At 42.4% G+C, this 144,179-nt stretch overlaps 1 long non-coding RNA gene and 5 pseudogenes across 1 annotated transcript; 4 read left to right on the top strand and 2 right to left on the bottom strand.

Annotated features, from left to right (window-relative positions):
- Positions 1-2,113: 2,113 nt before the first annotated feature.
- LOC149462562 (uncharacterized) lies at positions 2,114-4,511 on the bottom strand. The gene is made up of 2 exons (XR_016312648.1): positions 3,434-4,511; positions 2,114-2,380 (listed from the first exon to the last, which is right to left on the bottom strand). It is a non-coding gene; the product is annotated as an uncharacterized LOC149462562 (long non-coding RNA).
- A 30,351-nt stretch (positions 4,512-34,862) lies between these two features.
- LOC149462561 (large neutral amino acids transporter small subunit 4 pseudogene) lies at positions 34,863-39,232 on the top strand (annotated as a pseudogene).
- A 6,308-nt stretch (positions 39,233-45,540) lies between these two features.
- LOC149462560 (large neutral amino acids transporter small subunit 4 pseudogene) lies at positions 45,541-48,490 on the top strand (annotated as a pseudogene).
- Positions 48,491-48,851: 361 nt separating this feature from the next.
- Positions 48,852-52,947, top strand: LOC149462559 (large neutral amino acids transporter small subunit 4 pseudogene; annotated as a pseudogene).
- Positions 52,948-65,772: 12,825 nt separating this feature from the next.
- Positions 65,773-90,617, top strand: LOC149462558 (uncharacterized; annotated as a pseudogene).
- Positions 90,618-91,925: 1,308 nt separating this feature from the next.
- On the bottom strand, positions 91,926-92,374 carry LOC149462557 (prefoldin subunit 5 pseudogene; annotated as a pseudogene).
- Between the last annotated feature and the right edge of the window lie 51,805 nt (positions 92,375-144,179).

The raw sequence follows: 144,179 nt of genomic DNA, 5'->3' as shown, positions 1-144,179 counted from the left end.
TGTCAGTTTCTACAGGTATAGAAAATATTTTGCATACGTAGCTTTTTCTTATTTAATTTCCAGCATCTATACATGCCTTCAACACATTATGCAGCACCGTGTGGAACCAATCAAGTTTTTTTTCACCATAAGAGCTTACAATCAAACTAAGCCCAAGAACACAAATGTAATAAATTGATATTTGTCAGCTGACCAGTCCTCAGATGTGGTGGTTGTGTTAGTTTTTTTTTTCAGGCTTTTTTATTTTATTTTCACCTGATGCTGCCAGTAAGGGCTTGTTTAGACTTGTGGTTGTAGGGGAAACATGGTTGAGTTGTTTTTGTGGACCCCCCTTCCCCCAAAAAACACATACCACCCTTCCGACAACAGTAAAATCAGTCTGTACATACAGGAAAGCATGCTTGTTATAATCACTGTAGAACCTAAGGGGTTAATCCTCTGTTGTGTAAAAAGTATGTTTGATCCTGACTTCTCTGATCCTCCCTTTTTAATGTCCACAATCTATCTGCTGATAGAACAGAGCCTTGGGGGCAAGCTGCACATGCTCAGTTTGATATTTATTGCTAGAGTTGTGTTTTTTTTCTTGGGAGAGCGCAGGTGATCAGCACAGGGCCAATCAGTACTGTCCAGACAGTCAGGGGTCATGCAGCTTCATAGGACAATCAGGAGAGAATGAAAACTCCTCCTACAAGATTAAAAATAGTGCTCAGCCGGACACTGATAGAAGTCACAAGACTGCTAACTGCTTTTGAGAAAAGGTATTTAGCCGTTTAGATTTACTAAAATAATTGCATTTCCATGTTCTGCATACTGTGGGAGACCGGATATAGTGAAAGTAGAGTTGTGGTTTAGTAACACTTTAAGCTGCAAAGGCAGTGAACAGGGGGAGCTCGTCGTGGCAAAAATTATCCTTTGTCATGTTGTGTCATAGCAGGAAAAGGAGGACCACACAGGACTGTGTGAGGAGGAAAACAGGCGCCAGGTACTGTGTGATCAGGAAGCAGAGGCAGAGAGAAAGGATCAGGAATGGGAGGAAGGAGGCTGGGGGTTGTGTGATTAAGGAGCAAAATGAGAGGACACCAGGGCCATGTAAGGAGCAGGATGAGAGGATGATGGATGTGATTATGGAGCAGGAGGAGAAGATGTTGGGGGCCAAGAGACACCCCAAACAGCTAGGAAATAACCAGGGCTCAGAATAGTATAAAATAGTCAAAAATGGAGATTAAAACTAATTTGTGTAAATATAATTCATAATCCTCTAGGACAGGGGTGGGCAACTGTGGCCCTCCAGCTGTTGAACTAAAAGCCCCATCATGCCTCTGCCTTTGGGAGTCATGCTTGTAACTGGCAGTTTTACAATGCCTCATGGGACTTTTAGTTCTACAACAGCAGGAGGGCCATAGTTGCCCACACCTGCTCTAGGATGTCCCCATTAATTAGTGGGTGCCATTTCCAACAGAGTGCACATCATGTGCCATGTACACATTCCTTGAACATTCATTCCCAAAATGTGAGTAGGTTGTTTACTTGGAAACCTAGGTCCAGAATCTAAGGAAGCAGCTGGCAACACTGAAGCATCAAAAAAAAAAAAAAAAAAAAAGTGTGGACCTAACCTGTCAGGTGCTGGCAGGGACCAATACAGAGTTGGGTGGAGATATGGAGGTGCAGGCACGAGAGCAAAGCATTAGGGTGGCCAGTCCTGAGCTGACACATCCCAATACTTTTCCCTCTAGCCAAACTGTCCAAATAGATACTCCTGGTTGTGTGATGTTGGAGATATCAGTCAAGAAGTGTCAGTACTAGAGCAGTGTGACTCCTCTATCCTTGTCCCCATCCTCACTGGAGGAGTTCTTCACTGGCAGCTAAAGGAAAATAAACAGATTCTGTAGTAGGGTAGTCAATTATTAGGACAGAGCAATAAGACCGTGATCGCCAAACATTTTTTTTTACAGGGCACTCAGGTTCAGCACATTGCAGATCAGATGGACAGATTTGGACTGGGGAGGACCCAACTGTCATGTTATATATTGAAACCAACAGCAAATTTAGAAGAGGACTGTTTAATTTCTAAAACAGACTTTTGAGGTACCTTAGGAATGTCACAATATACAGGTTGAAACAAGGGGGAACACCCCTAATTACATTTTATTGTTCCAAATAAGTACAAACATGGACAATTACATAAAATCCCACACATTCCCAGCCCTCAGAGTACACAGAATTCATAGATATAACCATAAGCCCATTCATAACAGAAGATGAACCCTCCACCAGTATGATAAACACAAAAAGGTAAGTATCCCTTGACTTGTTTCATGGAAAATTAAACCATCTTCCTCAGGAGGATAAATACGAAGGACCTAGTGCTGTGCTTTTAATCCTAAAATGGTAAAGGAAAAGAAGATAATTAAAGGAGATGATGCCAAGTACAAACATTAATTCCATATAGATGTAACTTATTAGCAATGATTACAGAATGCCATACATACAAGGGACAAATCCAAGGCGAGGGGACCATGGGAAACTAAAGAGAAGCCCCTCAAGGACATGGGTCTCAACATCCAAGACATATATGACACCAAGCACCTCCCATGTGTGGGTGCAGTGGGCAGAAAAGACAGGAACCTCACAGGAGAGGGAGGGAGCAGCAGCACAGGAGCCAAGGGTCTTAAAAAAAAAAAAAATAAAATAATATACCCAAAGTTGCCTTTAAATGGACTCTCCCCATATGTAATAACATTATGAAATACAAGACTTCTTATTTTGGCAGGTACCTATAATATTATTTCCAGAGATGCTAATTTAGTAGGGGCAGCTGTTCACAATATCCCCCCATAAGGATTGATGACAGGCTTTACAGCACCCACCCTAAACTAGCCAGAGGTAGAGAAAAAAAAAAAAAAAAAAAAAAAAGGGAAGGGAGTGTATGTAGCATAAAGTACCTGGTAGCCATAAGTAGCAGGGCCTCCTCCCATGGCACCAATCCAGTCACATCCCCACATGCAGCAGCCCCCACTCATATCCCTCATTCGGGGTGTGCTGGTCAACTGACCGGCGTCTGACATCACCCCACCTAAGTGTCACTATAGCATATGCACAGGGTCCCACCCACAGCCCCAGATGAGACCTGCCCAGAAGAGCAAGCACACCCCACTTGAAATAGCCACAAACTCTGCGTGCCCCAAGCAAAAATGGCCACCACGCATGCGCCCAGCCCAACAGGACCTCCACCAAGCAAGTGCGCCCACACATGCACAAGACAACCAGGCCAAAGTGATCCTAGACGATGGAGAGTAGAGGAATTCCACCCCACAGGAGGATCCCCATAGGGTGAGCCCACCACTGCCCCCTCCCCTCACAGAGACCGCAATACTGCCAGTAAAGAGTCCAAGTTTAGGGAGATGCCTGATAGGTCTAATTGGTCTTTGAACACCTGCACATCACAGAAAGTGGGGAGCCCCAGCTGCAGCATCTGCCCAAGGGTGTCCCAGCCATCCATTAGGGGGATCCCTCCACTCATCCCTGTCAAGTCGTCCCATCCCTACAGAGAAAAAAAAAACAAAAACACACATCTACTTGTTACAACATGAATGTACACTATATTATCATAGATCTGTGCAGTCTAAAAGTGAAAAAGACAAAATAAAGACGGAAAAGGGAAAAGAGGCGAAAGATTAACAAAGGGGGAAGGCGGGGGGGGGTAAGAGGAAACAAACACTAAATATATAGTTTTTCATTAGAAATATATGATATGATAGTAATACATTTAAATCAGGTTTTTTGGTAGCTCCCAATGGACATCGATAAAGGACATTTCTAATTAACCTGCCTTGATCTATATATTTTTCCCCCTAATAAGGCTTAAACGCTTATGCTGTTTTGTGAAATTTAGGTATGACGGGACACATCTTTTTGGTTGACTCAAAACCTTGTTTTCACAAAGATTTTCTATCACCCCAAGACGTTTGCAACTGACTATGCCTTTGCACTTACTGTAAAATGAAAGCTATGCCTAACTGTTATAGCAGAACATTGATAGGACAGAAGCTTCAGAACAGGATACAGACTCTTCAAATGGTCAATTTATTGAAATCCAACCAAGGCAGATAATAAATAATTGCATATTTACAAGCAGTGGTGTATTTTGGTTTTGTGCTGCCCTAGGCAAGACTAAAAATCTTGCACCCCCTGCATCTAAATTTGCCCAACCCCTCCCTGTTTAAGATCCACCCCTTTATCTGTAAACTCCACCTCTTCCTATTAGAGCTCTGCCCATCGACAATGATGGGACGCTATTCCTCCCATTGACAACGGTGGGGCATTATTCCTCCCACTGACATAAATGCAGCATTATTCTTCCCACTGACACCAAAGAGGGGGCACTATTTCTCCCACACCGACATAAATGATGGGGCACTATTCCTCCAACTGACAAATGATGCAGCATTGTTCTTCCCACTGACACCAACGATGGTGCCCCATCATTAGTGTCAGTGTGGGAGGAATAATGCGCTCTCATTGGTGTCAGTGTGGGAGGAATAGTGCCCCCTCAGTGTTAGCGTGGGAGGAATAGTGACCAGTGATGGGGCACTATTCCTCCCACACTGACACTAATGATATTTACATTGCTGTGCTGATGCCTGCACGGGCTCCCCCCCCCCCCCCCTATCCACAACTAGCATACCCGGGCAGCTGCAGCACTACTGCTGCTCTGCCTAGATCCCGGTCACACTTATCTGATCAGCTGTCTTCCTTCTCTGGCCACTCTTCACCAGCTCCGGCTGGTCTCTCACTCGATCTTTGTGCTGCCGCTTGGCTCCTCCTTCCCAAGCCCCGCCTCCTCACCAGTGATTTGCTGCCTGTGTGCCTTTCCTGAGCTACAGATCCAGCGGCCAATCACCGGTGAGGAGGCAGAGCTTTCAGAGGGAGGGAAGGCTTCCATAGGCTGCCCAGTGAGCCTGGGGGTGTGGCCAGATAAGGGGTGGCATGTCATCCCGCCCACATCGTCAAGATCCAAGAAAATGAAGACATCGGACGAACACCCTCTGCACCCCTCCTCCAGCAGCGCCTCATGGACCGGATCGAAGTGGAACATGGAGTCATGGACACAGGTAAGACACAGAAGCCCGTCCCTTTCCCACAGAAGTGTCCCATTTGTGGGAAAGGGGGGACGGACGCTGCCCCCCATAAAAGCGCCGCCCTAGGCAAACACCTTGTTTGCCTTGCAGCAAATACACCCCAGTTTACAAGGACTGTTGAAAGCAATTTCAAAATCGGCTTTATACCTAATACAATTGTTTGCTTGATGGTCTTCAGATTCCTTTTGCCTTATGAGTGGTAAATCTGCGAGTGACTGAATTACATTTGATTTAGCACTATAAATTTACCAGCAGAATCTTGTTTTATGTCAATGTTTTAATGACTTCCAACTCAGCACTTTTTTGTTGTATTACCCATCTTTTTGGAACAAAATAGAAAGACCAATTGAACATTAGCGGCATTAAATACTTGTTCAAATCTCCTTAGCGCTTGTTCTTCAAAACATGAATTAAAGGGCTTTTTAGATGCATCTGTACAAACAAACATCAGTTTGTGTACTTTAAACAGATTCAAATAGATCTTTACAGCAAAACACTTTCATGACAATCATGACAAAACTTTGAATCACTGAATTCTCTTGAACCATTTTCCTTCGGTGTCTGGAATATGATCTTACTATACTTCACAATGTTTTCTGCTACTTTGACTGCAAAGTAAACACCTAACAATTGTAACAGGACTCAAAAGTTTCTCTACTGGTATCAGAAGTCTGGAGAAAGCGCCAGTTTTTCTCCAATTACCTTCTTTTAACTGAAACACTGTTGCTGAAACTGCATTCTCAGACACATTGGTTTGCATTGTGAAAGGACTTAAAAAGGACAAAAAACTACAGTTCTTTATAGGGGAGCATTCTGCAGACCCTCTCAATATTTCAAAGGCATTTTTCTGGTTTTGAATCCCCTAATCAAACACACCATCTTTATTTCTCAAAAAATCAAATGGTTTACCTTTCTCAGCAAATCCCTCTATAAATGCTCTATATAGTTGTTAGTCTGGTTGAGAAGAAAAAAAAAAAAAAATGTATAATCGTATACCCATAGTTGATCCAGAGGAAGGCAAAAAAAACCCTCAGCAAAGCACGGTCCAATTTGCTCCTGCAGGGAAATGAAAAATTCCTTCCTGATCCCCCTAGAGGCAAAAATCAGATAAAACCTGGATCAACTTTAACTGGATACGAACACTTTTTTTATAGGTACATTCTGTGTATCCAAGAAAGAATCCAGGACTGGGGGGAGTACTGGGAGAGGGGAGGAGGGGGAGGGAGAGAGAAAAGGGTAGAGGGATAAAAACGCTCTATAGGAATAAGAAAGAGGAAGGGAAGGAGGAAGAGGGAGACGGTAGGAAAAGAGTAAGATGGAAGAAATCCAATATATAACCTATAATGTAAAAGGGTTAAGCTGCCCAGGAAAGAGATTCAGGTTATTTAAAGAACTTCAACATAGAAAATCCTCAGTGGTATTCTTGCAGGAAACATCTAGAGATAGAGTCGAAGGTTAGACTGAAGACTAGACATTTTCCAACATGGTTCTATGCGGATTCACCAACTAAAAGAGCAAAAGGAGTTGCTATAGGCTTCGCAAAGAATATAAGGTTCGAGGTGGAGGAGAGATTAACGGATCCGGAGGGGAGGTTTTTATTTTTGAGAGGTAAACTTCAGGGAATTGAGTGTACAATAGCAAATATATACAGCCCAAATAAGAGACCAGAGAGGTTTTTGAGAGAAGTGCTGAAGAGATTGATGGATTTTAAAAGTGGGTGTATGATAGTAGCGGGAGACTTTAACATCTGCATGGACCCACGGATAGATACCACTTCCTCTGTGAGGAGGGAAGAAAGCAAATCCTTGAGAATGTTAAAGAAATTGATGCACGAGTGTCAGTTGGTGGACATCTGGAGAATTAGGAATATGAAGGAGAGAGACTATACTTTCTTTTCGCACGTACATGAGACTTATTCTAGATTAGATTACATATTAGTAGAACATCGAGTGATAGAGTCGGTGGTAGAAGTAAAAATTGAAGGAAGCACCCTGTCGGATCATGCCCCAGTTGCTATGAAGTTAAGATGGGGTAGAGAAGGGAGAGAAGGTTATGTATGGCGGTTGAATGAGGCACTTCTCATGGAGGAAGAGATTGGTCAAAGAATTGAGAGAGAAATTGAATGGTTTTTTTGATGAGAATGAAACAGAGGATGTGTCGGTTGCAACGGTGTGGGAAGCACATAAAGCTTACATCAGAGGTCTACTTATTGCAATGGGGGCAAAAAAGAAAAAAGAAAGGAGAGAAAAGATAAATAGATTATTAAATGAAATATATGATCTTGAACAGGTGCATAAAAGGGAAAGAACTAAGGAGATAATGCAGAGGTTAATAAAGAAGAATTAGAGAATGTAATGGAGGAGGAAAAAAGAAGAGTCTTTAATAAAATAACAAGTGAAAGGTATAGATGGGGAGATAGGCCGGGAAAGTATTTAATGAGAACTTTAAAGAAAAATAGAAATTATATTGAGAAAATAAGAAACCCCAAGGGGGAATTTTTAAATATTCTAGCAATATCCTTGGTTGAGTGTACAGAGTCCTATAATGAGTTGTACAATATCATACCTCAGGATACGTTCAGGAAAACGGAAACAGTAAATAGAGAGAAAAGAAAGACATACCTAGAGGAGGCAGGCCTACCGAAATTAAGAGAAACACAACTGAACTCTCTAGAGGCAGAAATAACCACAGAGGAAATAAAATTAGCATTAGAAAGCATGGCGGGAGGGAAAAGCCCAGGTCCGGATGGATATACGGCCAAATACTATAAAAAATATAAAGAGCTTTTAATTCCCAAAATGAAGATTTATATGAACGCCTTGGGGAACGGGATGAAGATAAGGGGAGAGTCTTTACAGGCGAATATAGTATTGATACAGAAAGAAGATAAAGATCCCTCACAATGTGCGAGTTATCGTCCCATAGCGCTGCTGAATGTAGACACTAAAATATATGCAAAGTTTCTGGCAAATAGACTGAAAGAGCTGATGCCGGAGTGGGTACATGGAGACCAGGTGGGGTTTGTCTCGGGAAGAGAGGGTAGAGATAATGCTCTGAGATCACTGTTGCTTATACAGGAGGGCAAAAAAGGGAAAACCCCAATGATACTGATGTCGATAGATGCCGAGAAGGCATTCGACAGAGTGAGTTGGGGTTTTATGATGGACACTCTGGAAGCATTGGGAGTGGGAGATAGAATGAGAGGGTGGATTGGAGAGTTGTATAGAGGGCCTACCGCTACCATAATGGTAAATGGAGGAAGATCAGAGTACTTTAAGATGTCAAATGGTACAAGACAGGGATGCCCATTGTCCCCACTGCTATACGTGTCACTGGAGCCCTTACTGTCCATGATTAGAAAGAACATAGACATAAAAGGAATAAAGATAGGTGATAGAGAACACAAGGTAGTGGCCTATGCGGACGACCTGATGTTTTATGTTGGAAACCCTAGATCACTTCCAAATTTAATGAAAGCATTGAGGGAGTATGGAGACCTGTCGAACCTGAAACTTAATCCGACAAAGACCGAAATCTTAAACATAAATCTCAAAAACAGTGAAAAAGAAAGACTACAAGAGGAATTCCCTTTCCTTTGAAGAGACAAAGAATTAAAATATCTAGGAATAAAATTATCAACCTCAAATAAAAACCTTTATAAAGCCAATTATATAATATTATTAAATGAAATTAAGGAGGAGCTGAGGAGGGTGGGAAATGGAAATCCATCGTGGATAGGTCGTATAAATTTGATAAAGATGGTAATTGTCCCCAAAGTATTATATAAATTTCAAATGATCCCAATCAAACTCCCAGAGGCATATTTTAAAGAACTGAAGAAAATGATAATAAAATGTATATGGAGGAATAAAAAGCCTAGAATAGGGTATGAAACGTTAACTAGAAGTAAAGAAAGAGGACTGGGGGTACCAGATTTTAGGAGATATTACAAAGCGGGGATTATTGCAAGAATCTTCGATTGGATTCATAATCCGGAGAAAAGTTGGGTCAAAATTGAGAAAACACTGAGTGGAATAAGTTTGAGTAATAGTATCTGGGTGCCTGCACAACACAGAGAATTAGAGGAGAGCACAAGCACGTACACTTTTATTGTTTTAAAAGAATGGGATTTATTACATAGACAAAAGGGGTGGGTTTTTAATTCACAACCAATACCACTTAGGAACACAAAATATTTCATCCCGGGTATGGATAGTATAGCAGGGAAATGGATTATAAAACAGGAGGCGCAATTGAGAGATATAATGGTAGGAGAGGAAATTGGGTCATATAAGGATATGGAGGAAAGAAAGGGTGAAGTCTTTAATAAGATGGATAGATTAAGATATTACCAACTGAACTTTTTGAAAGCCTTCCAAAACCTATAAGAACTAGAAAAGACTGGAATCCATTTGAGAGAATTTTTGAGTCACGGGGAAATGGTTGACATGGAACGGCAAAAATACATAAGATATTAATGGAACTTGATACACACAAAATTAATGCACATAGAGAAATGGGAAAGATATGGGAAGAAAAATAGAGGAGGAGAAGATGTTCACATTAATTCACGAAAATATTAGTATGAAAAGAAGTGGAAATAAATTATAAATGTTTGAATAGATGGCACATTACCCCTTACCTGGAGCACAAGATGAATACGGAAATTTCACAGATGTGTTGGAGAGATTGTGGAGAGGTGGGCACGTGGTATCATATGTGGTGGGAGTGTCCAGAAATACAGGTGTTCTGGCGAAGGATAGTTTACTTGATAAGGAAGATTACTAAAATCAATATAGGATTAGACCCAGAATTATGCCTCCTCCATATCTCAGAACTCCCAGTGAAAGTATATAAGAGGTCAGGGATATGGTACTACTTAACCGCAGCAAAGAGCTTGATACCCAGGTACTGGAAGAAAAGAGGTGCCAACTGAGGAAGACTGGATGGGTAGAGTAAACCAGATTTCTGGGACAGAAAGATTGTATTATATGCACGAGGATAAGTTGGAGATGTACAATAAAAAATGGAAAGGATGGGGAGAATATAAAGAAATGGCGAAAAAGGTGAGGAGATAAGGTCCTGGGTAGTCGGTTTAGAATTGGATTTAAGAATAACAGAATCATATGGAGTAAATGAGAGAAGAGAGAATATGGAGCGTGGGAAGGTGAGGGAGGGAAGGGAGGGGACGGGGAGAAGGAGGGGGGGGGTATTTGGGAGGGGGGGATGGTATGAAAAGAAAGCCATATATAGGAATAAATTTTATAAGGAGAAAATATGTTTTTGATAAATATTTTAATAGATATGTTGAAATGACTTGTATATGGATTGAAAATCAATATTTATAAAAAAAAAAAATCCAGGACTTTAAAGCAATTTACTGAGTTGGCCAGAACCAACTCTGGGGGAGTCTATTCCACATTGTCACAACTCTCACTGTGAAGAAACCTTTCCGAGTTTTGAGATTAATTTTCTTCCAGACTTAAAAGAGTGCCCCCTTGTCCTCTGATGACCTCAGGGCGAATAGCTCTACACAGTTCAGGGGGAGGTCATAGAACGTATTGATATTTATTTAGGGAAGGATTGCGCATGTATGAGAAGCGCTGTGCTTTGTGAATGGCCCGTAGTCTTGAGGGACCTGTCACGTGTCCCACAAGACTAAGAGGGGGCGGGGGGGTGACAACTCCGTGAAAGTGGGTACCTGTCCCCAAAAGGTCCACAGTCTGGTCATCTGCTGTACCATGTCCACAGTCTCTGGTCATCTCCTGTACAGTGTCCGCATTCTCTGGTCATTTACTGTACCATTTCTGCAGTTCATTGGTTCAGAATAGTTTTCCTCCTCCAAAATCTAGGTGCGTCTTATGGAGAGGAAAATATGGTACTTGTTTCACAACTGTGGCGTAAGGCTACTAAGCCAAAGTTTTACATGGACATGGAAGAGTGGAAATGGAAAATTAGAAATTCTGTGCAATTCAAAGTTTGTTTGTGAATGCAATTGATATTCCAGCATGGTCTTCTAAAGTGACCCAGCTTCTCTCAAAAGAAGCAAATGACATTTCCTGTCTGCTCTGAAACTATCATTGTCTCATCAAAATTTAGTGTGGCTATACAAGTGTCATTCTTTTGTTTACCATTTTTAACAGCCAAACTATCAATGTGCTGATTGGCTAGTTTGTATATATTGATTTTTAAAGACAAATCACTGTACAGCATTTTCTAAGCTTTGCTTCTGAGCTGCTACTGCAAGAGATGTTGGGTCTAAAAATGTAAATTTCATTACAAAAGCTGTAAACATGGCAGCTGGATTTTCTGCAACTCCCATAACCATTCTATATGCCTTTTCAAACTTTTTCATAGACTTAAATGGATTATGACTACTTGAAATGTGTAAGTAATCAAGAATGCCTACAGTAATGTTTTCTCCACTACAAAAAATTATGAATTGCCTAAATCTGACTCCGTGCAATGTATAGTCTCTCCTTGATCTGTTACTATTGGTGATTTGAATCATTGGTGGTAATGACTTTGCAGTCGCAACTTAAAGCTTACTTTTATCTGCTCATTTGTTAACTTGAACCCAAGTAATTCAAAGAAGTCTCCAACTTATGAGAATGATTTTTTTATAAATGCAAAGTCTGACAATTTTCATCCACTGATTAAAGATTTTAAGATGACGCTTTGCAGATTTGTTGAATAATTTTCTCTTAACCACTTTTTCTTCAGAGGATTTACCCCCCCCCCCTTCCTGACCAGGTCATTTTTGCGACACGGCGCTGTGTTATTTTAACTGACAACTGTGCAATCATGCAACGCTGTACATAAAAGAACATTTATGCAATTTTTTTCCCCACAAATATTTCTTTTGGTGGCATTTGATCATTGTCCCATTGGTGGACAGTGAACTACACTATTCAAGTCTGGGACCACAGTACCGCCAGCAGGTTTCTAGTTCCTGACAATGGATCTCTCAGTCTTTGGAGGAAAAGCCTGGAAGTAGACATTAATTCCGGCAAACGCGGTGACGTCATTTCCGGCGTGGGGGCCATATTGGAACACCCTGTGTATTACCCATGCAGTACACCCATAGCATGTGGTAGGAGGCTGGAATATTCGTCCTTTTGTGAGTAAAAATCTATTTTATAAACTTATTAAATCGAATAAAATTACTGGTTGCACTATGGAGGGTCTCTGCTTGTGTCTTACTATGACCCTGGGAGGAGCTGGCTGCTAAACTGGTGGACGCTGGAGGTGGAAGGCGTTATCTAGAGAGTGATCCATACTGATAGGATCATGTGATCCTGAAAGCGTGCTGGCCCCTTGGGGTCTAAGAAAGGAGGTGAGGGGGCATTTTGGCCGTTAAGTATTGTCATGTGTGAATCACGCACACTGCACATTTTTGCATGAAGAGTGGAGTGTGAAGCTCATCATTAAGCACTGCATCATCAGCATTATTAGTTTTGGACTTCTCGTATTTGAATTTTTTTGTGCACTATATGTGTGTGACCAATGTATTATATATACACGATATGTTATTATATATGATATATTTTTCACTTTTGCACGAGATATTCCCCATGAGGGAATACATGCATGACACTGTATATGTATTGAGTATTTTGGATTTATTCGGAGGGGTATATTGAGTTTATATTGTATCACGCATTTATTAGATATTTTATTAAAAAGCGCTGCACTTTTATATTTTTGTACTATTTGATCACCTCTGCATTTTTTTTGCGTGTAAATTGGTTTAAGTGAAAGTTATAGCATCTACAAATGGCAGTATATATACACACTGGAATTTTTATTTATTTATTTATTTTTTTTAATAGTAATGGCGGTGATCAGCGACTTATAGCGGGACTGCGGCAAGCATTCTGACACTGGGTAGGAGATGACTAACTGCCACTAACATCCCCAGCGACAATAGAGTGTCAACAGGGGCAGACTGACCATTTGGAAACTCGGGCACTACCCGAGGGCCCGGGGTCAGTAGGGGGCCCCATGAGATGCCCCTGGTACCTTTTTCATAGGCTTTTGAGTTTGGGCAAGGACACAGGGGCCCCATGATCCCCTATTGCCTGGGGGCCCCATAAGTTGTCAGTCCGTCCCTGAGTGTCAGTGCTTTTTATTAGCACTGATCACTATTACTAATGACACTGGGCAGGAAGGGGTTAACATCTAGGGCAATCAAAGGGTTAACTGCTTTTTACGAGAGAGCTTTACTTGACAGAGAACCAAAACAGCATTACTAACAGGGGAGAGACCTGTGTGCTGTGCATGTGACAGGAGAGAGACCTGTTTTTACAAACGCCAAGACCATGCACAAAAAAGCCTGCCTACAATTTGCCAGGGCCCATGCGGACTACTCTGGAGTGATGAGACCAAGATAAAATGTTTTTGAAACTGATGGCTTTAAAACTGTATGGTGTCGCAAAGGTGAGGAGTACAAAAAAAACTGCATTGTGCCTACAGTGAAACATGGTGGTGGTAGTGTCCTTCTGTGGGGCTGCATGAGTGCTGCTGGTGTCAGGAAGATGCATTTCATTGATTGTGTCATTGTGTATTGAAAGAGAATATGCTACCATCACTCCGTGCCCATGGTCATCGTGCATGTTTCCAACATGACAATGATACAAAATACACATCTAAAGCCACTGATGCATTTCTAAAGAAGAAGAACAGGGTAAAGTGATTCAGTGGCCAAGTATGTCTCCTGGTCTGAACCCAATCGAACACCTATGGGGAATTTTTAGAGACAAGTTGAGCATCACTCATCCAGCATCCAGGCTCTAAAAAAAAAAGGTAGTTCTTGAAGAATGGAAAAAAAGATTGATGTTGCAATATGTCGCCAACTTGTTAATTCCATGCCTAGGGGCTGTGCTTACAAGTCATGGAGGCAACAATACTAAATGGAGTAGTATTATAATACAGGATTTATATAGCGCCAGTTTGCTCAGCACTTTACAATATAACGGGAGACAATACAGCAACAATACAGTTCAATACAAGAGGGTTAGGAGGGCCCTGATCCTGGGGGCTTACAATCTAAGAGGGAGGGGCTAGTGGTACAAAAGGTTATAACTGTGGGGGATGGACTGGTAGGAGGAATAGAAGATTCAGTTATTAGCTGAAGGTGGGATAGGCTTCCCTGATCACCTAAAAGTGGGCAGAGAAGGCAATAGTCTGATGGTATTCAATTTTACTCAAATTCGTTGATGAAAAAAGATGTAATCCAAGTTATATTAACCCTACTTAAATGGAATGAACTAAAAATGTTCTAGAAAACTAAGTTGTCGAAATTTTGGAAATTATTCTTGTGTTCATTGAGATTGATTAAAATCCTACTTTTCGAAAAAGAGGCACTCATTTTTGCTGAGCACTGTACAGGATTTTGCGCAGCCCTGCAGCAGTAAGTCTGCTAGGGAAGAGGGAAAAGGTGTTCAGCATTGTTGTATCATTCTCATCCAGGTCATCTTCTATGGACTGAATTTCTGGCAGAAACCGTTTAGTTTCTGGCCTCTAGCTAGCCCCTGCATTAAACCTATCTGTATGTAATTCAAAGACTTCTGCATTAAAAACATTCTCATAAGATGGAATGTCTGACAATTTTCATCAACTGATCAAAGATTTTAATATTAATCTTTGCAGATTTGTCTAATGTTCTCTTAAGCATTGTTGTATCAATCTCTAGATCACATTCTATTGTCTGAATTTCTGGCACAAAAATGGTCTAGCTAGCCCCTGCATTAGAATTTACAGAAATTCTATCATTTACATCATTCTATAGTTCAGACAGCTGAATATTTTTTACTTGAATTTAATCTTTTATCAGTCAAAAACTGACAATTGGCAAATTCACAATTGACATGCCATGACTGTCTTATTCACTACACAAACCTTTTTTGTAGGAACCTCAAAAATCAGTTAAAAACCTTCATTTCACCACTTCTTGTTCAATATCTATAAAGCAAAAACTAGATTTATCTGTCTTAATAGACTTATGATGTATAGACAGTATATGTAGCCCCAAAGCGAACCATGCTCAGTCTTAGGAGACAGATTTTCTTGCTGAACTAGAGAATGTAAACTAGAATTAAAAATTATGTATTCTTGGCTAGGAAAGTTTTCCTTCATGTAAAATGCAGCTTCTCCATTGGCAGGAAACTTTACATCACCAGGGGATAGCGGTTTCACACATTTTTTACCAATCTTGCGCTAGGTTCCGTCAAGGCTTTTAACTGAAATTTGTATTTCTTCTGAAATCTTGACTTCAAGACTTAAAGTTGACCACCTCACAAAAAGGGGGGGGGGGGGGGGGGGAAGTAAAATAAATATACCTGGAGAAAAAACAAAGAAAAACAAAAAAAAAAAAACAAAACACCATACCCTTTTAGAGGAGCTAGCTTTCCAGCCTAGTTACCACAAAAACTGAACTATTCCCAGAGTATAATTACCTTGAATGTGTCAAAACTGGGGGAGGGAAATGCAATGCATGTGTGCATCTATACACAGTGATCACAAAAATTAGAGGATAGTTGGATGGTACAGTGATTAAAATGTATTCCTTAATCAAATATTATATCAAAATACAGAGTATAGCATCAAGTCAATTTAACCCCCTCTGCTACTTAACTGACCAGATCAAAGCCCAGGAGTTTATCAGTTTCAGCTGCTTTGGTGTTAATGAATTTAACAGGTGCACTAGATGGGCAACAATGAGAGGACCCCTAAAACAGGAATGGTTTTACAGGTGGAGACCACTGACATTTTTTCCCTACTTATCTTTTATGACTTTTTTCACTAGTTTTGCATTTGGCTAAGGTCAGTGTCATTACTGGTAGCATGAGGCCATCCCTGGACGTTACAGAGGTTGCACAAGCAGTTTAACTCCTCCAGGATGGCACATCAATATGTGCCATTGCCGGAAGTTTTGCTGTGTCTCCCAGCACAGTCTCAAGAGCATGGAGGAGATTCCAGGAGACAGGCAGTTATTCTAGTAGGAGTTGGACAGGGCCATAGAAGGTCCTTAACCCATCAGAACCGCTATTTGCTCTTTTATGCGAGGAACAGGATGAGCACTGCCAGAGTCCTACAAAATGAACTCCAGCAGGACACTGGTGTGAAAGTCTGACCAAACAATCAGAAACATACTTGAGGGTGGCCTGAGGGCTCGACATCCTCTAGTGGGCTTTGAGCTCATTGACCGGCATCATACAGCTTGATTGGCGGTTGCCATTGAACACCAGAATTAGCAGGCCCACCATTGGCACCCTGTGCTTTTCACAGATGAGAGCAGGTTCCTCCTGAGCACATGTGACAGACGTGAAAGGGTCTGGAGAAGCCGTGGAGAACATTATACTGTCTAACATCGTTCAGCATGACCGTTTTGGTGGTGGGTCAGTGATGGTCTGGGGAGGCATATCCATGGAGAGATGCACAGACCTCTACAGGCTAGACAATGGCACCCCGACTGCCATTAGGTATCAGGATGAAATCCATGGACCCACCGTCAGACCCTACAGTGGGTCCTGGGTTCCTCCTGATGCATGACATTGCCAGACCTTGAGAGGTAGTGTACGTAGTTCCTGGAGGATGGAGGAATTGATGCCACTGAATGGCCTCCATGCTCACCTGACCTAAATCCAATAGAACACCTCTGGGATATAAGGTTTTGGTCCATCAGACGCTGCCAGGTTGCACCTCAGACTGTCCAGGAGCGTAGTGATGCCCTGGTCCAGATCTGGGAGGAAATACCCCAGGACAACATCCATCATCTCATTAGGAGCATGCCCTGATGTAGTCAGGCATGCATACAAGCACGTGGGAGCCATACAAACTACTGAGTACTATTTTGAGTTGCTGCAAGGAAATTTCAGCAAAATGGACTAGCCTGCTGCATAATTTTTCACTTTGATTTTCAGGGCATCTTTGATAAAAATGATCAATCTACAGAGGACTGAATTCAAATGATGGGGAATAATTATGTTCCTAACACATTACCAATTCCATATCAATTTAGATATCCAGCATATTTTCCCCATTGAGATCTGATGTGTTTTCAAAGTGTACCTTTAATTTTTTTGAGCAGTGTATTTTGCTTGGCAGATTTCTGGCATTGGTGAACAAACCCTTTGATCACATTTTGCATCTTTTTTTATTAGCTGATAAGTTCCCATGTTACAAAACAACTATTGGAAATTATAGTACTGCCATAATCCCCCATCTATCCCCATTTCACCCTCCATTACTGTGACTCCTAACTGACCTGTCTGCTCCACTGAATTCAAGTTCACCCTCAGTCCTCATTTAATTACTCCTCCAGCCTTCCCATAAATCTCTCCCCCAGCACAGTAGACCCCCTTCCATTTAGGTGCATACCATCTTTAGCATATAGGTTGTACCTCAAATGAAAAGTCAGCCCAGTGCTCTAGAAACCCAAATCCTTCCCTCTTACACCAAGTCTTTAGCCATGCATTAAGTTCTCTAATCTTCCAGTCTTTCATGTGTTGCGCATGACAGGCAATATTTCAAAGAAGGTCACCTTAGTGGTCCTTCTCTTCAACCTGCAGCATAGTTCTTTAATTTAAGGAGCCTCCACGTTTCTTGTTATTAGTTCCAACATGGACTAAGGCAGCTGGGTCATGCCCAGCCCCTCCCAGTAATTTATCAACCCAGTCCACCACATGCCAAACCCTGGCACCAGGGAGAGCGCAAACCATTCGGTTGAGGTGATCCTGGCGACAAATTATTCTATCAGTCCTTCGGATTATATAATTCCCTTTTACCACATCTAGGCCTTCCTGCATTACCCCCACCACAAGTACTAGATGGGTTGCTCTCCCGGGTGTTAGGGGTAGCAGTGACATCCAGGGCTGCCACCTCTGCATTTGAGCACCGAAAAAAATTTGCCAAGTTGAGTGAAGATGTGGAGAAGGTAAACACAGGACTGGCCTTCATTTTCTGTGAACCCCAAGCACTTCAGCCTAGCTTCAGTAACCCATCTTCTTACCTGAAAATCTTGACTTCCCCTCCACATCAACCACCTGTTCAGTGAGAAGGCCCCTTTCAAGGTTGTCTTTTCTGCTCAGAGTTGCAACTCACTCTGCCAGATCTCTAGTGTGAGCCTCTAGAAGGGCAAAAATGCTCACATCTGTTACAGCGTTACGCATCCTAGAGATGGTGCACCATTTTTGCATACATAAGACACACTGGGCAAATCCTTCAAGCTTGCTAGCACCCATTATCCCTGTTACAACATACTTACAGGAAATGTAAGATGTTACTTACAGGTTAGAAGACTGTCAACTCCTGTTTTCAACTTCTTGTTTTTTTAAAGCTCCACTTTAGTTCAAAATTCCACTTTTGCAGTAGCATGTGCACTTGAACAAGATTTAAGTTAATCGTTCAAAAGTTTATTTCTTATACATCTATACTTTAATCAGTTTCCTGTAATAAAGACCAGTTGCTGCTGCCCTTTCTGCAGGGTGACTGGTCTTCCACATCGCAAACAAAAATTACCCAGCATACTTTCCAGCTGGCCTGCAAACAAACCAATGTGACACTGTCTAAATTCATGTTAAAAACAATGTTTCATTGCACACATTTGCAAATATATGTGGAAGCCGCAGTGCCCGCGTCAAGGCTCCTCTGTATACTGCGGTCCTAACTATATTTTTGAAAGTGTCCAAGTTGGAGCACATAGAAGTGGATAAATTAATGGCAGGTTTGCCTGGAGGGAGCATGCTCCTCCTTAAAAAGGCACAGGGGCACACTGGATGCCCAGCAAGGGCACAATGGCAGCTGAAGGAATCCAATGTGTCCCCACACCAAATCAGCGAACTATACAAAAATGGCAACTACTCCAATTTATAACTAGCCTTTGCAGTAAGGTACACATGGTAGGGAAACGTACATCACAAAACAATTTCCACTACACTTACCAGCTAGTCTTCAAACAAGCCAAATTGTCCCTGTAACAATTAACATTAAAAACAGAGGGTTTTTTTTACATACATTTGCAAATATATGTGGAAGCAGCAGTGCCCATGTTAATGCGCCTCTATATACTGTGGTCCTAACTACATTTGAGACTCTCCAGGTTGGAGCTCATGTAGCAGTGGATAAATTAAGGGCAGGTTTGCCGAGATAGAGAGATAGAGAGATAGAGAGATAGATAGAGATAGAGAGATAGATAGAGATAGATAGAGATAGAGATAGAGATAGATAGAGATAGATATATATATATAAATAACAAAAAAAACACAGGGACACACATTGGACCCAAAGAGGGGCTCAATGGCAGCTGAAGGAATCTAATGTGTCCCCATATCAAATCAGTGAAGCAGCTATACAAAAAGATGGCGACCACCCCAATTTATAACTAGCTTTTGCAGTAAAGTACACATGGAAGTACAACACACCTCAAAAACAAACATTTCACAAAACTTACCAGCTAGACTAAAGCCAAACTGTCCCTAACAATTAACATTTAAAACTGAGGGTTTTGTTGCACCCATTTGCAAATATTTGGAAGCATCAGTGCCTACCATCAAGACTCTTCTGTATACTGCTGTCCTAACTCTAGATTGAGAGTCTCCAAGTTGGAGCATATATAGCAGTGGACAAATTAAGGGCAAGGTTGCCTGGAGGGAGCCCACCATTCCTTAAAAGCAAAAGGGACATATTGGACGCTCAGCAAGAGCACAATGGAAGCTGAAGGAATCTAATGTGTTCTCACACCAAAGCCATACAAAAAAAAAAAAAAAAAAATAATAGATGAGAACCACCGCAATTTATAACTATCCTTTAAAAGTAAAGTGCACATGGAAGAGCAACATACGAAGAAAAAAAAAAAAAAAAGTTCCCAGCACACTTCCAGCTAGCCTACAAACCAAATTGTCCCTAACAATTCATTAGAAGGGTTTTGTTGTACACATCTGCTAGTCTTGTATACACACCCTCCTTTAGTTTTGTGTGGGCAGTCTGGAGTGGGTGGGCCTGTTAGGTCCCACCTAAATCTCTGCTCTCTGCACAGCCTTTGAGAAGCACAATTATGATCTCAGTGCTGCCTGTATATGGAATCACTAGGTTTGAAAAGGCATTTGATGCACACAGAGGATGTTTCTTGGTCACCAGCATTCAGGTGATGTAGAATGGACATTTTGAAAGGGATATACTGGTTTTGCAGGGAGTTTGTCAGTCTAGTGAAGATTTCCTCCCCCACTCTCTTAATCTTTGGTGGTTGATGCTGTGTAATGGGGCTGTGACTTATTTATAATGAACATTTTGTACATATTAGCCAACAATTATTGCTGCTTAAAGTAAAATAACTATGTACCTCCTGAGGAAAAGCATCTGATGACCTAAAAGACATGCTGAGATCCCCTTGTAGCAAACTAGCTCATCCAGCTAGAAGCAGAGTTCTCCTTTACCTTGTTGTATTTGAGGTATTCCTTGAATCATTCCTCACATCCCCCCCCCCCTTTGCATTCCTGTGGGGCAGACTTTATCTCCTGGCAGATGATGTGGAACAACCAGGCTAAGACATGAGAAGTGGAGCCAGCCTGTCTGCGGACATGTCACTTTGGTCACCCAAAGCTATGTAAGCCCCACACCTTATCAAACTGACCAGAGTAAGTGCACAGTCCTCAGGTCGACTGTATGGTTCATATCACGGGATATGAAGCTGGTAATTTAGTGTAGAGTTTCCCAATGACCACTCCCAAAACGTGTAGTCAAAGCCCCCCCTCCCCTTTAACTCACTTGACTCTCTTAAAGGTCCCTCTCAGACACACAAGACTCACACGGAGAGATCTCCCAGCAACATCATAACAAGAGGAGATCAAAGGAGTCACCCTGCTCACAACTTGGACTGCAAACCCAGGCATATGGGCAAGTAACTCAACCCTGTAATCTTCTTCCTAATTATCTCTTTGCTGTGTCTTTATATACATATATATTTTTGTGACCTCTTTGTAAATGTATTTGCATCTGACGCTTTTAGTAATAAATCTTTCTGAAAGTGTTAAACTGTTTCTAAGCGCTTACTTGCAATTCACAAATCCCTGCCTCTGAAGAGACGCTACTGTTGGTTATATCTCTGTATAGTAGGTCCACGGGCCGTGCTATATAGATCAATATTTCAATCAGTATAGTGTATATTTGATAACGGGAGTTTCCCAGTCTCCGACAAAAGTGGTGGTGGCAGTAGAAGGGTAAGTTGCGTAATTAACCCGACCCAGTAACAAGCGCATTCAGGCTGCAGGCACCGATTGTAGTCCATTAGCTGGGCAATCGCTGTGTAGGGTGCAGCTGGGTGGGGCCTTGTTACGCACGTCACACCGCGGTTTTGGATCAGCCCGCCCTTCGGTCACGAGTTTGGTGAGAAGGTCTGGGGTCCGACGCCGTGGGCGTGACGTATTACTGTTAGTCACGGCTGTGAGATTGTGCCCTGTTGGTGGTGGCGGCGACCGCGGGTCCTGACATTGTTGGCAGCGTACGTGGGATAATTGCAGTAAGAGCTTCAGTGCAGTGTTAAAAGTTGGCTCTGCACTGAAGGAATGTAACTTCTGTGGAAACAGTCCTTAGAAACAAGTGGTGCATATTTTAGTTTATATATATATATATATATATATATATATATATATATATATATATATATATATATATATATATATATATATATATATATATATATATATAGTGTATAGAGAGACACATAGCAACAGCTCCTTTTCCTACTTTTCTCTTCTATCTTTGCTTGCAATTATGCCTGGTGAAGCAGATTACGAGAAAATGAGCAAAGGTGATATGAAAGTTGAATGTGCCTCACGAGGATTGGACGTCGGTCGCAAAACTCATGAAGATTTGATTAGTGATCTAGTAGAGTATGATATCCGAGCAAATCAGAACTCAGGGGAACTTTAACATGGAGGGGTTCCCGTTACCCACATTGCCAGTGGCTCAGAGACGGCCTCACAGGATGGGCATACAGAGACTGACACTGGAGGATCACCAAAGGTTAACGTCACACCACCGCCTGAGAGCGCTAGCAACGTGGTGCCGGTAACCAGCAGAGACTCTTCTCAGAGGCAGGAAGCCCTGAAGCGTGTTATGGCGATGGATCCTATGGCATACTTGCAGTTCCTTGAACGCCAAGCAGCGGCAGAGAGAGAGGAACGCCAAGCTCAGAGGGAAGCTGATCGTCGGCACGAGATGGATATGGCAAGGCTCCAGCAGCGACCGGGTCAGAACCTCGGGTCCCTAGATCACAGGGACGGCACTCTTTCCGTGGGCGCAGCCAAGTTTCCAGTGATGGAAAAGGACAGTGACATTGACACATACTTACTGTCCTTTGAAAAAGCGTGCCGTCAGTACCATGTGCCCCAAGCTCAATGGGTTCGGTACCTGACACCAGGGCTACGAGGCAAGGCCCTGGACGCATTTGTTGAATTGCCAGAGGGGCAAGATGACGACTATGAACTTTTAAAAGATGCCATTATCCGGAAGTACCAGATGACCCCGGAAGTGTACCGCAAGCGGTTCAGGTCCATGCAGAAAGGACCTGGGGACTCTTACACGGATGTGGCAAGTCAGTTATGCACCACATTCCGACAGTGGACTAAGGGACTGAAAGTTGATTCTTATGAATCTTTGGAGGATCTCATGATCAGAGATCAACTCTTGCACATTTGTCCAGCAGACATCAGACAGTTAGTCTTGGAGAGGGAGCCAGCATCTACTACAGCTGCAGCAGACCTGGCAGATACCTTCGTCCACACGCGAGTGCCTGAACCTCGCAAGGCTCCTCCGAACAGCTGGAAAGGGGGGAAATCGTCCCTAGCAACCTCTCCTACTTCGGTGAGTCAAGCTTCACCTCCACCCAACCCTGCCATGCTTGGAGCCAAGCCATTCCTGCCTGACACCCGCAAATGTTTCGCCTGTGGGAAAGCTAGACATCTCAGGACACAGCGTCCTGAGCAGAAGCAGATGAAATCTGGCTAGCAACTCTTCTGTGCTGTTCGTTTGCAGGAAGATGCGGGTAAACCCTGCCAACTTGCAGCCCATTACCGTGGGCAACCGGTCTGCAACTGGTTTCCGGGACACCGGGGCAGACGTCACTTTGATCTGGCCAGAGCTGATTGAGCCACAGAACCTCATCCCAGGAAAGTTCCTGACCCTCACAGGAATTGGGGGGATCCGTTCACACATACCCTGTGCAAAGGTATTCCTAGATTGGGGTGCGGGGAGGGAGATGAGGGAGGTGGGGGTCTCGGATGAACTGCCCACCCCTGTTTTGTTGGGTGCTGACCTAGGCACTTGTTTCATATTACGCCCCTGCCGAGAAGGCCCGGAAGGACCCCACGGAACCCTCTAGACAAGCCGAGGTACTGTGGACAGATATTAGAGTAATGTCTGGGCCGCCTGTGGATGGACAGAGGGAGGGGGCTGGGAATGGTATGGGGCTGCAGGAGTCTCCATTAGCTGGAGAACAAGAAGAAATCCCCTTGCCTGGGGAGGTACTGAACTCATGTGTCCCTGATATTATGAACGTGACTGTTGAGGATCGTTGTGGTGATACTGAGGGTGATATTCCCAATGTTACTAACATTAGTAATAACATTGATAGTAATGTCATTGATAATGTTTGTATTGTTGACAGCAATGTTGGTAATGCTAACAATGAGATTTGTGATGAAACAAAGGATGCATTTTCAGTGTTGGGGGCTGAGATACAGTCTCTGGGGGCTGAGCAAAGGGATGGTCTGGATAGGCCTGTCCCTTGCCCAGGCTCAGAAAATTGTGCCTTGATAAGTGCCCAGCCGTTGGCCTTGCATAGGACTAGGCAGCTGGCTGGGACTTGTAGTTCCACGCCTCAGGCAGCCCTGAAAAGCGAGTCCCAAAGGACCTTCAGAGGTAAGCTGGCTGGGACTTGCAGTTTCACATTTCAGGCAGCCCTGAAAAGCAAGTCCCAGCCAGCTTACCTCTGAAGGTCCTTTGGGACTCACTTTTCAGGGCTGCCTGAGGCGTGGAACTACGAGTCCCAAAGGACCTTCAGAGGTAAGCTGGCTGGTACTTTGAGACTCACTTTTCAGGGCTGCCTGAAGTGTGGAACTACAAGTACCAGCCAGCTTACCTCTGAAGGTGGTGGTGGCAGTAGAAGGGTTAGTTGCGTAATTAACCCGACCCAGTAACAAGAGCATTCAGGCTGCAGGCACCGATTGTAGTCCATTAGCTGGGCAATCGCTGTGTAGGGTGCAGCTGGGTGGGGCATTGTTACGCGCGTCACACCGCGGTTTTGGATCGGCCGGCCCTTCGGTCACGAGTTTGGTGACAAGGTCTGGGGTCTGACGCCGTGGGTGTGACGTATTACTGTTAGTCGCGGCTGTGCGATTGCGCCCTGTTGGTGGCGGCAACCGCGGGTCGTGACACCCCTCACCAGCCAAGATGACAAATTAAAGTGTTGGCTGTATTCATACAAGAAAATAGGTTTTTAAAAGAACATACACTACAAGGATTATGGTACAAGACCCAACTGTATAAGTATAGACAGTATGAGCAGCATTACTTTAGGCTTTAAGGAGTCCTTTTGGCATTAGGAATATAAATGATGCAATTTAAAAACGGATTGTGATATGTTTGGACAGTACCTTAAAAGTCCTGAACTCCATATATGAGGCAAATTTATCCTGCAGGCCATCAGATTCATAAACTACTTCTTCCCCTCTAACAGAGCAAGTTTCTAAGACCCCCCTGGTGGAAGTCTTTCCCAGAAGAGAATAGTGTGGTGAATGAGGATGAAGAGGAGAAGGGGTTGGAGGCAGTTTCCTCTAAGATGGAGGTTACCAGCATAGGTTCCATCCAAAAAAATTCTGTCCACTCTTTGTAAAGGACATACTGTACAGCATCTGGCATTGTCCTGAAACTTTCTAACCTGCAAGAACATTTTGCTCAACAGTACACTATAAAGGATTCCTTTCTCAAATATGGGTGGTTACTAAAGTTTATTCAGCTATTGCCTGTCTCAGGCGGTCTCTATATAGAAGCCTGTTCCAAATGGTTCCATTCAAGGTCAGGTTTGAGGTTGTCGTCTAGACAAGGAATTTCCCAAGAACCAGGCTCCATTCCCAAAAACCTAGACTTCCATCATTCGAAAAATGGAAGGTGGAGTTTAAGGTCTATTACATCCATCAGCTCTGTGATGTCATGGAGAAGTGGAAGATGACTCCAGTAGCAACCTGTGATGCTCTGGTAAACTCCATTCCCAAGAAGGTTAAACTCCATGCCCAAGAAGGTTAAGGCAGAGCTAGAAAATAAACGGTGGCCACACAAAATATTGACACTTTGGGTCCAATTTGGACATTCACTTAGGGGTGTACTCACTTTTGTTCACAGCAATTTAGACGTTAATGGCTGTATGTTGAGTTATTTTGAGGGAAATGTACATGGTTATATAAGCTGTATACTCACTACTTTACATTGTAGCAAAGTGTCATTTCTTCAGTGTTGTCACATGAAAAGATAATAAATATTTACAAATATGTTAGTGTTGTACTCACTTCTGTGAGATACTGTATGTACAAATCTGTGGACAAAGTCTCTCCTTCGTGAGATACTGTGACACTGAAGAGGATGTTACATGCCATCTCCCATGATGCTCTGCCTCTCAGCCATTGAGCTTCAGTGCAGCACCCATGAATGTACCCAAGATTCCTAGTATGTTCTAAGCAATATCTATGCATCCATTTCAACTAACTTGATTTATAACTGAATAATATGAATAAGCTGTTCTATAGTTCCTTGCATGCTGTATGTCTGTACATACATTTCTTGTGATTGAGCTAGAGAGTCTTTTAAATCTGTTGAATGTCTTGGTGATCAATCAAGTGCAATGAAGCAGGAATCCAGTGTGTTTTTACCCTATAGCCATTCTTGATTCATTTTAGATTCTCTTCCTTTTCCTAGATTGTGGCTGTGTCAACATTTCTTATCTCCATTCAAGGCATATCATTTCTTATGACATTTTCTTTGTTTTCTGGTTCTCATTAGGTTTTAGTATATTAGTTTTGTTTGCATTCTGCTTTCACAGCAAATAATTCATTAGAAGAAGAATCACCTCATCACCTCCTGCTGACCCAAACATCAGGACTGGAAGGTTTAAGGAGGGACGAACATTTAACTCACTCCACTATAAGATCATTCATTTAACCGACAGTTAATTCTGATTTCAGTTTTCATATTACTGAGCATGCAAGGTAGACCATTGAATATTACTGTTGATTGCTCAGTTAAAACAAAATAGTTTATCATGGTATTCCCTCTGTAGATAAAAACAGATCAATCTAAGCCAGTCCTCAGATGAACATAAAACCACAAAGTGCTACAATGTCCTTTCATCAGCTGAGGTGATTCTGAAGTATTACATTTGCACGTTTGGCCAACATTGACACTACAATCTTTTTTAGGAAGGGCACACACTTCAATGGCAAAGCACAAATTTAAAGGTTTTTTTTTTCAAACTTTTATCCAGAGGCAAATGCAATTAGATGCAGTATTTTTACACTCCAGGTTATCACAAATATTAAAAAGATTAAGAGAATGTTTTAAAAAAGGTTCTCAAGTGGGAAACCCATAGTGACTACTCAGCCAGCATCTCACTACACAAATTTAACTCTTGGTGGGCGTTACACTACTTTGTATAGCGCCATTGCTCTTTGCACGGCCTTAATAAGCCCACATCTCTGATAACAGTGGATATAGGAAGGGCGGGGGGGGCGGGGGGGGGGGGGGGGGGCCAGAGTCACAGATGGAGTGCAGTTTTCTGTGTGAGTGAAGTTTTTGTCGGAGTGTGGAGATGCAGTTTAACACAGCACCCTAATCATGGCTTCCCTGCTTTTTCACAGGTAAATTGCTGCTTTCCTCTGCTCTCTCCACTGTTCTGAGATTTGCAGGAAGACTGTTGCAGAAGTTGCAGTTTAAATAGTGTATATATTTTTGTCTGTTTGTATTGATTCTCACCTTGTTGCACCTTTTAGGACTCTGGCCTGTGTGAGAAACATCCTCCCAATTCATGTGATCCTTCGTTCCTAATTGGGGCGGAGAAGAGTGCTCATTTGCCCATCTCCCTATAAATTTAGATCAGCTCATGAGGGGAGGTAACCGACGGGGGGGCCGAGTCACAAATGGAGTGCAGTTTTTGTTGGAGTTTGGAGATGCAGTTGAACACAGCAGTTGAACTTATGCAGGATAACTCAAGCAGCAGGAAGATACAACAAGAAACTCTACTGTGCGCTGAATAGACTGCAAACAAACACCCTGGGAAACATCTCCTACAAGTCTGAGTCCCACTCAGTGTACCTTTGTAATATGTCCCCTCTACTCCTTTTCAGATTACTATCCTGCGTTCCCAAAATCTCATCTCTTTACCCCTCTGCTCCACCCCAAAACTTATACAATCACCCTCACTGCTACCATCTCCCTACTACTGCTCTCATCACCTCCTGCTGACCCAAACATCAGGACTGGAAGGCAAGTACACTCATGTACATTCCGCTCCCATGTTACTTTCCTCACCCTTCTCCTAACCTCTGGGGATCTCCCCAAACTCTGGTCCTCCACTATTTCACCTCCACACCAGGCACCCCCTTTCTTCCAGGAATAACCACAATCCCCTCAATTTAATATCAATCCCTGTGCTCCCAAAAACCACCCTCCCTTTTTCATGTGCACTCTGGAATGCCCGCTCTGTCTAATAAGCTCACCTCTGTCCATGACCTTTTTATCTCCCGCTCCCTTAACTTACTAGCAATTAGAGAAACCTGGCTTCAAGCAGCATCATTTGCATTAGCACAATGTATAGAGTTCTCCACTCACTCTGATGGGAATACATTAGACCTAGTTTTCTCCAGTTTTTGCACTCCCTACTGTAGCAGTCGTACCCACAGAGATGGAGGGTTGGAGCAAAATGGTTGAACCACGTCCATCTTGTAGATCTCTCTCCCCCCTCGCTGTGGGGTGACATGTGGCCTGAGTGATGGCAGAGGTCACAGGCAGCCAAAGTACAGCAGGGAGCTCCGAGCTATAAAACCCCCAATAGAGCTGGGGTCTAGCTGTCTGAACTCGGAAGGGCTTGGTTTACGCTTTTACGATATCCCAAAGACATTCCAGAGAAGTAATAAACTAGACACCACATTCAAAATTCATTCCCCCCCCCTATGATTTCATATCTTGAAATATGAGGGACCTACACAAAAAAAAACCCCAAAAAAAACAGGCATATCTTCACGTTGGTCACGTTGAGACAAATAGTTTGGTATATTACCTTTGGTATATTACCTTCTGTCAACATACAAGTGCTCAGCCGGTCCCAGTTATTAATTCCTTTATTCCTTGTGCCCAGAGGAAGCGCATCCTCAATTAGTGTTTTACTCCTGTGAGCCAAATGCTCCTAGCTGTAATTAATGCACCCCCTCCACCCGCATCCTGCCAAACGGTCCACAAATTCAATTAATGCATTCTCCCCACTGTCATTCTGTTGTACTTTGTCATCCTGCTAATGACCCCCCTCCACCTCCCATCCTGCCCCGGCATCCTCTCTGTGCAGTCACTGAGTGAGCGCCAGCTGAGGCGGGACCCTCGTGACTAGACTCTGCCACAAGACCCCCCATTGGATACGGGGGGGGGGGGGGACACATCAGCAACACATCAGCTCTGCCCGAGGCTACCACATCCGCTCTGCCCGAGCCTATGCTCCCCCATTTTATCAGAACTGTTTGTGAACTGCCACTCCCTCCCTGTTGGATTACAAACTGCTGTAGAGACTTTAACTTTGCCCACTGGAGTATTTTGGGCTCTCTGTACTACTCCCCTACTAAAATGTGCCTGCCCGCCCTGCAATTTCCCCATTGAGGGATTGTTGTCTGTTTCAATAAAGGTTTAAGTGTTTGCCATCTGCCCTGTGTGTTCTGTCATGGAAATTTTCTATTACAGGTTGTCCTTTAAATGTGTCATATATTCGTGTTATTCATATGTCTCTCCTGTGGCTTAAAGCTCTGTAAATGCGCATTGCCTAATTGCAGCCTTCAATGTATATATTACAGTACTCAGCTCGGTAATTGATGAGATGGCAGATCTGTGCTTATAGACTGGCGTGTATGCCACCACGGCATTCGATGCAGTAGGCCGCGGGCCTGTATCCACATAGCAGCATAGTACCACATGGACTCCGTATGGCCAGGCGCCAGGCAGTGCGAACTCCGCGTGTAGGCTCATGTATATCTCTACAAGCCGCTACCGACCTAAACTGTATCGCGATGGATGTGTTTCAATAAAGATCGTATTGGGCCCATTCAGATACAGACTGGCACTGTTTAATCTAGGAGATGCTTGTACAGACAACGTACATACAGCTGGGAGCTGATAACATGTAAATGTGAAACTTGCTCTCCAAAGCGAGCTTACGGGGGCTTACGGGGGCGGAAAGAAAAACTGGTTTAACTGGTTCTTAGTATAGGTTAAGAGGGAACTTTGCACTCCGAGCAGGATGGACATTCTCGTGTATGGACACTCCCTATACATTGCTCTGTGGGAGGGGATTGACTTGGCCCCGTGCAGGGGGTGTGTTTTGTAAGATAATAAAAAACAGGAGTCTGGGGTTAGACCCGGGCAGAGTGGATTCCAACTTTAACCTGGGAGTATCGTCCGATTTATTCCTGGATTACTGGAGCTCCATTTACCCACATCTCAAAAGAGCTAAACCTTTGCACACCACTTGGAGGCGCAGGAATCATGGAGCTAAGCTGCAGTCGCAGTAAGCAGAGGGCGCAATACGGTTGCAGTGAAGTTCGCACAGCTTTATGGGGGATTGCTGCGCATCCAACTGCGGGCACTCACGGTAAGGAAAATTCATTGAAAGTAAGTTTCCAAGACAGTTCTGTCCTGCCTACCCTCTGTCACACTCCTGCATATTACATACCTGCTGGAATGATTAAGAATAGTCTGCTGAAGATCTACATAGGAAATATAAATCTACCTGTGGGTGGAATGTTACATGTACCTAGGAAAAGTTACGGGCCAAAATAGAAGCTAGGAGAGTTTCTGGTTATAACTTAGGTCTCCAACCAACACCCCTCCCCAAATAAGACAATTGGTTCTCTGTTGTAAGGAGACACCCTGCTGAGATCCTAGAAAAACCTGTTAAACGGGAGACTCTTCTTTCTCTTACACACTAAGCATAACATCGAAACTGACAGTGCAAGACAAGAAATTTTTGAGCTCATAAGACTTGAAACTGCTTAAACCAGGGCTGATTGGCAAGTACTTCAACCCTTTAAACTCCTGTTTTCTCTTTGCTGTGCTATTGTTCTCTGCATATTTATATATATTGGCTACATCTGTTTCTGTAAATCTTTTTATTGCACCTTTTGACCTTTTAGTAATAAATCTCTTTGAAAGGGTTGAACTGTTTCTAAAGCTCTTAAATGCAACTTATGAATTCCTGCCACTGAAGAGTGCTACTATGTGTTTAACCCTCTGTATAACCTGCCTGTGGTGACAGTGGTATACAGACTATTATTTCAACCATCATAGTGTTATTGCTGATATTGCAGTTTCCTCTCTGTACAAAAAGGTGGTGGCAGTGTGAAGGGTTAATTGCTTAATTAACCTGACCCAGTAACAAATCGCTTCCAGGCTGCCAGTACAGACTTGTCCATTAGCTGGAAAATCTGTGTGCAGGGTGCTGCTGGGCGTGGCATGGTTACGCACGTGACATCACGGCTTCAGATTGGCTAGTCCTTCAGTCACGAGTTTGGTGAGAAGGGCAGGGGTCTTACGCCGCGATTGCCACACCTACAACCTCACAAACACCCCTTTTCCTCTCTGATCACACTCATCACCTTCACAGTGTCCTCATCTTCAAACACTTATCCCTCCAAGCAGCGAACAATTACCCGCAGAACCTTCACAACTTTAACCCTGCTCCTTTCCACTCTGCAACGGACCAACTATAACAGAATATCTCCTGATCTGCTCTGACCACTTGTCTACAGTTCTCTTTCATCCACGTTAGACTCACTTGCTCCTCTAACACGAAGTATCAGGACCCGACCATTACAACCTTGGCAGACTGATGACACCAGATATCTTAAATGACAGTCGTGCGCTGGAGCAATTATGGAGTAAAACCAAATCTCACCAAGTATTAACCTTATATAAATCTGCTTTAAACATACAAATTCCTCCCTCCATGCTGCCAAACAAGCCTACTTTGTCACTCATCAACAGCTTGTCATCCAGTCCTCGTCTCTCCTCTACTTTTAACGCTCCACTTTCTCCACCTCCACCCAGTACCTCACTCACTGCTCACGAGATTGCAAATCATTTAAAAAAACAAGATTGATGCAATTCGTAGGGGCATCGCCACTGCACAGCCATCCATCCCACTTAGCATACTTTATACTAAACCTTCAACACTTTCCTCTTGACCTTGCTACTACTGAAGGGGTCACCAAGGTTTTCTCAGAAGCCAGTCTCACTAAGTGCCCCCTGGATCCTGTCCCCCCCACTACTACAGTTACCCTCTTTTTCATCCTATGCTCCCTCATCTTCAATCTCTCCCTATCCAACGGTGCCTTCCCCTCCCCTCCCCTCCCCTCTAAAGCATGCACACATCACTCCCATACTTAAGGTCATGTTGGTGGGATCCAGGGAGGGCTTTAAGACCCATCTCCCTGCTGCCATTTACCTCTAAACTCCTAGAACACTTAGTCTACAATCGCCTGAGCTCCTACCTAATTGACAACAACCCTTTACAGTCTGGCTTTTGCTCACTACACCGAAACTGCCCTACTAAAACTCACTAATGATCTACTAACTGCTAAAATCAATGGCCACTACTCCGTACTCTTACCACTTGACCTCTGTGGCTTTTGATACAGTTGACAATCCCCTCAAAAAAACTCCACTCTTTGCCTCCAAGACTCTGCTCTTGGTTCTCCTCCTACCCATCAACGCTCCTTCAGCGTTATCTATAACTGCCACCTTCTCTCCACTTCCTCTTTTTGTAGGGGTCCCTCAAGGTTCCGTCCTTGGACCTTCTCTTCTACATCTACACCTCCTCCCTTGGTTACTTGATAAACTCCCATGGCTTTAAGTACCATCTCTATGCTGATGACACCCAAATCTATCTTTCTTACCCTCACCTCACCCCTTCAGTCTCCTCTCGCATTACTAACCTACTAAGTGACATAGGCATGGATGTCAGTCTACTTCCTCAAACTCAATCTTTCCAAAACTGAGCTCTTAGTATTCCCTCCAGCCCTTACCCCCTCCCCTGACTACTCCATTAAGATCAATAACACAATCATCAGTCCCTCCCCTCATGCCAGGGTACTAGGTGTAATCCTAGACTTCCATCTGTCCTTTCAGTCCCAAACCCAATCGCTGTTCAAATCTTGTAGACTTCACCTCCGCAACATCTCCAACATACGCCCGTTCCTAACCTCGGAAACCACTAAGCAACTTATCCACTCCCTTGTTATATCTCGCCTTGAATATTGTAACTCCCTCATTGGCTTACCCAATCATAGGCTATCCCCTCTTCAGTCTATCATGAATGCTGCTGCCAGACTCATCCACCTTACTAACCGTTCTGTATCAGCCACCCCTCTGTGCCAATCCCTCCACTGGCTTCCCGTTGCCCAACGGATAAAATTCAACACATTAACAAAGCCATTTATAACTCTGCCCCAAATTACAATCACCAATCTGGTCTCCAAATATCACCCAAACCATGCTCTCCACATGACCTCCTGCTCTCTAGCTCCCTTGTCTCCTCATCCCATGCTCATCTCCAGAGCTTCCCCCATCTTCTGGAACTCTCTACCCAGATTTATCAGACTATCGCCTACTCTGCTCACTTTTAGGCGATCTCTGAAAACCTCTTCAGGGAAGCCTATCCTGCCCTCAGCTAATAATGGAATCTTCTACTCTTCCTACCAGTCCATCCCCCAGTTACTACCTTTTGTACCACTAGCCCCTCCATCCTAGATTGCAAGACCGGGTTTCGTCAGTGTACAAAACCGCAGTAACCGGACAGGAAGAGCACTGCATCCTCTGTTGCTAGGCACTGGGCACATTTTATCATTGTTCTGTTAGGATATCAAAATTCTGTTTAATAGTAACAAGACAGTTTTTTTTTCAGCCCGATAGCATTGCATTGCAGGGAAACACTAGTATTTGTTCCTGGACTACAAGCACAGTTCTCAGAACAAAAAGGGAAATCAGAGCACAAAGCAATCCAGCAATTTTCCCCATGTGCTTATCCTTGAGCTGGCTTCTAGGAAGAAAGACTGGAACACTGTGGATTCCCAAATCCAAGACTGCACAACCTTGAGCATATCACCATTTCTCAGTGCCTCATGTGGAACAGGATTGCAAGCTTTCCAGTAGATATTTTGCCTTTAATTTCTTAGTTACATTACATTTTTGAAAAAAAAAAAAAAAAAAAACCTTATAGGGGGAAAAAAAAAAAAAAAAAAAAAAACTAACAAAGATCCAGAAAAAAGGAGAAAAAGGCACAATTGTGTATGTGTATTCAACCACTGAGCCTGGAACTACCCGTGTTAAGTGTTCTGGGAGCTACCTCTCATATTACACACAATAGTGAGGATTCATCCAATCTGATGTGAGGGGATTGTATGCAGCCATATGCCCATCACATTTTGGTAGTTTTACTGGCCTGCAATCTTACTAGCATACTGTTTGCACCCCAACAGCCTCTGTTAATGGCTATGATGGGAACTTTGAACGATAATCCACTCTAGGTCCATAATATATCAGAATGCCTCTATGCTACAGCCACCTAATCCAAATGGCTGGAAACAAACTCAGAAGAATAGAGGAATGAGAAAGGATGGACACATTGTATGCATCATCTCAATCTAGTTACAGGTTTACCATTTCATGGAACAGAAACATTTCACAATTAAAACTCCATGAACTGTAGTGCTCTTAACATAAATGACAGGTCAAGAAGTCAGACCTGAAGGGCTTGCTGGTGTATAAAAGAACAAGATTAAATGTTAAATCTGGCTTTTACAGTGGGATCTCTTGTTTCGCACCATCTCACTTCCTCTGAGAATCATTACAGTCTATTTGTATATACTCATATCCTAGAAGGCCGCATCTGTAGGCGAGTTGGTAGGATGGTATATGCAGACTGGGGAGACACAGGACCTTTACCCCAAGGCAAGTCCCTGGCATATTGTGCACAGTGGACACTAAGACTGGCCCTGATCGGTTCCTTGTAATTGAGGGTGGCATTTGGCAGGGCTTGGAAGGATTGCACCATCTTTCCTACTTTTGTTGGGGGGGTCTTTTTAAGGGGTTACATGGGAGTTGGTATAGGTCACTTACATTGAGGGAGGGGGGACAGGCAGGCTTTGGTAGGGTGGTTGAGGTCTTGGGGGAAGGGGGGGATTAAGGCATCCAGGTATGGTCATGAAGTGTTAGGTGGTTCCATGCACCTGTGATGTACATCACACTTTTTTTTTTAAGTCAAACTATTTTTGTAGAGGTAGCCTATTGGGTGCTCATACCTTTTTTTCCCTCCCTCTTTGCTGTGTATGCAGTCTTTTTTGGTTACACCCTTCCCAATAATAAGGTGGCACCTCTTCATATATACACTGGTTGGATGGGCTCCCCAGACCACATTTTTTTTCTATGACGTATAACGAACAAGATGGTATGTTAAGTCTGGCTTTTACTGTGGGAATTTTCTTGCTTAGCGCCATCTCACTTCCTTTGGGAATCATGGACAAGGATCGTCCATGCAAACTGAGGCTAAGAGGAAGTGCCAGTTTTGACGTTTCTTGCGTATGGATCAAAGTAATCAAAATGCATTGTCTGTGCTCTTTTGTAGCCTTATGTCTGAAAGGCTTTGGTAAAATGTGTATGACCTTTACTTCTTACACTGCCCAACATGTTTAGGGACCCGCACTGAACATTTTCTTTTTTTTGCACTATTAATTGGGTCCTCCATGCAATTCTCCTTGTCTATCTGGAAGAGATGCAGGGCTAAATTCGCTTTGTCCTCCGAGTGCTCCCCTCTGACTAATGTTCTCTTTAATCCCTCCCTTCCAGATAGTTTGTCCTTACACCGAATGCTCCCATGGGCCTCAGCCGATCTTTTCCAACTGCGTCATCTGGTCCATCCCGTGACTCGGAAATTTAAATCATTTTCCGACATCCAAAAAAATACCCAAATACCTCCTCAGCACTTCTATGTTTATTTGCAGATACGCCATTTTTTCTCCACCCTGTCACCCTCATTGACTCTGCAGAAGCCTACACCCTTTGAGCGCCTGTGTATTCAGGGCCCACATCAAAAGGGCACAGTCTCCAATACATATAAGCTCCTGCTAGATGTCCCTCCCTTAACTATTGATACCCATCGCTATATGCGTAAGTGGTCCCAATTTCTCCGCTTTGACATTGACTTGTTGCAGTGGAAGAAAATATGGGAGAACGCATCCAAATCCTCTATGTGTGTAGTTTATAAGGAAAATGCTTACAAAATCATAATGTTGTGGTATCGAACCCCTGATGTGCTCCATTCTTGTAACTTGAGTGCTTCTCCTGCTTGCTGGCGCTGCGGGAGGGAAACCGGCTCCCTTTTTCACATTTTTTGGGATTGTAGGCTTATCATTCCCTTTTGGGAAGAGGTTTTGGCCTTATTACAACTGGTATTACATTCCTCTCTCCCTTTTGAGCCTCTTTATTTTTTATTGGGCCTGCCCTTTCCAGGTCTCTCTAGACCATCGAGGAGACTCTCTGTGCATATTTTGACGGCGGCCAGGAGAAGCATTCCAATGAGCTGGCTCTCCCCTACACCTCCCTCAATGTTGACATTATTTAAGATTATTGCAGATATTAGGAAAATGGAATATCTTACCGCTTCACATGCCGATTCTATAATCTTATTTGAAGCTGTGTGGAACCCGTGGGATGTTTACACCTCTGGTCAACCTGCTTGACTTGTGCGGACTTGATCATCCTTCCAATGTTGCCCTATTGTCATTGCATACTGTTATTTTTCTACCCATGTTACTAGCATCGATGATCCCTTTGTTTTTCTTTCTCTCTATTTCTTTTTAAAATGTCATGTATGTATATACATGTGGAAAATTTAATAAAATGTTATTCATAATTGGGTCCTCTGCCATCACCTTCCCCTATATCAAGGTTATACAGTGAAGGAAATAAATATTTGATCCCCTGCAGATTTTGAATGTTTGCCCACTCACAAAGAAATGATAAGTCTAAAAATCGAATGTTAGGTGTATTGTAACAGACAGACATGCATTTTTTGAATTTTTTTGTTGCTATTCTAACAAATGATGCACTAATTTGCATGCTCATGAGGGAAATAAGTATTTGATCCTTTATCATTCAGCAGGATTTCTGGCTACCAGGTGTCTTTCATACAGGAAACAAGCTGAGATTAAAAGCAGTCTCTTAAAGGGAGTGCTGCTAATCTCATTTTTTTACCTGTATAAAAAGACCTGTCCACAGGAGCAAACAGACTACAAACTCTCCACCATGGCAAAGACCAAAGCACTGTCCAAAGATGTCAGAGACAAGATTGTAGACCTACACAAGGCTGGACTGGGCTACCAAACCATCACCAAGCAGCTTGGTGAGAAGGTGACAACAGTTGGTGCAATCATTTGCAAATGGAAGAAACACAAAACTACTGTCAGTCTCCCTAGGTCTGGCGCACCATGCAAGATCTCACCCCGTGGAGTGTCAATGATCATGAGAACAGTGAGGAATCATCCCATAACTACATGTGGGGATATTGTCAATGATCTCCAGGCAGCGGAGACCAGTGTCAAAAAGAAAACAATTGGTAACACTATGCTGACAAAGATTGAAATCCTGCTGTGACCGCAAAGTCCCTCTGCTCAAGAAAGCACATGTCCAGGCCCATCTGAAGTTTGCCACTGAACATCTTGATGCAGAGGACTGGTGGAAAGTGTTGTGGTCAGATGAGACCAAAATCGAGCTCTCTGGCATCAACTCAACTCACAGTGTTTGGAGGAAGAGGAATGCTGCCTATGGCCACAAGAACACCATCCCAACTGTCAAACATGGTGGTGGAAACATTCTGCTTTGGTGGTGTTTTTCTGCTAAGGGGACAGGACAACTGCACCACATCAAAAAGGGACGATGGACGGGGCAATGTACCGTCAAATCTTGGGTGAGAACCTTCTTCCCTCAGCCAGGGCATTGAAAATGGGTCGTGGATGGGTGTTCCAGCATGACAATGACCCATAACACAGCCAAGGAAACAAAGGAGAGGTTCAAGAAGCACAGTAAGGTCCAGGAGTGGCCTAGCCAGTCTCCAGACCTTAAACCCATTGATAAATCAGTGGAGGGAGCTGAAAATTCATGTTGCCAAACATCAGCCACCAAACCTTAATGGCTTGGAGAGGATCTGCCAAGAGGAGTGGGCCAAAATCCCTCCTGAGATTTGTGCAAACCTGGTGGCCAACTACAGGAAACATCTGACCTCTGATTGCCAACAAGAGATTTGCCACCAAGTACTAAGTCATGTTTTGTGAAGGGGATCAAATACTTATTTCCCTCATGAACATGCAAATCAGGGCATAATTTGTTCGATATGCATTTCTTTTGAATTTTTTATTGTTATTCTGTCTGTGTTACAATACACCTACCATTCGATTTTTAGACTGATCACTTCTTTGTGAGTGGGCAAACATTCAAAATCAGCAGGGGATCAAATACTTATTTCCTTCACTGTAAGATCTAGGAATAAGTTTTCACTATTCCTATTGTCTGGACTGCCTATGCTGGGAATCATGGACAAGTACGGTCCATGCAAACTGAGGCCAAGAGGAAGTACCAGTTTTGGTGTTGTCCGTTTATTGCGTATGGATCAAGTAATCCAAACTCGCTGTCTGTTTTTTGTCTTATGTCTGAATGGCTTTGGTGGAATGTGTATGACCTTTACTTCTTACACTGCCCAGCATGTTTGGGGACCCACACTCAACTTTTTTTGCACTGATAATTGGGTCCTATGCTTCCCCTGCTATCACCTTCCCCTTTATCAAGGTTTTAGGATCCAGGAATAAGTTTTCACTATTCTTATTGTGGACTGCCTATGCTGGTCTGGTTTGTTTCAAGGGCTTCTTTAACTGCCTCTAGAGCCTTTTGCTGGACCAGAAGACATACTTAACTGTAAAGACAAAGCTTAGCTGACTGGACCTTGAGCGCAAGATCTCAGGAAAGCAGTTTTAGAGGCAAGTTACCACTGTGTGGAGACAACCGAGTAAGAGGCTTCAGGAAAAAACCCCAAGAGCCATCAGAACTGCAGGAGGGCTATAAGTTGTGTCTGTCCACCATGGATCTGGAGGTAAAATGCCAGGTAGACAATGCAAACCATCCTTTATGAAAAGCGTGTTCAGTCCTATCATGCTGCTTAGCCTTATCACTGTGTATTACCCAGCTCCATCTCATTTTTTTACCTCAGAGCCATATACAACAGTCTGGCATTCCTAATGGATAGAAACTTGCAGACTGTCAAGCCATAAAAATCCAACTTTGGAGCATTACAGCTGCTCTGTCTGCTGATAGCCTCTGTGATGGGATACATCATGGACTGGAATGTCGAGGAATGTGGCGATGGCAATGATGGAGAAGAGAAGGATGGATGTTAAAAAAAAATTTAAAGAAAAAAAGAATGATCATCAAATTCAAAAGATCACAAATATCACCTGGGTCTTTGCATTTACCAACTGGTTGCTAGTGGGCTTGGGGGTCACGTGTTATTCCAAACCTTCCTTTATAGATCCTCACTTTTATATTACACACAATATTAAGAGGATTCATCCATTCTACTGTATGCAACCATATACAGATTACAGTTCGGTAGCTCCACATTTGAACTCCAACAACCTCTGTTCTTGCCTATGATGGGACATTTGAATGGTGATCCATTTTAGGTTAATGTACTGTGCTGTAAACAAGTATTTGCCCCTTTCCTGTGTTTTTTGTACATTTGTCACTGACTGTAAATGACTCAGATCAATTTTTTATATTACACAAAGAAAACCCAAGTAAATGAAAATTTCAAAACTGCATTTTGAACAGGGAAAAAGCTGTTGAAACCTGTCAGGCCCTGTATGAAAAAGTAAATGCCCCCTCCTTGCCAAATCACTTTTTAACTTTGACCACTTTTTTTTAAAGCAGAATTAAAATTTTACTTACCACACCCAGCCTGATTACCATCAGACCCGTTAAACCACTTAAACAGAAGCTGTCAAGTGAAGCAAGCAAACATGAGTCATTATCTACAAATGGAGAAAGCTTGGAACAGAGCTGATCCTCCCTAGGAGTGGCCGGCCTACCAAAAATTACACCAAGAGCACAATGGCAACTCATCCAGGTGGTCAAAAGAATCCAGAGCAACATCTAAAGAACTGCAGACCTCACTTGCCTCAGTTAATGTCATCTCACATTTGCCAAAAAAAATAAAAAATCTTAATCATCCAAGACGTTTGGGCAAATATTCTGTGGACAGGAGAGTTTATTTTGGAAGGTGCGTGTCCCGTTACATCTGGAGCAAAACACAGCAGTTCATAAAAAGATCATACCAGCTACTTTGCAGCTTCAAGACCTAGACTGCTTGCCATATACAACAGAATCATGAGTTCTGCACTCTGCCAGAAAATCCTGAAGAAGAATGTCCATCGGTTTGTGACTTCAAGCACACTTGGGTTATGCAGCTGGACAATGATCTAGAACATACTAAGACCACCTCTGATCCGCAAAAAATAAAAAAAAATAAAGTTTTGGAGTAGCCTAGTCAAAGCTCAGCCGTAAATCCGACAGATGTGGCTGAATTTAAACAATTCTGCAAAGAGTGTGCCAAAATTCCTCCACAGCGATGTGAAAGACTCATTGCCAGTTGTCGCAAATGGTTGAATGCAGCTGTTGGCAAAACTAGTTTAGGGGGCAATTACTTTTTCACATAGGACCAGGCAGGTTTTCCCAATAAACGAACTCATTTAAAAACTACTCAGTTCTTGCGCAAGATTAAAATTTGTTTGATGCTCTAAGTGACAAATCAAAAAAAAAAAAAAAAAAAAAAAAAAGAAGAAAAGGGTACTTTCACAGCACTGTATTTAGTGTCAGTTTAAATCTTGTGTTGTGCTGCTATGTACACATATCTACATGCAAAAACTGATAAATACCCAACAATGACTTTGAAAATCACAAATATACGAATCACAAAATATCAATATGCCTTCACTCTGTTGTACGTTACTCTTCACAGTCCAAGCACGTGATTGAAATAGTCTGATATCACTCAAGGAACTGATCTCAGAATCCCAGTGCTGCAAAGAGAAACATCTTTACACTCTGAAAACACCCACCAAGTGACTAGGGATGTGCTCTCACCTTGATATGCAAATACAAGTCAAATAGCGCTGTTCCCAATCGGGTGATAATGTGTAATGCCTTCATAGGTCCACCAGATATTTCACTAACCCACTTCAATTTTGAGCGCCACTGTGCCTTTAAACCTCCACTGCACAGCTACATCCTTATGCAAAGTTAACTCCAGATGCCATAGATGCCACCATACTGTAGTAATTTAATCACCAGCAAATTAAAAAAAAAAAACACTCATTTAGATTGGTTTAAACCGCATTATATATACTGTATAAGGCTTATGCTCAGGACCTGACAGCTCTCCTGTCAGTTCCGATCCTCCAATGCGTATCGCCACAAGTCATGCGACTTCAGCTCTAAATGCAAGTGTTTAATAAAATTGAAAAGTCCAAGCTGGGCCTATGCAGCTATGCAATAAAAATGATAGGAATAATTTGGATTTTGAAAGCGTACCACACTTTCAAGTTTTGTTTTATCGTCAAATCAGTGGTGTATTCGAAGACTGTCTACTAATGAATGAAATCTCTGAAACAAATTCTGCGGTAAATTCTTAATAAAAAAAAATCTAAAATATTTGTGGCTTTTTTTTTCTACATAGAATCATTTCATTGGTCACCATCGAGGAGGATGAAGTAAAAGGTCATAAAAAAACATCAGATTACACGCGATATAATGTAATGGTGTAATGGAATTGCATACTTGAAACAAAGCTGTATGCGGAGGCCATGCTATTCAGGTCCCAGCTTACCTATGCAATTTTTTTTTCACAAGAGACATAGCTGCAGTGTATACAAGCAACACCTTTTAGCTGCATTCCAAACAATTATCAGTACTTTGATGAGTAGTAGAGTAACCCCAAAACCTATTTCAGTCTAGGTGCCCTAGCAAATCCATCAAATTTGCATAAATACCTTTAAATACCTATACAAAACGATCTGTCATAATCGTAAACACCATGACCACCCATGGCCACTCAGCTGCTTATTTGGCCAGATCATTTGTCAGCAAACCCCTCAGGAAGGGGGAGAAAAAAAAAAAAAAAAAAAGGGGGGGGGGCTGCCCTGCAGTTGGCAGCTCTAGTTTTACCATCAAAAGAGGGAACGTCTGTCCAGCCACTGTACCATGTTGCTCATTGATTGGATTTTTATGAAACAGGACTTCATAGGAATTTATTTTTCAATGCTTTTGCTTTGCTGTTGCATTGTTGTCTGTTACCTTTGCAATAACTTTCTGTAAACATTTGCACTTTTTAACCTTTTCATTATTAAACAATATTTTCAAAGGTATTACAATTGGCAAAGTCTTCAAAGAATCCAAATTTGAAATCATCCGACTCCACTTGAATTTGAGCGATTTCAAAGTCTGTCAGTCAGACTTCAGGTGTGACTTGGAAGACATCTGTGCAACGTCCGACAGTATCGGAATCGCACCTATATGGACCACTTCTATTGCAGACAATAGGGTGGGATTTGTCATGCCATTTGATAGTTTCAAATGGCATGACAAGTCACACCAGTGTGACCGGGGACTAGTGCACTAATGCAAAATATAAAGAATTCCTGTCTCTTAAAAAGCACTACTACATGGCAAATTTCTGGCTATACCGGTCTGTGGTGACACTGTACAGATCTTTAAAAGGGGTAAATTGCTATTGTGGTGGGAGTCACTTTGGGTGGGGGCTCATGGAACCCAGCTTACTTTGCAGAGGTTGTGAGACCCCTGTCTCAGCTCCCCATATCCCTCTTTTGTGCAAGTCACCCTGTGTCTTAGAGGCACAGGGTGACTAATGGATGCCAAGAATGTGGTTGGAATTACTTCAGAATCAACAACCAGGAATAGATTTCATATGGCTGATAAATATTACTGTCCCATCTGAACTAGACATGTGAATTGAAGGAGCCGGACTGTCTGCTCTGTAGTGAGATCTTAATTCATCAAACCATTGTCTAGGTATGAATTCCCATTCACCTTTTGTTTCAGTCACCCAGCTAGCTAACCTAATTAACTTACTGTTTAGAGTGTTAAGTCTGTCTCACAAGTTGGTGAAAAAGGGCAAAGGCCTGACCTGTGCTTGTCAGACAAGTTTTTTTTTCAGTACCATCACATTCACCTTATAGCTTCTGTCACTTGTTACTACAATCTGCATGCCAATCGCACCACAACAGAAACAAAATCCCATCTTTAGAGTATTAACTGGAGCAATGCTTAGCATTTGCGCAATTACTTGCCCTGCCCCCCCCCCCCCCCCCCCGTTTCTACAGCATCTGAATCAACCTAAGGTGCACTCCTGTGACCCCTGTGTACATTTTTCACTACTGTGACCACAATGTACACAGTTCTTTTGTCCTGTCAACATGTCCCCAGTGCTTCATACAGATCCCTTGTTCTTTATACACCTTTGTACTCAAGTGCCTCTAGAGACCCTTTAATTTGCACAGATCATGACCCCTGTGCACTCCTGTGACCCCAGTGTCCCAAGTTACCCTTGCATCACTCAATTTTAATCTTTTACCTATACTTATAGTTTCTACTGTTAACTTATTTTTAAAAAATATTAAAAAAAACTTTAATAAAAGAGGTTTCTAAAAAATGTAATGTGTGATCTTGCTATTTTTGTCAAACAATACAATAACTAAAGACTTAATTTTCTACGGAATTTTTTTTTAATGGATAAAATCCACCATATGCGCCTGAACCACCTTGTTTTTCGGGTAGGCAGCGCGATTCAGAAGATTCACATCTAGAAGCCTACAGAATCTATGTTGCATCAGCTACACACGGTATACTGTGATGTGTTCCGTCAGTGAGATTGAGACTTCCCATCCCTGTCTAGCAGGGAAGGAGATGGTTTTATCTGCATTATGAAATGATTCCACTATTATATATGCATTTATTTCTAAAATGAGGAACTTTTAGGCTTGGTTCACATTATTTTCCAGCAGGAACACACAAAACCATGCATGTTTCTGCAAAGCACAGAAAACATGCATCCCTTTAGCAGATATACAACAATGTCATTAGTTCTTAAAAAAAGGTACCCCAACAACTTGCTATGTTCATTCATCTTTTTGTGGGTTTTTAACATGTAGGGCAACCCTATGAAAAAACAAGCCTTCCCTAAGCACATGTAAAATTGCACCAAAAAAACCCACACGCACTATCACGTGAACAGAGCCCTAACTGTTCTGAAAAAATTTCAGATCTAACTTCACTGCACAGAAAAAGACTAAAAAATATTTAACAAAAAAGGGAATCATTTTGCGTGTCGTCCTGAACTGGACCATGACATATGGTTGGTATTGTAGACTGTCCATGTAGCCTACATGCTGGATGGCAGTGTATTCAGAGAACACCCATGCAGGCTACAACTGAGCAGGAAACACTATGGAGTCTCTGGCATCTGGGAAAGTTTTGAACAAAGGACTATTGTGCAACAATGGGCTACTACCCTTACAGCCAGAACATTGAATACTGGTAAGAGCCACAGCACTGAGGTGCAGGGCTAATAGGGGGACAGGTGTCTTATAGCAGCTGGATGTGCACACGGGTTCCAGGAAATGCAGGTACACCAGATACAGTTGGGTGCACAAAGTTTAGGATAAGGAGAATACCTATTGGTACTAACAGGAGAACTCCGCATGCCCACTCATACGAAAAAAAGTGAGGGCCCTTGAAAGGGCCGAGGCGCAGAGTCTAAGGAACCGCCTTGTCTTCTCCAGAGCTCCTGATGGTGGAGATGGGTTGCGCTGCAGACGATTCCCAGGTTGCGGTTCTCAGACTCACCCAAGCAGGCAACTATGCTTCAAGAATCACTAGCAAGCACTGGGGTAAAAAAAGGAGTCTTCACTAGTAAACACTGGGAAATAAGAATCTTCTTAAAAATACAAAGTCATTGAGTAACCTAGCACAATGAACACTAGTTGTTGCTCAGGCAAAGCCTAAGGGAATGAGTGCAGCTGAAGTAGAAAGGAAAAACAGGCTGGCTGGGAATGTAGCTAAGTGACTAAAATGAGTAGATGAGCAACCAGTTTTGAGCATGTCTTTGCCATGTATATCATGATTTGTCTTTTGGACAGCCTAAGCACACTGGCACAATCCAGATTTAATTTTGCATTTACAGTAGTGTGACCTACCAGCGATTCCTAATGAAACCATGCATTCCCAGTCCCAAACGCTGAATTTTGGGATCTACTGTATAAATTTAATTTTGGCTGTAAATTTGTACAACCTCAGTTGACAGGTGGAAGCATAAAAAAGTGCCATTGCTTCTGCTATGAATGGACCCTCAGTTACATAGGTTGAAAAGACTAGTCCATCTAGCTCAACAAAATAAAAGACATACACAAAACAGGAACGTGACAGTTGTAGCCCATGCCCTGTATACGTGTGTGGTGGCTCTTGAAGCACTAACTAGCTATAGTCCACTTGTCAATCTCCCCCAAATTCTTGAATGGCCTTTGCTCCACAATCCTCAAGGCTGCGGTTAACCATGTTGCTTGTGCACCTTTCTACAACACTTTTCCCTTCAACTCAGTTTTCCATTAATATGCTTGGATACAGCACTCTGAACAGCCAGCTTCTTTAATTACTTTTCGCGACTTGCCCTCAATGAGTGTCAATGACTGTTCTGGACAACTACACAATCATAGGGACAGGCTTTGGCGGGGTGGTTGAGGTCGGGAGTATTAGGGCATCCAGGTATGGTCATGAAGTGTTAGGTGGTACCATGCACCTGCAATGTATGTCACTATTTTTGTAGAGGTAGCCTATTGGAGGTTCATACCTTTTCTTTGTTGTGTATGCAGTCTTTTGGTTACACCCTTTCTAATAATTAGGGTGGCACCTCTTCCTATATACACTGGTTGAATGGGCTCCTCGAACATGTGCTTTTTTTCCTATGGTGTATAACAAACAAGATTGAATGTTAAGCCTGGCTTTTGCTGTAGGAATTTTCTTGCTTAGCGCCATCTCACTTACTTTAGGAATCATCATGGGCAAGTATGGTCCATGCAAACTGAGGCTAAGAGGAAGTGCCAGTTTTCATGTTTGTTGCATATGGATCAAAGTAATCCAAACTCGTCTGTGCTCTTTTCTAGCCTTAAGTCTGAATGGCTTTTGTGGAATGTGTATGACCTTTACCTCTTACACTGCCTAACATGTTTGGGGACCCACACTCAACTTTGTGTGCCCTATTAATTGGGTCCTCTGCCATCACCTTCCCCTTTATCAAGGTTATACAGTGAAGGAAATAAGCATTTGATCCCCTGCTGATTTTGAATGTTTACACACTCAAATGATCAGTCTTAAAAAAAAAAATAATCCAAAAGAAATGCAGGTCTAAAAGATTATGCACTGATTGTCATGCTCATGAGGGAAAAGTATTTGATCCCCTATCATTCAGCAGGATTTCTGGCTACCAGGTGTCTTTCACACAGGTAACAAGCTGAGATTAGAAGCACTCAAAAAAAAAAAAAAAAAAAAAAAAACGACACCTGTCCACAGGAGCAAACAATCAGATTCCAAACTCTCCACCATGGCAAAGGCCAAAGAGCTGTCCAAGGATGTCAGGGAAAAGATTGTAGACCTACACAAGACTGGACTGGGCTACCAAACTATCGCCAAGCAGCTTGGTGAGAAGGTGACAGCAGCTGGTGCAATCATTCGCAAATGGAAAAAAAAAAAAAAAAAAAACCTGTCAGTCTCCCTGGGTCTGGTGCATCATGCAAGGTCTCACCTCGTGGAGTGTCAACGATCATGAGAACAGTGAGGAATCATAACAAAACTACACGCGAGGATCTTTTTAATGATCTCCAGGCAGCTGGGAGCACAGTCACCAAAAAAACAAATTGGCAACACTATGCTGACAAGGATTGAAATCCTGCAGTGCCCGCAAGGTTCCTCTGCTCAAGAAAGCACATGTCCAGGCCTGCCTGAAGTTTGCCACTGGACATCTGAATGATGCAGAGGACTGGTTGAAAGTGTTGTTGTTAGATGAGACCAAAATCGAGCTCTGTGGCATCCAACTTGCCGTGTTTGGAGGAATGCTGCCTATGAACCCAAGAACACCATCCCAACTGTCAAACAGTGGTGGAAACATTCTGCTTTGGGGTGTTTTTCTGCCAAGGGGACAGGACACCTGCACTGCATCAAAGGGACAATGGACGGGGCACTGTACCGTCAAATCTTGGGTGAGAACCTTCCCTCAGCCAGGGCATTGAAAATGGGTCGTGGATGGGTGTTCCAGCATGACAATGACCCATAACACATGGCCAAGGAGCGGCTCAAGAAGAAGCACATTAAGGTCCTAGAGTGGCCTTGCCAGTCTCCAGACCTTAAAACATTTGAAAATCTGTGGAGGGAGCTGAATGTTAGAGTTGCCAAACATCAGTCACCAAACCTTAATGGCTTGGAGAGGATCTGCCAAGAGGAGTGGGCCAAAATCCCTCCTGAGATGTGTGCAAACCTGGTGGTTAACTACTGGAAACGTCTGACCTCTGATTGCCAACAAGGGATTTGCCACCAAAGTACCAAGTCATGTTTTGTGAAGGGGATCAAATACTTATTTCCCTCATTAACATGCAAATCAGTGCATATAATTTGTTTGCATTTCTTTTGAATTTTTTTTGGTAATTTGTCTGTTACAATACACCTAACATTCAATTTGTAGACTGATAATTTGAGTGAGCAGACATTCAATCACAGTAAGAGCTAGGAATAAGTATGGTCCATGCCAAGAGAAAGTGCCAGTTTTAGTGTTTGTGTATGGATCAAAAAAATCCAAACATTTTTTGTAGCCTTATGTCTGAATGGCTTTGGTGGAATGTGTATGACCTTTATTTCTCACACTGCCCAGCATGTTTGGGGACCCACTCACTTTTTTTGCACTGATAATGGGGGTCCTATGCTCCCCCTGCTATCACCTTCCCCTTTATCAAGGTTTTAGGATCCAGGAATAAGTTTTATCACTATTCTTATTGGACTGCCTATGCTGGTCTGGTTTGTTTCAAGGGCTTCTTTAACTGCCTCTAGAGCCTTTTCCTGGACCAGAAGACAGACTTAACTGTGGAAACAAAGCTTAGCTGACTGGACCTTGAGCGCAAGATCTCAGGAAAGCAGTTTTAGAGGCTTTTAGAGGCAAGTTACCACTGTGTGGAGACAACCGAGTAAGAGGCTTCGGGAAAAAACCCCAAGAGCCATCAGAACTGCAGGAGGGCTATAAGTTGTGTCTGTCCACCATGGATCTGGAGGTAAAATGCCAGGTAGACAATGCAAACCATCCTTTATGAAAAGCGTGTTCAGTCCTATCATGCTGCTTAGCCTTATCACTGTGTGTATTACCCAGCTCAGGTCTCATTTTCTACATCGGAGCCATGTACAACATTCTGGAATTCCCAATGGATAGAAACTTGCAGACTGTCAGGCCATAAAAAAAACCAACTTTTGAGCATTACAGCTGCTCCGTCTGCTGATAGCCTCAGATAGGATACATCATGGACTGGAAGGTCGAGGAATGTGGCGATGGCAATGGAGAAGAGAAGGATGTTAAACAAGATGTAAAGAAAACGCATGATCATCAAATTCAAAAGATCACAAATGTCAGCTGGGTATTTGCATTTACCAACTGGCTGCTAGTGGGCTTGGGGGTAATTAGGGCAGCACCTCTTTATATACACTGGTTGGATGGGCTCCCCGAACCACGTGTTTTTTTTACCATGGCGTATAATGAAGATCGAATGTTAAGCCTGGCCAATACCGTGGGAATTTTCTTGCTTGGCGCCATCTCACTTACTTTGGGCATCATCATGGACAAGTATGCTTCGTCTCATTTACATCAGAGCCATATACAACATTCTGGCATTCCTAATGGATAGAAACTTGCAGACTGTCAAGCCATAAAAATCCAACTTTGGAGCATTACAGCTGCTCTGTCTGCTGATAGCCTCTGTGATAGGATACATCATGGACTGGAATGTCGAGGAATGTGGCGATGGCAATGATGGAGAAGAGAAGGAAGGATGTTAAACAAAATTTAAAGAAAAAGAATGATCATCAAATTCAAAAGATCACAAATGTCACCTGGGTCTTTGCATTTACCAACTGGCTGCTAGTGGACTTAGGGGTCACAGGTTATTCCAAACCTTCCTTTATAGATCACTTTTATATTACACACAATATTAAGACTGATAATTTGAGTGGGCAGACATTCAATCATAGTAAGAGCTAGGAATAAGTATGGTCCATGCTAAGAGAAAGTGCCAGTTTTGGTGTTTGTGTATGGATCAAAAAAATCCAAACTTTTTTGTAGCCTTATGTCTGAATGGCTTTGATGGAATGTGTATGACCTTTACTTCTTACACCGCCCAGCATTTTTGGGGAGCCACACTCAACATTTTTCTTTTTTGCACCGATAATTGGGTCCTATGCTTCCACTGCCATCACATTCCCCTTTATCAAGGTTATAGGATCTAGGAATACATTTTTATCACTATTTTTATTCTTGACTGCCTATGCTGGTCTGTTTCAATGGCTTCTTTAACTCTAGAGCCTTTTTCCTGGACCAGAAGACAGACTTTACTGTGAAGACAAAGCTCAGCTGACTAGACCTGGACTGCAAGATCTCAGGAAAGCAGTTTTATAGGCAAGTTACCACTGTGTGGAGGCAAAGAGGCTGCAGAATAAACCCTAAGAGCAGTCAGCACTGCAGAAGGGCTATAAGTTGTGTCAGTCCACCATGGATCTGGAGGTAAAATGCCAGGTAGACAATACAAACCATTCTTTATGAAGAGCGAGTTCAGTCCCATCGTGCTTAGCCATATCGCTATGTATTACCCAGCTCAGGTCTCATTTTCTACATCGGAGCCATGTACAACATTCTGGAATTCCCAATGGATAGAAACTTGCAGACTGTCAGGCCATAAAAATCCAACTTTGGAGTATTACAGCTGCTCTGTCTGCTGATAGCCTCAGATAGGATACATCATGGACTGGAAGGTCGAGGAATGTGGCGATGGCAATGGAGAAGAGAAGGATGTTAAACAAGATGTAAAGAAAATGCATGATCATCAAATTCAAAAGATCACAAATGTCACCTGGGTCTTTGCATTTTCCAACTGGCTGCTAGTGGGCCTGGGGGGTCATGTGTTATTCCAAACCTTCCTTAATAGATCCTCACTTTTATATTACACACAATATTAAGAGGATTCATCCATTCTACTGTGGGTGGACTGTATGCAACCATATACCCATTACAGTTCGGTAGCTCTACTAGCTTGCAATTTCCCACCAGTACATTTAAACTCCAACAACCTCTGTTCTTGCCTATGATGGGACATAGGATTGGTGATCCATTTTAGGTTAATGTACTGTGCTGTAAAAAAGTATTTGCCCCTTTCCTGTGTTTTTTGCACATTTGTCACACTTACTGTAAATGACTCAGATCAATTTTTTTATATTACAAAATGCAGTTTTGAAGTTATTTAATTTACTTGGGTTTTCTTTGTGCAAGGGGAAAAAGCTGTCGAAACTTGTCAGGCCCTGTATGCAAATGTCCCCCTCCTTGCTAAATCACTTATCAACTTTGACCACATTTTTTTTTAAAACGTAGTTAAAATTTGACTTACAACACCCAGCCTGGTTTCTGCCAGACCTGCTAAGAAACCACATAAACCAGGGGTGGGCAACTGTGGCCCTCCAGCTGTTGGTGAACTACAAGTCCCATCATGCCTCTGCCTTTGGGAGTCATGCTTATAACTGTCAGTTTTGCAATGCCTCATGGGACTTGGTGCTACAACAACAGCTAGAGGCAGGGGCAGACTGACCATTTGGAAACTCGGGCACTGTCCAAGGGCCTGGGGTCAGTAGGGGGCCCCATGAGATACCCCTGGTACCTTTTTCAGTTTGGGCAAGGACACAGGGGCCCCATGATCCCCTATTGCCCGGGGGCCCCATGAATTGTCAGTCCGCCCCTGGCTAGAGGGCCACAGTTGCCCACCCCTGACTTAATGACTCATGTTTGCGTGCTTCACTTTGACCGCTTCTGTTTATCTACAAATGGAGAAAGCTTGGAACAGAGCTAATCCTCCTAGGAGTGGCTGGCCTACCAAAATTACGCCAAGAGCACAATGGCAATTCATCCAGGAGGTCATAAAAGAAACCAGAGCAACATCTAAAGAACTGCAGACCTCACTTGCCTCAGTTAAGGTAATCTCACATTTGCCAGAACAAAAAAAAAAACCACCACTTAGAATATTTGCCCAAACGTCTTGGATAATCAGTGGACCGAGGAGACAAATAATTTTGGAAGGCGTGTGTCCCGTTACATCTGGAGTAAAACACAGAATTTTATGCTGGCTGATCACTAAAAAGAGTGGGAAATTTGAAAATGTTTTACTTTTGACTGCTGGTGTAGTTTTTTTTTCTTTGGGTCTTGCTAAAAGCTTTTATTGTAAATCCCTTTTTCTGTCACTTTCTGAATAGCATTTTTTTCTTCCCTTTCCTTGTCTTTCTTCACTCTGCTAATTAAGGGGAGGGGTTAATTGGTCTCAGTTGATACAGGTCCTTTATAACTGACTGTAGAGCTCACTCTGAGCTTGCCTGTGTTTTGCTTGCTGGACCTTTGACCAAGTGGACATTTGATAAGTGGAGTTAAAAAACCACAGTTGAAAACAGGAGATTATAACAGGAGTCTACTAACCTGCGACAAGTGATCTTTTCTGTTAATATTGTAACTGGGATATGAGTGCTAGCAGGGTTGAAGGTTTTGTGCAGCGGACATTGTGCCGCATGTATGCAGCAATGGAGCAACAGCCCCAGGATGGATACCGCTGCGACAGATGTGAGGCTTGCCCTTCTGGAATCCTGATTTCTAGGTCTGGAGGAGAAAGTTGCAACAATGGGCAGAGCTATCAACCTTCAAAAAGGGGTCTTCTGCTCTGAGCAGGTAGCTAATGGGATTGATGTGGAGGGCGGATGGGCTAATCAGGATTATCAGGTAGGAAGATTGTTTTCTGTGAGCCCCTACCACTCCCTCTTTACAGTAACCCAAGGCCGGCCCTGGGTTTGAGCACCCAAACAGATTTGCCAAGTTGGGTGAAGATGTGGGGGTGGCAGCCCTGGATGTCACGGCTATCCCTAACAGACGGGAGGGCAGACCATCTGGGAGGGGTGGTGAGGGTAGTGCAGGAAGGCCTAGACAATTGGTGATAAATTATTCTATCAGTCCTTCTGATCATAGAATCCACTGTCGCCAGGATCGCCTCCACCGAATGGTTTGCCGTCTCCCTGGTGCCAGGGTTCGGCATGTGGTGGACCGGGTTGATAAATTACTGGGAGGGGCTGGGCATGACCCAGCTGTCTTGGTTCATGTTGGAACCAATGACAATACATGGAAGGTGGAGGCTCCTTAAGAATCAAAAGAACTAGGGTGCAAGTTGAAGGGAAGAACCTCCCAGGTGATCTCTGGGATATTACCTGTGCCACACGCAACTCAGGAAAGTCAGGGGGAGATTAGAGAACTAAAGCAGTTTATGATGAGTTAGCGAACAGCGATAGCGAGGAGCTACTTGAATTGAGCGATAGCGACTCATGTGGCGATTTGTCTTCAGACACCGAAAGTGAAGTCAGCGGTGAATCTGAGATTGATGTGAGTAATCTGCGCACTGTGCACTATTGATTGCGATACGCCAGCGCCGCCAAGATTTCCATTTACCAGCTCACCTGGTATGAAAATACACGTTGAAGGTGACAACTCCTTGGCGTACTTGGAATGGTTTCTGACCAATGAGGTTATTGAAATTGTGACGGAGACAAATAGGTATGCAGCGCAACTAGCTGCTCCACACAGCCGGTTTTCACGAAGCAGAAAGTGGGAGCCTGTCACCAAAGAGGACATTTGGCTGTTTCTCGGCCTAATTATTCTACAAGGAGTGGTGGGGAAACCGCTGCAGAAGTGGTACTGGACCACCAACAAAATGCTTGCCATGCCGTTCTTTGGCACCATCATGTCAGAGTACAACTTTTCCTTCATGAAATTTTTGCACTTCCCAAATTTTTTTTTTTTTTTTTAGCTTGGGAGCTGGATGAATTGTTTGCCAAAATCCTCATTTATTTGCGAAGTCTCCCAATTGGACGAAATTTCCAGCAGAGCTATGTGTCAGACATCAGCATAGACGAAAGTCTAATGGCCTACAAAAGGGAAGGCTCAGCTGGATCCAGTACATCGCGTCCAAGAGAGCACAATTTTGCATCAAATCTGCTGCTATCTGCTGTGAGAATCCTCTACCAGCTACATCTAGAACAGTCATACACCGGCAAAAGGCACAAAATTTGATCCCAAGTACAGCAACATCTTCCATCCTGTCACTGATTGAGCCCCTGCTAAACCAAGGCTACTGTGCAATGATGGACAATTTTTACACCTCTCCAGAACTATATACAAAGTTCAGCACAGAACGGATGCCTATGGAACCGTTTGGGCCAACTGGCGCAACCTACCATCCATGCATGCAAAAAACAAACTGAAGTCGGGAGAATTAGTTGCCTGGCAGAAAGGCAAAATGATTGCACTTAGATGGCAGGACAAGGATGTGTGCCTAATGAGTACCGTTCACAATGCCTCCACATTGATACAAACAAAAAGGTGGGAAAACATCCAGAAGCTGCAGGTTGTCATTGACTACAACAGAACCATGGGAGGTGTCGACAGAGCTGACCAAGCTATGACTTTCTATCCGGCTATAAGAAATCAGCAGAGAAAATACTATAAAATATTTTCCGGCATCTTCTTTTACAGTGTTTGAGGAACCACAGCCTTGACATGGAACAGAATGTAGGCATTCCACAAACACCCTCAGTGTCTGTGGGAAGATCAGGCCGATGTGCTGTGGGAGTTGTCAACCCAGATCGTCTGACTGGATGTTATTTTATGGACCACATCCCACCAACCCAAAAAAAGGCAGCACCTACACGAATGTGAGTGGTATGTTGCTCTCGGAGAGATGACAGTGGAAAAAAAATTTGCAAGGAAACTAGGTTCCACTGCCCTGATTGCAATGTCTGACTTTGTGCAGTCCTGTGTTTCAAAATTTACCACCCCCGTGATGTTTTCTAAAACAAAATGCAGTGTCTATATAATATTGTTTGGACAGAGTTCTGTGTGTTTAATAAATTAAATTATAATAATAAATTTAATGTAATTAAATAAAACTTTATTGCACCAAGGATATCTACTAGACTCGTTTAAACAGATTTCAGTGCGTTATTCCCAAGAGTTACAGGCCTACTATATATATATATATATATATATATATATATATATATATATATATATATATATATATATATATATATCCCCATTGAAAAACAATGTACCGCTTTTAGCACAGAATTACTGACAATCATACCGCTAGGGAGGTTAAAGAATTGAGCTCTATTTCAAAGCCATTGTTTCTAATTTTTAGGGACTCTAATGACTGGCATAGTACCACTGGATTGGTGTAAGGCCAACGTGGTGCCAATATTTAAAAAAGGGGTCGAAATCTTTACCAAGTAATTACAGACCTGTTATTTTAACTTCTATAGTTGGGAAAATACTGGAGTTAAAAAAAAAAAAAAAAAAAAAAAAAAAAAAAAAAACCCACACGACCACATAGATTAGTTCTTGCTGGGAAAAAATTTTAAGCAACAGACATGGATTCATGAAAGACAGAAGATTCTACATTTACTAACAGAAACAGATGCTTTTCAATGAGATTTGTAGACGCCTCTCAGAAGACTGACAGGTCTTAATTGATTTAATTGAGTCTGAATGTTCAGAGTCTGCTAGTAGACTCAATTCTTCGTAAATCAGGGCCAAATTGTCAAACAAATCTGATTTTTTTTATGAGGGGGCGAGCAAAACCTTGGATGGAGTGGAGGTGGACATTGTATACTTGGACAGAGGGGGTGGCGGTGGAATACTTTGATTTTGCAAAAGCGTTTGACACACTGCTAATTTGTAAGGTAAAGTCTACAGACTGGAAAAAATCCATATGTAAAATGGATAGAAAACTGGCTAAAAGATGGTATTCAGAGAGTAGTGGTGGTTAATGATTCATACTCTGAATGGTCTAGGGTTGTCAGTGACGTACCCCAAGGTTCAGTGTTGAGACCCTTACTTTTTAATATATTTATAAACGATATAGGGTCGGAGATTGTAAATCCCATTTCAGTCTCTGCAGATGACACCAAGCTGTGCAGTGGAATAACATCCTTACAGGATGTATAACTTACAAGCCAACCTCAATGCACTGTGTAATTGGGCAAATATGAGGCAAATGAGATTTAATGTTGATAAATGTTGATAAAACATAAGATGGCGACGGAGCAACATGCCATCTGAGAGCTCCGTCGCCCCACTGCCTAATCCGCTGCCATCTTGCGGCCCCTGACCCGGCAACGGACACTACGAGGGCCCCGACACACCTGCGGCCCCTAGTGAAGCATCCGGGAGGGGTCCCGAGCAGTTTTGGCCCCCTCTGAAACCGCGGCCTACTGCAATCGGCGAAGCCGCGGCCTCGATTCATTCGCGGGCCGACTTGCGGCACCGCCGCTCCGTCCCTCGGCTCCTGCCCTCTGACACACAGCGGGGTGGTCCTCCCCAGGCGGCCCCTGACCCTCTCCACCGTCTCCAGGGCCACAGCAGCCTGACGCAAGGTGACAACAACCACCCCACCAAAGATCAGCAAGCAAGGACCACCAAGCTGACAGCAGCCCAGGACCACCCCAGGATACCTGCACGGCAGCACCACCAGAACGGGTAAGCTGCCACCACCGATCCCCACAGACCTGCCAGCCTCCGCAGGGCCCTCCTCACTAGCCCTGTGTCCATCCCTGACCACCAGGAACCAGCTCAAGCCCACTGATCGCTGCTCCGCTGCCCAACCCATACATCGGTTCTGGGCCCACCCCTGGTCACCCTGCACCCAGCTACCACCCCTGGACACCCAACACCCGGACCACCCAGCGAATCAAGATGTCGCCCAGCGAATCTCCCGGACCACCCAGCGAATCTCCAGTCACCGAGCCGCCAGCATCAGTTGCCATGCCTACCAACACCCCCAGACATCGCACCCTACAACCCCTCCACTCGCCGATCCACCGGACCCACTGAAGACCCCTCGGACGCCAGCAAACTGCACCCACAGATTGCAGCCAGCCAGCTGCTGCCCTTTACTCCCACTCTCCCCCTACAGAAGGACTCTAGTGGACTTCTCCACGGTGATACAGACTCCCCACATCACCTCGCCCTGACCCGTATCCCTTCACCTCCCCTGACCCGAACAGCACTGCACTCACCCCAGCATGCCACCTGCACTTCTCGTTTTCCTCTCCTCCATCCCAAAAATCACCTCCCTCTACCCACCCACCCCCCCAAAACAGCTCTACATTGCCCCTTCACTTCTGCCCTCTCCCTACTACGGCACTCACCACCTCCTCCTGGTACTCCACTCCCCGGTCGACCCACATGCCACCACTACCAGACCCACACGCTCCTACACCTCCCATTCCCATGCCACCCTCCTCCTATCCGCTGGGGACATCTCCCCGAACCCTGGCCCCTCACCACCTCCCCCCCTCTAGGAACCCCCCTGCCTCCGCCAGCCACCGCAACCCCCTCAACCTCATACCTGTGCACCTCCTCCCCACATCCATCCCCCCTCTCGGTTGCACTTCTGAACGCCCGTTCGGTTTGCAACAAACTAACTGCCATCCATGACCTCTTCATCTCCCACTCCCTCAACCTCCTAGCCATCACCGAAACCTGGGTACAGGCCACTGACACTACCTCCCCTGCGGCACTCTCCCATGGAGGTCTCGTCTGGTCCCATTCACCAAGACTGAGCGGTCACAAAGGTGGTGGTGTCGGCCTGCTCCTTTCACCGCTGAGCACCTTCCAGGTCTTCCCTAACCCCCCCTCCCTAACCTTCTCCTTCGAGGCTCACTGCATCCGGCTCTTCTCACCCACCCCCCTAAGGATCGCAGTGATCTACAGGCCCCCCGGATCCATAGCCCGCTTCCTGGATGACTTCGCCGCCTGGCTTCCCTTCTTCCTCTCCTCTAAGCTACCGACCATCATCCTTGGGGACTTCAACATCCCCATCAACGACAACACCCCAGCTACCTCCCAACTCCTCCACCTAACCTCCTCCTTCGCGCTCACACAATACACTCAATCCTCCACCCACATCAATGGGAACACCCTGGACCTAGTCTTCTCCCACCTCTGTACCCTCAACCACTTCACTAACACCCCCTTCCCTCTCTCAGACCACCTCCTCACGTTCTCCATCTCCCCTTCCCCTAACTCCCCCCCAGTGCGCCAAACCATCACCAGCCGCAACCTGCACCCGCCCCCCCTCCACTCTGCTGCCGACCGCTTACACGACAGCATCCTTCCACTGTCATGTCCTGACCTAGCCACCACCGCGTACAACGACTCACTATCAGCTACCCTAGACTCTCTGGCACCCCCAACCACACGCATCAAACCCAGACCGCTCCAACCATGGCAGAACGACCATACTAAATGCCTCAAACGTCGCAGTCGTGCGCTGGACTATGGCGCAAAACCAGGTCCCCTCATGCATTCTCACGCTACAAATCTGCCTTCCTCACCTACACCTCCTCCCTCCACGCCGCCAAGCAGGCCTACTTCGTTAACCTGATCAACACCCTCTCCACCTGCTCTCGCCGACTCTTCACCTTCAACTCCCTGCTCTCTCCCCCCCTCTCCTCCACTCAGTACCTCACTTACCGCCCACGAGATTGCCACTCATCTCCACAACAAGATTGACGCAATCCGCAAGGACATAGTCAACTTGCAATCTACCTCCCCATCTAGCCTCCCCCCTTCCATCACCCCCTCATCTCTCCCCTCTGACCTTGCAACGGCACTGCCCCCCACCACACCCAAGGCCCTGCCTACGTAACCCCCCCATCACTGCACTCCTTCAGCCCTACTACCACTGAGGAAGTCACCAGAGTCTCCTCAGAAGCCCACCTCACTACCTGCCCCCTGGACCCTATCCCCTCTCAACTCCTCCGGTCACCCCCCCTCTTCCCTCATCCGCTCCCTTACCCACATCTTCAATCTCCCTCTCTACTGGCGTCTTCCCCTCCTCCCTAAAACATGCGCACATCACCCCCATACTCAAAAAGCCCTCCCTGGACCCCACGGACCTAAACAACCTCAGACCAATTTCCCTGCTGCCACTCACTTCCAAGCTCCTTGAGCGCTTGGTCTTCGATCGCCTAAGCGCCCACATAACTGACAGCAACCTCCTTGACCCACTACAGTCCGGCTTCCGTCCCCTACACTCTGAAACTGCCCTCCTCAAAATCACCAACAATCTACTAACCGCCAAAGCCAAAGGAGACTACTCTGTCCTCCTAGACCTCTCCGTGGCCTTTGACACAGTCGACCACCCCCTCCTCCTTAATAAACTACTCTCCCTTGGCATCAGAGACACCGCTCTCTTGGTTCTCGTCCTATCTATCCCAACGCTCCTTCAGCGTTTCCTACAACGATGCCACCTCCTCTTCCCTCCCCCTCTGTTGGGGTCCCCCAGGGCTCTGTCCTTTGACCCCTTCTCTTCTCCATCTACACCTCCTCCCTTGGCAAACTCATACACTCCCACAGCTTCAATTACCACCTCTACGCTGATACTCAAATCTACCTATCCACCCCTCACCTCACCCCCACATTCTCCGCCCGCATCACTCACCTCCTAAACGACATCTGACTGGATGTCGCTCCATTTCCTCAAGCTCAACCTCTCCAAAACAGAGCTTCTCGTCTTCCCCCCAGCCCGCGCCCCCCCCCCATCCTTTCCATCACTACCAACACCACCACCATCAATTCCGCCCAGCAAGCCAAGGTCCTGGGCGTCATTCTGGACTCCAACCTTTCCTTTCAACCTCATATCAAATCACTTACAAACACATGCAGGCTCCACCTCCGGAACATCGAAAAGATACGCTCCTTCCTTACCCCAGACACCACTAAACTACTCGTACACTCCCCGATTCTCACGCCTTGACTACTGCAACTCCCTCCTCACCGGCCTACCCCAGTGCAGGCTCTCCCCGCTTCAGACCATCCTGAACTCAGCTGCCAGACTCATCCACCTCACCAGCCGCTCCACCTCTGCCACCCCCCTCTGCCTCTCCCTCCACTGGCTCCCCATTGCCCAACGCATTAAATTCAAATTGCTCACTCTGACTTATAAGGTCATTCACAACACTGCCCCTAACTACCTCACAGACGTGATTCCCAGGTACCACCCTACCCGTACCCTTCGCTCTTCACAGGACCTCCTATCTTGCTCCCTGGTCTCCTCCTCCCACGCACGACTGCAAGACTTCTCCAGGTCCTCCCCCATCCTCTGGAACTCACTACCCCAATCCATCAGACTGTCACCTTCCCTCACCTTCAGGCGCTCCCTGAAAACCCACCTCTTCAGGGAAGCCTACCCCACCCTCACCTAACAGCCGCTGCCCTTTCCTCCTCCTACCACTCCATCCCCCACAGCAGTTTCCTCCTGTGCCTCTACCCCCTCCCTCCTAGATTGTAAGCTCGAAAGAGTAGGGCCCTCTTACCCCTTGTGTGCCGTTTGATGTTACTGTACTGTTTCATGTATTGTCCCCTCTATTGTACAGCGCTGAGCAAACCCTTCGGCGCTATATAAACTCGATAAATAAATGTACACTTGGGTTATGCAGCTGGACAATGATCTACAAACATACCAAGACTACCGCTGAATAGCAAAAAAACCAAAAAAAACCAAATTAAAGTCAACCACAACATCAGTCGGATTTACGTCCGAACTTTGACTAGGTCACTCCAAAACCTTTAAACAATTCTGCAAAAGAGTGGGCCAAAATACCTCCACAGTGATGTGAAAAACTCATTGCCAGTTATTGCAAATGGTTGAGTGCAGCTGTCACAAAGCTAGTGCTTAGGTTTAGGGGGAAATTACTTTTTCACAAAGGACCAGGCAGGTTTGGACAGCTTTTTTCCCAATAAATGAACTCATTTAAAAACTGTATTTAATATTTACTGTTCTTGTGCAAGATAAAATTTGTTTGATGATCCAAGTGCTGATTTTTTTTTTCTGCATATTTGTCAAAGGGGTAAATACTTTCACAGCACTGTAGTTAGCAGCAGCACAACACAAGATTTAAATTAACACTATGTACACATCAACATGCAAAAACTGGCATGAATACACATATCTACATGTAAAAACTGGTATGAATACCTAAAACAATGACTTTGAAAATTACAAAAACTACCGTAATCACAATATATCATTCCCATGCATCAGTGTCCATAAAACCTCTAGTGCCTTCACTGTTGTATGTTAACTCTTCACAGTCCAAGCACATGCGATTTAAATAGTCTACTGATAATCGCTCAAGGAACTGATCTCAGAATCCCAGTGCTGCAAAGAGAAACATCTTCACACTCTGAAAACACCCAAGTGCCTAGGGATGTGCTTTCACATGGATATGAAAATACAAGTCAAATAGCACTGCTCCCAAACAGGTGGTAATGTGCAATGCCTTCATGGGTCCACCAGAGGTTTCACTAACCCACTTCAATTCTGATGGCCACTGTGCCTTTAAAATCTCCACTGCACCGCTATGTCCTTCTGCAAAGTTAAATCCAGATGCCACCATAGTGTAGTAATTTTAATCACCAGCAAATAAAAAAAACCCACACATTTAGATTGTTTAAAATCTATCGCTCAGGACCTGACAGCTCTCCTGACAGTTCCGACCCTCCAAACGCACATCGCCACAAGTCATGCGACTTCATAAGATCTAAATGTGATTGTATTTTAATAAAAAATTGAAAAAGTCCAAGCTGGGCCTATTTAACTATGCAATAAAAATGATAGGAATAATTTGGATTTCGAAAGTGTGGTACACTTTCAAGTTGTTTTATCGTCAAATTAGTGGTGTATTCGAAGACAGTCTACTAATGAATGAAATCTCTACTGAAACAGTGAGGTAATTTTCTTAAATGCCAAAAAATTAGATTTTTTTAACATAGAATCATTTCATTGGTCACCATCGAGGCGGATGAAGTAAAATGTCGTAAAAACATCCGATTGCACCCTATATAATGTAATGGGTGGAATGGAAATTTATATTGGACACAAAGCTGTATGCGGAGGCCATGCTAGTCAGGTCCCAGCTTACCTACAAAGTTTATTTTCACAATAAGACATAGCTGCAGTGCCCCCCCTTCATTGTATACAAGAAACACTTTTAGATGCATCCCAAACACAATTATCAGTACGTTTGAGAGTAGTAGAGTAACCCCAAAACCTATTTCAGTTTAGGTGCCCTAGCAAAACCATCAAACTTGCAAGCTTGAGCAATCAGGAAAGCAACCAGATAACCTGCCTGATCACCCCCCATCGTAAATACCTTAGCTAGAGTCATGAGCAATACACATTGCTGTCTCTTCCCTGGTGAAATCAAGAACTTCAGTGTATTTCTTAACTTCTGAAACACCAGTACAGCTAGAATACGGATATATTCACCTGTCAGTTTAGTAGTATTTTGACCCCAAACACCGCTACCCTAGGAGGTATCAGGAGCAGAACCGGCCCAATTCCTCTCCTAGAGGAATTGGGCATCCAAAACTGATCACATTTATATCCGTTCAAAATGTAATTTCATGCTAGACAAGGATATGCAAGATAGACTAACCTGTAGGTATTCAAAGATTTTACCTATATAAAACGATCTGTGTCATGATCGTAAACACCATGACCACCCATGGTCACTCAGCCGTATATTTGGTCAGATCATTTGTCAGCGCTGAAGGGAAATGTATGTTCCTCGCCCTCCATTTTGTTTATTTTTATACTCTATTTTGTAGATTTTTTTTAATTTTGTCTAGATAATTAAATGTATAGATGTACATGCCAGCTATGTGTATGTTCTAGACCTGCACCCATGCATCCTTTTAAATCTAGTTTTGCTCAAGGCATGGAAAGTATCTGGTTATTTATTTGTACTAATTGCACCTGCTTCTACTTATTAACCACTTCTGCTTTAGGGGAAAATACCATTGATTTCTTGTAAATGATTCAAGGTCTGTGCGATCTGAACTGCTACAGATGTCACGTACACGGCCTTGACAAGTACCCAGTGAAATTCCATTCTATGTTTCCCTGTTACAACTTATCACATAAGGAGGAGTATTGTGAATAAAGATTAGATTGCTTTCTGGAAGACTGTGCATGTGAATGTCTTCCTTGCAGAGAGCAGTCTCTTGGATTCCACAGGGGGCGAAACCTACCAGTGGTCACTAGAGTCACAAATCCCTTTCAAGCACCCCCCTCAGGAACAAGAAAAAAAAAAAAAGGGGGGCTGCCCTGCAGTTGGAAGCTCTAGTTTTACCATCAAAAAGGAATCTGTCCAGCCACTGTACCATCTTGCTCATTGATTGAAAATACTTATCAAGTCCTAGTTCAGCAAAATCCATTTTTCAACATTTTTGTTTTGCTGTTGCATTGTTGTCTGGTAACTTTGCAATAACTTTCTGTAAACATTTGCACCTTTTTTTAACCTTTTCATTATTAAACATTTTAAAGAGGTATTACAATTGTCCCAAGTCTTCAGTCACAACAAATCCAAATTTGAAATCATCTGACGTCACTTGAATTTGCACGATTTCAAAGTCGGATGTCAGTCCGACTTAAAGTGCAACTTGGAAGACATGTGCAACTTCCGCCAGTCTGAATCACACCTATATGACCGCTTCCATTGCGGACAATAGGGTGAGACTTCATGTGATTTGAAACTATCAAATCACATGACATGTTGCACTGGTGTGACCAGGAACTAATGCAAAATGTAAAGAAACGGTCTCTTGAAAAGCACTACTACATGGCAAATCTCTGGCTATACCTGTCTGATGACAGTGTGCGTACAGGCATTTATTTAAAGTCGTAAATAAATTTTTCTATAGTTTGTGGCAGTTAAGAGTTATTTGCCTAGTTAACAAAACTAGTGGCAGTCGTTCTTAGTCTGTTGGCACTTAGCTTCACCCTGCACAAAGATTTTTCAGCTTTTGGTGCCACAATCTGAGAGCATCACTGTTGCGAATCAGTAACAGAGTGGTGTGAGGTTGACCAGCCATTGTCACAAGCTGGTGAAAAGGGGCAGTGGTCTGACCTGCGCTTGTCAAATGGTAAAGACAATTTTTTCAATACTATCACATTCACCTTATAGCCTCTGTCACTGCAATCTGCATGCTACCAATCTCACCACATCTAACAGAAACAAAAGTCCATCTTTAGAGTATTAACTGGAGCAATGCTTAGCATTTGAGCAATGACTTGCCCCCCCCCCCCCCTATATCTACAGCATCTGAATCAACCTAAGGTGAACTCCCTGTTGTCCTGTCAACATTATGTCCCCAGTGTTTCATACAGATACCTTGTTCTTTATACACCTTTGTACTCAAGTGCCTCTAGAGACCCTATAATTTGTGCCGATAGTGACCCCTGTGCACTCCTGTGACCCCAGTGTCCAAGTTACCCTTGCATCACCCAATTTTACTCTTAACTATACTTACATAATTTCTATTGTTAACTTTTAATAATTTTTAAAAATATAAACTTTGATAAAAAAAAATTAAAAAAAATCTAATGTGTGACCTTGCTATTTTCATCAAATAAAATTCCTGTAGAAAATAAAACTGCTATTGTTTTTCTAAATTTGAAAAATCCACCACATGTGCCTGAACCACCTTGTTTTCAGGTAGACAGTGCGATTCAGAAGATTCACATCTAGAAGTCTACAGAAATGGTCACATCAGCTGCACACAGTACACTGCGATATGTTTCAGCAGTGAGACAGACTTCCCATCTGTGTCTAGCAGGGAAGGAGATGCAGTTTTATCTGCATTATGAAAATGATCCCACTATTATATATACATATATTTTAAAATGAGGACCTTTTAGGCTTTGTTCACATTTGGCTTTGTTCACATTTATGCACTGCAGGAATACACAAAACCATGCATGTTTCTGCAAAGTACAGAAAAAAATGCATCCCTTTAGCAGATGTAAAGCAATGTCATTAGTTCTTAAAAAAAAAAAAAAAAAGGTACCCCAACACTACGTACTTGCTAAGTTCACTCACCTTTTTTTGTGGGTTTTTAACATGTAGGGCAACCCTTCGAAATAACTGGCCTTCCCCAAGCGCAACATGTAAAATTGCACAAAAAACACACGCACCATCACAACGTAGGCGTGAACAGAGCCTTAACTTTTCCAAAAAATTTCAAATCTAATTTCACTGCACAGGGAAAAAAAAGAAAAAAAAAAAAAAAAAAAAAAAAAAAGCTAAAACAAATATTTTAAAACAAAAAAAAAAAAAAAAAAGGATCTATTTTGCTGTTGTCCTGAACTGGACCATGACATAGTTGGTATTGTAGATGCCATGTAGCCTACATGCTGGATGGCAGTGTATTCAGAGAGAACACCCATGTAAGCTACAGCTGAGCAGGAAAGCACTAGGGAGTCTCTAGCATCTGGGAAAGTTTGGAGCACAGGACTATTGTGCAACAATGGGGTACTGGCCTTACAGCCAGAACATGGAATACTGGTAAGCCACAGCACTGAGGCGCAGGGCTAATAAGGGAGACAAATGTTTTATAGCAGCTGGATGTGCACACGGGTTCCAGGAAATGCAGGTACACCAGATACAGTTGGGTGCACAAAGTTTAGGATGAGGATACCTATTGGTACTAAACGGGAAAACTCAGCATGCCTACTTGTACAAAAAAAAAAGTGAGGGCCCTTGGAAGGGCCGAGGCGCAGAGTCTAAGGAACCGCCTTGTCTTCTCCAGAGCTCCTGATGGTAGAGATGGGTTGCGCTGCAGACTGTTCCCAGGTTGCGGTTCTCGGACTCACCCAAGCAGGCAACTATGCTTCTCAGGAATCACTAGCAATCACTGGGGTAAAAAAAAAAAAAAAAGGTCTTCTCCACTAGTAAACAATGGGGAATAGGAATCTTCTTAAAAATACAAGAAAAAAACGGGCTGGCTGGGTATGTAGCTAAATGAATAAAAAGTAGATGAGCAACCAGTTTTGAGCAGGTCTGTCTTTTTTGCCATGTATATTATGCTTTGTCTTTTGGACAGCCCAAGCACACTGGCACAATCCAGATTTATTTTGCATTTACTGTACTGTGACTTACCAGTGATTCCAAAAGAAACCATGCATTCCCAGTCCCAAACACTGAATTTTGGGATCTACTGTATAAATAAAAAATTTAATTTTGGCTGTAAATTTGTACAACTCTAATCTCAGTTGACAGGCGGAAGCATAAAAAAAAAGTGCCATTGCTTCTATGAATGGACCCGCAGTTACGTAGGTTGAAAAAAAATAAATAAAAATGCACACAAATAGAAAACCTCTATATATACACACACACACACACTATCCTATACCCATAGCTGATCCAGAGGAAAGCCAAAAAAAAAAAACCCATTAAAGCATGGTCCAATTGACATCAGTGGGAGAAAAAATAAAATCTTTCCCGATTCCCCAGAGGCAGATATTCTCAGGATCAACTACCCCAACTGGGGTTACCTGTAAGGATTAGTATCCAGGTATATTTGAATGGCCTTTGCTTCACAATCTTCTCAAGGCTACGGTTAGCCCTGTTGCTTGTGCACCTTTTTCTACCACACATTTTTCAACTCAGTTTTCTATTAATATGCTTGGATACAGCACTCTGAACAGCCAGCTTCTTTAACAATGACCTATTGTGACTTGGACCTTATGGAGGGTGGCAATGACTCTGCTGGACAACTACACAATCATGGGGACAGGCTTTGGTGGGGTGGTTGAGGTCTTGGGGGGGGGGGGATTAGGGCATCCAGGTATGGTCATGAAGTGTTAGGTGGTTCCATGCACCTGCAATGTATGTCACACTATTTGTAGAGGTAAGCCTATTGGATGTTCATACCTTTTTTGTTGTGTATGCAGTTTTTTTTGGTTACACCCTTCCCAATAATTAGGGCAGCGCCTCTTTATATACACTGGTTGGATGGGCTCCCCGAATCACATGTGTTTTTTTTACTATGGCGTATAATGAAGATCGAATGTTAAGCCTGGCTAATACCGTGGGAATTTTCTTGCTTAGCGCCATCTCACTTACTTTGGGAATCCTCATGGACAAGTAAGGTCCATGCAAACTGAGGCTAAGAGGAAGTGCCAGTTTTTGTGTTTGTTGCATATGGATCAAAGTAATCCAAACTCGTCTGTGCTCTTTTGTAGCCTTATGTCTGAATGTCTTTGGTGGAATGTGTATGACCTTTACCTCTTACACTGCCCAGCATTTTTGGGGAGCCACACTTTTTTGCTTTAATTGGGTCCTCTGCCATCACCTTCCCCTTTATCAAGGTTATAGGATCTAGGAATACATTTTTATCACTATTTTTATTCTGGACTGCCTATGCTGGTCTGTATCAATGGAGTCTTAAACTCACTCTAGAGCCTTTTCCTGGACCAGAAGACAGACCTTACTGTGAAGACAAAGCTCAGCTGACTAGACCTTGACTGCAAGATCTCAGGAAAGCAGTTTTATAGGCAAGTTACCACTGTGTGGAGACAAAAAGTAAGAGGCTGCAGGAAAAACCCTAAGAGCCGTCAGCACTGCAGAAGGGCTATAAGTTGCGTCTGTCCACCATGGATCTGGAGGTAAAATGCCAGGAAGACAATGCAAACCATCCTTTATGAAGAGCGTGTTCAGTCCCATCGTGCTGCTTAGCCTTATCGCTATGTGTATTACCCAGCTCAGGTCTCATTTTCTACATCGGAGCCATGTACAACATTCTAGAATTCCCAATGGATAGAAACTTGCAGACTGTCAGGCCATAAAAAAAACCAACTTTTGAGCATTACAGCTGCTCTGTCTGCTGATAGCCTCAGATAGGATACATCATGGACTGGAAGGTCGAGGAATGTGGCGATGGCAATGGAGAAGAGAAGGATGTTAAACAAAATGTAAAGAAAACGCATGATCATCAAATTCAAAAGATCACAAATGTCAGCTGGGTATTTGCATTTACCAACTGGCTGCTAGTGGGCTTGGGGGTAATTAGGGCAGCACCTCTTTATATACACTGGTTGGATGGGCTCCCCGAACCACGTGTTTTTTTTACCATGGCGTATAATGAAGATCAAATGTTAAGCCTGGCTAATACCGTGGGAATTTTCTTGCTTAGCGCCATCTCACTTTGGGAATCCTCATGGACAAGTAAGGTCCATGCAAACTGAGGCCAAGAGGAAGTGCCAGTTTTTGTGTTTGTTGCATATGGATCAAAGTAATCCAAACTAGTCTGTGCTCTTTTGTAGCCTTATGTCTGAATGGCTTTGGTGGAATGTGTATGACCTTTACCTCTTACACTGCCTAACATGTTTGGGGACCCACACTTTTTTGCTTTAATTGGGTCCTCTGCCATCACCTTCCCCTTTATCAAGGTTATACAGTGAAGGAAATATTTGATGCCCTGCTGATTTTGAATGTTTACCCACTCAAAGAAATTGTCAAAAAAAAAAAAATTGAATGGTAGGTGTACTGTAACACCAAGAGACAGAATCGCAACAAAAAAATTCTAAAGAAATTCAGGTCTAACAAATTATGCACAGATTTGCATGCTCATGGAGGGAAATAAGTATTTGATCTTTCATCATTCAGCAGGATTTCTGGCTACCAGGTGTCTTTAATACAGGTAAGCTGAGATTAGAAGCAGTCTCTTAAAAAGGAGTGCTGCTAATATTTTGTTACCTGTATAAAACATACCTGTCCACAGGACCAATCTGATTCCAAACTCCCCACCATGGCAAAGACCAAAGAGCTGTCCAAGGATGTCAGGGAAAAGATTGTAGACCTACGCAAGGCTGGACTGGGCTACCAAACTATCGCCAAGCAACTTGGCAAGTAGGTGACAATAGTTGGTGCAATCACTTGCAAATGGAAGAAACACAAAACTGTCAGTCTCCTTAGGTCTGGATGCACCATGCAAGGTCTCACCTCGTGGAGTGTCAATGATCATGAGAACAGTGAGGAATCATCCCAGAACTACACGAGGATCTTGTTAATGATTTCCAGGCAGCTGGGAACAGTCACCAAGAAAACAATTGGCAACACACTATGCTGACAAGGATTGAAATCCTGCAGTGCCCGCAAGGTCCCTCTGCTCAAGAATGCACATGTCCAGGCCTGCCTGAAGTTTGCCACTGAACATCTGAATGATGCAGAGGACTGGTTGAAAGTGTGGTCAGACGAGACCAAAATCGAGCTATTTGGCATCAACTCAACTCGCCGAGTTTGGAGGAGGAGGAATGCTGCCTATGAACCCAAGAACACCATCCCAACTGTCAAACATGGTGGTGGAAACATTCTGCTTTGGGGGTGTTTTTCTGCTAAGGGGACAGGACAACTGCACCACACCAAAGGGATGGGGCACTGTACCGTCAAATCTTGGGTGAGCATCTTCTTCCCTCAGCCATGGCATTGAAAATGGGTCACGGATAGGTGTTTCAGCATGACCATGACCCAAAACACACGGCCAAGGAAACAAAGGAGTGGCTCAAAAAGCACATTAAGGACCTGGAGTGGCCTAGCCAGTCTCCAGACCTTAAACAGATTGAAAATCTGTGGAGGGAGCTGAAAGTGCAAGTTGCCAAATGTCAGCCACCAAACCATGACTTGGAGAGGATCTGCCAAGAGGAGTGGGCCAAAATTTCTCCTGAGATGTGAGCAAACCTGGTGGCCAATCCCTTGTTTGCAATCAGAGGTCAGACATGTTTTGTGAAGGGGATCAAATACTTATTTCCCTCATGAACGTGCAAATCAGTGCATTTGTTTGCATTTCTTGTTGCCAATTTGTCTTTTACAATACATCTAACATTCAATTTGTAGACGGATCATGTCTGTGAGTGGGCAAAGATTCAAAATGACTAAGATCTAGGAATAAGTTTTATCACTATTCTTATTGTCTGGACTTCCTATGCTAGGAATCATGGAAAAGTACGGTCCATGCTAAGAGGAAAGTGTCAGGTTTGGTGTTTGAGTTTGTTGTGTTTGTGTATGGATCAAAAAAAAGCCAGTGTTTTTTGTAGCCTTACGTCTGAATGGCTTTGGTGGAATGTGTATGACCTTTACTTCTTACACTGCCCAGCATGTTTGGGGACCCACACTCCACTTTTTTTGCACTGACAATTGGGTCCTATGCTTCACCTGCTATCACCTTCCCCTTTATCAAGGTTATAGGATCTAGGAATAAGTTTTATCACTATACTTATTTTGGACTGCCTATGCTGGTCTGGTTACAATGGCTTCTTTAACTGCCTCTAGAGCCTTTTCCTGGACCAGAAGACAGACTTTACTGTGAAGACAAAGCTTAGCTGACTATACCTTGACCGCAAGGTCTCAGGAAAGCAGTTTTACAGGCAAGTTACCACTGTGTGGAGACAAGAGTAAGAGGCTGCAGAAAAAAAAACCCTAAGAGCTGTCAGCACTGCAGAAGGGCTATAAGTTGTGTCAGTCCACCATGGATCTGGAGGTAAAATGCCAGGTAGACAATGCAAACCATCCTTTATGAAGAGCGTGTTCAGTCCTATCATGCTGCTTAGCCTTATCACTATGTGTATTACCCAGCTCAGTCTCATTTTCTACATCAGAGCCATGTACACCATTCTGGAATTCCTAAGGTCGAGGAATGTGGCGATGGCAACAGAAGAGAAGGATGTTAAACAAAATTCAAAGAAAAAGAACGATCAAATTTAAAAGATCACAAATGTCACCTGGGTCTTTGCATTTACCAACTAGCTGCTAGTGGGCTTGGGGGTCACGTGTTATTCCAAACCTTCCTTTATAGATCCTCACTTTTATATTACACACAATTTTAAGAGGATTCATACATTCTACTGTGGGTGGACTGTATGCAACCATATACCCATCACAGTTCTGTAGCTTGACTAGCCCGCAATTTCCCCCCAGCACATTTGAACTCCAACAACCTCTGTTCTTGCCTATGCTAGGACATTTGAATGGTGATCCATTCTGGTTAATGTACTGTAGAAAATATTTGCCCCTTTCCTGTGTTTTTTGCACATTTGTCACTTGCTGCAAATTACTCAGATCAATTTTTGAGATTACACTAAGAAAACAAGTAAATGAAATTTCAAAAATGCATTTTGTACTGGGGGGAAAAAAAAAAAAAAAAAAAGCTGTTGAAACCTGTCAGGCCCTGTATGAAAAATGCCCCCCCTCCTTGCTAAATCACTTAGTTTTGGATTGACCACTTTTTTTTTTAAAGGGGAGTTAAATTTTAATTACCACACCCAGCCTGATTACTGCCAGACCCGTTAGGAAACCACTTAAACAGAAGCTGTCAAAGTGAAGCACTCAAACATGAGTCATTATCTACAAATGGAGAAAGCTTGGAACAGAGCTAATCCTCCCCAGGAGTGGCCGGCCTACCAAAATTACACCAAGAGCACAATGGCAACTCATCCAGGAGCAGCATCTTAAGAACTGCTGAGACCTCACTTGCCTCAGTTAAGGTAATCTCATATTTGCCAAAAAAAAAATCCAAGACTTTTGGGCAAATATTCTGTGGACTGAGGAGACAAAAGTTTAACTTTCTGGAAGGTGTGTGTCCCGTTACATCTGCAGTTCATAAAAAGATCATACCAGCTGCTTTGCAGCTTCAGGACCTGGACGGCTTGCCATATACAACGCAACCATGAGTTCTGCACTCAGCAGACATTCTTCTTCAGGATTTTCTGGCAATCTGTTTGTGACTTCGAGCACACTTTGGAATGCACCAGTCTTATGGTTTTTTAGATCATTGTCCAGCTGCATAACCAAACAGAATTATCAGTACTTTTCTGAGTGTAGTAGAGTCTAACCACAAAACCGATTTCAGTTTAGGTGCCCTAGCAAAACCATCAAACTTGCAAGCTTGAGCAATCAGGAAAACAACCAGATAACCTGCCTGATCACCCCCCATCGTAAATAGCTTAGCTGGAGTCATGAGCAATACACATTGCTGTCTCTTCCCTGGTGAAATCAAGAACTTGTATTTAATAACTTCTGAAACAGTACAGCTAGAAGGATATATTCACCTCTGTCAGTTAATTAGTATTTTGACCATAAACACCACTACCCTAGGAGGTATCAGGAGCAGAACAGGCCCAATTCCTCTCCTAGAGGAATTGGAGATCAGAAACTGATCATATTTATATCCATTTAAACTAAAGTTATGCTAGACAAGGATATGCATGATAGACTAACATAGGTAGTCAAGATATTAATACCTATATAAAAAAACGATGTGTCATAATCGTAAACACCATGACCACCTATGGCCACTCAGCTGCTTATCTGGTCAGATCATTTGTCAGCTGCACTGCAGTTGACCGCTCTAGTTTTACCATCAAAAGAGGGAACGTCTGTCCAGTCACTGTACCATCTTGCTCATGGATTGTATTTTGCTGAAACAGGACTTGATAAGCATTTTCATTTTTCAATGCTTTTGTTTTGCTGTAGCATTGTTGTCTTACCTTTGCAATAACTAACATATTTAGCATTTTTTTTTAACCTTTCATTAGGAAAAAATATTTTCAAAAAAAGGTATTACAATTGTCCAAGTCTTCAATCACAACGAACCCAAATTTGAAATCATCCGACTTCACTTGAAATTTGCACGAATTAAAAGTCAGATGTCAGTCCAACTTCAGGTGTGACTTGGAAGACATCTCTGCAACTTTTGACAGTCGGAATCGCACCTATATGACCGTTTCCATTGCGAACAATAGGGTGAGACTTTCCATGCGATTTGAAACTATCAAATCACATAGGTTGCACTGGTGTGACCGAGGACTAATGCAAAATGTGAAGAATCCCCATCTCTTGAAAAGCACTACTATATGGTAAATCTCTGGCTATACCTGTGTGGTGACAGTGTCTGTACAGATATTTATTTAAAGTTGTAAATTACTATTGTGACAGGAGTCACTTTGGGTGGGGGGCTCATGGAACCCAGCTTACTTTGCAGAGGTTGAGAGACTCCTTTCTAAGCTCCCCATATCCCTCTTATGTGCAAGCACCCTGTGTCTTAGCGGCATAGGGTGACTAATGGACACTGAGAAAGTGGTTGGAATTACTTCAGATGGGACAGTAATATTTAAAATCAGCCATATGAAAACTATTCCTGGTTGTCTATTCTGAACTAGACATGTGAATTGAAGGAGCCGAACCCTCTGCTCTGTAGTGAGATCCTAATTTATCAAACCATTGTCTAGCTATGAATTCCCATTCAACTTTTGTTTTGGTCACCCAGCTAGCTAACCTAATTAACTTACTGTTTAGAGTGTTAAGTCTCTGTATATAGCTGTGTTTGCATATGATCATGCGCAGGGGCAGACTGACAACTCATGGGGCATCTCATGGGGCCCCCTACTGACCCCGGGCAGGTGCCCGAATTTCCAAATGGTCAGTCCGCCCCTGATCATGGGATCAGTCTGTGTACTGTATAAAAAGCCTGTTTGAGTTTAAAATAAAAAGAGTTCCATGTTCAGACAGACTGATGTCGCCTAGTCTTGTATGGTCGGCTGTGGTGTCTTGTCTGTGTTCGGACGGGGAAGCAGTATTCTAACAGAAGTACTCAAGCTATCAGTTCCATTAGAGCTATTAATGTTTACTGCCATCAGCTATTGAAAAATAGTAGTGTTAATTGCCTAGTTAACTAAAGTCAGTGGCAATCGTTTAGTCTGTTGGTACTTAGACTGTGGCTCCGAAAGTTGGAAAATCTTTGTGCAGGGTGAGGCCGAGTCATTGTTGCGAATCAGTGGCAGCGTGGTGTGAGGTTGACTAGGCATCGTCACAAATTGATGAAAAAGGGCAGTGGTCTGACCTGCGCTGGACAGATGGAAAATTAAAATTTTTTCAGCACCACCACATTTACCTTATAGCTTCTGTCACCTGTTACTGTAGTCTGCATGCCACCAATCTCACCCCATCTAATAGAAACAAAAGCCCATCTTTACAGTACAGTATTAACTGGAGCAATGCTTGGTATTTGAGCAATGACTTCCCTCCCCTTGTATCTACAGCATCTGAATCAACCTAAGGTGCACTCCTGTGTATACATTTTTCACTACTCTGACCACAATGTATACAAACGTTCCCTGTTGTCCCGTCAACATCATGTCCCTTTGTTTCATACAGATCCCTTGTTCTTTATACACCTTTGTACTCCAGTGCCTCTAGAGACCCTTTAATTTCCACAGATCGTGACCCAAGTTACCCTTACATTACCCAATTTTCATTTTATTTATACTTACATATGTTCTATTGTTAACTTATATAATTTTTTTAAAAATTATGAAAAACTTTAGTTTCAAATAAAATCTAAAAAGCGCGACCTTGCCGTTTCCTTCAAAATTAAGAAAAAAAATTCCTGTAGAAAATAAATCTTCGTTAGAATGGATAAAATCCACCATATGTGCCTGAACCACCTTGTTTCAGGTAGGCAACGCGATTCAGAAGATTCACATCTACACCCTGTTCCAAATTATGCATATTATATTTTTCTCATTTACCTAAATTGATGTAAATAACAGTCAGCATAATTCTTATGTTAACTATTGAGTACAATTCAAATTTTACTGAACAAACCTCCTAATGATAGGAGTATTTTTTTTTTAAACAAAAAAAAAAAAAATCTTACAATGCACTGTTCCAAATTATAACGAACAGTAAGTTTAAAAACACTTTATAGGTTGTAAAGAACTGAAAATTGTCATTTGTTGTGTTTGCAGCGTATTTACTGAAACCAAAAGCTATTTCAATCAAACTTTTCATTTTAACAGGTCACGTTACATTGTAACATAGGACCCCTTATTTGATAGCAGCTTCACAAGTCTTGCATCCATTGAACTTGTGAGTCTTTGGACAGTTTCTGCTTGAATTTGTTTGCAAGATGTCAGAATAGCCTCCCAGAGCTGCTGTTTGGATGTAAACTGCTTCCCACCCTCAGATCTTTTGCTTGAGGATGCTCCAAAGGTTCTCAATAGGATTGAGGTCAGGGGAGGATGGAGGCCACACCATGACTCCTTTTATCCCCATAGCAGCCATTGATGCAGAGGTATTCTTTGCAGCATGAGATGGTGCATTGTCATGCATGAAGATATTACAGAAAGCATAGTTCCTTCTGTACCAGGGAAGAAAGTGGTCAGTCATAAACTCCACATACTTTGCAGAGGTCATCTTTAAACCTTTGGGGACCCTAAAGGGGCCAACCAGCTCTGTTCCCATGATTCCAGCCCAAGACATGACTCCACCACCGCCTTGCTGACATCTCAGCCTTGTTGGAACAGGGTGACCATCCACCAACCATGCACTACTCCATCTGGACCATCCAGGGTTGCATGGCACTCATCAATGAACAGGACTGTTTGAAAATTAGTCTTCATGTATTTTTCTGCCCAATGCAGCAGGTTCTGCTTGTGAGCATTGGTTAGTGATGGCCGAATAGGTGGTTTATGCACAGTTGCAAGACTCTGGAGGACTCTACACCTTGATATCCGTGGGACTCCAGAGGCACCGGCAGCTTCAAATATCTGTTTGCTGCTATGTAAATGGTATTTTAGCACCTGTACTCATCTCTGCTCTGAATCAGCCACAAATCTCTTAATAGTGCGATGCTCATGCTTTCGTGAAATATCTAATGTTTTCATACGTCGTCCAAGGCATTGAACCATTTCACTCTTTTTGGCAGCAGATATCCTTTTTCTTCCCCATATTGCTTGAAAATGGTGCTCTGCTTAATGTGGAACACCGTCCTTTAGTAGTTTTTCATTAAATTGGGCTCACCAGCCAATCTAATTATCACAGGTGTCAGATTGTTTTCAGTGATCAAAAGAGCCCTGACACAATGCCATCCATGAGTTAAACTGAAAAATAATATTTAATCTTTGTGACATTTAAATGTGCATAATAATTTGGAACAGGGTGTAGAAGGATACAGAAACTCTGTCTCATCAGCTACACACAGTATACTGTGGTGTGTTTCAGCAGTGAGTTGGAGAATTTCCATCTATCTAGCAGGGAAGGAGATTCAGTTTTATCTGCATACGAAATAATTCCATTACATATATTCTAAAATGAGGAACTTTTAGACTTAGTTCACATTTGTGCATTGCAGGAATACGCAACAAAACCATGCATGTTTCTGCGAAGCACAGAAAACATGCATCCCTTTAGCAGATGTACTGCAATGTCATTAGCAAGTTGTGTTGGGGGTACCTTTTTAAGAACTAAGTTCATTCACCTTTTAGTAGTTTTTAACATGTAGGGCAACCCTTTGAAATAACTGGCCTTCCCTAAACGCAACATGCACCAAAAAACCCACACAAACTCACAATCAAAATAACAGGCGTGAACAGAGCCTTAACTTTCTGAAAAGTTTCAAATCTAACTTCACTGCACAGAAGAAAAAAAAAAAAAAAAAAATTTTGCTTGTTGTCCTGGACCGGACCAGGACATATGGTTGGTATTGTAGACTCCATGTAGCCTACATGCTGGATGGCTGTGTATTCAGAGAACACCCATGCAGGCCACAGCTGAGCAGGAAAGTACTAGGGAGTCTCTAGCATCTGGGAAAGTGTGGAACACAGGACTATTGTGCAACAATGGGGTACTGGCCTTACAGCCAGAACATGGCATACTGGTAAGCCACAGCACTGAGGTGCAGGGCTAATAGGGGGACAGGTTTTATAGCAGCTGGATGTGCACACGGGTTCCAGGAATGCAGGTACACCAGATACAGTTGGGTGCACAAAGTTTAGGATAAGGAGGTTACCTATTGGTACTAAAAGGGGAGAACCCAGCATGACCACTTGTACAAAAAAAAAAGTGAGGGCCCTTGGAAGGGCCGAGGTGCAGAGTCTAAGGAACCGCCTTGTTTTCTCCAGAGCTCCTGATTGTGGAGATGGGTTGCGCTGCAGACGATTCCCAGGTTGCGGTTCTCAGACTCATCCAAGTAGGAAACTATTATTCTCAGGATTCCAGGGCCACTAGGAAGTACGGGGGGGGGGGGGGGGGGGGAGGAAGTGATCTTCTCCATTAGTAAACACTAGGGAATAAGAATCTTCTTAAAAATACAAAGTCATTGAGGTACTGACTCCCCAAAGCAGGCTGCTATTCTCGGAAATCCAGGGATGCTGGGAAGCACTGGGGTCAATCTGAATCTTCCTTAGGGAAGACTTCCACTAGGGAAAACTAAGAATCTTAGAAACCCAAAATCACTAATTTTATATTTGTTGCTCAAATCTGGGTGCTCCCACCATCAGAAATAGCAGCCTATTCAAAAATTGTTATAAGGTGTACTTAAAATCACCAACAATTTGTTTGGTTTAAATATTGAAGTCAAATTAGAGAAGGAAAATTGGATGTTGCAAAAGTCTAAGGCTGCATTCACAATTGGATAATTTGTAGCTTGAAGCTCAAGTCTTCAAAAACTCTCAAACGTAAAAGACAGTCATCTATGGAGAGTCGAGCTTCAAGCTACAAATCGTTCAAGTGTGAATGCAGCTATAGTCTACCTCAAAACTGAAAAATCGGCCTGTCCAAAAAAAAGGTAAAAAAAGCTTCCATTAATTATATGATGGAAAGGTATAGAAGGCAACTTTTTTAGGTATATTTCAGATGGAAAAGTTATAAAAGCTTCCAATCTGTATATTTTCCCCTCTTCTGTGTGAAAGATAACCCAAGTTTGTTTTTGCACGATAAACCCTGCTTGTTCTATGGCCAAAATAGAACAGAGTGTCTACATCGGTCTAATAACTGTAGGGCAAATCTATAGCATTTTTTATCTTTTCATTATTTTTCACTGATGGATGCAATGTACTTGCTTTCGCCCTCAAATTGCAGCCTGTCCAAGGCTTAAAAAGGTGTGCTGTAAATCTGTACAATTGATTTCTGTAACAGAAAATGTCCCAATTGTTCTATTTCCAGAAGCAATATGCTTGCTCAAGCCCTAAGAAATTACAGCCTGTTAAACACTTAAAGCGTTACTGCATATACAGTGATTTTACAGTCGTGGGTTTAGTAAAGCATGCTTGCTATACTCACTGTGGAACCTAAGGGGTCAATCCTCTGCATTGTGTAAAAATGCTGTTTGGTCATTTCAACAAGAGGGAGAGACAGAAGACAGGATCACTCGATAGACTGAATCTGTAGTCTCATGCACATGCTCAGTTTGGCGTGTATTGTTAGGGGTTTTTTGTCCCTTAGGAGAGTTCATGTCATCAGCAAAGGCCAATCAGAACTGTCCAGAGAAGGTAAAGGGTTTCACATCCTCCTAGAGCAGAAAGAAAAACTCCTACAAGCTTTAACCAGTGCTCTGCTGAAGTCACAAGACTGCTCCAACTGCTGATGAGAAAAAGGTATTTAGTAGTTTATATTTACTAAAAAATAATTGCATTTCCATGGTCTGTTTACTGTGGGAGACCAGATCTAGTGCATACAGGGTCCTGGGTTTAGTAACTTTAATTACCATGGTACAATCAATGTCTCCCACAGCGTGATGTGACGGTTTCTATGACTTATGTCCACAGGAGGTTGGGATGCTTTATACTTACAATAAGATTGTGGCGGTAAAGTAATGATGCATTAAATACCTCAATATGTATCACTACAAGTCAAATTAGGGTACTAGATGGAATATTACTACTTTACTACCAACAAACCATCTTAGAAAATTTGTAAAGTATTACTAAACCTGCAGCAGTAAAATCATTCTGTATATGGAGTAAAGCATGCTTGTTATACTCACTGTGGGGTTAATCCTCTGCATTGTGTAAAAAGGTTTGATCCAGACTTCTCAGATTCTCCCTTCTACTGTCCTCAATCCATCTGATAGTACAGAGCTCCTGGAGGCACTCTGCACATGTTCAGTTTGGTATGTATTGGTAGAGATTTTTTTTTGGGGGGGTGGTTGTGATTAACAAAGGGCCAACCAGTACTGTCCAGACAGAAGGTCAAGGGTCATGCAATCTCATAGGACAGTCAGAATGAAAACTCCTACAAGCTTTACCCAGTGCTCTGCTGGACACTGATAGAAGTCACAAGACTGCTAAATACCTTTTTCTCATCAGCAGAATATAGTTTACATTTACTAAAATTGCATTTACATGTTCTGTTGTCTGTGGGAAACCAGATCTAGTGAGAATTGCCTCCTCCAGATCTTCTCCCCATTCTCTTCCATCCTATGAAATTCCCTACCCCAATCCATATGACTGTCTCCTACTCTGTCTACATGTAGAAGAACCCTGAAATCTCTTCAGGCAAGCCTTTCCTCCCCCCGCCTAATATCTGTACTTTAATTTTCACTACCAGCTCAACCCCCCCCCCCTGCCCCCAGTTATTACCTTAGAGCTTAACAATCTAAAAAGGTCAATTGATGCCAAAGGAGCAGGTCCCTCTGTTTGCTACTGTATTGAATCACATTGTAATGTTGCCTGCTTTAACCCCTTGTTTGCTGTACTGCACAAGGATGCAAGGCCTTTGCAGAGTGGCCTCATTCACTTTAATGGGTTATGCTTGGCAGGTGCTGCACCCACCATGACCGGGCATATAACGCCTGCTGAAGCTGCGACATGTGTGCACCCCTAGACACTGCATGAAGGGGTTTCACTTGGGGCTGGTAAAACATTTTCTGTGGGGTTTTACCACCCCCCACACTGCAAATGTACATGAACCCTTACTGTTCTGAGCCCCCAATAAGACTGCTTTCACACTGATGTGTTGCAGTTTCACTTTCCTGGGTTAGCTGCACTTTGCCATAGACTTCTAGGATATCCTGCAGGTGAGATGCACTTTCTGAAAGCACATCAAAACTCCAGCATTCATAACAGAAGTCTATGGCTATAGCGCAGCAGACCCGCAGGAAAGCTGCTGGTACACTGCACCCGTGGTGAGGGCAAAATTCAGCCATCAGCGTGAAAGCAGCCCTATACCATTATGCCCAGTCCATTGCTTCACAATGACCTTAAGATCTTTCCTGCTGCTGGCACCACTCTGGAGACAACTAGCCAGGATACGTGGTGGACTGCAGTTTGTAGTTTTGGCTCCTGCCCCATGCAAAATACCGAGGAGGCAGAGACTACTCCCTACTACAGCTCCATCTTTACAAGTAGTCCCACTGCATTGCACTGATGCTGTGGGATGGCGGGTCATCAAGCCCAGATTGCAATCTACAGGTTACTGACTTTTGAAGAATACGTTGGAGGAAAATGGCTTTGTAATACAAAGTTGAAAAAAGTGCATTTATTAAAGTGGAACTACACTGACTGAGCACCACAAACCAAAAAAGCTATACAATTAATTTTTAATATTCAAAACAAACTTCCCCATCCATCCATGTCTCCATGCTTTTGTTGGTAAATCACTTTCGAAAAGACCCCTCTAGCATTTCTGGCCATGGCCAACTTGAGTAAGGGCAGAGGATTCATGTAGCATTTACTTCCTGGAATCCATCTGCCCTTAGCTCAGGCATGCATGCAGAAGGGTGTGCTTAACCAAGAAAACCACCTCCTAAATATTCATGGGATGTATGATATTTGCCTAGGCATGAAAGCCAGGAACACACACACACCCCTATTTACTAATGCTAGCAGCATAAGGATCAAAACTAGTCACTGTTGAGCAAGAGTCAAGTTCTGCTTACATATATGGGAGTCGTTTTCCCTGAAACCAGGTATAAATCACTTTACTGCATAGATGGAAATAAATACATCTCTTCGGCACCCTAACAGGGAAGGAGATCCATTTTTCTGCAGTACAAGTTGTCCTCTCCATTTACTTATAGGAGATTATCAGTAATAGTCCCTTATTTTAGAATAACACATTTGTGCATCGGGGGAGCACTTAAGAAAATTGTGCACATTCCTGCAATGCACAGAAAATGTGCATCTTTTGCAGGTGTGCAGTTGTCCATTCTAAAAGGCAACCCAATGCACCTTGCTAACATGACAAAGTATCATGTGTTTTAGCACATTGCAATAAAAAAGTGCGTTTACACTTAGAGCAACCTATTAAAACTGTGCTGCCCTAAACACAATGTGCAAAACAGATGCACCCTATCACACCTGCATAGGCATCTGAAAATTTTTGTATAGTTCGTTTTTTTATAAAAAAAAAAAAAGGAAAAAATTGCTTGTTGTGCAGAATGAGACGGTCACATATGGTTGGTATTGTGGACTCAATGTACCCTGTATGATGGATGGAAGAGTGCTCAGGAAGCACACCTGTGTAGGCTACAGCTGAGCAGGAAAGCATGGAACACTAGACTATTGTGTAGCACTGGGCTGCTGGCCTTACAAGGAGAACATGGCATACTGGTAAGAGACTTACAGCACTAAGCTGCAGGGCTCACAGGGGGACAGGTTTTTCTTACAGCAGCTGGCTGTGCAGACAGATCCCAGGAAATGAAGGTACACCAGATGCAGTTGGGCTGCACAAAGTTTAAGATATGAAGGATACCTATTGGTACTGAGGAGAACCCAGCCTACCCACACATACAGTAAAGGTGAGGGTCCTTGGGAGGGTCAAGGCGTAGAACCTAAGGAACCACCTTGTCTTCAGAGCTCCCGATGGAGATGGGTTGCGCTGCAGACAATTTCCAGGTTGAGGTTCTCTGACTCACCCAAAGATCTCACTCAGGAATCCTGGGACACTAGGAAGTACTGGGGTCCAAATAAATCATCTCCACTATGGAACACTGGGGAATCTGCTTAGAAATACAAGGGCATTGGGTAACCTGGCACTAGGAACACTAGTTGCTTAGGCAAAATAACTTTTCTTGAATGCCAAAAATGACAAACAAGACTTGTCTTCATCTCATGCAGTTTCTTGCACAATCCAGATTTTGGATACACACCTTTTACAGCAGTTTGATCTACCAGTGATTCCTAACAGAAAACTCCTTCATTCTCCTAAACTTATAGGTGTCAAAATTCACTTTACATTTGGCTGTACAATTGCACAACTTTGTTCATTGGCATAGGAGGAATACAATTTTAATTGTTCTAACAGCAGATAGAATCTGCATGCTCTAATTCTTTCTGGATAAAATAGAACATTTAAGGAGCAGCAACAGGTCCTGTTTAAAACAATGATCCTGCGCTTCACATCTTTGCAATTATAAAAATTTATTGTAATTTGTTCTTAAGATATGCCTGCTCTCTGCTACACAAATTGCCTCCTATTTATGAGAATGTAAACCTGTAGAAAATGTGTGCAATTTTCAATTAGTGTGCCTCAAAAAAATAAAGTTTTACTTAATATTCCTGACTGAAATATTCCTACACTTTGCCTACAAAACCGCCTTATATCAAACAATTCCGCTCAACCATGAAGAAGAAGAGTATGTTCTGTTAATATGTAAAATTGTAACGTATGTACGAACATGGGAACTTTCAGGCAATTTCTGGCTTAAAGACCCAATATCCTCAGTCTTCCTCCCATTATATGGCCTCCATATAGATTCAGGATACTGTCACACTACAATGTGTGCATTGAGCTCAGGTAAACTTATGTGCGTTGACATGTGTTGCTTTTTAAACACATACTTTTCTCATCTTTTCTGGGAACATGCTACAGCATGGGAAAGGAAGAAACAGTTTGTCAGTGCAGTGTTAAGACTTGACATGTTTGGTATCTAGTTACTCTGCAACAACCTCTTTTTGGTAAAAGTATAAATGATCATATCTTGCATTTGTACATCTTAAAACTAAATTTGTGTATTTTTTTACTGAACATGTGTAATAAAATCGCTGCTCTAATATATATTAGCATAAAAAAATGTAAAAATTTGCAACTACCAACATTTCATTCTCCAAGCAAGCCACTTTTTTTAAATATATGTTTGGAAGTCTTAACCAAGCTTCAGGCCTAAATTCATTGTGTACAGGTATAAAACAAAAAAAGCCAAAACCAACCAACCCAAACAAAAAAACACCACACAAAGTAAAAAACATTCTGGCAGCAAAAGACTCAAAAATGCTTCTATTAAAAAAGTGTTTAATACATTTTTCTTTTAGAACGTTACCCCAAATTGTTTATTGGTCATGGTTAGCACACTACAGTTATTTCCAGTCTTATAAGTCAAACTTTTAAACTATATTACTTCTATTTACCATCGCATTCATAAACTCAGACCATTCCCACTTTATATGTATACTACCAACAACTCACACAGGGTTAAAGAGTTCACAGTTAGTAATAAAATGGAGGAAAGCACTTGAAAATAGATAGTCTATTGATACTATTAGTAATGCATACTGATCAAATTATGTATTAAGGTTTCTGTGAAGTTATTTTACTATATCAGATACCAAAATCACAAACTCCCATGTCTTTAAAAATCTGCTGCTTCGTTCTTTGTGTTTTTATAAGGAGGTGGTGAATCTTAACCACTTGATATTGAGGTTTGGTGATAAAATTTAGAAAACTTGAACAGTTTCTAGGAGATGTATCCTGCTGCCACATACCTGCAGTTCCTGGCTGTCATTTTGTATTACATCACAATGCAGCTTGAGTAAAATGACACTTGCAGATAGTCTGCACGTGTCAGTAAATATTACAACGAACAATACACTGTATTTAATATCTTATTCATATGTAGAACAAAAGATATGGCTTTTGATCTACATATGACATCAGTTAGAGGAAAGCTCAACTTTAACATTTCTAATCAACTCTCTCCCCCCCCGCAATATTTTACCATTAATAATCAAACTTTACCACCATTAATTTTCTTTGCTATATTTGTCACTTAAAAAAAAATTTGCAAGTTGTAACTTTTGTTCTAAAAAATAATTTAGTGTTATTAAAAACAAGACTAATTATGGAATAAAATGAATACTTATCTATAGTAAGATGGTCAAAACTGATTTTCTTCTGTACACTGCAAAGAAAAGAAAATTTATGGAAGAAAGAATAGGCGAAATAACAGATGAGACTCAGAATACAGGACAAGATAAGTGCTACTATGCAGCACCATGTATACAGTATAAGAACAGACATAGGAGACCACTTATCGCTCTGTATGCAAAGGTAGAATAATTCTCAGGATCTATTATGTCTGCATGAACAGTGTATGATACCACTTCTCTTGCTGCCTGGAACTAATATCTGGCATCTGTTGATTGAAGTGCACAATTTCCCATCTCTGCTCAACACCCCCCCCCCCCCCCCTCTTTTTCCTGTGTGCATTCGCAAGTCCCCTAATTTACTGTGCATGTTAAGCCACACCCCTTTAACAATTTGACCACACTATCGGAACCTCAAACATGTGCCACGAACATGAAAGTGGTTTTTAACTGTACAGTGCTCAGAATTGGGTTTAGTTCAGCTTCCATGCCTGATCTAATGAACCATGGACATTGGATTCCCCATTCTGCAGTTAACATTACAAAGGGGCGGGAGTGCTCATGACATCTGTAACCTAATATGGCCCAAAGGCCATGTCCGGTCAATGACATTGGGGCAAGGATACTTCTGACATTGACCTAATATTGCACTTCGGCTCCACATCTGAATAACTCTTCTCTATCCCATCACATGTAAATATCTGCAAGCAATATCCATCTGTACCATGAATGAATGCTAATTGAGAAAGAAAAAAGTGCCTCTAAGTGCAGCAGAAAGGCTTATCTCACTTGCTAATCACTGACGGTGGGACAAGTACTTTCTAATGCAATATTTGACTTACATAAATTACCCCCAGAGGTCTTTGAATTCTAAAAAAAAAAAAAAAAAGTAGTCTTTAGACTGATAATCATAAAATTTGACAGACTTATCCAAATTCTACACTTCTAAATGGATTGAGGTTATCATTTCCCAAAGGGAAATTAAATTCCCACAACTCACCAGATTCAGATTATACAGGAATTTCAAGATGGTGGATATTTTTTACCTAAACAATGGCTACACACCCTCAAGAAAAAAAACCCAAACACCATGAAATTACAGTATCCACTAACTTGGCAAATTTAAGAGGGATTTAGATGATTACAATGATAAAGTCTTTTCATGCAAAAATAAAACCATTCCAGCAGTAATGGATCTATTTTCCCCAACTGTTAAATTTTCCTCAGCACCTGGACCCCTCTGCTCCCAATTCAACTTTTTTCAAATCTCACACCCAAGCTTTTACTCATCGGACCTTTAATAGATCTAGTCAGTCCACCTATAATAAATAAAAAAACATAACACATTCAAACCTCCATAACAAGACACTCCCTGCATAGGGAATTCAACACCTATAACAGAAAGAATAGTAACAATAAGAACCACAAACCTGACATTACTGTAAACAAGATTAATACATGTACCAATTCTATCCCTGATATTCCTGCTCCCAATGATACTACTATCTCCACTACCACTATCAATACTGGTACTGCCGGTTACACAACTTCCTACATATACCACCGATTCTATTACTTTTGGCATTGGGGTTCAAACACCCATTCATCAAAACCTCAACTCTACATACTGCCACTTTCCTTTCGCAGAACTCTTAAGTGGAATTCCCATGTAGGGGATTTTGGCCTAGAGAAAATAAAACAAAAAACCCCACTGTAAGGGGGGGGGGGGGTTGACAAAAATCCCAAACCCACAAGACAAACTGAGCAGATTTAATCTTTTTATAGTTTGCACTATCTGGTGCAGAAACATAATTATCAAGGACTTAATTTCGCTCCCACTTTTTCAAACCTTTTTTCACTTTTCAAAGATCTGAATAAATGTATCTGCAACTTAACTCTTAAGAGGCATTTCCATATACAATCCCTTAAGGATCAAAATTCTGATGATCCAGCTGATACATGATTCTGCTCAGCAGATCTGAATTATAAATATATTGGAACACCTTTATGCTGAATCTTGTTCTGATAATGTGTTCTCATGAATTGGCCATAATAGAGCCATCATCACAGCCCACCAACCCTCCACCCATTATTCATACTGCTTTTAGACCTAAAATGGTTTTCAATCCTACACATTCAAAGGGACCTTACCTAGAGTTTCTACAGAGTTGGCCAGGATTACATAATTTGATAAATTCTGAATAGACAAGAGCATTCTTCCTTGAATTCGAACCCTAAGAAATCCTTAATAACCTTATCTGAGAATAAGGACATAATTAAACCTGCCGACAAAGGTGGAGGCATCGTTCTCTTGAATACCACGGACTATGTACAAGAAGTCTATAGACTACTACTATCTGATACATCTACATATCAAAAACTAGTAAAACATCCATTACCCGATTTTAGACTCTAAGCCCTACAGCTAACAGATATGGCTCTACAAGATGGTATTAGACCTATGCTGGCCATTTCTATCTACAACAGTTGATTAATCTACCCTGGACACATTGGCCAAAAAACAAAAAAAACAAAACAAAAAAAAAAACCACAAAAACAGAATTAGGCCCAGACCGCTACAGCCCTAGCAAACAGAATACCAGACTCCTCAAAAACGTAGGAGTCTATGGCTTAAGACTAAGACCCAGCAAGACTTTGACCAATATAAATCTGCCCTTCAAAAATACAATTCTTGTCTCCACACTGCCACATTTCTTCTCTCATTAACACCCTCACACATTACCCATCAGCTCTTTTCTACCTTTAACTCTTGACTTCATCCTTAATTACCTCCACTAACTCACTGCCCCAGAGATCACTGTACAATCTTATTTTAAAAAGGATTAGCGGAGATTTGGCACAAATTGTATCCGATATCTCCTCACCCTACACACCTTGTCCACCTGCACAATCTATAACTTCCCTTGTTTACCAACCACCTCTATTGTAGCTTTGTTAAACATTTTCCTAAAGCCCACCTACCCACCTGTCCCCTCGCAAATACTACAGTCACCCTCTGGCTCTATCCTTCACTAACTCATATCTTCAATCTCTCCTTTTCTACTGGCATCTTCTCCAACTCTCTAACACATGCACTAGTCACCCCTATACTTAAGGCCTCACTGGACCCCACCAATCTTGACAATGCAAGACACATCTTTTGTATCACTCAACCTTTCCTCCTAGATTGTAAGCTCCAACGAGCCAGGCCCTCTGTTTCCTCTTGTACCAAATTGTATTGTAACTAATGTCTACCTTCATTTTGTAAAGCGCTGCGCAAACTGTTAGCGCTATATAAATCCTGTAATATTTGTAATGTTAGCTGTGGGTTGGGGAATCCAAAGGGGCAGGGGTGCTCATAACATCTGTAACCCAATATGACCCAAAGGCCATATCAGGTCAATGACAATAGGGATGAAGATGCTCATGATATCATTGACCTAATATGACCCAAAAACTAGATCAGGCCAACGACGTTGGATAGTATACTCATGATGGCCTCAAGGCCATATCAGGTCAATGACAGGGGAAAGGATGCTCATGACATCATTGACCCAATCTGGCCACAGGGACATAACAGGTCAATGACATTGGGGTGGGATACTCATATCATTGACCTATTATGGTCCCAAGGCTATATCAGCTCAATGACATTGGAGCAAAGATGTGCATGACATGTTACCTAAATTGGCCCGAAGGCTGTATTGGGTCAATATGGTTACCAGATTCCCTGCCCCTTTGTTATGTTCGGGTGAGGGCTGGGAAATTCCACAGCCACAACTAATGGGGACAGTAGCATGCTGTTATGACAGGTTCCCATAGATCATCCTTATTCCTAACCACCCTATAAACTATTCTAGGATGACATCTCTGGGTCAGGATTAGTAGATTAGTTTTTTCCTCTCCATAAATATTGGGTTTTTAACTAGGTAGGAAGGAATATACAGTATTTGCATAACAGGAATTCTCATATCCAGGTTATAGTTGGGTTATGATCAACAACATCTCTATCCATCTGTAGATATACTAATTAACGCAACACTATATATCACAGTAATTTTTTGCATGCCGCACAGATGAAGCCCAATTTATTATATATTAAACATTCAATTATCTTAGGTCTGTTTTGATAGAATTCCATTACCGTTCACTGCCGTGCATACACTGCAAGAATTAATTGGACTTACTGAAGTGGGTTTGAATCATGAATTAGCAGCCAGGTCCTTATTACCTGCCAGTTATTATATGCTAAGTGACCATTTTCCACCACTCTGGGGACATGGGGCTATTCGGCATAAAGGTCACCTTAAATGGAAGAGTATTGATTGGGCTATTAAAATAATAGTGTTTCTGCAGCTCATAAATAAAGTCTTTATTTTTAAATACACTTTTAACGAGTGTCCTTTTTAGAAGAGATCATTACATTTCCATTCACGTTAATTAAATTTGATATGCTGTAAACAAGGGTTGATTAGGAGGATTGTATAGTCTTTTTGGTTGCAAATGTGGTCTTTACCAATAAAACTGAAGTTCTGAAGTTAAATAGCTTTCCATTTTCACTACATACCTTTTCGATTCAGTAACATCACTGGGTCTGTTTCTCAATGCAGATAATGGCTATTTGAAGGGGCTGGCATTACAGCATCTTGCCTCAGTACTATTCAAGAGCTTTTGCAAAAATCAAAATGCTCTGATGGGTGGATATCAAGGGGAGTGGGAATTCCTTTGCCTACAGACCACCCTAAGTATCTGCTCACATGTGACGCGGAGCCTCCATGATTGGAAGATCTGAAATATTAAAAAAAAAAAAAAAAAAGTGGGACAGAGACAGTAAGGCCAAGGAGAAGCTAGATGCTGCATGTCCTCCAGGCAGGAAATGAGGCGTGCTCCAATTTGCTGCAGCTTCCAACACATATTGAGAGAATCTCGCAGTGTGCAGTGAAAAAGTAAGCAATTCCAGTAGAAGAGGGAAGCCTGTACAAATTGTGCAAGTCTGAAGGAAGGGGTTGGAGTTTTGCTTTTAAAGTGGTAGTAAACCAATTTTTAACCAGAACCTACTATAGATATTTTGGATATCTCCTAAACTTGTGGCGTTTAGGAGATTCACATCAGCTCCAGCCAATGAAGTCACCAGTGCATGCACAGTAGCTCTGCATTCATGGAACAGCGTTTGCCCTGACTACAGAGAGCGCCCGTGTCACCATACTGGGAGTGATGTCATCAGAGCCTGACCATTCAAGAGCTGGAGAGTGCAAACCCAGAACAATGACTGGGCAAAGACACGCCAGGAGCGCTTCATTTCAAAAGGTTAGCCTGTCATAATGTGCTAATATGTGGTGCATACTAGCACATGCTGGCATAAATATGCTGGGGACCCAACGAAGAAAAAAAAAAATGTAGAGTTTGCTACAGCTTTAATGACAGCTAATACCAAGAGAAAAAAATACATACAGCCTAATATTGCATCTTACCATTCCATAGATATGGTGGCTGCATTAGTTTTTTTTTTAGGCTGAGAACTTTTTAAGTACATAAAATGCCTGTTGGTGCTGAAAGAAAAGCAGCATCCTTGTCACATCCCAAGATAAAAAACAATGCTACCTTTTCAGGCTGTCTCCCCCACCCCAATGTAATGAAGATGATTAGAGTACCTGGTTGTTAGTGTTCCACCGATACCAGTTTTGCACAGGCAAGCACAAGTAGCGGTACTTGTACTGTGAAGCAAAAAGAAAGAGTGCACCAACCTTGCGCATTACCTCAGTAGTTCAGTGATGTTCTCAAATATATACTCAAAGATATAAAACAAGCATTGCATTACAGATCCTCAAAGCCTCACTTTGAGAGTATCCTCGTGACATGATTCACATTGGCTCTAAACTCCCCAGTTCCTGTGAGGATCCGTAATGCTTATTTTACATCCTTGTTTGTGAACATATATATTTTATTTAAAAAAAAAAAAATCATTGAATTACTGAGGTAATGCGCAAGGTTGGTGCTCTTTTTGCTTCACTTCACAGTATCAGCCGGGCTTCCCCACCCATGTAGAGCTGCACATCCTTCCATGCACTGGGGGTATTGTTTTGAGGTTCAATTCCTCCACCTCTGGTTAGAGTCCTAGAGCGCAAGAGGTGTTATATCTGCTTCCAGCAGTACATGTACTCCAGTGCTCACCTTTAATACCTTTACAGTGAGATTTGATCCTATTTCATTTTGTATGGGCTTAAATCACACTGCAAAGAACAGCTTGTGATTTGAACATAAAATCGCACTGCTCCTGTGTGAACCCCAGGCTGAAGTCACTATGGAAAACCTGGGTTCCCAGGAGTGGTAGGGGAAACCGCATATGATTCGGACAGGAATTGCACCGCATTCCTGTTCAAATCATGTGCGATTCTTTGCAGTGTGATTTGAGCCTATTTTGTATGGGCTCAAAACCCACTGCAAAAAAAAAAAAAAAAAAAAAAAAAGGTTGTTTTAGGCATCGGAGTATCTGCACAAGTATAGATGCTTTGCATCAGTGCAACCCTACTGGTTGTAGTCCAAACCAGGAAAGCAGCTTAGGGTGACATCCATAGCTCCCTCCATCGATTCCGATTCAGGCGTGAATGTCACCCTAGGACAGGAAGCCTTATTTGCAGGATCATATATAAAATCGGATATAATCTTCACTATATTAAAAGGTAATTTCAAAAAGGTATTTCTTTTTAAACCTGTAGATTTCACAATACTTGAATTATGTTGTAGGGTGGCAACACCCAGTCATTGTCTCCCAATTGTTCTTGATTTGCCACCCTGTTATATGCTCTTCTGGTGGAGAGTACAGGCGGTCAATGCTGGCAGTAATCGTACAGATATTTTCACCACCAAGAAGCCCAACCTGACAATAGGAATAGAGGGCCACAAAAATAAAAAATTAAAAAAAATTAAGAAAAAAATTAAAGTGCCGTTTAGGATAGAGGTCTGTTTATAAATAAATCAGCTGTCTGACTGTCTTAGCATTTGCACATCCCTCCCGATTAATCCCCATAATGTGGGTTTGTACATCCTAAGAATATTAGCTTCATCTAGAGGCAATAAAGCAGTATTTTCTGGAATGCAATATTTTCAGAAGGTACATTATAGCCACTAGATGGAGTTGATCAAAGGACATTAACAAACATTTGACATGAGGATTTGTGAAGGTTATTTTTTAATAGACCCCAGGGTGTTTTAGAAAACAGAAAAAATTTAAAAATGTAAAAAAAATTTTTAAATATTGTAAAGCAATTAAAACATTCAAAGGGCTCATTCACTCGTGTTCTTTGGCCAATACAGTGTGAAGGAGCATTTTTTGCAAGACTGGAGCTGTCTGTTACCCTATGGGGATGCAGCAGCTGTATGAACACAACCGCAGGTCCTAATTTGATAAGTGTGCAGGTGTGGTTGAAAATACACTGTCAGTGTTTGGAGGCCATACACCTGCATCCTAGGACCTGCCACTGTTCGCACATCTGCTGCACCCCCATAGTGTAACATAGGCTGCATGCACGCAATAGCAAACAAAAAACCCACACGATGTGAATAAGACTTAACTTAAATTCCTGCTAAAACTATGGTGTTAAGACCTCATTTTTAAACAATTTTATTATGTTGTGTGTCTGCAAATGATTTTTAGTGTATTTTTAATGAAATTATTGAAGGGGGAACCTTGCCAGGTAGGCTGCACGGGAAAAACATCAAACACTTTTTTAAAAAAAATGCAGCGCTGTTCCATTTTTGGCATTTGAGTTACATGTCTATGTTTTGCAGGCGCAAGTTTGAAGTCAGGCAACCAGAAAAAGCAACAAACATGCATTTTAAACACAACATGAAAAATGTGAAAGAACCCCAACTCAAAAAATCCTGGCCACCCCTTCAGACCCTGCTGCACATTACACAGCCCTGGAGTGAGAATCCATCATGCTGCTTGCAACAGCAAGCACCTGTAGCATCCTCCTAGGTAGCTAGGGGGAGCCAAATTATATTTACATAGGAAGCAGAGTAGCAGCTGGGGAGATAAAGGGGTTAAATTTGGGTCAGGGCTGAGAGGCTCTGCAGATCAGCTCTTGTACCACCCGCTGATCTAGAGACTTAGAGATCTCTAGAACTCAGTGGGTGGGAGTATGGAGAGGCTGATCTGTATGCTTAAAGACTGACCAATCATCAAGGAGGCTTGGCAAGGTGTTGGGACAGCCCTTAAGCAGAGGTGAGCCTGCTCAGATAGGAGAGGAGAGTTTAGGTGGAAGATGCAAGAGCCTGAGAAGAGTGTGGAGCCTAGTATTCGGCCAAGTGGAAAGGGGCCTGCCTCTAGTTTGGACCAGAAAGGAGGAAAGCTGAACCTCATCAGCCCCCTGAGAGACAGCCATCTTTGGAGCCAAAGAAGGAGCCAGCCCAGCAGAAGGCATGAACGCAGTTACCAACCTACAGCTTAGCTTGCAGGAGAGGAACAGCAAGTACTTCTACACCCCCTGGACCTGAGAGAATGGAGAGGGCATTTGGGTGGGAAACCTGACTAGCCTCAGCTGGAATGTGCTCTTATGGCAGCAGATACCAAATCCCCTAGTCTTTTTCTATCCAGCAATCTGAGAGCTTTCTCTGGACAATCTGGAGTTTCGGGTGGTACAAGAGGAGAGGCTGGAGAGCTCTCCAAGAGGAGAAAGAAACCCTTCTGTGGACGTGTACATAGTTTCCAGGAAGTTGTCCTCAGTTAACTTTTCCTTGGGCATTGCAAGTGTCCATAATCCCCATCCAAGTTAATACCCCTTAACAAAACTACTAAAATAGGTTCAAGGACTGTTTACATGCTCTGGAATGCAAGTCTGAGTCCTGGCTGTGCAGGACTATAGGGGGACCCAAATCTTCAGCAACTCTTAAGGGGGTAGTGCCACACACTTATTGGTCAGTGAGACTAACTGCACTGACCAATAAGAAACACATCTTTCTTCTGGGACACCTTATTGGAAGAAGCCTTAGATGTGGTCACATTGATCAATGGGTGCCTGGGCTATGTATTTGGCGGAGCCAACATTAATGACATCACACACTGACACCAGGAAGCGGCCTGCCTAAGCCCTGGACCAGCACATACTCACAAGAATATACAAGCATTTATCATAGTATTTAGTTAAATTTTACACTAGGATTCCCTTGGCTCTTTAGAAAAGACAGGAGGTGCCCGTCTGAGTGTAGTAACACCATTTAATAAAAGGATTAAAACGCTCACAAAAAAGGGCTCATCTGTGTATATAAGAAATGACCAATCCACAAATCATCCTGCAGGCCCTGCCTGGGCCGCTGTGAACTGGTGGATTTTTATGCTCATTTCTATGACGGCTTGTTTCATGCCGTGCTTTTCCTGTAGAGTTAGCTGAATCTTCTCGATTTGCTTTGTAAGGAAGTCAATCTTCCTCTTAAAGAAATCTTTGGCATCTTCAGCAGTCTTCTCTACATAGTATCCAGTTCCCACATCTACTAGCACATTAGAGACATTGCAAAGTGTTCCAGGCACATAGAGCTTGTCAGAGGAACAAGAATGTTTCCCTTCATTACTTTTATGGAGAACATTCAGACATTCCTTGGCCTCTACAAACTTGGTCTGCACCACTTTTAACTGAGCAATGGAAGACAGGAACTCCATTTCCTGGTCAAGCTGACTTATCAGGCCCTCTAGCTGAGGCAGAGACAGCTCGGTGATGTTCACAGTCTGCGCCATCTTGGAGGAGAACCCCTCCCTACAGGTCACTAACAAATCCTTCCTCCCCATCCTACACAGGAACCTGGAAGTGACATGAGCCAGGAGGGGCAGGACGAGCGAGGACCCAGCAGCTGGGCTTATTGAGATGGTAAGACACTGTAGTGGTCAACCCCTCAGATTGGTGGTGGTGTAGAGCTGATCCAGCAGTGTTCGTGCAGGAAGGAACCTAGAACACACCGGCAGGGTGTGACATCACAGGAAGAGGGTCAGTGGGAAGGAAGAGCACAGACGTGGGAAAGTCAGAATATGCACTCTGAGCCTCTAGCTCCTTCTATTGGCCCGATGGACCTTGGGGCAGTAGCTTAGAGGACACTGGTCAGGTGTGGAACAGTGTTCAGTGGAGATTTAAAGACAGTAACATGGAGAGAAAAAAAAACCGCATAACAATGTGGAACATGATCTCTCAAAGCTATAAAATAAAAGCACTGAACCATAAAACAGAAAATTATGAAGGATATATGTATAATGGTGTACACATACTGATTAGCAATGATAATTAAAATTGTAATGAAGGTAGAATTGTACATACGGTAGTGTCAATAACATGGAAAAAAGGTGCAATAAAAAGAAACAGGATAATGAAAGCGGGGGCATTAAAAGGGGGGGGGGGGATGACAAGTCATAAATATGCATGTCAGTATATGTACAAGGAGTTGCTAGGACATTAGGGTATTATTGGAAGAATGGACACAATATAGTGTGCATCTCGAGCTCTTCATTAAGCCCTCCTGGGGCTAGGGTGTAGTGTCTTCATGAGAACATGACAAATCCACCATGGGGCTATTAGTGTGGGTCCTGGAACACATTTCCCCCCCCATTACCCTCAGTGGCAGAGTGTTTTAAGCACCTCTCCCAACACTAAACATACTGGATCTACACCTTAGACACCCTAGCCCCAGGAGGTCTTAATGATCAGATCGAGACACACACTAAATTATAATCTGTCCATTCCTCCAATACCCTAATGTCTATCCTAGCAACACATCTTCCATACATAGGATGTGCATATACTGACATGCCATGGCTTTTTATTCCCCCACCCCTCTTTTTAGTGCCCCTGCTTTCATTATTCTGTCTTGTTACACCTTTTTTCCATGTTATAGATGTGACAATTGTGCGCATAGAGACCTGGACACTAACAGCCATCTTCTTAGGTCTCAGCCATTTTGTTTCTGTTCTCCCTCCCTTTTGAATGGAATGCGAGTCTAAGTGAACGGAGTTCAGCAGTGCATATCACACAACTGGATGAGCTCCATGGCTGTAAACCTCCAATTAGCCTGGTTCCAAAAGGTCTGCTTGAAAACCACTTTCCTCTGCCCAGTCGTAAAACAACCAAGTCAGTCATGACCGGTTAAGCATTAGAATGTGTCCCATAAAAACGTACAATCCACACAAGTCATTTTTCATACAAATTCATAAACTTCAGCAGGAACTGGGCACATTGATATGAAGTATATATTCAGATAGGTAATTTTAATACGAGTCACATGACCTTACATCCCTATGTAGCACCTACAAGAGGGTAGGTAGCAATTTCTTTTATCAGAGTGGCAGTTTATGCCAAGTTTAGTATCTGTGCGTTCGGAACATAATTCTAAATATTGATCTGCCAGTTGCTAGCATGGTACCTGTACCCATTGAACGTTATTGACCGTAGTAAGAACTTGAAAGGGATTTGGTCCTAACCTTGCTCACCGCCTAACACCCATCCCCAAATGGGGTGATTGGCTATTTGTTCTCAGGAGACACCCCTTTGAGATAATAGAAAGACTGCGCCTGGAGAAAAAAAGGTAGCTCTCCTTTTAACATCGATCAGGAACCATCTTGAGAGCAAAGGCAACCTTTTGTTCGGATTGGACTCTGCAAAAGTCTGGTTTGAGCAAAGTATTTTGCCTTCTGAAACTTATTTGTTTTATTGCCCTCTTTATACATTTGTTAAATCTTTCTGTAAATATTTTAATTGCACCATTTTGACCTTTTTAGTAATAAATCCTATTTTCTGAAAAAAAGTGTTGAACTGTCTCTAAAGCTTTTAATGCAAACTAAAGAATCTGTCTTTGAAGAGTGCTACTGTATGAATAAATCTGTCTGTGGTGACCGTGTTACAGAGGATTAATACAGACGCTTATACTAATAGTGTTACTGCTAAGATTTGTGAGTTTCCTTTGTAACAAGGTGGTGGTGGCAGTGTGAAGGGTTAATTGTGTAATTAACCTGACCCAGTAACAAATCGCTCTCAGGCTGTTAGCACAGATTGTGGTCCCACGAGCTGGAAAATCTTTGTGCATTAGAGCAGCACTTTTATTTAAAATGTGTATTGCAGTGTACAGACCTTTACACTGGCAGCATGGAGCATCAGGGGCACTATGTGCAGTGAGGTCCAGGGGGTGGCCAGGATATTTGGAGTTTGTTTTTTTTAACCCATTTTCAATAAAAGGATGAACTTACAGCCTTAACAGAGGTTTGGACATTCAGGGTTAGTTTCTTGCTTGCAATTTGTGTGGATCAACAGCCTGCAAAATAATGCAAAAGCCTGCACTGCCATTATTCAACCCAAGGCAGGAGCAACCTATCAATGCCATCTGTTAACATTGTCTTTGTAACTTAAAAGCTCCTACTGTATATTAACAGTGAATGTCTTTGACCACAGCACAACTTTTTGCTGCAGTGGTGAGTGTGCAGCATACTCCGACATCTAAAAAAGGGGTCTCCAAACTACAGGGGCCATGCCCTGCACACAAGATTTTACCCAGCCAGCAGTATCTGATGGAAGGGATTTTGATGTGAAAGGACTTTGAAAAGGGAAGGGGGCTCTGATGTTAAAGGGGAGACTGTTGAAAAAGAGGACTTCAATTGCAAAAAAGAAGAGACTTCTGACAATGTTATTTCTTGAAAGTATTTGTATGCCAATTGTGCTTCACCCATTAAACTACCCAAACATCTTATGAAATAAAAAATACAATATGGCCACAATATGACGTCCAAATAGTGATTTCAAAGTGTCCACATTCGGGGACACTTCTGAAATTGTGATTACTTCACAACATGTAGCGCCGCCCAGCGAGTTTCATCCCTTTAACAGAAAACCAAGCCTCATTTTGAAACGAATCATCCACAGCTCAAGGAGAGAATTTACAGCACCAATATGGAGTGCAACGTCCATGCCCCAGAGGACATTTCTAAGGAAATATATAGATAGAGCTACATGCCCCAACATCACATTCCCGGATGGGTGTTTTAGCCTCTGCACAGTGGTATTTATACATGGAAGTTCATAAATTGTGTTTTAATAAAACTATTTTTTCTTCCACTATGTGGAGCATCTGATCCCCTTTCCTAATATACTGTATATGTGCATAGGGGGATGACTGGAGAGGATTGCCTACATTGACATTCCTATCGTGTTACTAGTTCAGCAGATTGAATTTGGAGCCTTACCAAATAGTTACAATTGCATCATGTGTTCTATGACTACTCTAACGTGTGAGTCCTATACTTCTAGTAAGCTTCTTGTTGTACGTTTGGTGGTATCGATCTGCTGTGGGATTCGAGACAACAGCTTTGGAAATTTTCTACACAGATTGCTTTTTAACTGCTTCCAGACCAGTGATTAACCTATACATCACTGGACTTGGTGGTTATACCGAGATGCCTGCAGTCACAGGCATCATGCCAGTGTTGTTGGATTTCTTGTAAAAGCAACCCAGTGGCTAATTAGCTACTTGGCTTGCTCTTACAAGGGGCTGAGAGGAGGCGTGCGCCCCCCCCTCCTGCCACCTTCCGCAGCTCTTTTGGGCACTCCTATCCCACCATGAGAGCCGAGCGATCAGCTGGTGCTTCCACCAGCTGATCATAAATGCAAACAGAGGCTGGATTAGCTCAGATTGCCTCTAGGATACAGGAAACCATAAACTGAGCATTCATTTCTGGTTTTCCCAGATGTAAACTGCCATTTTTAAAATGGTAAAGCATCTTGTCACATTGATCTTAGTGTGATCAGATGCTTTTAATGGTAGGAGACATCTGGGGTCTCAGACCCCAGATCTCTCCATCAAGAGTACTTGTCACTTTCTATTGCTATCACAGGGGATAATTATATTCATTGGGATAATAAGCAATTTTTAAATAAGCACCCCCGTCCTCACACGCAAACAGCGATTATCCTATACATTTAGAGGTATCACTGTGAACATCAGATCATGGGCAGTATTTCTAGCACCAGACCACCTGTGTAAATCTAAAGTGGTAACCTGTGAAAGCTTTTTAAAGCGCCACCTATAGATAATGAAATTTACATCATTTGTCAGCAATGCGCAGGTGTACACAATTTTAAAACAGGACATGTTTGGTATCAATTTACTCAACATAACTTCACATTTTACAAAAAAAAAAATTGGAAATTATATTGTGTTTTATTGCAATGGAATTAAAAGTTTAAAAAAAAAAAATGCTTGAAAAACCTCTGTGCAAATACTATGACAAACTGCCTGCAACACCCACCATTTTATTACGCTCTAAAAACTTATAAATGTTTGGGGGTTTCAAGTAATTTTTAGCAATAAAAATTTAACAATTTAAACAAAAAAATGTCAGAAAAGGCTTCGTTTTCCAGTGGTTTTAAGTGTGGAATCACTATTTGGACTTATTTTGGTTATTTTGTGTTTTTTCTTCATAGTACTATATATTTGGGAATTTTCTTCAATTAGTGTAGCACAATTGGTATACAAATTGCTATAAAAAAATCTCATGGCGTGCCAGGTTTTTGTCCATAAACATAGGTTCTTCTGTGAATGTGATTAACTAATTAAAATTTAAATAATTAATATCAAACTGTATATTTTACGGGCCAAAAATAAACCAGTGTGACCCTCTTACTGAAAAGATAGAGATCCCTAATCAAGTTTGTATTCCACTGCTGCAAGTTTTCTTGATTTAGATTTCAAATTCCAGTGCACTACTTTAGCACAGCTGACGTGTTTGCAACATAGCATTAGCACTTCACTGATTTATTTACCTTGCTGCCTGGAAGTGCTCTTTAAAATGTGCCCGTCATGTTTATTGCACTTCATATACAAACACATACTCTGTTATCAGGAACTATAAGGCTTCTTGTTCGTTCAGTTCCCAGTAGGACCCCCTATACCCTCCATTACAGCCAATGCAGCGTTTTCCATACATCTATTTATATTTCATAAGCCTTGGCACATGTGCGGCCTCAATCTTATCTATACAATAACTTAGTACAGACTTCAGCTCATAAAATATCTGAGTCTTCTTATAGACTTGGACTCATAAAATATTCACTAGAACTGAAAATTCAGTCCTGTAGAAGTAGATCCACTGTAATTAAAGAGATTATCTTCCTCTGTTATATTCATCTGGCAATTACGCCGGCGTAATGAGCCATAGTCAGGCAACAGTCCATTGATATAACAATATAATTAAGTGTTTTATTTTGAGACGTACTGTAGATGTATAATTGTGCAATTATTTTGCTAAATATATCCAATGAATGGATTGACCCCCCCTGGCCTCTCCAAGGTGAAGGAGATGGGAGGTTTTCATTCCACAAATCCTCTCATGTGAAAACATAGAAAAATCGCTTTATTTAACGCTGGATGGAACTAGGGAAGTTATGGAATGACTGAGTCCATATAATAAAGCAGATCTTGCATTCCAGCAGCTCAGTCTGTTGAGCTGATTCACTAGAAAATGCAACTTTAGAGCTGCACATGATGGGCAAAGATAACAGCTTAAAGCAGGCATTGCTAAATGGCAGGCCAGGATTGGGACCAGTGACAGTTTTACTTGGTCTGCCAGCAAACCACCAGTGCACTTTGTCAAGGGAGCGCTCAGATGGGGGACACCCAATGTCAAGGGAGCGCTCAGATGGGAGACACCCAATGTCAAGGGAGCGCTCAGATGGGGGACACCCAATGTCAAGGGAGCGCTCAGATGGGGGACACCCAATGTCAAGGGAGCGCTCAGATGGGGGACACCCAATGTCAAGGGAGCGCTCAGATGGGGGACACCCAATGTCAAGGGAGCGCTCAGATGGGGGACACCCAATGTCAAGGGAGCGCTCAGATGGGGGACACCCAATGTCAAGGGAGCGCTCAGATGGGGGACACCCAATGTCAAGGGAGCGCTCAGATGGGGGACACCCAATGTCAAGGGAGCGCTCAGATGGGGGACACCCAATGTCAAGGGAGCGCTCAGATGGGGGACACCCCATCTAAGACTCATAAAAAGGTCTGATGCAAGGGGCACATTACAATTTTCATAGCATTTCAACAATATCTATTGTCAAATTTCACACTGCTTATTACTTGATAGACCTAAAATATCAATACTAGGAACTGAGTCCTAGCACAATAAGAAGATTCTGACCTCTGCTGGAAGGAAATATCACTGGGTAGATAACATGAGGTTCCTCACCTCTGCAGTGACTGAATGACCTGCAGCTGCTTTACCCCCCCAGTGCTAAAAAGTATAGGGGCACTCAGATAGGGACACCCGATATAAGGGGCACTCAGATGAAGGGTTACTCCAAAGAGGACACCTAATGTAAGGGGGAACACTAATGAGGACACCCAATGCAAAGAGGCATTCTGACGGCAACACTTTATGTAAGGGGCACAATGCAGTTTGATGATATTGCTGAAATGCTATGAAAATTGTACATTGCATATTACTTGATAGACCTACAATAAAAACATAACTAGGATCTCAGTCTTCGATAAGATTTGGACCTCTGTTAGAAGGAAAGGTTACTGAGTGGATAGTTACAAAAGAGAACCATTTTTTGCATTTCCTATTCTACCCCCAGCTCTTCGTGCCACTTTGTCCTCCCAAAATTTTTTAAATTCTGGATCGTGCTAGTCAAAAACGTACACCACGACTTCAAGCCCAACGGATTGACAGACAAGTTTTCTGGCAAAAAGTGAATTGAGTTGGCCATGTGAATGTGCAGATATATTCGATAGAATTCAGAGGATTATGGGAGAAATATCATGGGACTCAGAGTTAAATAGCACAATAAAGAGAAGCAAGGTGGTAAGCATGATATATTTCACAAATGCTAGTAAAGAGGAAGAAAAAAAACACACATATAACTAAATCTAAAATTTTTAACACTTGCCGAACAAAAGCCCCAAAAGCAGTTCCCTGAAAAATGTATATTTACCCCTCTGGTGGTCCAGGTCTGCTGTCTTTTCTTTGAAGTGCATTCATTTTTAAACTTGTCCATACACTAGTAGAAATTTGTTTGAACATTTTGAAGAAAGTTTGTTCCATTTTCGAATTGTTAGTGGGGTCAACCAACATTTGTTGTCGACATCTGCAAAAAAAAAAAAAAAAAATGAGCAGGACAAAAATTCTCGAACCGTGAATGTAATTTTGTAAGTTTCAAAGTTAATTTGTTTTAAAATGGAATGCTGAATTACAGGTACTTCTATAGCACTGGTAATTTACATAGCGCTTTACGTATATATTGTACATTCATATCCGTCCCTGACCAAGGGGTGTACAAGCTAAAATCCCCAACTTACATTCATACATAGACTATGCCAATTTAGGCATGATACAATTAACCTACCAGCATGTCTTTAAAGTATGGGAGAAAAATCAGAGTACCCGGATTAAACCCATGCAGGCACAGGGAGAACATACAAACTCCAGGCAGGTGGTGCCATGGTTGGAATTCAAAACAGACGACCCTAGTACTGCCAGGAAGTGCTAACAATTTAGCCACTGTGAGAATGTTAACAGCAAATGTTTTTTGAACTATAACCCCTATTCCAAAAAAGTTGGAATGCTGTGTAAAACCTGTATAAGAGAACGCAGTAATTTGAAAGTCTCATAACCCCACATTTTATTCACAATAGTAAAAACTTATCCAAATGTTTAATCTGAGAAAATAAACCATTTTAAAGGGGGGGGGGGGGGGGGGAGTACCAGGGGCATTTCATGGGGCCCTCTACTGACCCCGGGCAGCACCCGAGTGCTTGAATGGTCAGTCCGCACCTGATTACTATACAGGATTTATATAGCACCAGCAGTGGTACCCATGAATGCAACTGCATGTTAATGTGGCCATGTACACGCAGGCATTTATGCATGCATGTGTGTACAGCGTTCAGGAACATATAAAAGCCCCAAAGCTGCAATTGGAGAGGAGCTTATAAGCATAATTTACCTGTGAATTAAACATCTGAAAGTGCTTCTACTTGTGAATGCACGTAAATTTAATCTAGTGGGTAGAAGAAAGGAATATTCTAACCAACAGAAAGTGTTTACTTGCTATGCTTATACACACCATGTGCCTGTAAATGTGCATAAATACGTGCAGACACGCGAGATTGGGGGCATTCTTTTCTGGAGGCTTCCGACAGCATATTTGGAACATACCTTGTGCATGAGGCTTTATAGTGTGACCCATGTAGATTTTAGATTCCCAACTTGTATTGCTCGGAATTCTCAATCTGTTTTCAGTAGCGGCACCCTACAAAGGTTTTCTAAATCAACACCCCAGTCCAAAGTGGAAAATTAAATGTTACTTATCAATGGAAAACCTAAGATTGGGATAATGCACACAACCACCATGAAGAAGTTAACTTTACATCAGAAGCTCCCTATATCAGAGGCTCTCATCACATCAGAGCCTACGTCACATCAGATGTCCACCATCACATTAGAGATGGTGGGGGGGGGGGGGTCACATCAGAGGCCCCTATATAATGAGAGCACCCCCCCCCCCCACACACACACATGAGTCTCTGCTATACAACAAAGACCCCTTATACAAAAGTCCCCACATCAAATCAGAGATCTCCCTTCAGATCAGAGCCTCCAAACACAAAAGGAACCTATCTTGTCAGATCTTCCCATCATGTCCCGCCTTTATGTTCGAGGCCCCTTAAACATAAGAGTCCCTCAACACATCAGTCTCCACTATACTTTAAAGGCCCCCCTATCATCACAGTCCCCATATCACAGAATCCCAGTCACGCAGTCCCTTCACATTGGAGGCCTACCTTTTGGCTCCTGTTGTGCTGCAGAAGGTGGGAGGTGGAGGTCATTCTTCTCTTGAATGCTGGGGGTTGGCATACAGAACTCATTCAGGTTGCCATATTACAGAAAATTACAGCGCTGTAGACAGAAAAGGAAAAGTAATTTAACATTAAGCTACAATATGGTTTGTCTGATTGTACATACTATACTATTTGCTATACTTTTTCCCCCAAAAATGGAGTTCTCCTTTAAATTGCCAAACTTCAACTGTAAAATTAAAATCACAAATTGCTTACAGAAAGCAGATGCAGGGATTGCTATAATGCACCTTCCACCCATTGCATTTTGTCAGCAGTCTGGCAATCAGAAGCAGAGGTTCTCAGATCACCAAACACACCCAGCGATCTGTTCTCAAAGTTGTACAAAAAAAAAAAAAAAAAAAGTTATATTATCTAGTTAACACCTTTTAGCTTTGGATACAGTGCAAAAGTGTTAGACCCTCAAGTTTTTACTCCTGCCGGTGTCCCCACTGGGGAGATTCTTCCTTCATTAGCACTTTTGACCAATTTCTTCGAGAAAAAGTGAGGGTATATCCATAATTTTAGAAATTCCCCAAGAGCAAGAGAAGAGGGGAAATCTCCCGTTTCAGGGACATCTAACAGGGGATTTTCCTAAACTTTGCAAAATTTCCTTAAAGTTACTGTTGCACTTCTGGGAGTGGAAGTGAAGAAATTTTCCCAATGGTGGATAAACCGCAAGAGAAAAAACTTGGAAAGTAGAAGGTGTGGGGTATTGGATATCTTAAAGCAGCAGATGTTCTCAATCAGGTCCTATAGCAATGTAGAGGGAATGGTTCTCCTTGGACAGCTCCCTCAAGAGTGGTGACCAAAGTTTGCCTCGTTGCTCAAGTACAGACAGGCTGTGCAAGAAGGAAAGCACCAACGCAACACAAATAAAGTCCAGATTTAATCTGATTAAGACTCTAGTATCATAAATCAAAACATTTCAGGTGTTCAAAGAATCAGGAATGGTACTGTTGAATGAAGCATGCACTGGAGAGAACATGAGGGTTGAACAAAACATGTCCTGGAGGGATCATGAGGGGTAATTCATATAATCTCTTCAGATGCCAGTTTACACTCCCAGGAAAAATAAACTGGTAGGGGTTTAAATCCTTTCCTATTCTAAGAAAAAAAAAAAAAAGTTGTCTCTACAAAAGACCACTTCCACTGTTAATATAAATTCTGTCTTCAATCTTTGTGACTTCAGTTGGGCTGTAACATGTGCTAAGTGCAGACTTCAAGGCAACAAGAAAAATAGATGCCTTAAAATTTTTTAAAGCCATTTTTCTCCTATTCAGCAGCATTTTCTGTCATACTGTCACAAAAGAGCCATTTGGACTATTTAATATGTTAGCGAAAATTGAACGTCAAAGTCCAGCGTCCCCGCTGTTCAAGAAACTGGTGCAGGAGGACTCCAGCTGTGACGCTGAATGAAATTCTGTCTTATAAATTCACAAAACCATTTAACCCGAGACATGAAACTATCTATATATTTTAGTTTTAAGTCATTCCCATCGTTCATACTGTGTCTGTAATGCCAATATATAATTTTACATCTATTTTTTTGCTGTCATTGGCAATTGCAACCGCAAGATAATTTAAACCGTGTGTCTTAAGAAACAGAAATTCACTGGAAGCTGGAAAGTTATCACTACATAGGAGGAACACAGTAATAAAAAAAAACAAAAACAAAAACACTCTAGTGCTAAAACCAGAAATTCAGGATGCACTTGGCCGAAAAGTTTTCGAACGTTAAAAATATTTATAAATCTGGCTGGTGACTTTGCATGCAAGTCTATGGGAGGCAACTGCCTGAAAGTTGCCTTAACATTTTTTAGAATAAAAAAAAAACTGCTGGAAACCCTGGAAATGTAGGGAACATTTGCACAGCCCCAGAAGAAATTTCTGTATTTTGTGTAATAGGATTACCTACTTTCCCAATTTAGAGCCATGCTCTGTGAAACCTACATTGCCTGAGCAACTTCTCAGCTCCTGGTTTGCCATGTATTTGTGTCCAAAAAGCATCCCTTTAGGTCAAAAGCAGTTTTAGACCAGCTAGAGAACGATCGTAAATTAGAACCACTTGCAGAATTGAGTGATAATGATTCGTGGGGAAATTTGTCAGACACCAGGGGCGGACTGACCATTTGGAAACTTGGGCACTGCCCGAGGCCCCGGATCAGTAGGGGTCCCCATGAGATGCTCCTGGTACGTTTTTAATAGGCTTTTTTGAGTTTGGGCAAGGACAGGGGCCCCCATGATCCCCTATTGCCCAGGGGATCCATGAGCTGTCAGTCTGCCCCTGTCAGACACTGAAGATGGCTTGGCGACTTTGCTCAGTGATGTGCGAACTTGGCGCTCCATTTCAAATTTCAGTGTTTTTGGATTATATTATTGAATTAAAATGATCGATTAAATTATAATTTATGATTTCATGTTTCAAAATTTTCATACCCGGGATGTTTACTAGACTCGTTTGGACAGATTTCAGTGAGCTATTCCTAAAAGTTAGACCTACAATAAAAAAAAAAAAAAAACACAAACAAAAAACGTCATTTCCATGCAAAAGTACTGCTCTGAGCACAGAAATACTGACAAATCAGACCGCTAGGGAGGCTACAGTATGGTTGCACTCACATGTAAGCAAACAGGCATTGATTGGCAAAAACACTATACGTTTTGTCACATGTAACGTCAGTGCCCCTGACATCACCTGTGATGAAACGCGTAGGGTGGAGCCACGCATGCAAAAGGCCAGAGGAAATATTAAAACAGGAAAAAAATTTTTTGGCAATGCCTGAGGTTTGCTTACATGTGAGTGCAACCACACTTTAAATAAAATGTTGTGATTATGGTTTCACACTAAGTAATACGGTACACGAGCGCTAGAAATGTACGTATGGATAGCAGCTTGCATAAATAGGTAAAACCTACAACCCTCTTAAACAATATCTCACAAAAATGCAGCGCTCAAATAGACAATCTAAAATTTCATCACACAAGCATAGGTGCATCACTCAATGGCGTATTGAAAATGCATAAAAAATTATAAGATGATCAGTCCAATATATCATAAAACATGACAAAGTGCAAATGCATGTACAACGTTCAGAAGTGTATTAGTGACAATAAATCTTCTATAGGTGCAAATCCATGTCTCAGGTATGCGTGGAAAAGAATGCAAGTTGCACTAACCAGATGGTGCAAACTATAGCGCTTTTGAGTAATCAGGACCACTCCTGGTCACCATCCTGGAATGCATGGAACATCACTGGCAACAGGTCTGCCTATAGCCTCTCCTAATGCACACCCACTGGGCAGCACTCCACCTTGGTGGCTCAAAATAAATGAGCCAGAGAAGTGCTAATATTGTAATAGGTTTATTAAATGAACATAAATAGATGAAAACAGGTGGATTCACATTTGGACCATAGTGATATTATGGTAAACAGGCATATAAGATAACCTGGAACCAAGATGGCCGCCAGCCTCCCTCGTGGCTCAGGCAGTGTAAGTAGAACTGGCTTTGGCTACTCCCTGATGCATTTCGTGCAACAGCACGTTTTCAAAGGCTTCAAAAGCACAAAGTGCATCAGGGAGTAGCCACTCTCCCAAGAAAAGAAATTCTAGCAATACACACCAAACTGAGCATGTACAGCTTGTCCAAGGGTCTATCCCATCAGATGAATTGGGGACAAAAGAGGGAGTCAGAATCAGCCATCCTTTTTACACGATTAACCCCTTAGGTTCCACACTGAGTATATCAAGATTGCTTTACTCAGTATTCTGAGACAAACTGAAAATCAAGGACATTCAGCAGGTAGGAAGAAGAATGAAGAACATTCTATACTGATACATAAAAACTAATAATCAAAAAACTTAAGCAAAGTCTTTAAGAAGACAGCTTTGTGTCGCTGTCCCCTCTATTAAATGAGCATATGGATTGTTGGAATGTTTCAATTTTGCTTTCCAGATGAACATGAATATGCATATGTGGAGCAGCTGGCCAGCCAAAAGGCATTCTATTCTTCTGTGCTTTGTCTTCTACACGTTCCAGACTTTCCTTACTTTGTAAAGAGTTTCTCTCAAGAACACCGATATCTAGGAAGACAGAACTCCAGATAAACTTACAGGATATGCACTTCTGGTAGCCAGAGAGTTAGGGATCATGAAGGCAAGAGCTTCCACTATGGGGACCAACTGACCCTGTACAAAACTGACCATTCTCTGGTAACCCATAAAGTGGGTCAGATCATTGCTAGGAGCTACATGCCGTCAGGCTGGCAACTGCACTGATGTGAACCCTTTAGCTACACTGTAAGGGAAAGCCAATGAGAAGAGGTAGGCTTACCTGAAAAGTGTAGGTCAACAGCTGATTCAGAGCAGGGCACCATGAGGCAGGCAAGACCTGGTATCTGGGTCTGCATAGTAGGGACCACACTAGACAAGATGTCCTGGAACCTGAATCATGATTACCCTGGAATGGAGGAAACCTGGGGTGTGAACTAGAACATATGAGAGCAGGGGATGTGGCATTACCCAGAGTGCAGAGTCTAAGTGCCAACTGGAATTTACCAGAGGCCTCCCAGGGTTTGACATGGGATCAGGATACAGCCAAGTCCAAACCCCTGTTTTTACTCTATTAGTACTATAGACCACAAGGTGAACACAGGAACAGTGTTGTGGACAAGTAAGGTCAGGACAAAAAAAGCCAGAAGTTAGGGCAAGCAGCAGACAAAACTATGGTACAAAATCAGAGGTCATGGCAGACAAACCACCAGGTTACAAGCCAGAGGTCAGGGCAAGCAGCACACAGGAATTAGCCAGAAACTAGTACACTAGAATCAATTGAAAGCTGCAGGCTGGATGGCAGGGAGGCGTACTAGGGACTTAGCTAGCTTGTAAAAGTTCTGCTCAGGCAATAAGCCAGAAGCAACAAAGTGAATATGTACCTGCGTGGGTTTTCTCCGGGTACTCCGGTTTCCTCCGACACTCCAAAGACATACTGGTAGGTTAATTGGATCCTGTCTAAATTGGCCCTAGTATGTGTATGGATGTAAGTTAGGGACCTTAGATTGTACACCCCTTGAGGGTTAGGGACTGATGTGAATGTACAATATATATGTAAAGTGCTACGTAAATTGACAGCGCAATACAAGTACCATAAATAGTATGAGGAAGAAGCCTCAATGATCGGTTGAAGCCTGACAGAAGGGAAGGGTGCCACTCTGACTGGTGCTGTCCTGTCATTCCACAGCCAGACTGGCAGCAGCTATACAAGGAAAGGTTACTGCTTGGAGAGGATGTGCTCTCATTGGATGTGGTTGTAACACCAGAGCCACTGGATCGCAGAAGGTAGGTAGTACTGACACCAAGAAAACAAATGCAGGTGCAAAATACTTGTATACTAGCTTCTTCGTAACGAATTAGCATCTTATTTTGGATTGTCCCACTTTTGAAACCAAATGCTTCTGCCCCTTTTTTCCCCCCAGTGGGCAGGGCTAGGTATGACAAGCTGCAGGCCACACCCACTGCAACATCTTTTCATCCCACTGATGCACAACCTACATGAAAGTTTGTTTGTTTAAAAACACCCACCTTCTCTTCAGCAGAGCAGCATTGTGGCCATTTCAGAAAGCTTTATTAGGTGGACTTCACTGGCAGAGTCAGCTTTGATGGACAGGGGGACCAAGAAGAATACTGTAAACTGCAAATGCACACAAAGTGCTGCAGCACTTTTTTGAAAAGGAAGGCCATAGTTCATTATAAATACTGTCCAGTTTTTGTTTTTTTGAAGAGACATTGGTGAATCCAGAGATTCGAATCAGCTTTCTCCCTACTGAAGTGGAGTATACAAGATGGTCTGGTAGTCTATACTTACCAGGGAAAAGGGAATTTCTGGGGAGGCAGAGGTGCAGCATGGAAAAAGGTAATTGGAATCTAGGCATCTAGCACAGGTCAATGGGACAGTGGGAACATCACTTGTACCCCTATACCCAGTGGTATCAGGGGTTCCACAAGCCCTGTAAAAAAAAATCAAATTTATGATTCGGCACTTATATCGATGGCAAGCTTGCAAAATATTTGGTTTTTATAATCATAATTATGTGTGAATGGTCTTCTGACAAATTGTAGTATTACAATTCAGATATAGCGGAGACTGAAAGGTATGAGTAAGTTAAGCTGAGACAGTAAAATAAGACAGGAGTTAAGCTGAACTATCCAGCTGAAGGCTGAGTATTCTATATTTAAAGCACAGCTGGTTAAGTCTAGTAAAATGTCAAAAGGTATTAGGAGTGACTCTTACTAAAAACAGATACTATTAAAATACATAATGTAATAGTCCAAGTTTCTAATATTGATACATATATAGATTAGTGATTATACATTGATGATATGTTGTAAAGATACGTTCTTAAAGTTATATCATGAATAGCTGAGGTTATATCAGCTTACAGTATTATGTATATCAGCATCTGTACCTGTCCATCAAACATCACATACAACGTCCTCTGTCTTTTATGATAGTACTGATTTCCATAGGTCTTAAGAATCCAAAGCTATGACGTAAATTTGCCTCATAAAAGACCATGAGACATCGGACACAAAAACACTATCACACACACACGTCTGAAGCTGCAACAGGTGCATGCTGCAATACAAGATAGTTACTTCCGTCTACTTCCCAAAGTCTCGAGAAGGACAAGTAGAGCACATGAAGAGACCACATGGCTGGACATCTGACAATGGTGACTCTTAAAACTACTGTAGAAATATCAAGCAGAAGTTTATCTACATGGAACTGTTCATGATATGCTTTACATTGTTATTTTAAGCCATTGTTAATAAAATAAAATCACACTATTTTTTATTTCAATGGCTCTCATTCATAATCGCCTCAAGACACTAAGAAGTATTATATGTGTGTCTATTAATCCAACACTCTGGCAGTGGACTGGGGTGGCAGGTGATCGAGGAGATGAAACTTCCATCACGACAACCTGTTATTTTGCCTCAAGAGATAAGACAGCCTGGATAGTTGATGCCCAAAAGCAAATTCCCAAGACAGGGCAATTCGAGAAACTGAATAAGTCAGTCTGTTTAAAATCAAAAAATGCAGCTGAAATGAGAGAAAGGTTTGGTTCCTATACCAGTTAGTATCGAAGAATTCAGGTTTCTGAATCCTGAGGACTTCAAATATGATTGATACATTTACCCACTTTAACACCAGGCACTTTCACCTTCCTGCCCAGGGTTATTCAGCCTCAGCGCTGTCACACAGTCAATTACTCAGTCATGCAACACTATCCCAATTTTTTTTTTGTATTAGGATACAGCTTTATTTTGGTGGTATTTAAATCACCACTGGGTTTGATTTCTTTTGGTATATATAAAAAAAAATGAATACCAATAAAAAGCTATGTTACTGTTAAATTTGAAAATAGTCTTCATAAATTTAGGCCAAAATGTATTCTGCTACATTTCTTTGGTAAAAACCCAAATCAGTGTACAACAGTCTGTGTGAAAGTTAGAGTCTACAAATTATGAGATCTACATCTATAGCTATATTTTTGTTTTTGGAAAATTGCTCAAACTGGATGTACTGATCTCATTTAGGGAGGCTCTAAAATGCCAGGACAATACAAATACCCCCCAAAATAACCGCTTTTTGGAAAGTTGGCAGTGCAAAGTATTTAGTAAGACATGGCAAATTTTGGTAATTTGTCACAAATTAAACATTTTACATACTGGTCACTAGTGCAATGCAGCTTCATATGACTGATGGTGATCAAGGATTTTGACTGGTGACAGTATGTTAAAAAAAGGGGGGAAAAAAAAAAAATCACACACACGTTTGTAGACCAACTTTCACAGAGACTAAATATTGTACACCGATTTGGGTTATTTTTACCAAAGAAACGTAACATTTTGGCCTAAAATTTAGGCAGTAAGATTTGCAAAATTGTACAGGAACAGTTTCTCCAAAATTTTTATTTTTTACATACCAAAAGAAAAAGCCCAGTGGTGATTTAAATACCACCAAAAGAACACAATTTTCCAGGCTGCGAGTCCCCCCCCCCCCCCCCCCAATGATACAAGTCTACTATAATACACAAGTATGCATGCTGAGGGATCTGCTATAGAGTATTTTTAAACATAGGGTAATGTTGGTGACAAAGTCCACATAGAACCATTGAGTGTTCAAGAGGGTAAGGTTGATGAAATCGTGTATAAGGTCCACATGTTGAGCACTGGCCTATACATGGACAGATTAGACTGATCAGTTATAACTGAATGGTCACAAAGCTCACACTGTCAGTATCCCATAAGAAAGATCCCACTCCAAAAAAGGAACATCACAGGCATACCAGATAGATACATGGCTCGGTCCTTCTTACTATATACAAGGCTAGATGGTCCTGTAACTATTGTCTGCCACAGATGTGTCCTCTAATAGAGACTCAATGGTTGACACATTTCCCAGTAGGAACAGTTGCTCCTTCCTGCATGCCTGGGCTAAGGGCAGAAGATTCCAGGAAGTAAATGTTACATGATCCATATGCCCTTACTTAAGATGGCTACAACCAGTAATGATAGGGGGTGTTTTTTCCAAAGTTATTTATCAGCAAAATAAAGCACGGAGACCTGGAAGGATGGAAGGATAGGCAAGTTTGCTTTGATTATTAAAACATTAAACTGAATTTTTGGTTTGTGGTTCTCAGATGCAGTGTAGCTCCACGTAAAAGTAACCACAATGGAAGTGTATAAGAAGCGGAGACAGCTTGTATAGTTCCAATAGACTAAAGTGTCAAAGTCTAAATAGAATATGTAAAATGGTTACACTAAGTCTTCACTTTTAAGAGCTGGTCCATGGGGATATTATTTTGACCATGACTTTTAGGACTTGTTTCTCATGGCAAATATACGCATTTTATTGCATATCAACTTCACTCTTATAGGTTTTGTTCTGTGGAGTCTATACCCCAGGTGGTTATTGAGTGGTTGACATACAGCACATTTAAAAAAGGGTGCATGCATGCTCTGCAAGATATGTTAGGCTGGTAATCATGAGTGGATATACTCCTGTTGGGAGCTTCCATTGACTGCAGGTACTCCCCAACGTCCTCTTTTCAGCCCTGTAATCAAGCTACTGGCCAAAATGAAGTCCTGCAGAATTAAATTTAGTTTCAATTTAGTTTGTAGCTCTGAGATAAGTAACTGAATGCAATTCTGCAGGACTTAAATTTTGGCCAGTAGGTTGAGGCTAGCAGCTAGAGGTCTTCCCTCTGCCAGGTGCTGCAATTGCAGGTCTAAAAAGAGCAGCTACCTATATAATGGCTAGCAACACTCACCGGGAGGGATGAGCTCAGTTTTGGCCAAACTTTGCCTCGGATTGAACCCAGAAAAGATTACGCTTGCCAACTGCACCCAGAACATTGACCTAATCTGTCCAGGTAACAAAATGTCCTAAGCATCTTCACACCTTGGTGCACATGCAACTGCAGGGCAGAGAATGCCCCAGCAACAGTTGATTGGCAGTGGGCAGGAGTTAGCGTTTTCTTCCTGGTTTGGTCTGAACCTGAGCTCATCCCTTAGAAGCTGCATATCCTACTCTGAACCGGATCCAAAAAGGGGGAAAACACGTTAACTCTTATTTTCAACAATCCGGTTTCACTGCCTCTTCAAATCTTCCAGTGTTTCTTTTTTTCCCCTCTTCCACAATTCAGTCTTACTGCCCTACCCCCACACTTAAAAGCTTGCATATGCATTTTCACCATCTAACTCATGCTCACCATGGTTGCTAGTCAGAGGCATTGTGGCAGTGTGTGGGCACACTTCATGGTAGGGACAGTTCCACATGTCTAAAAACACCAGTCGGTTGTCTTCGCCCCCTCCCCCAGGCCAAAAAGGTCTAGTCCTCCCCCTGGTTTACCTATAGTCTTATACTGAGGACATGCGATCCACTGCACAGCAGCTGAAATGTTAAAGTATAACAAAGCCAAATTTTTCTTTTGGATTAGGAGGGGGATTAGAACACTTGCCATGTTTTTATTGCAGTCTGAGCCCCCATTGACTTGTCAGGTTTACCATTATCATTGAAAATAAAAAATCCCACATTTCTGGTTGCCTCCAGAACAGTAAAAAAAAAAAAAAAATAATCTTCCAATGGGGACACTATTTTTGGGGTGACCCGATAACCAGGGATTTCCTCACTTTGAAGGCATTTCCTTCCACTCTGTTTTAGTTATTGGACAGGAAGTGAATGAGAATCTCCCCAATGATGCACAGATGCCAAACACAAACATGGAAAGCCTGTATTGCAGAGAAGGAGAGGGTTGTGTCTTACTAGGTCTGCTGGTTTGTTAGAGTACTGGAAAGTGTGGCAGTATCCTGGTCCCCATTGAACTACACACACTTGTACAACTGAAGGTCCATGAAAATTGGGGTAAGACTATGAGAATGGGTGTTTGCACAATGTCGGTTTAACTATTGCTGTGACTTAATTGGGCTTAAAGTATTCCTGTTAAGAAAAAAAAAAAAAAAGTGAGCAGGCAGGATTTTTAAACACAGAATAGACAGTGTACAACTGTGGCAATGCCAAGATGAATGAACTCCCACTGTTTTCATGACCTCACTCCTGTGCATACATGGAAGATTGATGCCTAGAAGGAAATCGTTCAAAGAGGTCAGCAGCCAGCAGGGAGCTGTAAGCCGTGTACCGGGGTGGGCTCCCCAGGATACAGTGAAGTCACGAATGAGGACAGCAACCCTGACACCAGCTTTTGCAACAGAATTTTACTTAGATGTGGCAAACAACCACAGATTCTGGAAACATACAATAAATTTACATACACCCAGCCCAAAGGCTGAGACCCTTGCGCTGCACGGCGCCTCCTTATGGATGAAGGTAGAAAGTGTAGTAATTTACCTACTGGCGGGCACAACTAAGCTGCCACACCTCACCTGTTATTACTCTAAGGCTACGTTCACACTAGCCTTGTGTGCAGGCGGCAGAGAGGCGTTTGGGAAGCGTTTTTACCGCTTCCCAAACGCCTCTGCCAATTCTGCACATTACAGCACATGGTGCTGTTCTAACGGGAGCGTTTGCGTCGCGGCAAAACGGACGCCTCTGGACGAGTCAGGAGGCTTTGAAGCCTCCTATTCTCGTCTATGGTGCGGTTGCGGAGCAGTAACACCACTCAAACTGCATTATAGGCGTTTGTGGGGCGTTATTAACGCTCGGCAAATGCCTAGCAACCGCCGCTAAACCGCGCATGCGGCGTTTGCCGAGCGTTAATAACGCTCCGCAAACGCCGGACCAACGCTTGCCAAAAGCTATAGGGGTGTTTGGCAAGCGTTGGCAAAACAGCCTAGTGTGAACGAGCCCTAAAAGAGGAAGAATAAGTGTATGGGTGTACGGTATGGACTGGCCTGCGGTGCAGCACAACAGCTTACAATCTTTACACAAATCTACGGTATTCCCTCTCCCATAACTGGTCCTGTAGCATGTGCCCGAGTATTCGTTCTGAGCAAAACACCAGTCTGGCTTGAGTTTGTGGGATTTTATCAGCTCTCCAATGTGAAATGTCACTAAGTTGGAGTCCTTCCAATGATCAGTAACACTTGTGGCCTGACACAGAGACCCTAACTATAGGCCTGTCTCAAGGCGCCAACACTGAAATGAGGTGCGTGCACGATCTTACTGACCTGGGTCTGCTTTGCATCTGCTGGTGACTGAACAGAACAAATGTCTCTCCAACAAGCAGCAATCTCATCAGCATTCCTGGCAGCAATCTTCCTTTATGAACAGGATCAGCATCTTGACCACCATCAGCTTCACTTAGCTGCATTTCTGATTACGGAGGGATGTTCACACCTGGATGGCATCGGATTCTCAGCTCACACACAGCCCCATTCTCCAAAGCATGGCTGCTGTCTCCTCTTCCTGTTCCCTCCACTCCTGTGTGAAAACCCCACCTCTTCATGAATATAGAAGTATCTATGCAGCCTGAGGCTGTGTTAGGAAAACAGTGACATCTTGTGGTTAAACTGCAGAATGTCCGTCAAAACATTTGATTTACAACAGTGTTCAAACAATGAGAGCTGTTTCCCCATCTTACAGAGCTCCGGGACACCACAGCACTGGTAGAAAGCAAGTACAATTCCGCTTTAAGTGTATTTAAACCCGAACACAAAAAAATTTATATTGCAGTTTACCAACCCTTTGAGGTGTTTGCTACATTAAAGCAGTAGTAAACCTGCTAAACCAGACATGCTGTTCCTTCAGAGTGCATGTGCCATCATGTCATCGACTGCAGGGACATTGAATATCTCCTAAACATGCACTGTTTAGGAGATATTCCTTGTACCTACAGTGCCTTGAAACAGTATTCATACCCCTTGAAAAAAAAAAAAAAAACTTCATTGTCATGTTAGAACAAAAAAAAAAAAAAAAAAAAAAAAAAAAAAAAAAACACACAAACACACACTTGTATTTCATTGGGATTTTATGAAATGAACACAAAGTGGCACATAATTGTGAAGTGGAAGGAAAATAAGCGTTTCAACTTTTCCATTTAAAAATTGTGTGCCTTTGTATTTAGCCCCCCCTGGAGTCAATACTTTGTAGAACCACCTTCCACTGTAATTACAGCTGCAAGTATTTTTGGGGATGTCTCTACCAGCTTTGCACATCTAGAGTTTTTTCGCCCATTCTTTCAAAATAGCTCAAGCCCTGTCAGATTGGATGAGAGCATCTGTGAACAGCAATTTAAGCCACAGATTCTCAATTGGCCCAATCAAAGTCCAGATCTAAATCCAATCTAACATGAATACTATAGGCTTTGATCTAAACCATTTCATTGTAGCTCTGGCTGTATGTTTAGGGTCGTCCTGCTGGAAGGTAAACCTCCGCCACAGTCTCAAATCTTTTGGAGACTAACAGGTTTTCTTGTAAGATTACCCTGTATTTGGCTCCATCCATCTTCCCCATCAACTGACCAGCTTCACTGCCCCTGCTGAAAAGCATCACCACAACATGATGCTGCCGCCACCACCATGTTTTACTGGGCCATTTTATTCAAGTATAAAATATCCATATCTGGAATTACTCGAGTCTTCAATTACCACTGGTCATGAAATGGTTAAATATCCACACCATATATTTACCAGGAACAGTATGTCAGTTAACCTGACAATATAGCTTAGTTTCTCTGTTTCATTCATGACTGTTGCAGTACTTATTTGTACCCCCCACCCAATTAAATTAGACCATGCAACCTTATTTTGCCTGGGTTGAGAACTTTATTTAATTGTTCTGTATTTACCTATGTTGCTGTTTTTTTACTTTTCTGTAAATTGCGACCAATATTTTTTTAAAGTCTCTCTCGTCAGTAGGGCACGTACCTTGCACTGATGCCTCTTCTGTTAGCTGAAATCCTTTATCAATGCTCCCCCACCTCTGCCGCTGTAATCTTCCAGTTCAGCAGGGTTATTAGAACTGAGCTGTCTCAAGCCATCAAAAAGGTGCCCCCCTAGTGCCTCCATTCCTAGCAGCCAGTAGTACAGCTTCTATGAATGAAAAACAAAATTTATGAATGGAGGAGATTGACCTTTCAATCCGCCCATCCCCCATTTATCATTTTACATTCATAGAAGCTGTAGTATGGCTTCTATGAATGGAGGAGCTGGCCACAAAGGACAGGTATAGTTCGGCAGCTTTTGATGAGAGCCAGTGACAGCTCCCTCAGTTCTATTAGTCTTCCAGTGTGGTTGGGATGGAGGGGGCATCGATTGAGCAGGATTTTCACAGAGGATCCATCTACACAAAGATCACATCCTACGGACTGCAAGGTATGTCCATTGTGCCGATTTGTGTTTTATATTTTGACTGCACTTAGGATTTAAAGTCCTGTTGTAATGGGGAATGGAGTTTCAGGTTTTCTGGACCAATGGAACTAGTACTGTTCAAAAGTTTTAGGTAGGTGTGAAGAAATGCTACAGAGTAACAATGCTTTCAAAAATATTTTAAATTGTTTACCAATTTACAAAATTCAAAGTGATCGAACAGAAGAAAAATCTAAATCAAAATATTTGATGTTACTACCCTTTGGCTTTCAACCAGCATCAATTCTTACACTTGCAGTCAGGGATATTATACAATTAGAGTCAGGAATGTGATTAACCAATTATATGAAGCGGTGCAAATCGGCAATTTTATATGCGGGTTGAAATAGTCAACTGAAACAAACAGCTATGCAGGAGGCTTAAAAAGGAACAGCCAAACACTGCTACTAAGGTTTTGGAAGACCAGGCCATACACCATGGCAAGACTGAGCACAGCAGCAAGATACAAGGTACTGCATCCGCAAGGTCTTTACCTGGCAAAAATTTCATAGCAGATTGGGGTTTCAAGATGTGCTGTGCAAGCTCTTGGGAAAAAAAAAAAGCACAAAAAAAAAAAAAGTCCACCATTGAGGACCATAGATTCATTGCTCAGCCAAGGTAATTATACAGCAAATGAAATACAATGCTTACTTCCCTTTCACATCAGACGATGTCCAGCAGTGCCATCAGCACAGAACTGGTGGATACCAGTAGGACCCAGGTACACCCATCTACTGTCCAGAGGTCTGGCTACTAGTGATCTTCATGGAAGAATTGCAGCCAAAAAGCCATAACTCCCACATGGAAACCATGCATTCAGTTATGCTTAAAAATATAGGAATTGGGGCGCAGGTGCTCTGGACTGCGGAAAACAATCGTGCTGTGCTAATCTTATCTATAAAGAAGAGAGTCTACACAACACTGATCAGCAAAGACGTGAGAAAAAGAATGTACCCACAAATCTGCAATAATAAACAAAATATCAGCACAAATACAAACATGCACCCAACAAAAAATAGTGAACATGAAAGTGTTGTACTACTCCTGCTCAGATAATAAAACAAGTAATATAGGAGGAAAAAAAAAATAAATAAATAAAAAAAACACCACATAACTTCATGCAAAGTCCAATAAAATATTTCAGTGTAAAAAAAAAAAAACTTGATTGGTGACAGTAAGGGTGATCAGCTTGATAAAAATAACCACCACCAGCTCACCTCCATTTTGGGGCCAACATTCAAAAGAACTCTGCGCCAAAAAGGTAAAGATCTCGTAAGGGCCTTGAGCAATAATCCAGGAACCACTGGCAACAGTGGTGGTATCCTTGTCCGAGTGATAATGCACTGGACAGCCTCTCAACCGATCCCAATGAGGAGAGGGAGGGAAAAAAAAAAAAAAGAAAAAAGGACTTCCATAGTGTAGTAATTGGAATAATTAGGCAACAAGATGCCAAATGTCCACTTTCATAAAGGTCTGCAGACCCACAAGATCAGAAACAGCATTTAACACAGGGTGTACTTGCATGGGTGTAGCAAGATGGTCGCTGCGGTCCATGCCAGAACTAACGTCACCACGCTTCTGTTCAAGTCCTCTGGACTGAGTCAATTTTAAATATTTGGCTGTAGGAGGCAGTTTGCTGGAGGGCTGGAGATCAGTACGAGTGCATGCAGGCAACAGTGAAGCATGGTGGAGTGCCCTTGCAAGTTTGGGGCTGAACTGGGCTTGAAGATTTGGTCAGAATGGTGTCCTCAATGCCGAGAAATACAGGCAGATTCTTATCCATCATGCCATCAGGGAGGTGTGACAGGCCTTAAATTTATTCTGCAGCAGGACAAAGAACCCAAAGATACAGCCAATATGATTACGAACTATCCTCAGAAAATCCTGGAAGTGATGGTTTGGCCCCTACAGAGCTCTGGTCTCATGTGAGTGTGTGGATGTAGGCTGCCTCAGATCCTTCTGTCTCTTCGTGTAATCCCAGACAGACAATCTATGGTTCGTTCACCAAGGATGTTTGAAACATCTTACCAAGTTCCTTCATAAACTGCGTAAAGGTGTACCTAGAAGAATGGATGCGGTTTTTGAAGACAAAGTGTGGTCACACCAAATATTGATTTGAATCGATTTTTTTCAATTAATTGAAAGTAAATTAACTATGAACACTTCTAATTGTTCAAAAATGCTGTAAATTTAAGCACGCTTTTCATATCTGCCTAAAACTGTTGCACAGTACTATATGTATAAGAAAGTCATACCTGGAATTCTTTTTTTAAAATAAGGTAACCAAGTAAACTGTATACATTTGTGAAAACGGTCGATTCTATTTATACTCGGAAGTGGAGCTTCACGTTAAATCTGCCAAAAAGTGGGTTTATTTCATAAATATTCGATATTTGTGACGGGAATTGAATTAAGGCTTAGACCACACAAGCATTCGAGTCCTGGGCAATGTGTTCACGCCGCCTTCCATTTTCACTACGATTCCATCTAATTACACCACTTACAGGCCGCTGACAGACACAAACTAACATTTGTAAGTTGTAACCAATAATTTGAAGCACTTAGGTAAATTGTCCTACTTAAGCTTTGAACTAAAATGTATCCAAGAACAGAGAAGCCTTTCAGTCAAAGATGTTTTTTTCCTTATTTTCTAACATCCTTTGTCATCTTTTCTGGAAGGAAGGATGGAGAGCAAGGCCAGTATACTGCATCTTAAGAAATGGTTTTCCTTTTCTCCTTAAAAAGAGAACCAATCAAGATTGAGCAAATTCAAATCTTAATATCTAGTGCACAATTGTAACTTAATATTTTAGTTTCATTTGTTTGTGATAACCAAAGCATTACAAGTAGACAGGACTTTCAGGCTCCGTGCAAAAAAAAAAAAAAAAAAAAAAAAAAGCTGCTCCTAGGAGTTTAGTGTTTTGCATATAGAAGCAGCTACTGTTATCCTATGTGTCTGTGCACATTAGAGGCGTTTAAGCCCAGCGCTTAGACTTCTGTTATGCATTTTTGAGAGGTTTTTTTGGCAGAAAAGCTCTCCTAGAGGCTAGCACAAGAAAAAAAAAAAAAAGAAAAAACCACACACACATTAGCATTTTATTTCTGCCAAGGCTTTTTTTAAGTTCATAGAGCCTCAATGTGCAAAATGAGATCACACAAATATAAACATTTTAGGGACACAGGCTAATCATACCATATGTATGTATTAAAAAGTGTTGGCTACAGCACATTTAAATAATAAACTAGTATAACACTGCATATGTTCCCATATACAAGTGTGCCAATTTCACTATTCCCTCAAATTACTCTATAGAAATACATACAATATACACTATGAAATCCATTTATTATACAGAGGGAAAAAGCCTTTGAAATAGTAGCCAGTACTGTAGCAGATTTAAAAATTGTCCCCAAGATGGGGAGGGGGGGCGGATGGATTTTGTCTGAGCTTTAACTTCTGAATTTTCATATGTTAATGCCTCTGGGATGGATCAGATAGATTCTGATTGGTCAGCACTGGCAAAGAATCACTTGGATCTGTCCTGGAAGCCCTGCAGAAAGGAAGATTAGCAGAGGATTTCAAATCCCAAGACCACTGTAACCACTACATGGGCATCTACAGCTCATCACCCACAGAGGCAAGTACAGCAGGGACTGGGAGGATGGAAGGGTGTAGGGTGTTCATGGTTTCAGAAAAAATGTAAAATGTTAAGCTAACCCTTTCAGAATGGGAACACTAAGCAGAGAAAGCTCTGCTGCCCATGTGCAGCATGTGGGTATTAAGGCATTTTTGCAGCTGCAAATGTGCTTTCCATGAGCGAAAAAGGTTAAAAATGGAATCAGAAGGTAGTTTGCAATGCCTGCTATTGAACATTTTGACATTAACTTTGAACGTTTTTTTTGTCAAATTTTTAAAGCAAAATGTTTAGGAAAAAAAAAAAAAAAAAAAAAAAAAGTTAGAAATCACTTTGGTCAAATGTATTCCATTGTTGAGATCTCCCTTCATTCTGTCCCAGAAACACCAGGAAGTGAGAAAATCTCTCCAAAGTTAGCAAAATCCTTTTTTTGGATGGTTGTCACGTGTGAACTAAAAATTCTGAAGTCACTTTCAGTCATCAGCTGAAATACAAAGTGTGAATTACAGCAGTGGTGGTCAACTTTCTTGATATGGTTGGCTTCAAGTGCACCACCGCTCAATATCACCAAAAGGCCGGTCAAGATTAAATGACTATTCATTATAAAAAGACAGTGGGCACACAACAGGAAATAGACTGGATGTGATACAAGAGATGGTCAGACTGGACATAATCCAAAAGAGCGGGGCATGGCAAGAACTTGGTACCAAGCAGGAGCTAAATGCCAGAGCTCTGCACAGCCTAAGCTCTATGGGAAAGATTGCCTCATCAACCTCATGACCAGAGTCTACAAGATTCAGAGAGCTCACTAGACCCCAAAAACACCACACATCCACGACTTAACACCTCCTGCACCTTCTAGTGCAGTGCAAGGGACTCAAAAGATGTTGCCTGGCCACACAGCTTGGCAAGGACAAAAGGAACATTGACACTGTGCACCCTGTTGATCCAACGAGAGGTGCCTTCCCAATTTTTACTCTGCAGATGACCCATGACTCAGATCCCCCAGCATTGAAATCCTGATATACCTCAGTCTATCCTGGCATGCAGATCCAGAACTCAAGGACACTCTTCCTTCAGTGGACCTGGAAACTGGCACAGAAAATAGAGGGTTCCTAGGTAAAGAGATTAGAGGTCTGGCAAGAGGTGGCAAGTCAGGACACCAGGGCATTCACCCTTAAGTATTTGGCTTTTGTTTGGCTTGTCAGTTGCAGATTTAAGAACTAGAGGATTCCAGAGGCCACACCAGCTTCTGAAGTTCAGGCGTCTGTGCAGGCGATCTATAGTAGCATCTTCGAGAAACCCCCCACTGCAGATCTGGAGTAGAGTCCACAGAGTTCCTCTCTCCAGATCTCACCCTCCGTTAACACCTCAAGACGTGCTCTGCAGAGTGCGCATTCACACCAAAGAGGACAATCTTCATAAGGTGTGGCAAAGGGGCCCCCTGACCTTTAATGGGGCTCAGATCCAAATACTACTTGACCTCTCAACAAGATTTGAGACTGCAATGCATGCTGTGTGCCCTACTGAATGTAATTGGATCAGCAGGGGAAATATTCAGCTGGGGATATCAATTCCACCCCATAATCCACAGAAACAATAGATCATTTACCATACACACTGCATCATAACTGCAGGATGCTTTCTCCTTCCTAAACATGACATGAGACCTGTCATGGGCCCTGATTGTAGATGCCGTATAAGTCTGATTCCTTCAGCACCCGCTTTGCTACCACCCAGAGACTGCAGGCCTAGACCCCTTGGGTCCCCTCTTCATCTTGTGCCGCCTCCCAAACAGCAAATCAAGATCCCGAGGTGGTTTGCCACCCAAAATTGCTTACAAGGCACAGTTTACCCTCTGTACCCACTTTGCTTCTCTATAGCGGCATGGCGATTCTATATAGATGTCGCAGGGTGGACTGCCTGTTCGAGAGATGGTTGTGTTCAACTGTACCTTAAGTGATTACTCTTGCCATACCCCTTTTGCTTTGTGACTGAACTCTAATCCTCTGCCCTGTCCCCACCACAAATTGCAATATATTGTACCCTACCTGTGTTAACATTATGGTCTGCAGGGATGTTTTTCACAGCTCCCTGCTTTAGGTAGTGCCATTTTGTTTGTTTCCTATGTCTCCTAGCCATGACTTGTTCCCTGCCATTTACTTCTTTGCATACAATAGTCTCTTTAAGCTGCATTTATGCAACTTTCTAGCCCAGGTGAGGGGCCTTTTGGTTATAGTAGCTATGCTCCAAGGTATCACTTCAGCAGGTTTCCCCATCTGGTTACATAAAAAGTACCTGTACCTCATTTCAAGAGTTTGGTAATTTTTTTTCATCATTTGCTGAGCGATAATCATTGCAACAGCTTGTCATGGAAACCCAACTGGTGGACTTTGGGAGCTGTGGGTTATTCACAACACCTGGTCACAAGCTGAGTGTACATTTTCATGCCTGTTTCTTTATGTTCTCACTGTATTGACTAGCATATTTTTTTTACGCTTAATACTGTGCATTTGTTGCCCAACACCTCTTAACCCCCCCCCCCCCCCCCCCCAACATAGGTTTCTCCCATTGGGTTAGAAAAGCTTTGTTTGACACACCCAACCTTTTCCCCTTGGGGGTCTGGGGACCTTTCCATTTTGCCTCTTTTCCACCTCTCCCTCGTTCTTCTATAAAAGTTGGAGTCAGCACTGCCCCTGGTTTTTCCTCAGTGCCCATACAAATTTATGACAACGTAAAGGGACTCAGCATCCCAGAAAAAAAAAAAAAAAAAGAAGGTCTCAAATACTGACTTTGCCAAAATGCAGAGCCAAATTTTAGTTTTTACAGGAAATACACTTCAAGTCCTCAAACTTACAAATTGAAATTTAAGAACAGTGCTCCTCTCCAATCTCTAAAGCAAAGGGAGTCAGCATTTTGATAGCTTGGTACATTCCATGGCTGCCAGTTATTCAGATTGATGAGGGAAAGCATCTGATCAAAGGAATAGGTTAACTCTGACAAGTGTACATTTCCCCAATTCAGACCAATTTCTTCTTAGAAAACTAATACACCTCATACTGGAGCACATCGCAGGCCTCTGATACGAGGGGGGGGGGGGGGGGGGGGGGGGAAGAACACTAAATTTAACATATGACCCGCTGCTCAACGTATCTGTGTCTAAACTTTTGTATTGCTACAAGGAAAAGGAAAAAAAAAAAAAAAAAAAAAAAAAGAAAAACATAGTCTGATCCAATTTTCCTTGGTTCACGGTACACTCTTGGCTTGACTACTTTTTCATAACAAATACAGAGTCTGCTCTGATCAACTTATCGGACCACATCACTGTACATTTGTTACTAGACCTCTGTCACCTCAAAAAAAGTATCTTCCTGTAGGCTCTCCTGCAAGACCAAACCACTTTGACTGAGAGTGGTCAATTGCCAATCTTACATTCATGTAAACAATGCACATTACACCAGCCCACTCATGTGGGAGGCATATAAATGTACTATAGGAGGCATTTTTTTGAAAGTGTCAGAAGAGGGAGCATACCTCCCAATGGAATGACAGCAGAACAATTGGAAAGGGTCCATAAAAAGTCTTGCTATTTCGGTACAAGAACTCCATGCACTCAGGGTACAAGAGAATTAAAACATTGCCTGACACCAAAATGTAACACTAAATGTAGAGTTTGTTTTTTTTCCCACAAGTTCAGGAATAATCCTGGTACTCTCGGCAAGAGCCAAATGACAGCAGACGCACTTGTCACATGTACTTCACCCCAATGAAACAAAAAGGTCATGGAATCTGCCTCCATTGCTCAGGACTTCCAAAATTTCTACAATATTGGGGACCCAATGCAATGTGCCCATCCACTGATTTCCATACAAGTCAGGAAGGAGATTGAGGATCCACTAACATCTGAGGCTTTAGTGATCACCATTTCAGCTTCCAAAACTGGAACCACCCTTGGCCCAGCCTACCCCTAAAGTTATAAAATTACTCATGCAATATGTTCCCACATACACTATTTGCCAAAAGCATTGGGACACCCCTCCAAGTAATTGGATTCAGGTGTTTCAATTACCTCCATGGCCACAGGTGTATAAAATAAAGCCCCTAGGCATGCAGACTGCTTCTACAAACATTTGTTAAAGAATGGGTCGCTCTCAGGAGCTCAGTGAATTAAAGAGTGATACCGCAATAGATTTCGACCTGTGCAAAAAAGTCCACACATGAAATTCTCTTGCTAAATATTCTATGGTTAACTGTTAGTGGTATTATAACAAAATAGAAGCAACTGGGAACAGTAACTCAGCCACGAAGTGGTAGGTCAAGTAAAATGACAGAGCGGGGTCAGCGCATGCTGAAGCGCACAGTGAACAGAAGTTGCCAACTGTCTGCGGAGTCAATAGCTAAAGACCTCCAAACTTCAAGTGGCCTTCAGAGTAGCACAACAGCAGTGCATAGAGCTTCATGGAATGGGTTTCCATGGGCGAGCAGCTGCATCCAAGCCTTACATCACCAAGTGCAATGCAAAGCATCGAATGCAGTGGTGTAAAGTGCACCACCACGGGACTCTAAAGCAGTGGAGTTGTGATCTCTGGAGTGAGAAATCACACTTCTGTTTGGCAATCCGATGGCTGTGTCTGGCAGCTGCCAGGAGAGTACACTTGGCACAATGCAGTCAGGCAAGTACCAAAGTTTGGTGGGGGGCATGGTGTGGGGCTGTTTTTCATGGGTTTGGCTTGGTTCCAGCAAAGGGAACTCATAAGGAGTCAGCACATTGTACCAAGACATCTTGGACAATTTCATGCTCCCAGCTTTGTGGGATCAGTTTGGGGATGGCCCCTTCCTGTTCCAACATGACTGCGCACAAGTGCACAACGCAAGGTCCATAAAGACATTGAATGAGTTTGGGGTGGAGGATTTTGACGGGCCTGCACAGAGTCCTGACCTCAACCCGATAGAACACATTTGGGATGCATTAGAGTGAAGACAGTGCCTGGCCTTCTCATCCGACATAGGTGCCTTATTTCAGAAATGCACTTCTGGGAAGGCTGTCCACAAGGTTTAGGAGGGTCTATAGGAATATTTGACCATTCTTCCAGAACAGTTGAAGCGGTTATAGCTGCAAAGGGTGGGCCAACTCAATATTGAACCCTACGGACCAAGACTGGGATGCCATTAAAGGTAGTGTGTAAAGGCAGGCGTCCCAATATTTTTGGCAATATAGTGTATATACTGTACAAGGTAGGAATCAGATCTTCAGGTCACTCCAAAGCACAGGCGCACAGAGCATTTTCCCTTGCTCATAAAAACTTTATGAACGGCTTTCAGAAGCAGGGTTATGAATTTCTCTCCCAGGTGGAATCATATTAGTCTTGCTACACAGAATACACCCACAGGTTCCCAACATCTGTTGGTGCTGTCAAACAGGTTCCCGCACTCTTGCATATATTTTGGCTTTGCTTATTGCTGCAAACCTTTTGGTCTGAGGTTCAGCAGTTCATTCAACAGCTGACATCTGTGGACCTAGGCACTGACCCCTTGGCTATTTGTCACGTTAATCAAGTTGCATGAAGCGACACAAGTCTACCTTGATGGTACACTTGGTAAATGCTGCCTGGGTATGCATACTGAATCTATGGAAACATCCTGTGTCCTTATCACATACCCAATGGTTTGCCACAATTTCTTAAATCTGAGACATTGAGGCACCCTACATAACAATTAGGAAACATTTGGAAATACTTGACTGCCATGGTCCATCTTTAGATGGTATTCTCAATCACTGAACCCCCTCTACATTGATGCTGTGACCTGAGGCCTTACCCCCTAGGAAATTTCTGCCGATTAGGCACCTTCAACAGAGCATGCCTTGCCTGCGGAGAAAATCTGTATCGAACCCTAATTACTTATTAAATTTCCACACTATCGCCTCTTCCTTTGCCCTCCTTACCCCTTGCTCTTCCTTGAGAAAAACTTTATCCAAGTGTTTCCCATCATAACAATTTGTAAACATTGTGCAAATTTAGCCCTACGCTAGACACGAAGAGACAACTCTACCTTCTATTGGTCCTTGTTAGTGGTTTGTTCTAGATTGCACCGCAGTCAGAAGTTCCGTTATGCGATATCTTATGGTCTGGTTACTTTTCTATTCCATCAGGACCTTGAAAATCCTGTATTTTGGACTTTTGCTTTCTTTGATCACGTGTGACCATTTAAAGTATAACTAATGGCAATTTTTCTTCTAGTTTTGGATAGAGTGGAGAGGGATTATAACCCGTCAGTTTTGTATTTTAGGGAGATTCACCCTCCTTATTTGTCCTTTTTACGGTTATCAAAAGTGACAGAAAAGAAAAGCTCAAATTTTGAGTTGACATCAGAACAGTAATAGCTGGGAAATCTTTCAAAGGGGACACTTGTTCTTGTGACACCCCAGGTCTCCCTCACTTTGGAGCGATGCCTCATTTCCTGTTTTTGCTATGGGACAGCAATTTAAGTGAAATCTCCACTATGGAACACAAATGATAAAGAAAAAGTTTTGCCTTGAATTACACTGTAATGCTTACCTTATACCAAGGTACATATAGTCCTACTCTGTTTTTGGCTTTATATGTTCACACACCGCTGTAAACAAAGATTTAAAAAAAAAAAAAGAAAATATGTCAGAGACGGAGGACAGGATACATGAGGTCAGACTGCCGACACGGTACAGGGGATGGTCAGACTGCAGACATGATACAAGAGATGTTGAAGGACAGGACATACTTCAGGAGACCGTCAGACTAGTAAAAATTACATGAGGCTGCTAGAAATCAATACAATAGGGAAATAGATTGTCTGCAAGGGCACTAGCACTGCACAAAAAGTGCTAAAGCACTATGGCTCTACACCAAGAACAAAAACTGTAAAAGAATAAAAATCCCCAGGACTGGATAACTTTTCCCAACGCCATTGAATACAGAAAAAGTTGTCTTGAGATACTCTTTAATGTCGTATACAGCAAATTGGATTCCTTCATTGACCCCCACCAGTAAGGACCAGTAGCGGATGTCTGTATGGGGGCAAATCAAGACCGTAAGATTTATGAAAATCCAATAGACATGGCTATCGCAGTTTCAGAATATATCGAGCTGCAGATTTACATCAATACATTTTCCTTCAGCTACAGAAAAATGCTAATTCAAGGTTAATATGACAGTATGGAGAAAAAAAAAAAATAGATGTATTGATATATCAAAGTGAAAGGATGCAACAAAACTGATCTTTAATTGGCAGGATAGTAAAACAAATTGTCAAACCCAGCACATGTATTTACAATGTGAGATAAGCTGTGCTAAAATTTAAAGGATTTTCCCAGCAAATGTGAGGTGTGTCCTCGTTCAGATGGGGTGTACATGAGTGTACCCCACGGAACACCATGGCTGCACAGACACACCCGCTACTTCCATTGTGATGTGTCTTGGCAGCTGCTGTGTCCCAATTGACAATAATGGGACTGTCTGCACAGGGATGCAGGAACATACCTATGCAGGTAAACAGGCCCTCCACAAGGGTATGCTTATGTATGCCCCAAGTGCAATTTTTGGGAATAAGGGATACCAATGTACCTCTATTCATTCCCCTGTGAGGGAGTGGATATCTGAGGGCACCTTATTTTAAAAAAGGGCTCAGATTGACAATTCACTCCAAATAACCAACACATCCTTTGTGGGTCCCCAATGTGGGGAAGAGGCCTTTGCCCCCTCAACATTAGGACAAGGTGCCTTGCAAGGGGGGGCTTTGTTCCCCTCCCTTTGCAATTTACCCCTGTAAAGTTAAAAAGGCACGTGGCCTGGTCCTTCAGCTTTTAGTGAACTTTAAATAGCTTGCTTGGACCACTCTGGTCCAAACTACCCATTTACTTCACTATAAGGCAAGCAGCAGCACTCAGCTGCATACATTATATAGCGCTGTGTTCCAGCAGTCGGAAGCAAACTTCCCATTCTACAAGCAGAACATGGAGTCAGATGGAGGTACTGCTCAGCCAGTCACTGGGAACTGTATTTAATACAAAGCTTCCCCTCGTTGGCTGGAGGTGGAGAGGCAGGCGGATGAGGTCATGATCTCCACCTCAGCCAAGGAAGGTTGGTATTCAGAAAATACAAAGATCCCTATGAATGGATGAGTACTCAACCCAATCTTTTGTTCTGTGTTTGGGACGAGAATTTTGCATCCCACTACTGGTACAGAGCTGTATAATGCAGTGGAGACTAAACAAAATGATCTAATAAAGGGTATGCTGTCCCTTTAACCATTATCAGCAAAGTGCACGTGAAAACACAGAACTATAAAATCAAAGAACCCTCACGTGCAAGAAAAAGCAATTCATGTAAATCCACATGAGCTCTAGAAGATTTTACCCAGTTCGTGACTGCCTTTTTTTATTAAGCAATATGCTACTTTGACAATTGAGCGGTCATGTCACTGTATGCAAACAATTTATAATTTTTCTCCCCCGCACAAAGCTTTCTTCTCGTGGCATTCAATTACCACTGGAGTGTACACAGTGATTTTTTGCATGATTCACGTGTCACTCACAGTTGAATCTGGTATTTTTGCACTAATTTAGTATATACCAATTTGTTTAAAGATATATACATTGAAAAGTTAGTTTTGAAGGCAATACACTATTTTAGTAATTTTTTTGAGGTATCACATGGTCTGGATTGGAGGATAAAAGTTGGATACACTGGATTGGAATATTTTGGTGGTTGATGCATATTTGGATATTATATTTTAGACATTAATTTCTTGTACTATATATTTATTTTATTGTATGTTTGGTTTAAGGGTCTGAGTAGGTTTTAGCATCAATTATCACTGGATACATACATTTTTTCTACTTTCTGCCATAAAAAGTATCCATAAAAAAATCAAATTGAGTCAAAATTTGGCCAACATTTATTCTGCTACATGTCTTTGGTTAAAAAATTTTTTTTAGTGTATATAGATTAGATGCTATAACTGTCAAGCAAACCACAAACTATAGGATACTGGAATTTTTATGATAGCAGCGATCGACTTAAAGTGGGACTGCAATAGTGCAGCTGGCAATCTGACACTGACTACCTGCCACTGACATGAATACAGCGATCAGTACTAAAAATAGCCACTGTACCACTGGCTAGGAAGGGGTTAAACGGGTGCCTGTTTGCTCAGTAAAAACGGCACAGTAAAACACACCAATGTGCCTTTTCCCTGCTAAGCAGGAAGGAAAAAAAAAACAAAAAAAAAAAAACACGCCAGTATATTGCAAACAATGTCTAAGTAAAAAATGTGCCAAGACGATTCAGACATAACTAGTGAGTAGTACAATATGATGTACATGAAATTAATAACTTCAGAGTTTCAACACCACTTCAATGCTTTCTGGTAAGGTGGTGGTGACAACACTCATGGAGTTATTTAGCACTTTGAATTGACCAATAAGTTTAAGAGCAAGATGTGTAGAAACACCCTCTGGCTTCAAAAGCAGCAGCTCCACTGTTGACTAGCAGAAGCCAGGTTCCCCACTATGTGTCACACTATGGATCACAGCTCACTCGCACTGCCCACCAAGGGCAGGCGAGTCTCTCAAACACTAATAAATTCAAACCCCACAATTTGGATATTGGGCCATGGAATTTTAACAAAACAAACCTACAAGAGTATCAATAAAAATCAGACATCTACAGAAAGCACCTCTGCTCGACTTGGAGAGCACAGTGACGTTACAAATAAGTTCCACCCAACATGTCTCGTGTCAATTCAAGTCATCGGTGGGCAGGAAGCCATGACTACACTGAGCTTTTATATGATGCCGCCATCAGAATGTTAACATGGTGCTTTTATCCAAGTCATTTTTACATCAACTTTGGTTAACCCATCCACATTATAATTTGTCAGAGGTGTGACATATTGAGGGACAAAATTGCCCCCAAATTAGAACATCCTGTCTGTCCAGTCCTTTGAAAATAGGTTTGTTTAAATGCCGACCAGGCCACAAGCATTTTAGCATTAGAGGAGTAAATTGGGAGGGGAGCAACAAATCCTTCCACCTTGCAAGGTACCCACTGTTGAGCGACAAGGGCCTTTTCCCTTACATCCAGACCCACAAAAAAGATGTGGGTGTTATTAGAAGGGACTTATCAGATTCTGAAAGCTCCTTTTAAAATAAGGAACCCTTGGGGCAACAGCTCTCCCCATTGGAAGATTCCCCCTCACTTTTGGTTATTGTGACAACTGTAGTTTTAGATTTCTCATTACTCTGTCCTGGAGACAGTGCTCAAGAGAATGAGAGGTTAATCTCTCCTGGGTAATAAAAACCCAACAGGGGATCTAATGCTTTCATTCGCCATCCAAAAATTAATCTCTTCCTGCCAGTGTGAGGCATATATGAGACAGCAGGGCAAGTGGGCCTTAACTCCGGTCATTACATACATGCGTACACGTTTGTGCTTAGACCATGTTCACTGTATTCCAGGGGCATTGACATTGTTGTCACCGTTTGACCGGGGGTAATAAGGAAGGGCCAGTGATCATGTGACCACCAACAGCCAATTACAGCTGTCACGATTGGAAAGCGGACCTGGCATTAACATCCTCTTAAACAGAAACTAGTCTTTTTGCGAGCAGGCAGACTGTTTAGTGCAGAAGAGACATGTAATGTTTCTTCTCCAAGTTAAACCAACCTGCCTTCTTGCAGTCTTACAAGGTACACCAAGCTGTGCACCTGCAGCTCAGTATACAGTCCAGCACTGTGCCTGTATGCAATGAATGAATGCCTGGACATGCACTAGAGTTGCATCATCTTGTGCCAACCAGTCAAGATGGCCGAAGACAACCTAGAAGAAGCCAACAATGAATCCTACAGGTATTGGACTGTTAGAGCTAAGGTAAGTCTCAGACTTTCGCTCCAATATGAGAGACAGCAGCAAGGGGTTAAAAATAGAAAACTTTATGGACTTTTTGCACTTATGTTAAGTGATCACTTTATTCAAATATTTTTTGCGCTACTGATTCACTTTTAGGGTTCTTTTGTTGCCATTAGAAGTGGCAGCATTGTTCATTGCTTTTTAGATCATTCATGGTTTGATTTATAAATAGTATCACATCTAGCGCAAAGGTTTTTAAATAGAAAACTTTGGCTATACCCAAGCTTAAACAAAAAACAGCATATCCCAAAAAGAAATGGAAACCAAAGTACTGCAGCTATTTTATGGCTAAATAGGTTTTGCTTGGAGTTTGCTGTTAAAACCCAAATTGGCCGTGTGATATAGAGTGCCATTTTACTTGCTTGGATTAGACCTCTCAGCATGTTTTTGCATGGTATTAAACTGTCAGCATGTCATCGATAATTTAGATTTCATAAAAAGCAATGACACGCTGAGCATTCTTGAGTCCTTCTAAATGACCGGTTTCTCTACCATCTAACTGCTTTCCATCTATTTTCTATTACGTTAAAGGGTTTGCCTTTTAATCTTAGGTACACAAAGATTGGCCCCAAATCTTAATTAGAACTGCCTTCCTTTCTGTGAACTGTAAAATGCTGCAATCAATCGCTTGGAGAGTCTGACACTGTCTCTCAGCCTCATCCCCAGAAATCAATTAATGAACTGATCAATGTTGCATGATATACGCAAGTTAATTGGAGCACAAGATGTTCCTGTTAGTGCTCCACAATGGCGCCATAGGCAGCAAAGTGACATTTCTTCCAAATCTTTTTCTTGAAATAATTTATCATTGGAATCGAAACATTAACATTGGCCATAAATATACTGCCTAAAGCATATACTTGTAAAGGGGAGGTTAGGTCCCTGTTAACAGAGTAGGGGCAGGTTTATCAAAGATGCAGATATTAATGCAACTTGGTTCATAGATACACCATGAACAGTGTATGTGTAGCACTACCCGTCAGGGAATGTGCATATCTACGTGCAGGCGCAGAACCAGTTAGCCCTGCTTGTGGCCGATTAGCGAATGCTCACACACAAGTGCAATGGCGCACTGGCACCAGGCAGGCAATTTAAGCTGGGCTAGTACCTTGCATTAGGGCTGTTTGATCTTACTTCTGAGCACCCGTGCATCCTGTTGCCAATCTGTTATTGACCCTGTTTGAATGCTGCCTGTACTGACCCCTGACCTGACCTTTGACTACTTGTCTACTGTGTCTATGCTTGCTAGTTGCTGTCCTGGACCATCTGACCCATGCCTTACTCTGCCTCCTGCACCTGAATCAGCTGATCCTACCCATCTTCCAGTGTGCCGACTGTCCCTGCACATCTGCTCCTGCATTCCAGACACATCAACATCCATCTGCAGAAGTCCTACCAGACACTCATGCACCTCTGCGCTCCCCGTTACTCTACCTGTGCACCTGAAAGCGCTGTAAGGGAGGGATTCCTCTGCACTTCAGGTGCTACCACCAGGTATGTTACAACCCCCTTAGGAGTTGCTGGGTTATTTTTGGGTTCCCTGTTGCTCTGGACCCCTATATCTGAAAGCCCAACCCCTGCTGACACCGCAGTATACTCTAAGTGGAATAAGTGAGCAGAAAAGAAGCTCACACAACGATTAGAGTAAACTAGAAAGGTTTATAGCAAACGTCAATGTAGCTTGGTTCCACAACAGAACTGGTGTGTGCAGAGTCCATTATTACTTATCTCAACTTTAAGCAAAGAAAGGAAACACCACATCAGAATCTGTTAGCAGGCCTGCTTTTTAGAAACTAACCCAATGCCTTCAACCTGAGGTGGCTTTGCTGTCCCCAGTGAGAACAGGTAGACTAGCTCACTTTAGGCCCTCAGGACCTGATGGCAAGGAGTTTAGCCTGAAAGAAAAAAGCTCTTCACCCCAAAACAAGCAATGTTTTTAACCACCTCCCGCCCGCCATATAGTAATATGACAGACGCAGGGTGGTTCTCATTCTGGGAGGACGTCATATGACGTCCTCCCATTCTCACCGCACATGGGCAGCTCCCAGAGATCAGTGGTGAGCTGTGTCCCTCGGACACAGCGGATCACCGTTCCACAGAAAGAGCTGAAGACGTCGGCGCGGTCATGTGATCAGCTGTGTCCAGTCACAGCTGATCACATGTAAACAGGGAAATGCCGGTTATCGGCATTTCTCCTCCCACGAGCTGTCACGCTGACCGCTCAAGAGGAGAGCTGGGCATCAGCATTCCTCGGAGGGGACATGTACACAGATCAGAGCACTGATGATCAGTGTGCCCTGATCTGTGTAGCCCCAGCAGCGCCATGTTTCAGTGTCCATCAGCGCCAGCCAACAGTGCCATATATGAGTGCTGCCTTTCAGTGCCCAGTGATGCCTGTCAATGACCATCAGTGGCACCTATCAGTGTCCATCAGTGCAGCTCATCAGTGCCCTTCACTGCAGCCTCATTAGCGCACAGTGGAGAAAAATCACTTATTTACAAAATTTTAACAAAAAACTAAGAAATTTTTTAAAAATTCAGTGGTTTTTGGTAGAAGTAAAAAATCCCAGAGGTGATTAAATACCACCAAAATAAAGCCGTCACAAAAAAGATAATTTCATATGGGTACCGCGCAATTGTCAAAGTGCACCAGTGCTGAAATCTGGAATTTGGCCTGGGCAGGAAGGGGGTATAAGTGCCCTGTAGGCTAGTGGTTAAAGGCAGCGAAGTGTATTTTGTGCGTGTGCTGGGGCCCAGTTGATGCAGAATTGTGAATTGGGGTTCTGAGGAACAATGCAATAAAAGGAAAAGCAGCACTCCCCTTGGAGGCAGCAATTGACTGGTGTAATGTTCCTTTAACCCCTTGCCTTCCGGGCACTTATACCCCCCCCACCCAGGCCAATTTTCAGCTCAGTGCTGTTGCACGACCATGCAATTGTCAAAGTGCAACAGTGTACCCATATGAAATGTTTTTTCATACAGCTTTTTTGGTGGTATTTAATCGCCGCTGGGGTGTTAAATTTTTTGGTCTATAAAAACAAAGCAAAAATTTAAGCCATTTTTTCTTTGTTTCCATTATAAAATTTTGCATTTTTTTTTCCTAACAGGTAATTTTCTTCCTCCACTGATGTGCATTGATGAGGCTGCACTGACTGGCAGCAGTGCTGGGCACAGGTGGGTGGCACTGCCGAACTAGTCGCCGACAATGGACGTTATCGGCAGTACTTTCCTCACGCTGTGACAGCATGAGGAAAGTGCAGCCGATAACTGGAAACTATTTACCTGGTGGTCTGCTGTGTCCATTGCTGGGGGCATGCAGGAGGATGTCATGACGCCCTCCCAGGACTGGGCATCCACGCTGTAGCCATCATTCAGCTATAGCATGGTTGGCAAGTGGTTAAAGCACTAGTCACTAGTGAATCTAAAGCAACAAGTGGTTAAGCTTGCAAAAGTGATTGTTGGCACAGGGCAACTCCTCTGGACTGCAAAACCATTGGCACAATAGGAAAAGGCCTGTATTAGAGTGAATTGATGATCGTGACATCGGTGGTTCAGCCCGTGGAGTGACTGTCCTATCAGCTCTAACAAGGTTGCATCAAGTGTGGTCAAACGATAGCGGCTGAAAAAAAGCTAGGCCGCAACTTCTACAACTATGTGTAATGTCTGCGACTGTGCAGAATAGCAAAGGTGGAGCAGATTAGCTTTCTCCACATCAGACCTTTTCTCCATTCTCTCTCCACAGCCTGGTCCAGTCCTCCCAAAGTCAGCGAACTTCTCTCCATATCTCTATCCTCTGAATTAGTTTGTCCGTTCCCAGACTCATAATTCACCCATACGCCAGCTCCTCTGGGGAAATTTAGTTTTCTACTACACTGATCCTTACTCAAGTCCTGCAGTTCAGCATACAAGTTCCATGGGGCTCCTCTACAGAGTGTGGATGCCACTGTTGTGGGACACTGCCATCTTGTGTTCATTTTAATATCCTGCATCAATGCTTGTAGCAGGGTGTTACATAAGTAAATTAGGTTGTGCTGCAATGCTCATATGCTAATACAGTGGAGTCCCCATTTATTCATCATGCTCAGGACCTTTTAACTTTCCCAAAATTTTATGCGTTCTTGGACACGACCAGGGAAGATAAGTTTCAATCCCCTCAGCAGCTCAGTGATAAGGCAGGGGTAGCTAGGCAAGTGATCTGCAACCAGGTGAGAGGCCCTCCACTATGAGAACCATCATGCAGGCAACCAGACAGGAGCCTAAATAGAACGCCGCTTCTCAAGATGGACTGCCATGCCAAAACCTCAATCTAAAACTGCACACTTGAATGTTCTGTTCCCAAGCACTGTGGAGTGCGTTTAAAGCACAGGTACACCTTCATGGCCTGTAAATAAACAAGCCACATGTTTCCCAACATGAGACTGGCATGTGTGCTGACAGTTTAAAGACATTAACCACTTTTTGTCTGCCACACAAAGGTCTTCAGATTGGAAGGGCGATATCTCATTACTGCAGCTCCCTACAAAAGCAAAAGTAATCCTAGCAGCTAAAGAACCACTGGATTACTTTTACAGGTCCCACTTGCCTCCCAACGCTGCCTTCACCATGCTCTCCCATGTGATTGAGGAGCCTGGTAAGGGTGCAACCAGCAGCATTCAGGTTGCTGGGACAGGGAGAAGAACAGATGTTCCTCCAATAGTCAAAACCACAAGCAAAGAGGATTTTGTCACTTTTGGTTTCGGTCTCATGTAAACAAGGCATTACTGGCTTGTGAAAGCATCAGATCAAATGATCTTTGTTTGATCAGATGGAGGCCAGAGGAGATATGGGATCTCAGACCCCAGATCTACCCATTAAGAGGAACTGTCATAGCCCATGCTATTACAAGGGATGTTTGATAACAAAAAGTATAAAAAAAAAAAAAAAAAAAAAAAAAAAAAAGAGTACCGTGTTAACTTTTTAAAGCACCCTGTACATTTAAAAATGACAAATTGACTACAAGTGAGATCACTGCAAACCGTGATCAATATTTTAAACAGACTTACTGTGTAACTCTTAAACTGGGAACCAGTAAAGGCCTTTGAAAGCTTCACCTATGGAGATTTTTAGGCAACATAGTTTGGTGCCATTCCATGGGCGATTGCAATTTTTAAGTGTAACATGTTTGGTATCCATTTACTCAGCTGAACATCTTTCATATTTAACCATACAATTGTGTATTCCATTGTTAGGAGTAGTGCAACACTTTTATTGTACAAAAATACATAAGTGCCCAATAGTGCAAAAAAAAAAAAATCATGACATCAAAAAGTCTGTTCAATTAGCCCAAAGGCTATAAATTCTTGTGCTTCCACTGAGTGCTCCACACCAAAAGGAATTCAGTGCCCCTCCACCTGAAATAGGATGGCTGCTCATCTCAGGTTGTGGACCTTTTCAGTTAACTATTTGTGGTAGTGCACATTGTTTTCTCAAATTTATATATAATAAATAAAGGTTGTGCTTGTGCAAATTTGTTAACGTTTCTTTAAAAAAGTGTTCTGTGCAAATATGACAGATATGCAACACCATTTTATTCTCTAGGGCCTCCATTACAGGTACTTGTATAGTGCTGTCAATTTACACAGCGCTTTACATGTATTGTACTTTCACAGTAGTTCCTAACCCTCAAGGGGTGTACAATATAAAGTCCCCAACTTTCACACATACTAGGGCCAATTTAGACAGGATCTAATTAACCTACCAGCATGTCTTGAGTGGAGGAAACTGGAATAACCCAGAGGAAACCTACACAGGCACAGGGAGAACATGCAAGCTCCAAGCATGGTTGGGATTCAAACCAATGACCCTAGTACTGCCAGATGCCAACTATTTAGCCACTGTGCTGCCCAGTTTAAAAAAAACACAATGGGGGTTCCAAGTAGTTTTTTGCTAGAAAAAGGTTACCTGTAGGAGAGAGCTGTCAAAACTGGCCTAGGCTGGAAGTGGTTAACAAATGCAATGCTAACCCTTTGATAGTTTTGACATTGCAATCAGAGGACTTTGTTTAAACAAATTGTTATAGTTTAGGTTCTTCTGGTTCAGTATTGGATGCCATGTTCCCAGCTAACAAGAACAGGCCTAGGATAGTTAAAAAAGGTGCATCCTAACTTTAATTTAAAAGGCTATACCAAAAAAAAAAAAAAAAAAAAAACCCACACACTTTAATCCCACCATCCCCATTTACTCAAATGCATTTCGTGATTTTAAATAAATTTCAGCTCCAAAAATACAAAGCAAAAATATATGCAGATTTAATCTGGCAAATATTGATTTTTCAAAACCATTTCTTGCCATTTGACAGATTTAGCAGGATTCAATCCAAGATTCAAGTAGGTTTCCTAATTCTGGATGCAGTAAGGAAAGAATAGAACTTTGGATTTCACTGCCAATAGATTTAACCCTGTATGTGAGTACTCACCAACCAGAAGGTAATGACAAATCCAAAATTTTACTGGCACCAGAACAGGGAAAAACCTTCCAGTGACAGTCTAAGAGGGAAATTCCTTCCTTTTGACAAATTTCTTCTAGTTTCCTATTGAGTCTAGGAGGAAGTGAATGGAATTCTCCACAAAAAAGGAGAAAATTTGACAGGGGTCAAGAAAAACTGGAAGAACATTTTTGCAACCATTTAGGTTAATTGGCAACAGGTCAGTAACATGATTGGGTATAACAGAGCATCTTAGAGAGTCAGTGTCATGGGCAGAGGTTCACCAATCTGAACTGAATCTAAAGTTTGCAATTTGCATATCTGATGGTATGGGGGGCATTAGTGCATATTTTACATTAGGGAACATTCTGAAATTGACAAGATAATCTCATCACAATCTAAAAACACAGTACTGGATGCCATGATCTTCAGGCCCTCAGACTGCACTGCATTAAAAACAGGCAGGATTCTGAGACAGATCACTGCACAGGCTCAGGAATACTTCCAGTAATCACTACATTAACACCATTTGCCATGACATAGAAAAATGCAAGGTAAAGCTCCATCATGCAGAAACAAGCCATAAGTGAACATTAAAGAAATATTGTGTTAGGGATCCGGTGTTCTGCAGCGATATGCCGGGCGGTGCATGCGCAGAACACAGACACGCTCTAGCCGGCAGGTAGCAGGACCTGGGCGATCGCGGCAACAGCCACACATGCGCACTCGCGATTGGACACGCGCCTGGCATTAATGACAGCGTGCTGTTTAAATGGGACAGAAGGTATGTGCATTGCCGTTCGGTCTCTGTTCCTGTGATCTGATTAGTGAAGCTTACCGTTGCCAACCTCTGCTTGAACCTGACCCTCCTGATTGTCTGCTTGACCCCTGGTTTGACCTGACCACTCTTCTGCCTGCTCTTTTGGTACCTACCTGCCTATTAGTTGCCGAACCTGGCTTGTGACCCTGACCATTTTGTCTGCTCCTCTGGTACCTCGCTGCCCACATGTTACTGACCCGTCTGCCTGACTACGCCTTACCTTACTCTTACCGTCCATCCATCCATCCAGCTCGGGTTAGTCCCTGTTGCCAGGCCTGCCAGCCTCTTCACAGCAGGCTCTATTCCCCACACACTTGTCAGTACCCTCTACCACTGCTGGACATACTCAGGGGTCGCGACCTGGTCTCAGTCTGCTCCAAGTCCATCCCCACCATCAGGGGCCCTGGTGAATAAGCAGATTGGGACTTAGACCCCACGCCCTGAGGAACCCCGCACTGTGGGCTGCTAGAGATACCGCCAAGCGGTGTGACACATTGCTAGCTTTGGGCCAAAGCTAATTGAAAATGGTCTGTTGCAAAGTGGAAAACTGTTCTGTGGTCAGAAATTAAAGTTTGACAATTTTTTTGGCAACCACTTGTTATAAGCGCATTATATGGGGGGCATTAGTGCATAGAAAATGGGCAGCTTACACATCTGGAAAGGCACGATTATTGCTGAAATATATATCCAGGTTTTAAAGCAGCATAGTCTATCCAGACAACATCTTTCAGGGAAGGCCTTGCCCATTTCAGCAAGACAATGCTAAAGCACATACAACAGAATGGCTTTGTAGCATAGTCAGAAGAGTCCAGGTGCCTAACTGGCCTGCCTGAAGTCCAGACCTTTGACCAACTGAAAATATTTAATGCATCTTGAAACAAAAAAATATGACAGACATACCAGAACTGTTGAGCAGTTAGTATCCTGTATCAGGCAAGAATGGGACAACATTCCTCTCCCAAAATGCCAGCAACTGGTCTCAGTTCCTACACCTTTACAGAGTGTTGGGATGATGCACTGTGGTAAACCTGGCCCTGTCCCAACTTTTTGCTGCCATCAATTTCAAAATTACATTTGTTAAAATGGTACTTTCAGATTAAACAGTTGGTTTTCTATTTTCTACTGTGAATAAAATTTGAGTGAGATTCAAATCATTGCATTTCTTTAAATTTTACACAGCATCCCAACTTTTGGAATTGGGGTTGTACATACATTTAACTACTTGCCCTCCTGAAGATTTACCCCCCTTGACCAGGCTTTTTTTGCTATTCCACGCTGCACTATTTCAACTGGTAATTGCGTGGTCATGCTATGCTGCACCCAAACAATTTATGGGGTTTTTTCCACACAAATAGAGTTTGTGGTATTTGATCACCTCTGCTTTATTTTTTTGCGCTATGACTGAAAATTTTTTGGGAAAAAAAAAATCCTATTAAGTATTGATTGCAGTATCTATACCATAGTTTGTATATGCTATAACTTTCACGCAAAGCAGTTTACGCCATTTTTTGCTATACACCACTGTGCTATTTTAACTGACAATTACGTGGTCATGCAATACTATAAATAAATGAAATTTATGTTTTTTACCCACCAGTTTTCTTTCAAGAGTATTTGATCAAGCTTTTTATTTCATGCTAAAAAAAAAATTGAAATACTCATGTCAAAAAAAAATCCACAAACTCAAAAATTTAGGTTAAAATGTATTCTGCTACATGTTTTTGGTAAAAAAAAAAAAAAAAAAAAACTCTCAATAAGTGTATATTGATTGCTTTGTGTGAAAGTTAGAGTCTACAATCTATGGTATAGATATGAATTTACACAGCTTTTACTCTGACTGCCCACCACATTTGAGGTGCCAAAAATACCAGGACAGTGCTAAAATGCCAGGACAGTACAAAGACCCCCAAAAAGGACCCCTTTTCAGAAAGTAGACACCCCAAGCCATCTGCTGAGAGGCATATTGAGTTGATGGAAGATTTTTCTCCCCCCCCCCCCCACAAGTTTTTGGAAAATTACAATATAAAATGTTGCGCTATGCGTAAAAAAAACCAAATTAAATACACAATAAATGTGAAAACCATAAATAGTGAGTGAAGAAATTAGTGTTTAAACAGTAAAATATATAGTCCATGTAACATGGACAAAGTCCACGTGAATGATGACCTCCACAAATAATTTGTGAGAAGGCTTTTTTGTTCCTTTAACATAGCGTTGATATAAATTTTCATCCAATTAATCACCAATCATGTGCAAACTACCACCATGTGAATAAACGGAGGCTTACCAGATAAGACCCCTTAACTATAGGGGGTCTTTATCAGCTTTAGGTCAATGAATTCTCATCCAAACTTCCATAACCTATCAGGACCCAAGATATCTCAAATTGTGTCAGGACCCAGAATCTGCATACATCAATGGGCCATCACCATTGCAGGATCAGGATAGGGTCATGGAAAATAAAGCACGCTTCTCAGTGCAACACGAACAATGTACCTTTATTTGAGCAAATAAAATCCTACTTACAGGTTAACAAAGCTGACGGAGGGCGGCTCCCTTGCCCCAGCAGATGTCTTTATAACGAAACGTGTTGGAGGAGCCTCCCTCTGACGTCATCGCACTGTGCCATCTTTGAAGCCTTTTTTAATGCTCTCATTTGTTAACCTGTAAGTAGGATTTTATTTGCACAAATAAGTTACATTGCTTGTATTGCACTATGAGAATCCTTTATTTATAAGCGATTTTGCACACCCGTGCCACCCAGTAGCAGTATTTCTACTATAAAGGTGGCGCGGAAGCGGTTTAACATGTCCAGTAAAAAACATTACAAAAATTCATAAATTTAGGCCAAAATGTATTCTGCTACATGTCTTTGCTAAAAAAAACCCAATATGTGAAAGTAATAGCATTTACAAATGGCGGTATAGATACTGGAATTTTTTTTTTTTTTTTTTTTTTTTAACTAATAAAGGCAGCGATCAGCAACTTATGGCAGGACTGCAGTGGACATTGACACTGAGGGAACTGACTGTCACTGACATCCCCAGTGAAACCAACAGTGATCGGTGCAAAAAAAAAAAAAAAACACACACCACAGTACTGACTGTACTAACGGCACTGGCAGGAAAGTGTTGAGGGGCAAAGGGCTAAACGTGATGTTTTACTAGGGGGTGTTTCACTGTAAGCACACTGCTGTGGATGGCTGTGCACAGCCATCCAGAGTAGTGTCTGAGCTGACAGGACTGTGTAAACAAAGCAGCCCTCCTTCCTGTTGGTAATCACTGGCTGGGACCCAATGATTGACGGCAATGAATGACTGCTTGCGCCCCCTGCCCAGAAATGCAAAATCCTGCGATTTTGCGCACCAGTGCCGACCTATAGCAGTATTTCTGCTATAGGGTGGTTGGGAAGTGGTTAGAGCGATTGGAATTTCAGTGCAACCACTTTTAATTTATTTTTTTCTATTAAACTTATAACTTAGAAAGTGATCAAACAAAAAGTTGCAATCAGATTTGCCATTTTGTGTTTAACTTTACAATTCACCCCCCCCCCCCCCCAGATCCGATTCAAACGATTGGATGGTCAACTACATAGAAAAATTGATGCGTATGGGCAGCAAAAGAAAAAGCTGGAGAATCTTAAATCCCAGCGAGGTATATTAGGTGTTGTGTGCAAATTGCTGCGCCTCAGTATTCCCAATTATAATAAATTAAATAAAAAAAAACACCCCACTACACCACAGAAAACCCCGCCGCAGTGAAAGCCTTCGGAAGACATCTGACAGCTGCAGCGTGATGCTCGCCATGCGTCAGTCTCTGCTCTCCCCCGCTGCGAACATGGCTTGCAAGTGCAAAAGTATATGTGCCAGATGATATTTCATTGCCGAAGGAATAGTAGAAATTCCAGCTGTGAGGATGTAATTAGCGCTTCTTGTAAAAGGAGAACGGGGAGCCTGTGTTCTGAATTTTTTTTTTTTTTTTTTTTTTTTTTTTTTTTTTTTAAATATTGCTGAAGAATAAACCTCTAAGAAACAAAAGTTGTATTTGAGTAGCATGGCACTGTCAGGTCTCATGTTAGAGCCAGTCTGGTGGAGAACAGTGAAGCTATGCTGCCATCTAGTGGATGTTATATTTTCAAAAATCAACCTGTCACAGTAGAATTGCGAGATTTCAAATTGTTTGATTGGTAGATCTTTATCAGGCAAATTGGTATATCTTTAAAGCAGACCTAGAATCTGATATGTCTGTTAGGTGCGTGCATACTATGTTCTGAACTGTAACCCTCACAGCTACTGTATTTGTAGGTCACAGTACCCCTGTTGAGAATGCCTCCATCTACTTTTTCTTGAACAGATCCATCTTTGTTCAGACATCATTCAGGATCAGTACCCACTTTGTGGGCTGAGAAACCAGCTCAGATGACAAAATAAAGTTAAAATCATGGTGCTGTGCAGTTTTGGGCTGGGTGACAAATGTTTGACACAGATCAGCCCCCTGCTGCCGGCTTCCACCTACAAAGTTACGGTCTGGTCACTGGGGGAGAGAAGGAGGTAATGCTTTTGTTCTTCCTGCAGCAAAGTAACTAAATCGGAGCTGAAAAACCATGCATCAGGCATTTAAAGGACAAGACCAACTTTCAGCCACAGCCGCTAATAAGTCTCCCCCCCTCCTGTGACAGCAGTACGGAGAGAAGTTCCCCACATACTAGCCCCATTTATTACCATTGATAATAAGTGTTCTGCAGACCGCCAGAGGTCACCATGATCACAGCTTGCCATAAGAATAAACATAGCTGCGGTGGACATGCAGTTTAAGAGGGTGACCAGGCAAGGACATTCACTGGAAAGGCTGTGTGGTGCTATGCAGGGTAGCAAAGCAATGGTCATTTGATTGAGAAGGAAGGTATTGAAGCAGGTGGGCTGCTCTCAGGGGGCTGGAGGTACTTAGAGGAAAATTGTACAAAAAAAAAAAAAAAAAAAAGTAGTCTTAAGGTTCTAAAATGGAAGATTTGATTTTAATGTATGCAGAGATACTGCAAACCATTATAGTGGAGGAAGAGAATTTATATATATATATTTTTTTTATTAGGTCTGTTTTTCAATGCATGCACACTATGTTCTGAGCAACTGTAACCCTCACAGCTACTGTATTACCTCTCACCAAGGTCTCAGTACCCCTACTTGCAATGCCTTTATCTGCTTTTCTCTTGAACAGATCCATCTTTGTTCATACATCTGGGATCAGTACCCACTTTGCGGGCTGAGAAACCAGCTCAGATGACAAAATCAAGGTGCCTGTGCAGTTTTGGGCTGTATTTAGGTATAGTTTATACCAAAAAGTATGGGAATTTCAAGAGAGCCCATGTTAATTTACAACATACTGTATCTCCAAGGTTGCAAGAACCCCGATCCAGGGGTCAATTTCAAGCTTGTGGAGAACACATCTGTCTCCACACAGTTTAGGTGATTGGTCACTCAATACTTGTTGGGAGATCCCGGATCATCTGATGTACTGCACAGTAGGTTGGATCCCCATGCCCAGTAGTGTAGAGCAGCCACTCAAACAGGGTTCCATGGAATCCTATGGTTCCTCCAGAAGTTGCTAGGGGAACCTTTACCATGATGGACTCATCTCCTGCCTGATGGTACCCACATCATTCTAGCATCAACCCCACTCATTCTCTGACCACCAGTTCAAGGAAGACCTTCTCATGGACCACCAACGTGATGCAATGCTGTTATAACAAAGATTAAAATATACAATTCTATAAAACCAGTGGTTCTCAGGAACAAAAATAAATAAATTAAAGTCCAATAAATCTTTCATGGTGAAATACTAAAAGATCCACAAGGCAACACTTTAGGAAAGGCTGTGGTGACCCAAAAGCATGTACACTCCACCATAAAAACACTAATAGAATGCAAGGAGCAGGGACAATTGCATGGCTCACTGCACTAGTCATATCATCCTCTCCTCCACAAAACACTACCCAGGCTCAGTACTCTGCAGGCGCCTGGTCATACAATTCCTTATTTGGAAAAATGTAGAAGAGAAAAAACCTCAGCGCCCAGGACTCTATTAAACGCACAATTCCTCGTGAGATGCTGCTGTACACAGGTGCAAAAACCAAAAAAAAACTTATCAGTAAATACCAGCGCAAACCCACATAATAAATTGCATTACCCAACCAATTAAACAAACTTAAAAACCGTGACACAAAACCACTTGTGCTAGTACAATAAAAAATAATAAATTATATATAAATATATAAATAATTTTTAAATTCATAAGTCCAGTGACAAAAAAAATTTTTATTTTTTTTATTTTATTTTTTATTTTATTTCCATATAGATTTTTATTTTTATATTTTTATATTTTATGTATTGTAATTCCCTGTCTTTACCTTTATGTTTGGGGTAGAAGACTTAAGGTGATGGATAAAAGTATGGTTTTTAATTTAAATGCATCTGTTTCTGTTGTAAGGGGACCCCACATGGGTATACAGAGGGATGGCGGTGATGAATAGGTTTGTGTCCAGATTAATTAGTGGGAGGGATCTCCCATTACTTTATAAACGGCTTGGAAGTGGAAAAGAGCGTCTTGATAATGCCCTGTGGGTGGGGTGAAACGCGTTGACGCACTTCCGGTTGCCTGTTCCGGCGTCTGACGTCATTTCCGGTGAGTGGAGCGCACGCCGAGCGGTGCGTTCCAAGGGGCCATCTTAGCATAGTGGATGAGTCTGCATCTGAGGTCTGTCATCCTGCTGTATACTAGGCTGTGGGGTCTTTTATGCAAAAGTCGCTGTACTTGGAAAGTGGATCGTTTTGTAAAGAAAATCGTTTCAAATAAAATGCGGGTTATATCCCGCTAAAATGTGAGTGGTCTGGAGAGATTATTTTGATGAGAAACCACTACGGTATCACGCTATGGTCTTTTCTTCTTCCTGA

This window comes from Staurois parvus, unplaced genomic scaffold (assembly GCF_062004578.1).
Source record: "Staurois parvus isolate SC_StPar_1 unplaced genomic scaffold, SC_StPar_1.0 ptg000173l, whole genome shotgun sequence".
Taxonomy (NCBI): Eukaryota; Metazoa; Chordata; class Amphibia; order Anura; family Ranidae; genus Staurois; species Staurois parvus.
Note: the sequence above shows the minus strand (reverse complement) of the source record. Positions and strands in the feature narration are given on the sequence as shown.